This window comes from Paramormyrops kingsleyae, chromosome 19 (genome assembly GCF_048594095.1).
Source record: "Paramormyrops kingsleyae isolate MSU_618 chromosome 19, PKINGS_0.4, whole genome shotgun sequence".
NCBI lineage: Eukaryota > Metazoa > Chordata > Actinopteri > Osteoglossiformes > Mormyridae > Paramormyrops > Paramormyrops kingsleyae.
Window position 1 is genome coordinate 15,610,656 of NC_132815.1, and position 121,896 is coordinate 15,732,551.

Genomic DNA, 121,896 nt, shown 5'->3' on the forward strand with positions numbered 1-121,896 from the left:
GGGGTGTCTGTATTGTGGGGCTAAACCACGTTCAGTCCCACAGGGACATCTGCACACACAGAGAGATGAAGGCCACACTGAGGTGGACTTGAGCAGGTGCCCCCCTTCTCTGTGATGCTGCCCCCTGTTGGGCTGACAGTCTAAGTGCAGACAGTTTAAAGTGCAGGATCCTCTCCAGCTTCTCCTAACTGACCGTCATCGTCTCTCTTTTCCATAGATTCCCACAGCAAGTCAAAGTCCAAGAAGAGGAGTAAGGAAAAGCGTCACAGAAAGGTAATGTGTGTCACCCCGTGTTAGCGGCTCTGTGGGGGGAGGGGCCCCCAGTCTGGGCCATGCCATGGGTGATTTACCAAAGTGATGTGTAGGTGTACTCCTTTGTCTGTTTGGGGAGGGAGTGTGTGAAATCTGCTCATGTTGATAGGAATCTGCCCCGGGTGTCAGGAAAAACATGTGTGATTCTTCCAGGCCGTGGCTTACAGTGTATGCTTCACTATTGATTCCCGCGGGGGTTGGGGGTGTCATAGATCATGTCTTGCAACCAAAATGTCCCCAAAGTGTGGTAAAACCTGAAACTTCCTTACTTTTGGGGACATTTTTCAGGTGCCCATTTGGATAACTTCAATTTTATAAAAGTCTGAGAATGCAATCAAAAAAGTAAAAGTGCCAGAAGTCTTGTACTTTGGTTATTTATAAGGGTGTAACAAGATCTCGCGATATTACAACATGACAAGATTTCTCGTCGGAGTGAAAAGCGGTCTCGCAAAGGCTCTGCACATCAGTTGATGCAAGCATGTCGGCGTCTGACGAAATTACCATAGTAGATGCCCCAGACACTTTTAAATCTTTCGTGTGGCAGCATTTTGGGTACCCGGCAGAAAATATAAATGATGAAAGGGTGACAGACAAAACACGAACCATCTGTAAGCATTGCAGGAAATTAATGCCGTACACAGCGGCGAACGCTACTACCATGCAAAGCCATTTGCAGCACCATCATAGCTCTTTACTTAATTCCACTGCACCAGTGAAGAAAACATTAAAAACAATTTTATGTTTGTTAATTATATTGTTTATTTATATTTTATGTTCAGTTGAGAAGTCAAATAGGAGAGAAGCCTGTCATTTGAGTTTGTGGCGAAATATTTTATGGTGCTAGACACATTTCACCATACATCTGCATTATTTAGCATTTTTTGTCTTTCAGATTAATCAAATAAAAGGCTGCTTTCCAGTAATATATTTCCTCTTTGAAGTTTTCCTTAAAATATTGCTAAAATGTCGTCTCATCTCGTTCTCGTGAACCCATAATCGTGTCTCGTCTCGTCTCATCTCGTGGGCTGAGCATATCGTCACACCCCTAGTTATTTATGGTTAAGGTTAGGGCTGGGTAGGGGTTATGGGTGTTTTTTGGGAGATTGAGATTAGGGTTTTTCCCATAGAAATGAATGAAAGGTCCCCATTTTGATAGGTACGCCAACGTGTGTATGTGTGTGTGTGTGTGTGTGACAGAGTGAGAGAATTAAGTCGTATATGTTGGGCCAGCATTCCATCCAGCAGTCACCCTGCCTCACACCCCCTGCTCCCCAGGGGGGACATAGCTTCATCGTGCCAGAGAGGGTTTATGAAAATGGGCATATGAGCAGAGGGGTTGAGTGGCTGCCCCTGTACCTTCATCAATGTAGATGTGCTTTTTGAGCTATAAGAAAGATCTCTCTTTTTATACAGTGCATGTGTATGAAGAACCTTTAACATATCGTTTCGAAGCTCTTACAAAGTGTATTAGCTTGAAGCTGTGGTACAGGATGTTTAACATTTAGAATAAACGAGGACGAATCGTGTGTGTGTGTGTTGTCTGTGTGTGTCTCACAGAAGGGAAAGAAACAGAAAAAACACAGAAAGAAGAAGGACAAGAAGAGTAGAGGTGAAGATGACGATTCTGGTCCGGTGCAAATATCCAAGGTAAGGGATGCTGGTCTTGCTAAACGAAAGTCAGACAGCCAGACCTTATTCCTCCCAGGGTGGGGGCGTGTTGTGGGGGGCTTTGGGCCATGAATTAATGGCAGGTCCCTGTTTCTCAGTATCTCAGGGAGAAGAGGAAGAGTGGGAAGTACAGCATGATCTCCGGAAAGAGGATCAAGCTGAAAGTCAAGAAGTCCAAGAAAGACAAGCAGGTGAAGGTCCTCACTTCTGCAGAGAACCATGTGTCTCCTAATGGTCTTACCATTATCTCCTATTGATTATCCCATTTTCTCTGGTTCTGTTTGCAGAGGGATAAAAATCGCGCAGAACTGCTTGAGTTCCTGAACTCTGCCCTGTGAACAGACCCCCCGGATTGTGGCTGTAATACAGCACCCCCCCCCCCCCCCACTGCCACCCCGTCACTGTAGTTACAGAATTTTCCTCGACGTCCTGAATCCTTTTGCCAGGAGTTTCCTTGCAACCAGCTACAATGAAACTCAGGGAAATTCTTCACCTGATCCTGCACAGGGGTCGCGATCCTGCACAGAGGTCACGATCCTGCACAGGGGTCGCGTTGCTCATCACGTTTACCCGTCAGGACGACCACAAGAAAGTCTGGGCAGATGTTGAATAAGATCTCAGCAGAACAGTTGACCCTGTGGATTAGACTGGAAGAAACCTGTTGTCCACAAATTATTGGAACTCTTTCCCTGCCACGATTTAACATTTCATGGGTTTTAACCCTTTAGTAAGCAATACAACATATTTAGGATAATCATTACTTAAGGCAAATCTTAACTTTTTCACTGTTTCAGTCTTGAATCCTTGTTCCAGCTCTTCTCCTCCTCCAGGGGTCATTCCTGTGATCCATTACCTGCCTCTACTTAAAGAACTACCCTTCTCGTCATTTGTTTACGGTGGTGCTTATTGAAAATATGGTTTTAAGAACCAGGGGGTTTGGTAGGTGCAACATCAGAGTATTACACCAATGTCTGAGCTAAAGTAAAGATTGATGAGATCCTTTTATGATGACTGAATACTGTGTTTATTTTTATAGACAGTCTAGCTGGAGGAACGACAGGAACGTGGTTCTGAGGGAGTCCGTGGTTAATGTTTCTTTTTATGCTCAGATGATGCAGTATGATTGCTCTTGCATTCAGATCAGATCCATGTAAATATTGGCCCTAACAATCCCTGTACCAGAGTGATACCATTCACAGAATATTCTGGAATATTCCTGAAAGAAAAGCTTTCTGCCTGCCTTGATTGGTCACTTTGACAGGATATCTTCTTTTCAGAATCAATGTCAATGTAACATTCCCCCCCCCCTTTAAATAAAATATATATGTGTGTGTATGAAGTGGTTTTTTCAGACATGAGGTCTCACACATGCACTATTGCATTTTGAAGCCCGCCCATCTTTTGTTAGATGCGGGGGGTGATTTATTGAACCAGTGCAGACTTTGGCAGTTGACTGTGACCAGACTTAATTATCGTAGATTTTAGGTGCCGATGTCTTTGATCAACTTTTTCCCGGATGAGGTGCAGCACTGCAAGGTCGTCTGCCACCCTGAATTTCAAACAGGAATGTCACTAGTGGGTGTTCTTACGGCAGCAGTTCAGTAATTAAAGTCACGTCCTTTATTTCAAAATGTGAAGTCTGGCTTTAATGTAGGTGTCTATAAACTAATATTCATAAGTTGTTGCTTAACATCCGTACAAACATATAGCCTGCTGTCCTTCAAAGATGCAGCAGATTATAATCAATCCGTTGTTATAATCTGCCGTAAATGTTCCTGGAAATGAGCCTTACAGTTTGTCAAGTGTGATAAATGGCCATCTTTACAAAATGAGTTTATCAGACCCTATTCAAGAGAACTACACAGGCAGAGGTTGATCTTTTCACCTGCTTCTGAAAGACTCGTGAACCACAAGTCGTTCACGTCCTTGTTTCTTGGTGACTTGCTGCCCGTGTGTCTCCCTGTCAGATGACCTATCCCAGGATGCCCCGGGGCAGTCACATGCCCTTGTTGTGCTTAAAGTCGGGCATGCTCCAGCCCCGCCTGGCCTCCTCGGCCCCCTCCGAGCCCCTCACCAGCCCCCTTTCCACGTCCTCTGAGATCGTCTTCACCTCACTGCTGCCAAATGGGTCAATGCGGACACGGGACCTGAAGCCCATGAGGGACATGCTCGCGGCACGCTTGTTGTTCCACTGACGGGACAGCCTCTTGGCCTCCTCCTCATCCCGCATCCAGTCCAACGCCTCCAGCAGGATGGTGCGGAATAGGCCGGTAACCTCCTGTACATCCGGCTCGTTCTCTACCATCACCTGCCGGAACCTGCAGTAGGACAGGGGGGTCATGGGAGAGGGAGTGAGTCGCAGGACCGGGCCTATCCACCTGAGGGTGCCAGCACCATGTGACCCAGTGATCCTCAAAGTGTCTGGCAACCCCACCCACAGGGGGCGCCATGGCACTGCAGGGAGGGCATGAAGCATAAGAAATCCCAGGTTGAGAGTGTACTCAAATGTGCAGCAGACCCAGAGCATGTGAGCAGAGTGTGGAGTGATGAGAATTTCCAGTTACAGTATGTGGAGCAGTACGCCCCCCCGCACCCCCCCTCACAGCCAATGCAGGCTGCTCCGCTCATTATCACTCCCCGCTCACTCCAAAAAAGATTTATTTTAGCTTAAACTGCAGCCTAGCATGAAAACAACACCAGCCAAATCCATATTCAAGCAGAAATGACTTATTGCAAGAAAGTATTGCCAACTTTGTCATGTGATTTTCAGTTCGAGATGAGTCTGCACACTCATTACATGGATGTAGGTTTTATTAGCTTGTAAATAGTCTGTAGGGTTTGCAAACTACCACAACTCCTTTGATGTAGCTAATCTTAGATTTATAACGGAATCATACTGATTTGCCGTAAGATTTCTTGCATGTCACTTCAGACAGCGAACGTGGACCAAGATGAAGTGAGAGATAAGGGGATGTTCCAGTTTTGTTTTTTACATGACGCTCTGGTCCCGCTCCGGCCAAAATCCTTCCTTGCTCAGTCCTGCTCTGCTCTGGTTAGCGCGTTAAGCGGAACCAAAGTTAAATATATGTCTTTCAAGTGGAAGCAACAGAAAACAGCGCCTGTGGTTTTTTTTCTTTTCTTCCAGACAGTGAAACACATGTGAAGTAGAACATGAACATATTTATATTTATATATATATATATATATATATATATGACTGCTCCAAAAAATTTGGTAGGGTGGATACATGGGGGTACATGCTTACCCCAAGACATACAAAGAGAGAGCATTCCTATTTTCTGAGCGTCACGCTGTGCGGTAAATTCCACTTCTACTGGAAGAAAATGGCGTGTTCAGGATACACCGCAGGCAACGGGCAGAAGTGAAAACGAGTCCCTGCGGACCAGCTACACCGAGCAACATCACCGCTCCGTTTCAGAGCGAAACATAGCAGCTGCTGCCTGCGAGGCGGCGTGTGGGTGGCGAGATTCACAAAAGGTCTGAGTTCATCCCGGTGGGCTGAGCGTGTCCTTGGCCATATTCATACATTCTGGCATGTTCTCCAGAAGCTCTCCTGAATCAGCCAATGGCAGGGCTCCCAGGCCCCTGGAGACATCCGAACCCAAGCTCTGGTCTATCTAAGTGGCTTGGATTTGGGATGCACTGCGAGACACGTGGGCTTTTTGGTAAAGTGGGTGAACGCGGCTGATCCTAAGAGTGCCTTAATCTGCTAGGAGACCCAGTCCTGCCAGGGTAATGCAGTGCAGTCTCCACCAGTGAGATCTCACTGTGCATAGCAAAAACATTACCACCAAACATATGCATACAACACAAACGCCTGCTTTTAGTTATTTTTTTTCCAAATGTGCAATTTTGAAAAACCTTTTGTTGAAGTCGTTCTTCTCTGTCAATCCGTCCACTTAAACCGCTCATCTGAAGGGGACTGTCATCTTTTCAGCCTTGACCATAAATAAACCAGTAAGTCTGAGTCTGAATAAGCCGTCAGCCCTGTAAGCCAGTAAATCTGCTGCCCACAGAGATGTCTCTGCTAACTCAAGCCCCGTTACTGTATCAATGGCTGTTCTCTTCTATATCTCCTGTGGCTAAAGATGAATCTAGAATCTAGAATGCTCCTTTTACCTGCTGGTGTGGTTTTGCATGATTTAATACCCTGGCAGAGACATGGGCTTCTCCATCATCATCACCCCCCACCTCTGTCACCTTCACCCGAGAAACAGCATAATCACCCTTAAGGTGGCCGTCATGCCGTCGAGCGACTGAGCTGACGTCCCCTAAATGCACACATGCCCTATACCACAACATCTCATCTTCACTTTTTGGATCGTCAGTCCATTTCACTGAACATGATTTCTTAAAACCATCTCTTTAAACTGGCCCCTCTGACCCGAAGGTGACCTGTAACCTGTGACCCATGCCATAAAAAAGACCATTACGTACCAACAGAGACGGGTCTCAATCGGCTATAGGGAGTAACTTCTTCAAAAGACTCGGCAGCAGACAGGGGGCAACTCTGACACCAACATCTATATCTACATCTATAACTATATTATAATTTATATTATTTTATTATTTTTAGTTTGTCGGGTTGGGGACACTATATAGAATTTATATACGTTCATATATTTAAATTTAAATTTAATCGCTGTCTATATGTCTGTAATATTTATCTACAGTTTGTCGTAAGCATTTCAGTGTATGGCTGAATTATGCACATGACAAATAATGGACTCTGACTTGACTATAATAATAATAACAATAATAACAATAACAATTATCATTAAAATAAAAATAATAACAATTATTATTATTATTATTATTCTAGATTTATTTTTATTCTATCTAATGTCTAGCATTGGTGTGAAAGCAAACAGCTTTCCTTGTACATGTACAATGAAAATAAAGATGCTATCTTCTGGAACATTCTATTCTCTCCGCTTACCTGACTATGACCCGGCCGCAGTGTGAGGGGTGCACCTTGGAGCAGAGCTCCTCCAGGCCCAGCCGCTCGCCGGCCCGCAGCTCGTAGCTGCTCCGTGGGAAGCTCATCAGCCAGCTGTAGTCCACGCCGGTGCGCAGCCGCTGGTACTCGCTGTCCCGTTCCCGCTGCAGCCGCTCCGCCTCCTTCATCTGCCAACTGAGCTCCAGCATCAGGGTGTCCGTCACCACGTCGGCTGGGCTCCTCTGCGGCCGCCGCGGGCACGGCTCGCCCCAGCTGAACCAGGACGCCATGCTCGCTACCTCACTGCTGCCCTGGAAATATAACCTTCAGACAGCAGGTGGCGTGGCCATTAAAGGACATTCAGCATATAACCTGAAGGGGACGTCCAGCATGGAGCAAGAAACAAGGGAAAAAAGGCTGTATAAATGACAAAATTGTGTTTTTTGGATAAAAATAGTAGATAAGCATATAAATATAAACTCCTTCTCCTTGATGTCTGATCACATTTGTAACCTGGAGCTGTGAACGTCATAAAGAGCTTTGTGTGAACATATTTGGAGAGTTTCACTGCTTAATAAAAGTACTTCAAAGCATTAGCGGTTAGCATGGTGTGGCTGAGTCTTCCCCATGTTGCTCATCCGTCTGCCTGCATATAAGACCTTTCACACTGAGCACAGAATAAGCCGTGCCGCTCTCTCGCTGCCCCACCGGCTCCTTCCACGGTCCTCACACAGTTCCACCGCAGGCTCCTCAGATCCTCCAGATCAAAGCTCCCTGTGGCGACTGCCAGCCTCTGCCAGCCTCTGCCAGCCAGCCTCCATTTCTCGCCGCCTCCCAATAAAACCTCCATTTACATTCTTCTGAAGCTCAAACGGACGCGAGTCGCTTCGATTTCAAACTCTCCCCCCCAAGGACTTCAGGCTCCTTTTGGCGAGTCGGCTGTTCAATGGAAGTGAGATTCATGTGTCGCTTGCCTCATATATGTGTGTGTCATCTCTCCCCTCATCCTGACCCATATCACCCTCATGATGAAGGTGGCTTTCTCTCCTCCTCACCTACAGATGGATGTGGTTCTCCGCTGTGCTGCTTTATCTACAGTGTAAAATCCCACCAGCAGCAGGTGACAGAAATTAGCAGAAAGTTTTGCTGCTATTCATCGTTACTCAGTGTCACTCTAAAACTGTAAAATGTCACCTCTTGCTTTGTATGTTTTGTCACCACTAACTGATCCCTGAAACAGCACCACCAGTGTTTGCATGATGCCCATCTCGGGCTACCTAACCCTATACGGAGCACCGGGGGCTCGCTGAACGACGGGTTCCATCCTACCTGCTCCCTTTCTCTGCACTCCCGTGAAGTCAAAATAGAGTGAGGCTCCCTGGCTGGGAGTGTCCTATGCAGTCTTGGGTGCCCGCGGCGTTCCTGTCCCCCCCCCCCCCCCCGTCCCCCAGCCTGAGCCTCTGCCCTCACTTCTCGCTTGAGGCTGGTTATGCCGTCTCAAGGGACCTCAGCGCATAGCACCCCGACGGTGACTGATAATGATTTACGGTCGCCATAGCGATGTATCTAAGCCTGTTTGGCCACAATGAGCTTTAAGTATGAGGAAGAGAGAGAGAGAGAGAGAGAGAGAGAGAGATGAGGCAGAGATGAGGCAGAGATACATCACACAGACAGAACTCGATATGCGAATCTGCAGGAAATCATCAGTAGGAGGCTTCATGTGTGGGTGGTCAATTTACCAATCGAGTTTGTCACAAAAAACAAAAAAACATCTCAAACTGATCATTAAAATAAATGCGTGCGGGGTCATGGTGACTCAACCTAATTGATTCTGGATGTAGGTGTTAGATCTCATGCAAAGACAAAAGCTATAAATTCATTCAAGATGCACCGCATGTTCAAGACAACAAATAAATGTTTCATGAGTAAAGATTCTACGAGTCACCTATTCAGGGAAGTGTCTCTTCAGGGATTTTCCCCCCTGCTGCTATTTTACATTCACATTTCATCTATTTAGTAGACGCTGAAGGTGACGTACAAGTGAGGCAAATGGCGCATTACAAACATACGGCTGTCAGGGACTCGGCAGAAGTGCAGCTAGGCTGAGCTTCCAATGAATGCCCAGGTAACAGTGTAAGCAGTACAGGAGCAAGAGCTGCACAGCATCTTCCAAACAAAGCAGGAAGCTAATAAGACGAATATTCAATGAGTAGGGAGTGCAGCGTTAGGAGCCTTCAGGGAACATGGACTGGAATCAGGCTAGTAGAGGTGTTCCTGGAACAGATGGGTCTTGAGGTGTTTCTTGACGGTGGAGAGGGAATTCTGGTGCACATTGACTTATGGCAGATGGACGGGTAGAATCTCCTCCTAATCCATGCTGATTCTCTAAGCTGCAGCTCTGAGGCTGTGTGAGGTCACCTTCTGATGGTTAACACTCCTGCTTCGGCTCTGCCTGCCCTCCCACCAGAGTGAGCCACTGTGTTCCCCCCCCCCCCCCACCCCAACCCCCTGCACAACCTCTCACACCCAAACCAGCCTCATGTGAGCTCTGTGAGCACCACCACTCAAACCACATATTTGCATGGGGCCCCCTGTTGGCCACAAGCAGTGACTACACTTAAAATTAAGCTAGCTACAATCGTGTGGATCTACTCATTAGCTATTCATTTCATTTTTGAAACATCTGAGGGGGGCGGAGGACCCCTAAATGACTTCTTCAGGGCGGTCTCAGAAACAAGAAGCTTGTGCCTATGTGAATGTGCCATGTGTCTTGATCCTCCACTTCAAGACATTTTACTCAATAAATACTCAAAATGAACACAGGTGACGTACTGTCTTACATTTACAACTACTTAGCAGATACTTTAATCAACAAGCAAATGAGAACGCAGAGTCAGGGGCAGCTCATGGGGTAGTTCATGGGGCAACAGGGGATTAAGGTCCTTGTACTCGGGCCCAGCAGAGAAATCACTCTTCTGACCCCAGGATTCAGACCAACGACTGTTTGCTCATGAACACAGCGCCCTAACCGGCTGAGCCACACACACCCCCCCACAAAACAAGCTGAAATGTAATCATATTGCCATACATTTATTTAACAGATGCTTTTTGTTGCCACGTCAAACAGCTTTTATTTACATGACCCATTTGTGCGGAATCTGTCTTGTGGATGTTGTAGGTAAATGAACAGGCTGCAGGACTGATGTGTAAATGGCCCTCTGTAAATCAGCCTTACTGTGAATCGAACACATTGTTTGAGTCTCACAGATCTATTTCGAAGTGTTATTTTAGTGAACATGCTGAGTATGACAACCGCTAATGTGAATGCCGGGTGCACCATGGACATCTCACGTTCTGGGTGTATTCGGTACCCACAGGGGCATCTCAGCGTTTATCTACAGGTGTGGAAAATGCAAACAACTTTATCACCATTGACAATACAGCTGCTGGTACAAAGTCTGTGTCCTTCAAGTACTGTGAGCTTTCAGTGGGATATTCTTGTGTTGCATCTTTTTCAGATAGAATCAATCAGGATTAAACTGACAATTTCTATAATTCAATCACCAGTCAAATTCAGGGATAAAAGACCGAGAACTTACTGTTCTAAATTACTTTCTCATAAATTTTTAAATATGACTCTTTCTGAGAGTGATAAATCCAAAAATTGTATTGCAAGTGACAGATGCTATTTCTAAGCTCAAACCCAGAAAGTAAAGAGTGCAGATCTGGGTATATACTGCAATCACGCTTTAGTGTGTGTTCTTTACTCTTTTGCAGAATGTCATTAACTGAAAATCTTCAGAAAAACCTATTCGCATTTCCACCACTAGGGGAAGGTCTTTCACTGCTTAATCACTCAGGCTTGCGTAATCACTGAGTTTGTTCCTACAATCAGATATGTTTTTTGTCCAGAGCCACTTTTTTCCTGGATAAAGTACATTTTCAGTAGTGTTTAGTCACAGACTCATCAATATAAACCATTAATGCTAACAAAACTTTTGAAACGATACATTTTCTGTTAAAAACCAAAGAGCTCCTAACTGGCTGGGTTTTTTTTTGAGTTTTCTTTCTCGCAAAGGCCGTGAGTCAGATCTGCGTGTCTTTAGAGCCCAGCTCTGACTCAGCACTCTGACAAAGATAGCGTCACACATGGGCCTCTGAGCAGGTCCCAGCAAACCCATTGTCCTTCACAGATGAACCCGGAGACCTGCTAACTCCTGGGCGTTGCCCTGCCGACACAGAATCGTTGCCATGGCCACGCGATTCACGTGGCACAGTGCCACAAACAGTTAGACAATAGGAAAAGCTGTCAGCAAATCTTTTGCTGTTTTATCTTTCACCTGTGAGTCTTGTGAGTTGTGTTGTTAAGACCTTTCGTTATATCAGTCCCTAAGCAAAATGACACCATCATACAAAAAAACAAAGGAAATGGCAGGTATTATGCTGAGGACCAAACACTGCCTCTGAGGGTCTCCAAAGCTAGAGAAATTCAACTCAACTTTTGCCTCTTGGGGAAAGAACAGCCGGACGGCAGATGCTGAAAGGAGGGTTTGTTGACTTTGTCCGTTCACCCTTCATTCCATCCCCTGCTCCTTCTGATTGTAGATAGACAGTCCCATGTTAAAATTTCACTATATGGATAAAAATATTGGGATACCTGGCCATTACACCTGCAGGAACGTTTATGACAACCCCACACCATTATCCCTCCTCTACCACACTTTAGATGGCACAGTGCAGTCAGGCAGGTAACGTTCTCCAGGCATCCTTCAAACCCAGACTCATCCATCAGACTGCCAGACAGAGAAGCACGATTCTTCACTCCACAGAACATGTTTCCATAGCTCCAGGGTCCAGTAGCAGCCATGGAAGCCCATTCCATGAAGCTTCCTGCATGCAGTTTTTGTGCTGGGACTAATGTCAGAGGAAGTTTGGAACTCTGCAGCTATTGAGTCAGCAGAGCATTGGTGACTTTTCACACTCTGCGCCTCAGCACTCAGCCACCCCCCCCGCTCTACTACTTCACATGGTCTGCCACTTCATGGTTGAGTTTCTGTTCCTAAATGCTTCCACTTACCGTTGACCGTGAAATATCTGCCAGGGTAGATATGTCACAAACTGACTTATTGCAAAGGTGGCATCCTACGACAGTATCATGCCTGAATTTACTAAGCTCTTCAGAGCAACCCATTCTTTCACGGATGTTTGTAAATCTGACTGCATGGCTAGGTGCTTGAATTTATACACATGTGGCAATGGGTCTTAATGAAACAAGTAAATTCAATGATTAAGCGGTGTGTTCCAATAATTTTGAAACTTGTAAATCATCTTGAATTCATCTTGTACATTATATATTGTCCTGGAGTACTCCCAAAGAGACACATTCCTGGTATGTGTAACATGCGTAACCAGTATAGACCTTTCTGATTGAGATGAAGGTGCTTGTATCAGTAATGAACGGTTAAGGTGGGCAATTGTGAGTTAAGAGGACAGGGTTAGATGTACATCCAGCAGACGCAGGTCCTATCACTTCCACTGAAAAAGAAGGACTTCTTGCATTAATATATCTGATCTTCAATCACTGTTTGCAAAAATACTTCCTTAAAAATAATCTCGTAAGTCAAAGTCATTGTACTCAATCTCTTTTATCACAGACACAAACACACTGGACGAACATAGCAAAAAAGCACATTGGAACAACAGGACCTCAAAAAGTAGACAGTCAGCATTTCTATCGCCGACAAAAACAATCTGCAGAATTGCTAGCAAAAAGCAAGAAATTCAAAAGTGTAGAAGTTTAAGGAAGGAAACTCCGTCCCGTTATGCAAACAGCAGGAGAAACCTTACATCTGCTGGCGGCCCCTTTACATTGTTCTTAAGCCGACGGTGGTTCATAGCCATCAGAGGTCAGGGTTTTCAGTCTGTGGGATGATTCTAACTGTTCACAAATACACCGTCGATGACACACTCACTGGTAAGTTTAAACAGCACATGTTACTCACTGTGTCAAATCGAGCCAGAGTGTGGGATTAAAGCTTAAATGGCTCAATTAAGTAGAGTCTTAATCACAAAACTATTACAGGTGTTGAAATTCAAAAGTAACACTTTTTCAGCATATGTTTATAATATACTTCTGCATTCCTCCCCAGAGATACCAGTGAAAAGGTTCCAATCTGCCATGTTATTATTTATCAAGAAAACACTTCAACAGTTGCTGGGTACCCACATCACCTAACTCACTAACTCTAACTCACATCACTCTAACTCTAACCCACATCACCCAAACCTTAACCTAACCCACATCCCCCAAACCCTAACCTAACCCACATCACCCTAACCATCACAACTGAGATACAGTTTGAATTGCTTTGCAGGTTTGCGGCTCTGATCTTCCAGGAGGCTACAGCTGATGCTGTTTGTTTGCGATCTTTCTTGCCACCCATCTCATGTTTGGCAGCCGCTCCTGTAACTCTGGTTACAAACAGCCCGTGTTTGGAAGAGTGTCGCGCTTTTTCACCGCACACGTGATTGTGCAGAAGCAAGTAACTTGTCAGCAAACTCAAGAGAGGAAGCATGGCGCTCTGCCGAAACCGCAGGATGGTCACACTTCGCTGACACCAGGCATAATTTATCTGGCCTTGGGCTTCCTGGTTTTTCTGAAGCTGCTCGCCTTCTGGTTCACCACGTCTGTCCCTTTCTGTTTTTACAGACAGTAACAGTCAAAGGTGGAATCTATATCAAAATTCAGCGAAAGAGGTGGATAGTAAACAGAACCACACCACAAAGGGATGGGAGGTAGGAATGGAGATTTCATTTGGTTATGCTTCTACGAGTATTTATTTAAAAGAAGCCTTTACCAAAAGTGATTGAGAAGGCAGGGTCAGCTAGTCCCTGGAACAACTGAGGATTACAGGCCTTGCTCATGGACCCAATGGGGAAATCATTCTGCCAATCATGGGACTTGAACCAATGACCTTCTGGTCACAGGTACAGAATCCTAACCTACTGAGTCACACATAACCCCATTTATGAACCTGGGTTAGGGAAACAAAATTAAGATCAGCCATGTCAGCTTCAGGACAGGGGAAAGATGGGGAAGCCAAAAAGAAGTGGGATTGGGCAACAAGTGGTGTTTCTCAATGCCAAGAACGCGAAGATCATACTTGTGTTCTTGGGAAGAACGGTCCTGCTAACTTGCCTCCGAAGAATGAACATCGGATGCAAGGAATCATGGGATTGTTTTCACTGGCGAGGGTGCAATCGAGGCATCCTTGATATTTGGGGCAGGGAAAGATCAATATCCAGGGATTTTTACCACCCTCTGTTTTTCTGTTCTTGAGTATTGGAACTGTACTTTGGCAATGGAAGATGATGTCAGATGGGAACATGAAAACACAAGAACCTACATAACGTGACCCTGCACCCTCCCTCCCAACCGGAACGTCCACAGCCCCTCGGATTCTGCCGATATTAATAACTTCTGCTGTACTATGGTGTTCTTTTTCAATGCAGTTTTCTGTTGTTTTGGCCTTTTCTGGTTTATCCTGAGTCAGCCCCTGCTGCCAGCCTGCAGGCAACATGTGATGCTGTCACCAATGAAAGAGCAGTGGGCCCTTGAGCCGCTACTGACCAAGTGCCCTTCATACATGCTTCACGCGATCACCGTGGGGCCAAAAGCCTCAGTCAATCGTGATCTCAAGGTCTAAAGATAAAGTCTTTTTATCTTGTCGTTTAAGCAAAGATTTCATGGCGCGTGCCGTCTTTAGAGTGGAGTTAGCTTAGACAGAATCATAAACCATAATGGTGCTCACCATAAACTCATATATATAATACATATTAGCCATACATTAAGGTCTTCTGCTAACTTCAGACTCAATCCCAGTCTTTCATTTAGGTAAAAAGCTCTCCTTAAAACCTACTTCCCTTTCATTAAACTTGGGCAAGGAGTTTAGAAACTTCTAGCAAGTATGTGCCCTGCATCCAGACAGTTACACATTCTGGGCACAGAAACAGTATGTGTCCTTGAAATCTGACCCAGTGGTTAGTTCCTATAACATAAAACCCGCAACCCAATCTACACTGCAAGCGTCATTAGTTACAGAGCTGAAAGCATAAAAATCACCATTCCTCTTCACAGTATCTGGATACACAGAAGCAAGTGGTTGATGAACCAACACCCCCCCCCCCCCCAATTTCAGAAGGTAGGAGAGTCATGGTGTGACATCATAACAAACAGGAGAGGATACAGTATGGTACATTTGTCTTTGTGTGACACTGTAGTGGACAGGAGAGGATACGATACACTCCTCTGAGAGTGACAGTATAAAGGACAGGAGAGGATATGGTAAACTCCTCTGAGAGTGACACCGAAACATTCATGCAAAAAATCTGTGAAATACGTGCTCTTTATCGCTGGGCAACTGAATTAATGCTTTGAGATTTTACTTGACTAAATAACAATATTTTTTAACTTCCTCCTGCCTGAAGGAGGAACACAATATTATCATGCTGGAACTAAACATGGTCAAGTGACCGCAAAATCAATCACATGAAAACCTTAACACTGGAGTTCCGACTTTAAAAAATGCTTCAGTTTTGCCTTTGAATTCTACAGATAAGGGAAGGAATTTCAAATTTCATCACATTGCACTGAAATTGTCCAGATATTACGAAATAAAGTTACATGCTCTGAATGTACTGCAGACGGCTCACAGCGAGGAAGATCGGCTGTACCGTGCCTTTAAACCCCAGGCTGCACACGGACTAGTTTTATATTAAAAACTGACGGGCTGTACCATGCATTTAAACACCGGCCTGTTAAACCTCATGGACCTAGGCTGTACATGGACTAGTTTACCGGGTTTTATATTAAAAACTGACAGGCTGTACTGTGCCTTTAAACCCCAGGCTGTACACGGACTAGTTTACTGGGTTATTAAAAACTGTACCATGCCTTTAAACACCGGGCTGTTCAAGCTCTGGGACCCAGGCTATACATGGTTTTGTTAACCAGATTTTATACTAAAAACTAACCGTCTGTACCTTTCTTATAAGCCCCGGGACCCAGACTGTACACGGACTAGTTTACCGGGTTTTATACAAAAAACTGACCGGCTTTACCATGCCTTCAAACACCGGGCTGTTAAAGCCCCGGGACCCAGGGTGTAGATGTATCTCTTCTGCTCTGCCTTCATTTTAAAGTCTCACTGTTTTGGCACCCTGAGCCACACATGTGGTTCACTGAAGCCATACCTGCTATTTTGTGTCGGGCTTAGTGTAACTACAAGGTCTGCCTCTGATTCTTGATCCACTTCTCAGAATTTTCCTCAAAGGACACATTAGAGTAATGAACAGTACGGACACAGAGGATCTGATCTGGATTTAACATGCAGAATCGGCACCATGGAGACATAATTCCGATCTCTTCATCCCACCAATTTCTCTTTCTAGGTTTTAAAGGGAATGACAGCCAAAGGAACCTTGTTAAATATTTTACATGTTTCTTTACACTTTCACTGCTCAGTCAGGAGGGGGGCCTGGATACCCCTGCAGATTCAGGGGGGGTAGCACTTGACAGGGGCCCTTGAATCTGTAAAATGATATGGAAAATTGGATGGGGTGGGGTGGGGTTGGTGGTGGGGCCCAAGGTGACATTTTGTCAGTGGGCCCAGAATTCTGGTGGAGAAATATTTTACATTTCTGGAGGCACTGTGTGTCCAGCATGGAGCCTTTAGTCCCCCCCTGATCCATCCAGAAGCCCCAGTCAAGCATATCTGTTCACTGAGGTCAGAGGGTTGGAATGTGTTCAGGATGCCGCAGGTCTGAGTCTTCAGGCCTAAACTCCCTCTGGGAAACCAGGATAGCGATTTTTCATGGTTTAGACCCACTGACTGTTACTTACCAAGAAGGGAACCTGCTTATGGGATTTTAATTACAAACACAAGTTTACTCCAAAACGAATTAAAGTCGGCTCTCCATATTGGCGGGTCTTATATCTGTGGATTCAACCAACCGAAAATATTTCTAAAAATATATGTCCAGAAAGTTCGAAAAAGTTAAATTTGAATATACTGAGCCAAGCACTAAATTGAACCCGTGTGGATGAAGTGATGTGTGGGCAAACCCTGGTGTAGTGATGAATGAAGTGTAGAATGAAGTGATGTGTAGGGATACCCTGGAGTAGTGATGAATATAGTATAGAATGAAGTGATGTGTAGGGATACCCTGGTGTAGTGATGAATTACATGTAGAATGAAGTGATGTGTAGGCATACCCTGCTGTCGTGATGAGTCAAGTGTAGAATGAAGTGATGTGTAGGCATACCCTGGTGTAGTGATGAATGAAGTGTAGAATGAAGTGATGTGTAGGCATACCCTGGTGTAGTGATGAATGAAGTGTAGAATGAAGTGATGTGTAGGCATTCAAATATTGCACCATTTTATATGTGCGACTTCAGCATCTGTGGATTTTGGTATCTGCAGGGGATCCTGGAACCAGTGTGACTGAGGTGATCCATGCAGCCTATTTCGCAAGAAAATTATCTGTTTGCCTTTAACGACTGCAGCTTGTTCTCAGAGATCAAAGTCCGTGACATCAGAGGTCGAATCACACTGTACACTCTGCCTGTGAAACAATTACTTACTGATAAGACACACACTGGTATAAGAGCCAGTGTCCTAATTGATAAGGCATAAGAATTGGGGGTTTCAGTCCCATCTGAGCTGTGTCCTTGTCACTGTAATTATTCAGGTTTCTGCTTGTCTACTCTTTTTGGCAGCTGTATGTGCCTAGGTGGGTTAGGACACAGTGTACTGCTGAAGAGCCCAACCTCAGTGTTCATACTGTCAGTAGTACAGACTCAGTGACACCTCAGTGTTCATACTGTCAGTAGTACAGACTCAGTGACACCTCAGTGTTCATACTGTCAGTAGTACAGACTCAGTGACACCTCAGTGTTCATACTGTCAGTAGTTCAGACTCAGTGACACCTCAGTGTTCATACTGTCAGTAGTACAGACTCAGTGACACCTCAGTGTTCATACTGTCAGTAGTACAGACTCAGTGACACCTCAGTGTTCATATTGTCAGTAGTACAGACTCAGTGACACCTCAGTGTTCATACTGTCAGTAGTTCAGACTCAGTGACACCTCAGTGTTCATCCTGTCAGTAGTACAGACTCAGTGACACCTCAGTGTTCATACTGTCAGTAGTACAGACTCAGTGACACCTCAGTGTTCATACTGTCAGTAGTACAGACTCAGTGACTCCTCAGTGTTCATACTGTCAGTAGTACAGATCAGCTACAGTTCTGGCTTTGTGATTTTAAGGTACCGTATATTTTCAGGTCACTTAAGTGTAGTGTTTCTGTGGTGTATCTGTGCATGCTCCTTACCTTAAGTGTAGTAGCAGTGTATCACACAAGAATGTATGTTTGAGACGCCAAATGTCTAATCTCCTTTAGACAAGTCAGATGTGATACTGTTACGTGATTTTGCTTTCGAAAAAGGCATTGAAGTCATTACAGTGTTACAGGGAGTTTATAAAGTTAGGATTTCCCCTTTTTTGCTTCAAAGCTGTGTGAAACTATCTCCCTTAGTGGGGCAGGTCAGCTTTGATCCCGACTAAAAAGGCTCACGCAGGAGTCACAAGACAGAGCCACTGTGCTCAGGCACTGGGATGCCGTTATTCTGGTCCCTTTGCGCGATGTGAATTCAGTTCACACCAACTTAATGAAAAATAAAAGTGACTATTGAAAATGGTTATGACATGAGGCAGATTATGAAGAGCTATTCAGAAGTGGACAGCAGAACTGATTCAGGGCAGAACATCAGAAAAGGTCTCCACTGGTACATATGCAAAGCCCTTCAACCCCACTTTGTTGATGGTGTAACTGCGATAAATCCAAATTGTTCTCGCTTGAAAAAAGGTGTTAATAACGTTATTGCGTAATGTTTCCTGCAGTCTTATGAGTCACGAGGTAAAAAAAAAAACCTTTGAAAGGCTTTACTTTCCCTATCAGAGTAAATGATCTTTGACCTCATCTACCACAGTGGGGATACCATTAGCCCAGGGCTGTCGAGCATGATGTAAGTGGCTGTTTGAGGTGCTAAGCGGGCGTCCGACAGCTGCCTCACTGAATCGCTCATCTCGGAGCCAGTGCGGGCGAAACGGCGCTTAATGAAAGGGCATCTCCATCATTTCAGCAACAGTATGCGCCCACAGAAAAGAGCTCGAACAGATTTTAAGAGAATTGACGTTGTTAAGTGAACTAAGCAGAGTATTCCTCAGGTGTTAGCTTATGTGAGCTAACGCTAGCGTAACAATGCTGCTTCACGTGGAAAGAGCGAACGTACAGCATGTACACTGAACACAAACAAACATCGTTTGCATTGTACGACTGCTTGGCTTTCTTCACGAATCGGCATTGTTGGCTGACAATAGCAGCAAAATCATCCTGTTTACATTGAATTGTCTGTCCCGATGGGGGGGCTGCACTGGAACATGACATAGGATGACATGGCCCAGTCTGGAAGCCCCGGGGATCAAAGGAGTTCGGGGGTGTTACCGACGGCACACAATGGCAGGATCTCATGCCGCTGGCATGGACTGTGACACACCTGCTTCCATCGGAATGAAAGAGGTGAGTGCAGCTCTGCTGGGGGGGACATGGAGGACGTACGGTGATGCATGAACCCAAACAGAATTGGGGGGGGGGGGTGGGCTACAAAGGTCAAAGGTCAATGGGATGTGCGATACTGAAGTGAAGTTTAACAAAGAAAGTTAAATACTGGGTCACGTAACTTAAAGTTTAACTAAGAGCAGAAAACTTTTTAATTCTTGTCTCAGTCAGCTACACCTGGTATATAAATACTGCAAGGAATCTGACTCAGCCAGATGTGATGAGAATCCAGTGAATTATGTCAATTTACAACCAGCTTCTGCAGTTTGGGTCTCGCTCTTATCTGCAGAAGTCATCTGAGAGGATGCTGGGCCCTCCCATTGTTTGCAGGTAGCTGAAACGTTTCGCATTTCCAAACTGTTCACATTTATCACGTGGAGATTTTCCCTGCTACGGGTAAGTGTTTAAAGGTCACATCGGCAGCTCGGCCAGTCTTTCAGTGGTGGGATCACCGTGTTTGTTGTCTCAGAGTAAATCACTTTAAAAAATAAAAAAAGGTGCTGTGTGTACTGTCCTCGGAGCAGTCCTACAGACCTTCTGCTAGGTGTCAAAGCCACAGTCCTCGGTCACTCTTGGCCCAGCGCAGCGTGACACAGTGACAGTGACACGCCACAAGCAGCCAAACGCACCTCCTGAAACGGTCACATTAAGTTACTTTTATGCTTCACACATCCCTCCCATGGCTTTTTGGGTTTTGCTACTTTGAGAGTTTCTACATCAATACGTGTTTTTTTTTTGTAGATTCATGATTCATGTCAATGACTGTAGCTGATGTGGGGAAACAGGACGGGGAGGTTCTGCTGCAAGGATCTGTGACGACAGCACGTGTGATGCTGCGACTGGGGCAGGAGCATCTGCAAAGGATGTGTGCAAAAAGCAGCCGACACTGGTCTGCGTGAAGTGAAAGGAATGACTGACTGCCACAGAACGTCACGAGGTGCAAACGGCACCAGTTATGCGAACAGTGACGACACGAGTCAGGTGGCTATTACGACAGAAACAAGGGAGGGGGTAGAACTGGCACTGGGGGGGCTGTTCATCACCACACTAGAGATGAGTTAGCATGGTCGAATATTCAAAATCATTTATAAAATTGAAAAATTAAACTAGAAATTTTCAATATTACTTCACCACAATATAATCTGTTGTGATTTATCCATTCTTTAATAAGTCTGCATATTATTCATTTTGAAGTTTATCTCTGCTGTTGTTGTGAGCTCTGCATGGGCCTTCGGAGCTAATCACGATCATTTTTATCCCTGCTCACTCGTAGTGTGGCACATTTTGTGAGAAATATTACAAAAAATGAGTGAGGCATACAAGGACGGATCGGCAGAAGACATTCACCTTTCATTTATGGAAATATTTTGGATTATTGACCAAAAGCAAAGCACTGGGCCGGAACTGCTTTGTCCCTATTGGATAGTTTGATTATGCTGTTGCTGTTAATTTCATATACATTTAGGATGTTATGGCCATTTCTTAATGTTCTTGAAATGTGTTCTTAATATAATTTTAAATATGAGCAAATTGTCAGTGTATCAGTAGAGACTTGTCTGTAAATGTACCAGAACGTGAACTACTGACTTGGATTTCCCAGTGTTTTGCTTATAACTCTTGTGCAATATTAATTTCAATGATATCAAATCCATCTAACCATTTCCTGTGTTAAATTTTTCCAATATCATTCAGCCCTAGTTTCAAGGCTACTTTTAATGTTGTAAGTTACCCTTTCGGAACGAGTGATGTCACAATCTGTATGGAAATAAAGTAATGAAACAGTCTATCAGCCAGAGAAGAATCGTTAGGAAATGGGATTTTTGGTATAACTGTCCAAGGCAGAGGCATTTAAACTGTATTGTATGCTACCGCACTTGAGTCATCTCTTTAGTTTAATTTGAGTTTCAATGGTACTTTTTAATGTTATATGTAATATCATTTTGTATGGAAAGAAATATCTTGATCAATACTTCATACACGTGTGTGTGGTGGGGTTAACTGAATATTATTGGAATAACGCCCAGTCGACTAGTAATTCCGCTCGAAATTTCCATCCCTACACCATACAGACATCAACGGCACATCAACAGCCATGTTTAATGCTCAAAGACCGCTTTACACAAACGTCTAGAAACGATCAGCCGGTGAGGTACATTTAAAATTCAAAATGACACAAATTAAATTTTACAAGTACAGAGCTGCTATCGGGGCGTCACAGACAAAGCATAAAACTACGTATCTCTACGGGAGAACATCTTACAGCACACGCACCCGGAACAGCCCCTCCTACAATGCATACATTTCATTTGTGTGAAAATCTGAAACGCATCCGTGAATCACTCTCAAAATAAAACGTCCTTTCGTAAATGAGGGAGAATCTCAGGGAAATTATGCGACGGCCAGTGAAGATGGCCGAACACACGGGAACACTAAAGCGGACTAAAACACCTAAGCACAAACACCCCCCGCCGACGACACAAGAGGGGAGCTTTTCTGACCCTTAGTTACTTGGACGGGAAATGTTGGAGGCGCGTTCAGTGGTTGCGCCCCTTAGCACCTCAGAAGGAGCTGCGTTCACATGACGCACTGCAGCCCGCTCATGCGACGTAGTAATAAAATACACGACCCTTAACTGGGGATTTCATGAACTCACATCCAGTTCCTCTCGGGGTAATTACAGGACTGTCCACCCAAAAGTGACATTTGTCCTCCAGCCGGCAATGGTGAAAGTCTGACTTCTCTTCCATCCACTTCTTTGCCGTCACTCGGTGACGGACTTTATTTGTGGCGCGTAAATCATACGCAAGGTGTCCCATCTTCAAATGAGGGTTAATTGAACTTGCCACTTCACTACTTTGTGAAAAACATAGCTGACCATCCACAGCTATCTGAAGTAGCTCGTGTTAAAGGCAAGGTGAACGAGACAAGATCTACTGAGGGTTAGTGAACAGGTTCCAAGGCATGAAGACGAATAAGCACAGTGCTTAGGAGATCATTTCTCATATTTAACATCACAGGTGAGACTTTTATTGTAAAGTCCAGTCCTGACAGCCGGCCCAGCTCTGTGATATAGGAGCTAGATTTTAAAAGTGTCTATGTATACAGACAAGAATAACTTAAATACATAAATTACACATCATAAAATAAATTTCCCATTGGGGGGCGATGACTTGAAGGAGGTCCGGGAACAAAAACCACTTTATGCTGAAACCTGCAGATTACAAGATGTGTAATGTTGGTGTGTTGAGAAGCTTTGGCAGAGATATGGCGATATTCCACAACAGTGGAAAGGAACGCGGAGACCGGCTCTCATCACGGCTGGGTGGAACCTGACCGATTGCGGATTTCCATCCTGCCGGGAGGGAGGACGAGAGCTCCACCCATAAGAGGTCTGTCTATCGGGGGCCTGGAGGTCTGAGACCTAGGGAGGCGATGACCTGATGTGGATCTCAAGACCATTACCATCCTCCTCACAGCGATGACTCGACCTCCCTAGAGAAGACAGCTTCTGCCTCTTGCCTGGCCACCACCTGAATGGAGGAGACAGAGGGGGGTTGGTCCTGGTTGCAGCTCTCCTGAGCCTCGCTGATGACCTCCAGGACCGGGGGCTTGTTCTCAGGTCTCTTCTCGACGCCGACCTTGTCCGCCGCCCCGCAGCACAGCTTGGGCGCACACTGTGTGAGGCAGGAAAGCTCGCAAAGGGAGGTACGGGACTCGGAGTTGACGGTGACGAACTCAGGCTGTATGGTTGTGGCGTGGATGCCCTCATTATGGAAAAAGTCCTTCAGGCGCTTGGCCACCTCCATGTACGACGCCGGGTCGTGACACTTTATGTGCGCCGTGGCGATGATGCGGCTGCCGGCCAGCTGCCAGATGTGGAGCTCATGGACGGCCAGCACACCATCGAGCTGCTGGAGCCGTTCGCTCAGCTGGTGCATGTCGATCTGCTTGGGCACCGTCTGCAGCAGGATGAGGGCCGACTCCTTCAGCAGTGGGTACGTGGTATACAGCAGGATGCCCACCATGATGATGCAGAGCGTTGGGTCCAGATAGAGAACCCAACACGGCCCCGCCGAGGCCACGGTGCCTGTCGAGTTGCCCGACAGGTCCACCAGCGTGTGGTTGATGTGCTGATGGTCTGTGCAGTGGCTGCTGGTGCAGGGGTTGATGCACGGCTCCCCCTTGGGACAGGGCTTCCACACGAAGGTGAAGATGAGCGCGTTGACCACCACGATGACGGAGCCCAGAGCGTCGCCCAACACATGCAGGAAGACGCCGCGCATGTTCAGCTGCGATGCCGAGTCTTGGCTTTGCTCCAGCTCGTCATAGGGGGTCCCGCCATTTATCTGCACGTCTGGGCTATCTGCTCGGTGCACTTCTGAGGAGGACAGAGATGGGAGTCAGTGCTGGGGGGGGGGGGGGGACACACACTAGCCTAGCCTTGGTCAGGACTGTGACGCGGATAAGGATGGGTTAAGCTACACTGGGACAAGACAAGAAAAATTAATAAACCGTTTCCCAGTGTTTAAAGTTTAAAGGCAAGACAGTTATACAGTTATGACTGTGGGACCCCGTGAATATCCAGAATGTCCCACTGGGATCAATAAAGTCCATCTTAATCTTAATATACAAGCCCAAGCAGTGGCGTTTTATTAAGAGTCTCTGCAGAATAGTATAGTATCATACTACAGTACGACAGACATTCAGAAAGTAAAATGTCAGCCTTTATTCAAAAATACCATGTGATGATATATATCACATCTGTCTATGATTCATAATATCAAACCTTCACATGCAGGACAGGACAGTCTAGGGGCTGGAGGCAGGGCACAATCCTGCAAACGGACCTTTTCTTGTCTATTTGGTTAGAATTAAACTAAATAAAAGAAAGATAAAAAGACAGAATCTGCCTCAAAAGAAAATCAGACCAATGGAAGACAGACTGGGAAAGAACGGGGAAATCAGAAGCAGACCAGGGGCAGAGACTCACAAACACACCGGGTCCTACAGAAGGAAGCACTGAAGAGCTTCAGAGTCGCAGACCGGGGACCAATTCGAGGCTGCAGCCATGACAGGGGGAACTTGCAGTGACCATCCAGACACTAGACCTCCTCCAAACTGGCTTACTCATGCATGCCCTCTTCCTTTTTTGGGGGAACCTGACACCCCATTTACTGAGGTTCTGGCCGAAACACACAAGACCTCATGTAACAGAGGGGTTTCCATGGATACAGAGGGATCAGTGCTAAGGATCAGTGCTTAATGAAGAGCTAGTGAGAAAAGCTGATCACACCATACGGACATGTTAGGATGCTAAAGACAGCAGCACAGAGGTGATGCTCAGGACAGCACACACACATATTTGGGGACTCTGAGTGACAGCAAAGTGACACCCCTAGTCAAACAACATTGGAGTCTCTTGCTTGGGAGATGGGAGAACAGAATACCGATAAGAGCATTGTAATGGTCGCTGAAAGTCAGTCCAAAAACCAGGTAACCGCTTCATGGGTAAACGGCCTACTTAGAAGCAACTATGCAGAGATAAGAGCAGCTTATCAATGGGAGGAAAGATCTAGAGCATTCATTCTAACCAGAGGACTCACAAAAGACCCAGAGCCCGCCTCCATTAAGACTCCCTGAGACCCTAACCCCAGCTCGCTTGACTCATAGCCAGGGGGTGGCCTCTGATGCCGGCTGCATCACCCACCCTGCAGGGGTAACTTCCTCCAAAATCACACAAGTCTGAACAGGAATCTCAACTGCAGCCACCTCCACCCGTATGTAACGGGTACTGCATGGATCAGACCAGGAAACTCTCAGACTTACACATTATTGCACACGGTGACTAACCGCGAAAAAAATCTCATTAAAATAAAATGGCATCACCAATAGGTGAGACCGGACCGGCAGCCGGTATGGGGCGGCGTACAGTAGACCCGGACTCATTCGACTCCCCAGCTGACCGCCGGACCTCCCGTGGTGGGAGATGCCTATGAATAACCGCGGTGGACCGAACCGGACCTCTAGTGGCCCATTTATTCAGCAAGCCGGGGCTTGACACGTTGGAAGGGGGCGAAGAACGAACCGGACCGAGACTCACCGGCTCTGTCGGCGTTGACCCCGTTCGGGCTGCCGCAGGTCCCAACGAGATTGGTCTCCTCGCCCGACGCCCCGCCGGGCCGGTCCGCCTTGCAGCCTTTGGCCCTCTTGCCTTTCCTGCCGCCGTGGGAGTGCCCCCCGTGCGAGTGGCCGTGCCCGCCACCCCCCGAGTGGCCGTGGAACATACAGAGCCCGAGCAAGTTAACCAGGAGGCCGGCGGCGCCCACACCGATGACGATCTGCGGGGACTCGATCTCATGCGGCTCAGTAAAGCGCTCCACGGCCTCCAGGATGATGGTGAAGCAGAGCGCCGTGAGGAAGACGGCGTTGACCAGCGCGCCCATCACCTCGGCGCGGATCCAGCCGAACGTGTTCTTGCTGGTGGCCTGCGTCCGGCTGGCGAAGCGCACGGCCACCAGCGCCACCAGCAGCGCGATCACGTCCGACAGCATGTGGAAGGAGTCGGAAAGCATGGCCAGCGACGACGTGAGCCGGCTCACCACCACCTCGGCCACGAAGAAGCCGGCGGTCAGCCCCAGCATGCACATCAGTCGGACGCGGTTCGGCTCGCAGTCCATCTTCACCAGCCTGTTCTCCGAATAGAGCCGAAAGACGCCGGGAGACGTGGGTTCGTACAGTAGGGATACGGCTACACAAGCTTCCCGTCGACGGTTCGTCGCTCCTCGACCTGAGTCTCTCAATACACGCTGCTTGATCCCCAAAACCGGCTCCGCGATCCTTCGATCTCAGCACTCAAGCTTCCTTTGTTAACACACTGTCATCATTTCACTCCTTTGCAAGGGGCAGTGCGTCTCTAGTAAAATACGGGGTCGTGGTGCGGAAGCTGGGGCGCCGGGCGAAAGCGGGGGCACGGCCAGACGCTACGGCCGTTCGCTGCTTTGCAGACGGGTTCAAACTTTGCACCCGGACCGCCGGCAAAGTTTTCACACGGAACAGGGGGACTCGCGACGGCCACGCCCCCGGCACTCCACGATTGGCGGCTAGCGGCCTGCACCATTTAGCTGGGTTGTAGGGGGAGAGCACAGTTTCCAAGAAGCGGTGTGATTAGCAAGGAGAGCTGCTTCCATACACGGGTGGTCCATACACGCTGTTGCTGAATTTTCGTGACGCATAACGTTACACGTCCCTGGATCAGATTGGTAAGTCGGACCATCAATCACAGCAATTACCCCGCCTACTCCCCCTGTTTCTCGGTGCAAAATGCCAAGGCAACGCGGTGGATGCGTGTGTAGATCAGTGGAAATTAAATAACAGTAATTGTAAATGCATCTTAAGTTTATGATATACCTTCATGAATCAGAATTAGGTTGGGTTAATCATAGAAACTGTATGCCGAGGTAAGATGAACAAAGGCAATAGACTGTGAACCGTTGACTGGTATTAAGGAAGAACAAAACACACACACACACACACACTATATTTTAAGTGCTGGTGTTTAACACAACATCCGGTATCAGTACCAGGCAACATTCATAATGCCCGACGATTTAAAACAAGGCTACGTCGTTACTTTTCAAAATATGGTTTTTGCTATTGGAAGTTAATAGAAATGTAACAAGCAGTCTTTATGTTTTTATAGTACAGTATATAACGTTACATTTAAGTTAGTGCTTAAGAGTGGTCTGGAGCTGATATGGGACGGAATTTTGGAAAATTCCACTGAGGCCCGGCTGAAATCTGAGAGCTGAGCACGTCCCTAAGCGGGATGTGGGGCGCGGTGTGCAGACAGTCTGGGCCCCAGCAGGCTTTTCACTCGGCCCCGAACCGTGTGGAAAGTCTTGGTCAGCTTCTGCTTCGGGAAAAATCATTGTGTAAAAACCCACAAATTCTCCACTTTCGCTATAACAATTATTATTATTGATTGGTCGAATAAATTTGAACTCACAATTAAGCTGCTACAAAGTCTTAAGAATACATAAATAAATTGAAATTATTTTAGTGTCACCCTAAGCATATCGTGTAGTTCAGGGGTCTCCAACTAGCTTCTGATGAGCCACAATTGTTCATTGTATTTACCTGAGAACAGTTGTGGCTCATCCGAAGCCAGGTGGGATAGAAAACCTACTGGACAGCAGCTCTCCAGGACCGTAGCTGGAGAGCCCTGGTGTGGTTCATACACTGAATGAAGCTTATATTCTTCTCTCATCAACACGACCGCTTATATTCTCCTGATCTGATCTTTAAACGAGTGGTAAGTTCTAATTACGTGTGTAATGAAATTCAAATGTATTATAAAAATATGGAAGAGCATAAACGGGTTACCATCCTGATCAGTGTTTAACAGATTGGGCTGTTTATAGGGGCAGTTTGGTACCCCCTCGTGGACATCTGTACGTTATGCTCCGCATAGACAAGCGTGAGAAAACGATTTTGAAAATAGCACAAAAGGCAGACGGAGGACTACCGGTACATCGGTGTTGGTGCTCAGTGATTCAGGCCGTATTTTAATTTGAGATTTTTGTAAAATAAACCTGTGAAATTAAAGGCTGGTTTCATTACTCAGTCATAAAATCCTCTAAAACTTCTATTTGAAGTATCATTGAATCAGGAGCCACCGCCCCCCCTCTCGTGCAATAGTCTGATAATAAACTGATTTCCCCTCCATTGTTGGGTTAAGTCACTGGGGACAATGTGTACAGCCCAATATTTAATTTGCCTTCATTCATCCCCCCAATAAACAGACCTCTGCATTTAAATCTCTGCATCTTCCGTACCTAGATGCAATTCTGGGCCCCCAGCCAAAATGTCACCTTGCCCTCCTGCCCAGTCTTGTGTATTTGAGGTCAAATGCTGGGCCCCCAGATTGTGCCAGGGTAACCACATGCCCGCCGATGCCCCTGTCCACCCAAAAGCATGCAGACAGACATCTCAAAACATCAGTGTGTGACTAAGATTACCCTAAGGCCAATTAGCATATCAAAAGAAAAAAAAAATTGTAATTTATCGATTATATTTATGCTTAGTAAATGACACTAAATTTGACACCACTTCAGATATTCTAAAACTCAAAGCTTCATTTAATCATATAAATCAATTTGTTGGTACAGCTCCAATAGCTATCAATAAACAAATAAAGGAAACTATGACAGAATGTAACAAACATATAAAATGCCTATATACGGACTATTCTATAAAATTAAAAACACCCAGACACATGTAAAGAATCTAGTGAATATCTACATATGCAGTGTCAAATCAGAATGAAATATAGGGGTTTTCATAGCTGCCAGTAACGATCCACCCGCAACAGCAACACTGCACCTTGACACTTCCCACTTCGGATTCAAAAATAATTTCTAACATGCTGTGTATGCAGAAGAGGACTCTGTTGTCTGTGTTTAGGATCATTATCATGTAAATTGCCTGGATTATTTCTGGAAAGTTTTTGTTTTTTTTAAATCAAAACTTCAGTGGAATCTGTATATTGACCATATTACTGTCAAATACGGTTTTTCAACCAATCACATTCAGCCCCCTTTGCAACACACCAGGAAAATAAACACACACTCAACACTGCATGACAGACAAAGACCAGCAGTTCACAGAAAGCATTGTTTGTGCCGATTTTGGCCACACACACACACTTTTATATGTTACAATGAGGTGTATGGCGCCACCCAGTGGTCATCGGATGCCCAGCAGCTGCCTGCTCTTCAGATGGTACTGTCTCTCCACCTCACACAGGACCTGCGCCCGCAGCCCAGCTGCCTGCAACCGCTGCTTCAACTCTCGGCCTTCGTTTTTCAGTGGTCTCCTGTTCTCCTTGCTGTCCCCAGCAAAGTGGACCTTTTTCTTCCCTGGGAAGAGTCCCTCCTCGTCATCTGCAACCAACACAAGGTGGATGGGTCACCTCAGCAGGGGTTGGGAGGTGGATCTTTCACCCTCACAAGCTTTGTGGACCATTTATGGAGCAGATCAAACTATAGGACCCTGCCTGGCTTAAAACCTACATGACACTTCTGCCCTACAGATTAGGGTGGGGGATGCATGCCCCCCCCAACAACAACAGTCTGTCATACAACAGTCACAATGAGTCTTTGTAGGTCCAAATGTCCAAATTCAAGTTTATGTAGTTTGGTTTAATTTAATAAGTAAAAACAAAATGCACAGTACTCTATGAAATTAAATCACTCAATCACTCATTACAGGATCACAGCGATGTGTTTCCATCTCAATAAATAAAATTCACATTTTATTTTACAGAACAGATCAGAGTTCATAAAAAAGCATAAGAATTAAGAGCGAAGTCTAGTTTCCGACGCGCAGTGGATCCAGTGGTGGAGGATCGGGCCCCGTACCTGTCCCACTGGAACACGGAGCCGGGGGTGTCCTCCGCCCCTGTCTAGCCAGGGTCAGCTTCCGCATCAGAGTCTCAGCCCTTTTGGGGAGGGGATGGGATGGGATGGGGGGGGGGGTAAAGATTTAGCCGCCACGCTTGCAGGTAAGATGACCTGAGTCAGTGGGAGGGGGCTGGAGGGCTCGGGTTGCGTGACTCAGCAGTAACGCCACAGATCAACAGCCCAGCTGCAGCACAAACTCTCTGCAGGGGAAAATAATCTGACAACTGATGTGGGGCTGAAGCATACTGTGGGGGGGGGGGGCAAAAATGAATCATTAATAGATCTCTACCTTTTAAGATTCTCCTCTGATATTCTCTCCCGAATGCAAAGCTCCTGTTCTCTTCCTTTAGAAAACATAGTTAGTTCTCATCATAACAGCATCATAATGTCACCACCTCAGTAAGCGTGAACAAACACAGCAAATAAACATGCACAATGACAAAACAGACAGACACCTCATGTAGTGCCAGTTGAAGCCCCCCCCCCCCAGCTGGCCCACTCACGCTCCAGCCGCTCCTCACGCTCCTTCAGGGCACGCTCCCTCTCCTGCAACTGCTGCTCCTTCAGCCGTAGCTCGGCCAGCCATGGCTCCTGGGCCTTGGCTCGGGTGCCGTCGCCTGACCTACGTCTCTCCCTGTCCTGCTCCCTCCTGCTTTCCTCCGCCACCACGTCCGTGATCAGCTCACTCTGGAGGATGCACTCCACGGACGGTCTCAGGTAGTCCTAGCCGGGGAACCGAGCCAAAGGCCGGCAAGCATGACCAACTGGAGACGTAGCCAGTGTACCCACACGCATACCAGTGACGGAGATAAGCCAGGTGGTTCGCAAGATATCTGGAGCTCTACCTGAATCATACACCAGGTAAGAGTATGATTAAATGAACAGCATCACCTAAGTTTTCTTATATGCGAGTTTGTGCTCTGTCCTGTAAATAAAGGCTGGTTTGTAATTTCTGAGGCGCTGCTTAAATTAAAATAATAATAAAAAAAAAAAAACCCACCACAGACAAACACACCTGAAGTTTCAAAAACTAAATAGCTAGTGAGCAGAATCAGAAGATCATAGTTTGCCATCTGGTTAGGAGAACATGCAGCTTCAGCGACTCCTACAGAAGGAAAACGTCTAATATTTAGTGCAATAACTATTTGTTGCCCTACACGTGTGTTTTAAGTCTTGGTAAAGACTGCTGCTCTCTGCACAGCCCACCAAACGAATAAATGCCTCCATTTGTGTCGCCGTCTCCCCCAAGCTGCTCGTCGAACCTTTAAATGCAGCATCCTGGACAGCAGGCTGTTGAGCTCCTCCGAGTACCGATAGGGAATCCTCCGAAACTTGCCCTCTCGGATCTTCTCCGCCAGCTCTGCCTGGTTGTGTGCCGTGAACGGCGGCCTGCGCAGAGAGGGGGCATCACCACCTGGCCCTGCGTGCCACAGGTTGGGCACCGGGGGTTGCGCCCTCTGCTGGATACTTACGACAGGGCGCACAGCTCGTACAGCAAGCAGCCCAGGGACCATATGTCGGACTTCTCATTATAGGACAGCCGATTCATTTGTTCCTGCGGTACAGCACGGTAAACCATGTGGTCAGCAAAGCAGTTTTTAAAGTTTCAGATAAATGCAGTTTCATTTCATTAAATGCATGTATGTTTTGAAATGAATATTTGGCTTGACAAGGAACAATTCTGGTGTGATGCAGGGCCCATCCTTCCACAAAAAAAAAGGGCAGGAGAGCAGACCCTACCGGGGACATGTAGTAGGGAGTTCCCACAAAGGTCCTGGCGAAGCTTGTGTCATGGTTCAGGATCCTGGCCAGGCCGAAGTCCCCGAGCTTCACGTTCTGCTGCGCGTCTAGGAATATGTTGGCGGGTTTGAGGTCACGGTGCAGCACTGTCTGTGCCCCGTTACGCCTCCGGTGGCACTCTTTCAGTGCCAGGGCGAGCTGTGCCAACACACGCAGGATAAACTCCTCATCCAGGTATCGCCTGACACGGAAACACGAAGCGTTTAGCCACTCGGGTCCATTTACTCTTTGGGTTACTTGGGTTAAACTACAGCCTCCTGGGACTCAAACCAGCAACCTCAAGATCAGAAGCCTGTGTCTTTAACCACTGCAATACTAGCTGAAACCAAATGCTAATTTTTTGCCCAAGTTCAAGCACAGTGTTGGGAATGTTGCTCACAAAAGTAATCAATTACAGATAGAAGTGCAAAGTTCAGGCCCAGAAGGTACAAATCAAGACCAAGGTTTTGTTTCAACCAACCAGTTGAGTATAAAGAGTCACAGAGTACTCAACTGCTTGGTTGAAACAAAACCTTGGTCTGGATTTGTACCTTCTGGGCCTGAACTTTCCACTTCTGTCTGTAACTGATTACTTTTGTGAGCAACATTCCCAACACTGTTCAATCACACTATCAGGTAGTATGCGCTCTTCACATTAACAGTTTCCATGACGGAGAACCCTCTACAGGCCGCCCACACACCCACCTTTCCTTGAGGCACCTGGAGATGAGCCCAGAGAGGTCGCCGCCCTCGCAGTACTCCATGACGATGTACAGCGTGGTGTTGGTGCGGTCGATTATGCGGTCGTGGTACCGCACAATGTTGGGGTGCCTCAGCTCCCGCAGCAGGTTCACCTCAGACACCAGCATCTGCTTCTCCGCCTCTGCCATGGTGCCGTAGTCCAGCTCCTTCCACACCAGCATCTGGCAGAGCCAAGTGTGTGCGACATTAGGTGGTCATCTACCAGACCACAGCTGGTGGGGACTAACAGCACCACAGACTGGGTCTAAGGTGTACCACAGTGAGGCTCAGGACTCACACGCAATAGGATCCATGGATGCAGATATAATTCATTCTGCCATTTGCACCTCTTAATTTTGCAGGTGTTTCTACAATCTACATTAATCATCTTTGTGCATAATGTATATTCTGTTCTGCTGGCTGGAGTGCTGCCAAACAACATTTCATTGTTCTGTGCATAGACAATAAAAACCTTTATCATAAATCCCAACCAAACATTCTATATGCAGTTTCACAATTAAACCACCTGACTCAGCCCAACCAGAGGCCAAGTTAAAGGCTCTAGTATCTCAAGATCAAAGGCCTGCATTACGAAGGAGGATTTCTTGCCTAGTCGGATAACTTGTCAGATGTATGGTACCAAAGTTTAAATGGACTTTAAACGTTCGCATTTAACTCAGAAAACCTTAAACACGGGCAAGCAAGAAATCCAGCTTCGTAATATAGGCCCCAGGTGAGTAAATTTGTAAGACGTCCGCGCATCAAAAAGTTCGGGTATCACGTTTTTATTACAACAAACTAGCTGCAATAGGTCGACATCGGTGACTGTTACTTCAAACCATGACCGATCTTTGGGCAAAACTTAACGGATTTTATCCTGAATTTCAAATGGACACAAAGGGAGAGTTTACTGGGCTCCTGACCCCGTTAAGCCATTTTAATATACGATGTTTATTCTCAGGGCACAGAAGAAAAAGAAAATTATGCAGGCAAATGCGATTCTGGGACATGACACTTAACGGGATGGAATGTCGTGGTACCATTAAGAGCATAACTGGTTAGTCATTGTTAACAAGCTTAATTAATACTGGTCAATCAGTCAGCCAGCGCAGGTAAAGGATGCCCAGCTCTAGTCTAGCCCTCACCTTTCCGTCAGATTTCCTCCGTATTTTCTGACATTTCCCGTAGGAGCCAGAGCCGATCGTGTACAAAACCTCGTAATCCTCTACACGAGACGGCATTTCGGGTCGGGCCTGGCCGGTATCGGAACCAAGCAGCGCTCGTGTCAGTAACTAAACTCCAGATCAGCGCGTCTGCTTGGTTAAATAAAACGGCGTGTGGATCACCCCGGAACTAGGGACGCCGAAGATTTAAACTGGTGCCTTAAAAACACTGTCTGATTGGATGCCCGAGTACGATCCGAGCGTTGTCATTGGTCCAGGATGAATGCAAACTATAAGTTGCCAAGCGCTCTACCCGCGTGAGAAAGGCGCGTAATTAAAGGGGAAACGGGCTCTCTCTTAAAGGGCTTCCAAATGATTTCTGTCGACAATTTTCTAAGTCCAGCAGAAACTAATCACCTTCCAGGGACCTTGATGTTCGTCTGCAGCCGTCTGTAAAAGCAACATTACTAGATGTCCGAATGTGCTTTGTTTGTAATTTGTTTGGTATCACTATGCTTTATGCATGTCTTGTGACAAAAAAACTGAATAGTTCAATAGTAACGCAAGAATAGTTAACGTACACATTACACGTGGAAAATCGTAATACCTGATAATTTCACATAACTAAATGCTTAAGTCAATTCCTTATCCACTTTATAATGTACGCAGATTTTACATATAATTGATGCTGTCGTGCAAATTCTGTGCCATTAAAACCTTAAAAGTTAACATTTTTAATTAAAACTGATACGTAATATTATACTGGATTTTACAGCGACATTTTAGAAGTAGCAGTTGAAGTCCATGTGGCGCCCTAGGCAAGCATTTCCCCCCAAATTTCACCTTGTACGGGGTGTAAACGCCCTCTCGGAAGATGATGTCCTGGGGAATTGCCCGTCTTGTCCTTGCCACAGCCACTGTATTTGGTTTTCGTATCGTATAAAAAATACAACTCCCATTAATGTTTTTAAACCTCACCACGAGATGGCAGTAAAAGCGTTTTATAAAGGGACATTCTGTTGCGCTCCGTGTCATCGGATCTTCTGGTGTCATTCCCGTTTTTTCAGTTAAGGTGACTTCGTCCTCAACTCCCGCATCTTAACTCTTACACTGTGCAGGTAAACAGTGTGTAAAAATAGCCCATCTCCATTTATGTTCAGTGTTATGCTAGTCTGAAACCTAAATCTCCAGGGCACGTCTTCACACCTTACACGTAGGAATTAAACACAATTTAACCAATACATAACATTTGTTTTAAAACATATGTAGCTTACCTTGAGATTAAAATCTGGAACACGAACAATAGAACCCACTGACTTGAAACTCATAAGTGTTAATTCAGTAAAGTCTGTTTAATGTAACACAGAGCCCGTTATGGATCTGGTGCTGTCATTGTAATAATTCTCTGAGCTGGTGCATAAATCACATGATCAGTCTGCCTGTTATGACGTAATGAGCATGCTACCTGCTTCATCCACCCTGACAGAACCTGATACAGGGGGCACCTGCTAGGTGAAGGTCAGGTGGATGGGGTCTATGCGTGAGCTCAGGGCACTGGAGCTTGCGTCATGCATGAATCACGCAGGTCTCCTGGTGCTGGATTCAATGAGCTGGAGCAGCAGGACAGAGTGCCCCACAGTACTCCGGGGGTTTATCCCGGGTGTCGGACGGACAACAGGCCTGGAGACCACGGTGACGCACCAAGCGTGACAGGTATGCTGGGAGGACAGCTATGGGGCTGGAGCAGATGGTATCTACACATCACAGCAGCCATGCCCCAGCACGGGGCTGTTTGGATCAGAAACAGGTGTAGAGTGGCGTCCAGCTTTCAAAATGCCTCACTGGTTAATTGGCATCTACAGGAAAGAATCACACATATCTAAATGCAAATTATAAAACAACGGGTTTTTCTTATTGGACTGTATTAACATTTTCAGATTACCGTTCAGCTTTCCCCATTTACAGTCTGTGTGGCATTTCTGGTGGATTGAAACTTACCCGTGGAAAAAATGGACAAGAATGATCCTCACATTCTGATTGGAGACATCGTTGTAGCTGAGGATGGCTCATCTGAACAAACAGTGGTTTTTTAATTAGCAGCGGAATTAAATCGCTTTGAGCACACTGCAGCCTCCTAGCATGTGTGAGATGAGCGTTCAGCTGTGGCTATTTCTGTCGCCCGGGCAGGTTGGCGTGGCCTTCACACACAGCGGGATGTTTCGGGGCCCGGCGGTTCAAAGGGGGCCCACCGCTGATCTCCAGCTCCAGCCCAAAGGAGTGTCGTGACTCTCTCCAGTGACACTTGCACCTGGCTTCCCCACTGAGGTCACTGTGAGGTTCCCTGCATGTGTTACGTCACTAATGAAGCGCCTGCTTAATGGGTCCTGGGTCTCCTGCCACATTCGTCTCTGTTTGGGAGGGGTCGTTTTTGACATGCATGTAGGGAGAACATGAATGGAGTAGGGAACCCCCCCCCCCCCCCCCCCGGCCTACCAGTAAACATCAGCAGGCACCACTTAGTGTCTCCAAAACTAATGGCCACTCAGAATCACTAAGCAACTAATCGCACTGTTCTTGAGTGCCTCTTATTTCCTTTGACCAACATGGAAAGACTATTTCATTCTGATGAAAGCAAACGTGTTGTGAGGGCTTGGATCTCCTCAGCAAAGTAAACAGATGATAGTGTCACAAAGCACAGTAAGTTGGATTCAATCAAGGAAATCCAAATGAAGGCAATGGAACGAGACAACTCCGGTATCATGTAAGAATTTTTATTGTATTGGCATTTTGTGAAACTGTTTGCTTACACTTCTGATAGTCACAATTAATACATTTTTAAAATTGTTGACTAATGAGTCTCCTCTTCGATTCAAAATTCAGACGTTTTCTCTTCCTTCAAAAAAGGAAAGACTAACGCGACAAACACATACAGTGACGCCACAGAAATAAACTGCATCAGAGATTTGTGGACATTTTTCCCCAGAATGTTTTTCCCAGAGGCTTGATCACGTGATCACAGTGGTTAAGGCTACTGTAACGCAGTATCCTTAGTCAAGGATATCGTCTTCAATCACCTTTCCGGTAGTAAAACCAACGTTCACAACTTGGACAGCTTTAAAGCTAAAAAGCACGAAACCCTGCAGTTTCCGCATTAGTGCATTACACTGAAACAGTACGACAGGAATTAAGAGACTTGGAGCAACTCAGAGTCACAATTAACTGCCGTCATAAGACACTGTGCCTCAGCAGTCCTCGAATGCAGAGAGCCCCTCACACCTGCGTCTGTATCAAAGCTCATTACCCTACACTCCTGCGTCAGACTTGGGTCTCATTCAACAAAACTTAATACACTACAGCCTCGAAACCATGATCACAACAGAAAATGTGACTTTTGATTCAAATTACAGCCTAGATATTACCACGTAATCACAAATCTTGACTTGCTCTACTGCTCTACTTTAGGATGACTAGATCATTAGTCTTAGCTAAACTTCACTTACGTTACAACAAGCACACCTATTGCTCTGTAGCCTCTATTTAGAGCCGATCACAACTGTAAGCACATAGTCAAGCGGGCCAGAAATCCCCCCTCCCAAGAGGTCCGATGAGTTTTCATACTAAAATTTATTTGTCGATCTCAACCAGATACCTTTCAGGGCCTGTTCATATTGTTCTTTATGATTAATATTAGATGACCTTCTCTGTTCAGAAATGCATCCCTTTCACAAGATCAATGGGATAAAAAAGGAATGTAAGAACCTGGAGAATGGACAGAGCAACACAAAACAGCACTTATGGGCAGGAGGCCAACCTTAAGCATGGATTTAGTTGATTCCAGTGGCAGTGTTTGAAGAAGGCCAAAGAACATCCACACGTTAAAAGGAAGGGGAATTCAATGAAGAATTTGCCGTTTCGGTGTAGAAATAGACACTTTGGCTCACACTGATAAACCAGGTACAAGACAATTCTGATGCTGGCCGTTTGGTCTTCTCAAGCAAACTAAACATTACGATGACCAGCATACTTTAAATTCCTCACTGTTCCAGTTATCTTAGCTCTTGACAGTCAGCGATGATCTTGTATTCACTGCATGTCAGAGGTCAAGCTGCAGCTGTTGGTCTCATGGGGACATTAAGCAGGCTTTGGGAGCATTCGCAGTGCCTCTTACTGAGAACAGGGGAGCCACCTCCATCCCCAACAGCACATTAAATCCACTGCATCCGCAAAACAGATTAACATTATTTCATCGTCAAGGGACACATACCATTAGAGCGCCTAGGACTGAACACTGTTAAAATACCCAGAAGCACTGGTGCCTGCTTTCTTAAAAGCAGTTACAGGCTTATAGGATACAGTGCATTTTGCCTTTCAGCCAAGCCTGGGGGGGGGGGAGGAGGGGGCGGTTAAAAGAGTTAAATTACATTTTTAATTATTGACTTTCTGAATTAGTGTCCAACACAGAACATTCATATTGCCCAGAGACAGAGTGGAAAAGCAAGAGAGGGCAGAATCTGGTAGATGGAAACACTAGCCTGAGATGGGAGAGACACACCTCTAATTTGGACCACCAAGCTTTCTGAACCCATCAGGTATGCTGATAAGCTAGCAGTTTAGAAGACATGACTTCTATTTAAATTGCTGAAGCAATTGGTAAATGACAGGATTCCTATTTCCGGTAAACTGCATTTTAAACTATCAGTCTATATGACTGTATTTACCAACAATCAATGACTAACATGACATTGTGGGACATGAACAGAAAAATTCTATTTTCACAGCTAGTGTTTTGTTCCAATCAGCATGTATAAGCTACAGGTATTTCATATGTATCACATGAACACCCACAGTTCTGCACCTGGTGAAAGCACCACACGTCTCATTCCCGCTGGGGCTGCAAACGGCCGGCCCACTGCCCCTCAGGCTGCGGATGTGCTGCTCCAGCCCGAAACTGCAACAGTGCAACATCTGACACATACGGCTGATTTTGTTTTTCCCCCTGACTAAAGAGTAATAACATTTCCATGTAGTGAAAATGCACTGTGCGTATGTCCATCGTGTGTTTGGCAGGGAGATGAAGGAAACAAGAATCCCAGAACAGCAACAGGTCTTCAACTAAACTGTCCATGGTATTTCAATCTAAAACAGGTGAGCAACACTGGACTTAAAAAGACAGGGTTCTAGTCACAACATTAGCTGTTCCCCTGCATATTTATGTACAAGACTGGACAAAGCATGACTCGGGGATAATTTCAAGTAATTTAAAACAAAGATGCCAGGAGCTGTCAAACACGCTTGCTGTTGCTCCAATTTTACCCAGAGTGACCCCAGCAGTGACAAGAAGGGGAGGAAAAACAGACCAAAGAAAGAGGAAATAAAAAGACGTCTCTCCCACACACACACACACCCACATGGGCAGGTTACGCTGCACATTTACAGTAACACCTAAAATTGTCTGCTATTTTCCAAAAATGAACACACCATTTTGGTAAAGAGTCCTTAAAATAAAGATTATCACTCCCAGACCTTTAAAATAAAGTTTTTCCCCATCTAAGCATATGGCTTAAATATTTTGCAGACAGCTCGGTGATCCCGGGGCATTGGCCGTGTGCACCCAGGCAGTTCCGTCAGTGTCCGCCAGCCTCCCGGTCAGAGCCCCGCCCGACCGGAGCCCCGCCCACCCGGAGCCCCGCCCACACGCCATCGGTCCGCCGTCATCAGCATGTGGGCCTTGCTCTGGCACACGAAGCAGCCGCTTCCATCTCCGTCCAGTCAGAATGGCAGTACCAGGCCGATATCCCAACTGCCCCACCAAGATGACCAGTGTAAACAAGGAAACAGGGACCCAAACCTGGGATACCGTCAATCAGAACGGAACCAAAATTTTCAGGAAACAGAAACGGCTTGAAGAGGAGTGGGACAGGGGAAAAGAAAAAGATCTGGGAAATCCGGAGATCTGAGGAATCCCTGGGTTGGGGGGGGGGGGGGGGGGGGCAGTACGGATCCATAGTGCAATCGAGGAGATGAGGCCAGGAAGAGGATCGCAGTGTTGCAGGCAGACCTCGTACACGGCAGCAGGGCCTGGAAAGTTCCAGCTCTTCTGGCTAAATGCGCCTTTGAGCTTTGTGTCAGAAGGGGCAAACACAGGTGTGTCCCAGAGATGGAAATGCTGCCCCCGCTGGGTTGAGAAGAGCGCGTACAGCTGGAAGGTCCCTCCCCTTCCAGGAGTTTGGTGACGGCCATGTCCTTCTCCTCATGAGTCCTGAGCCTATGATTATTTAGTTCGCGTTTGTGGTCACAGTTCTGCATTTTTCTGTGTGTGTGTGTATGTGTGTGTGTGTGTGTGTGTGTGTGTGTGTGTGTGTGTGTGTGTGTGTGTGTGTGTGTGTGTGTGTGTGTGCGTGTGTGTGTGTGTGCGTGTGTGAGAGTGAGTGAGGGTCCATGTTTTGGGGAAATATGTTCCGCATAGATGTACAGTTTTCAATGCTTTAACTTAGCAAATGTACATTCACACATCAAGAGAATGATCCCCGAGCCATGAAGCCATCGAGACCCAATCCTGTCCATCCAATCTCTCTTCCAGCTGCTAGCCAATCAGAAGAGCCAGCAGTAGAAGTTGCAAAGAAGACTGACCCACATGTAACCAGACAGAAAGGCGAGTGACTGTATGACAAGGAGCCACACGATGTCGAGCGTCATCTCCCTGGGGTTAGCCTGCTGTTGGCCTTTTGGTGGTGGGAAAGCACCTAGGGGAGAAAGGAAGAGACTGTCACTGGCAACTCACACACACACACACACATCATGGTATCATCCTGCTTTCTTGGATGAAACCCTTGGAAGAGCCCTACACATACATATTTATTATAGACTCCTGGTTTATGCAGACTAATAAGTTCAAGGAGATTGAAAAGTTGCTAAATCTGCTCGTCTCATCGCACCTCAGTGTGATATCATCACCTTTCCTGCAGGATTTAAACAGGCCCGCACACCCATGCAGAATTGCAAACAGATGGCACAGTGAGCCCCTTCGCCCCCCCCCCAGAATCTCCTACTCTCCTTCTACGTAAAGCAGCAGCGAGACAGCAAGAGAAAGATGAGGGCGACAGACCTGTTTGATAGAAGTGGGCCAGGAGATGCTCCTTCTCCACAAACCTCTGGTACAGCCAGTCCGTCAGCTGCTCCGTCTCTACTGGGACGTCTTTGACGGGGTAGATCCTGCAGCAGAAATCGTAACAGCATGCATCAGGTGTCATAACATCCACAAACTGTTCTGACTGGGCATTTTGGGACAAAAAGACGACTGACAGGATGGCATATATTAAGCAATGGCGGAATAAGGAATTTGTGAGTATTAGCAAATGAAATGCACGTCTGGGTCAGCATGGCGTGCTACTCCTGAGCCCTACACCCACAGCTGTTGCCTTCGGTCATGTGACAACATGAACTAGCATGGCTACTTTTCCCACAGCCTGAGAGTGTCCGTTAACCAGCAGATGTCCCCAACATACAGCAATACGCACATAACCGTCAACGTGAAAGTGTGCAGGACTACTCTCCTGCTAAGGGAACCTTCTCTCCATAAAACATAGCTGAGTGAAAAATTAAGACGTGAAATTTTTTTAAAACACATGAGCGTTTCTATGAACAGCGTAACAGAGTAAGATATTGGAGGAGGATCACTGACTGGCCCAGTGGGATCTCCACAATGAAGGACCAGCTGGGGATGAGCTAGCCAGACAGCTCTGCTGTCCCCCTACAGAGGTGAGTGTGGGTAACCTAAGCAGCACAGGTTACATCAGCCAACTGGAGCAGGGCTCTTTGATCCCTTGATGCCAGTAATTGAGGTACAGTTAACGTCAGCGGTCTGAGGCTTCTGCACGTCTCCAAGGTTCAAAGAATGACAGATGAGCTTGGCCAGGCACCCATAGCCACTCAGGGCACGATGAGCCCTGGGTAACTGACTCGCATCAAAGCGGACGAGGCGCTTTCTCGACATCTGGCCTAACAAGCACTTCATTAGATTACATATACATTTAGTCATGCTTATGCTAATGTCCCTTGAGTTAAGCAGGCAGCATTAGCAGCAGCATTTAAGGAAAATCACTACTAACCTAATACTTTCACCCTAATAAGTCATTCCAAAATGAAGTCAAGTAATCATATTGGTTGCGTGTAATACCTATGTGTCAGACATGTGCTCCCATTCAGCGGCACCACCCCAACTTAGACTATATTCAGTAGCTATGACAGGGCACTTCATAAATGGCATCACCAGGCACTGTCATAACTGAATGCACAGTTTAATAACAGTAACTAAAAGTTTGCGATGATTCAGGTCCAAATTTGGAACGCAAGAAGCTGTAGAGATGGTCCTGTCAGCACTATCGCTGATGGCTCCATCACACCTGGGTCAGGGAGCCCCTGCTGCAGCGCCATGGCAACAGGAAAGCATGTGAGCGTTCGCACGTGCCTCAGACGAGGGTCAGAAAGCCCACGCTGGCAGGGAATTCAGTAGCTACAAGGTGTGGCTCTGCCAGTTAGCAAGGCCTTTCACTCCACAACCTGCTCCAGGGGTACCAGAGAAGTGAATGATGCTCCACTTTGACCCAAGTTTCAAATATCTCCTGCACAAAAACATTAAAGGCCTGATATTCCATCAAAGTTCTAGCTTCACTCTAAACATTTTTATAGGCAGACACGGGAATCATGCCCACAGGTAGCCACATAGCACAGAATCCATCTCTAGCACATCTCCGACGACCAGGCTGAGCCTCACTGGCAGCAGGGAGGCCAGGGGAAAGTGCAGGTCACACCGGCTCCTCTGCGTTTCAGCCATAACCCAGCAGTGCAGTGGTTCTTCCTGTCCGAATCCATTACAAAGACATACTGACTTGTTTGGCCTCAGTGGAGGTGAAAAAAAATCCCCCAGTTGTACAGGACATGCAAAGGTGATGGTGGTGGTTAATTTTCCTTTCCAACAAATAGTTTCCTTATTTTTGAGATTGAGAATTCACACTGAACTTGATCCATTTCTTCAACACAACTGTGTAAAAAAGGATCAGTATCTTGCCTATATTCACTACATATTCTACACGGCTCTGTTGTGCCAAACAGACACCATTAAAGGACTTTCATACATAAGACACAGTGCGCTGTTAAAGTATACAGTGGCCAAAGACTTCATCTACGCCCCAAAGGGAAGTTGCCTTAGCTGTCTCTGTGGTAACAGCATAAACACACACACTCTAATCACAACATTACCCCTGCCCCTCTGAACTGTAAGCGCATGACGATAGTGTGAGACACTGGCTGTAAACAACAAAAAGACTTTAAATGTTACTCCTTCTCCACAGGCACACTCAGCTTATCTATCATTTATCTGACAGATGTGCGTAGCCCAACTGAGGACAGGTCAGATCCTGCTTGTTTCCCAGAAAGTGGAGGGGAAAATAATCAGGAAAGGAAAACATCAGAAGTAGAGGCTGCCAGGCCACGCAGAAGAATTTTGGCTTTAGGTCCAAGACTTGCAGATGACAGGGATGAGCTTCAATCTGAAATACAGTGGTACCTCGGTTCTCGAACTCACTAGAACTCGAATTTCTTGAAAGTCGAACAAACCAGTTTGACCTAGAACTCGATCTGAATATCAGAAGTAGAACCGTGAACGCTGACCTAATATAAATTGTATGCGCCAGGAAATGAGTCATACTACAATGAAATTCTTACTTGAATGCCTTCTTCACAGACTGGACGATTAACCAAATAAAGCAGCGCAACATTAAAGTAACTAACAATAAATAAACCACTAACTTACGTGTACTATTAGAGCATTTATGTCATTTATTTAAACTTTATTTTACCAGGTAAATTAACTGAAAACCAGTTCTCACTGCTTTACGTCATATTCAGGAGAAATAGCAGATTACGCATCGGAACTGCCTGGGATACAAATGTCATACGTGTAACTAAACTCTTCAGCCAATAAGGGCAAAGGTGTGTCGTCACGGAGGCGGTTCCAGTTTGTGCAGCCGGGTGAGAGGTCGCAATGCACCTAACCGTAATGCATTGCGTCTGGATCAGAATGCATTGCTTTAAGCCAGCGCTGTAAGCAAGTCGAAAGCACCCAATGACCGGACTGGGGAAACAAACTGAAACGCGAACTTAATACAGAGGACTAATGACAACAACCAGAAAACAGCTGATCACATGGGGATCCCACACGATGTTAACGAGGGGGCGTGGCACACGGAAGGAGCGGACGATCGGGGCAGGACAGGGGTAATGTTGGGTTAAGATCTTTATCGTTTTGGAAGCCATTAAGAAAAAGATGCTCTTCTTGTTTTATCCTGTTCATTTTGTGTTTAAATGCTAAAAAAAAACAACAAAAAACACCTATTTAGGTGTAATTTTGGGGGGCTGGGAACCCATTATTTCTTATGGGAAAAATTTGATCGGAACTCAAACTTTTTAGGATTTGATCCGGAGTCCGGAACGGATTAAGTTCGAGAACCGAGGTACCACTGTATATCACACTGTTAAGAAGTGCCCAGTGGTTCACCAAGAAAAGAACAAAAATAATCAGGTCAATAACAACTTGATAATGATTTATGAACAGGGTAAAGGGACCAGATTCTGCTCTGCGAAACCCAAAGGTGGGAGAGACTGAGCCCCCGGACACATCATGCCCAGTAAACTTTGAATCCATCCAGACTCTCAAAATGCTCAATTATGAGCTCAGACGCAGTTCATAGCTGAGAGACGATGGCTGTGAGATATTTCACAATACAGCCCTCCATTTCACTCTGTTCCAATTATAAGCATCTATAGATAAGACCTTTCCCACCTATTATCCTTTATTTCAAGGACACTCAGTTCCTGCCTCATCCCACCGAGACTGAAAGTAGAGCGAGGCTGGAGAGAATGCTGGGCAGGAGTTACACCAGCAGCCAAGTAGCTGAAGTGCATCCCGGGCCTGTGACTGGGGGGGGGGGGGGGGGGGGGCTTCCCTCACCCCAAAAAGGTCGCCTCTCACAGCGCCTACCGCAGGTGGCTTCGTACATCAATTTGCAGTGTCAAGGCTCACATGCCAAGCACTGCAGAGCCTCTCTGTCGCGTTTGTCTGAGGAGATTAAGTCAGCCGCTGGCTCTGAATGGCGACTGAGGGCACCCCGTCCACAGCACACCACAAGTGATGCATGCAGAGTAGGTCTCACGCACACACTTGGGGGGGGGGGCGCGGCAGACAGCAGTGTGTAATAGCCGGGGCGTGTCACCCATCACGCCGTAGTGCCACAGACCCAAACACGTGGGCCAGCACCTACTTTACATACATTCTGACTGCACATAAGGCCTCTTTCTTTCATGTCAGGCAAATACATCAGCATATGAATAATGCCGGCCAGCTGGAGGACCCAGACTGACACAGAACACAGCTCAACATTTATCTAGCGGTTCCCACTTAGACTATGCATTGTTGGAGGATCTCAAGGTCTCCAAGCGACAAGGCTGCCCTTCCGGTCTGACGCAGAAATTTACCCTTTGCGATTATATGCACCTGGTGATCGAAAGGCCGTCGACCTGAAGCCTAAGCCTATCATACGATCTGCAGCCCATGACACGGCGAATCGGATTCTGCAGGCAGGCTGTAGAAATGTCAGCAGCTAGAGAAGATGCTGAACACCTCTTCCCTGAAATGTCATGACGGTGACTTCAGATGCTGAATTAACAATGAGCTTTATGCCTTCTCGCCTCTGTGAGTCCCGAAAGTGATGGCGCTGCATTCCGCTCGGACACGTGCGAGACAGGTGTGGGGTAAACGGCACGATCCTGATGACCAGGCAGCCCAGAGCCATTCATCAAGTCGCCTTTCGCACAGCTGTACAGAAAGAGATGCTCACAGGTGCAAAAACACAGAAACAGAACGAGGAGGCGAAGCCACTTAGCATCCGAGCCACTTCCCACCTGGCTGAACATCTGGGATATTCATGTCATGGAGGAATGGGGAAAAGCAGACCGGGATTTTATCATTGCTCGCCTGGTATTCACACAGCTCCCGTTCAAAACGCAGGTTCCTTTATAACCCGACAGAGCAGGAGGTAAAAATAAAAACCAGCTCTGTATCAGTTTAGATTCCCAAGTGGCATCTTTTTCAGGGCACACAAAATAACTTGTCACATACCTGCGTTAATTCACAACAGGAAGGGTAACTTGCTCCCTCTGTTCAGTGTGCGTGAACACACTCACCCACACCATGAACAGCACAAAACGAATCTGACAGTGGAAAGTTTTAAATTAAGGAAACCACAAGGCAAAGCAGCAGTATGTGGTCATTGAGACCATTCAGCTCTCAGCTGGCAGGTAGCGCCCACATTAAGGCAAAGAGCTCGAAGTCAGAACTGCATCTTCACCAATAGCAGCACTCATCCACGAAATAAGACAATTGCTACACAATCCCTAGAAAAAGTTATCATTCCTTCCACAAGAGGGAGCAAAAGCAAAATAAGTTGAGAGAGTGGCATGATGGCATGCCTGCATAATATTCATGCAGCCTCTTCACAGGAGGCTGCCAGAGCCACGGCGCCTTGCCCCAGCTGAGAATCCAGAGAGGAGAATCCAGGTGGGACCCAGACAGCTCACCGTCGCTAAGTTCATTACTAGCCAGGTGAGTCTTTAGCCTGAATCTAAAAGGAACCCGGAAGCCACAAGCGAGTTCACTGGGCAGGACAAGGTGTCACAAAACAACATAAGCTACAGACATGAAGGGAGGCCACAATGTCTCAGGGCGATTCAGAGGAAAGCAGACAAGGAAAAGCCTGAGGGAACAAACCCAGATTGCCTCAAGGTCAAGGGGAGTATGGCGCACTCTGAAGGGAAGCTGCAATTACACTTAAGGCACAGTGAGAGACAGTCATTTAAGACTATTACAAACAGAGGGTTTTAGTGAGGCCTCTGCTGTCTGTGAACTCTTCAGCCGTCTGCGCCATTAACTAGACCACCGCTTACAGAAAATGACACAAAAATAATCAAAAGTTTTTAAAAGTGAAGTGCATTTCACTCGCAACAAAAATAACCAAAAAGTGTGAGCATGTAAACAAGAACCCCAGCTACAAGCAGAAGCTGCCATCTGAATATTGCAGTGTTTAAAGGTAAAGGTTTCACATAATTAGTGCAGAAAATTCATCCGGGATAAATTCACCAGTCCATAAAACAACATGGCAAACCTCTAAAATTTATTTCCAAAGGCATGAAGTTGAACCAGGAGACATACATGTGTTACGGTGCTGGCATTGTGACCAATATCCATCACAGACAGTCCAGCAGTCAAGGGCGGGTTAATTCAATGCATTCTATTGCTATTAACTGGGCTATCAAATTAAAATGGTGTCAACTATAATTAGCTAGTCATTAAAGCAAAGAGTACATGACTATCATAGCATAGCATCCACATTCCTAGAGGTCCCCCCCCCTCTTTTTTAAGCTCATCCTCTTGGGAAATCTCATCTGATATTACACATTTACTAAGAATAGTGAAGCCAGCACTTCATTTTTTATTTATTTATTTTTAACAAGACTGATGGCAGAATTGACAAACCTTCACCATCCAGGTACCTGCTGTATACACAGAGGACTTGTTCATGAGCTGTTCTTACCTGTAATGCACATGCGTGACTGTGGGAGGCCTGTACCCAAAGATCCAGCTCTGGATGTCCATGGGACGGGCTTTGGGATAGGCAATGGTAACATCAACCACCCACTGCAGGCCCCTCCGTTTGGTTTCTGTGAACAGACACAGGGCCTCTGTGAGTAAACTGGCACGACATGCACAGGCTGAAGATTACAGTCCAAAAAGGCCAGCGAAGAAACAACGTAAAATTAGAATCACTCACACCTGTCTGAGCTGAATAGCCTATTATGGAATATTCCTCTGAAAAAACATACTACACCATTTTAAAACAAATTCAATTACTGCATTATGACTCAATATGTTGATAGTGCAAAATGATACTTTGCCGCAGAAAAACTGAATCCATAACTGTTCCATTAATTCTCGGATTAATGTGTTACCTCTTAGTCCAGACCACATTGAGACCATCCTGCCTTTGATCATGCAAACATGCTCGTCAGGAGAGGTTTTTTTATTCCATTACCAAAACTCAGAAGCAGCACTCATGTGCCTCATAACATGCCCTTTGAAGTCTCAGGGGGAAGAAGTAAATTAAATTGCCGGCTCACACAAAGGACACTTTTTTTCATTAGAAGCAGGACATAAACTAAGACAGTAGCATCTACGCCCATATTCAGACACTAAGGGCTTGGGATTCCTGAGTCAGTCAAGATAACACCAAGTCAGAGGCTGCCCTTTCATCAAAGCATCTATAGCTCTACAAATAAAAAGCCTGATTAATGCAGGGCATCACTTTCCACAAGGTCCCAAATTTAAAAACACTAATGAAGCAGTGTAGGCGGGTAAGGAGAGGTGCCACGCAAAAAGACAGAATTAAGCTAAATGGTGATGAATGGGAAAGAAGAGAGAAATTTCAGCGATTCTTAACTGCAGAGGCAGCTTCCTGGCCAAGCAGTATATATAGTGTCAGTCCCCAAGGGCCAAATAACATCACCAATTAATCACCAGAGGGATTCAACAGACCTCAAAGTCATTTAAGCAACTTTGGAACATAAACACACCTTTCACATTTCCGTTTTAAAGCAGTTCCTAAAATGATTTAATAATATTGGCAATGCTGATATTGCTGAGAGAGACAGAAGGAACATTTTGATAAAAGCTCATGCAAATAGCTATGGACGGGAGCTGCAAAAGCTTTAAAATTTAAACCTTCAATAATGTGAGTGCACACATGAGTTCATCAGGTTACTTAGTGGAGGTAAATAACTCATTAAAACCAAACTGCTGTGATTCTGGGACTCTGTCCAGTAAAATTACAGATGATGACATGCTGTGATTTTTGTATTCAGCATGACCAGATGTCATGATTACTGCTATGGACAGACACAGACCCCAAATTCAGCTTGGAAATTGGATGAATGGCATCAGGAACCTCAGTCAGTGTGTTTGGCGGACAGAATTCTCATCTTGGTCTTGATTAATCAATCTATTTACTGCCTAAACCAGGGGTTCCCAAACTGTTTCACCTAGGGAACCAAAAGTGAAATGTCGCCGTCTTGGGACCCAAACCAAAAATCTGTAATGAACCACCATTACATATCAACACTATAAAAAAAAACCCCACAAAGAACCAAAATGTATGAAAACAATATTTATTCTTCAACTTCATGTTCTCTTCTTAATTGAATTTTAAATTTCTACTACCGTTCATAACAATTAATGGACCCCTCTACAAACCCCCCCCCCACCCCCCTTATCGAACCCAGTACTGTATGTGTGTATATACATTCAGTGAAATGTCACTGAACTCTAATTGCCACTGACATTAGCACTTGGAAACACATACATACAATCAATGCACCCTTAAGACTAATTTAACCCTGAACTTCCAATGTCATTCTCTCGAAGTTCTGCTCTTAACTGGGAAAATTCATTTGCCTTGTCCTTAAGCTGAGTGTGCTTTGTTTGATGGTGCCAATGCAACTGAAATATCAGGGCTGTGGAGTCGGAGTCGGAGACAATTTTGGGTACCTGGAGTCGGAGTCGGCAAAAAGTTAACCGACTCCGACTCCTACTAAATTTAAATGGGAATTAAAAAAGTAAGTTGAAATGTCCCAATTCACAAACAGTCATAATGAACTACTTCTCTGCTGTAAGAATAAAGCCCAATGCATGCAGTGCATAATGTTACCACAAAACGAACATGTCAAGTAACCATGAAGCATGCTTTTCATTGACTGTATGCGTCACTATATGGGATGTAATGCACAGGTAAGGTGCGGCACCGCTTTCCATTGTGTCGTGTTCCACTGTTACAGGGAACTGTGAACCTAGCCTAAAGCCCCCCATACATTTACAGATGCACTGCCGATTTTTCGGCCATTCAACGAATCATCACGCGTCAAACGCCTGAAAAATCATCTGGTGTGTTCTCAGCTCCGTCGGCTCCCCTTCGCTATGCGCTACCCTTGAAACCTTGTTTTCATTGTGTTTGTCTTTAATCTGGCATTATAGTAGAGTGTTGGCTTCCTAGCCAGTAGTTCTGTGGTGAAATGACATGTATGTTGCCTTCCTTTCCTTCAATGGATGTAGAAAATACATTAGCATAGTATATACACATACAGAGGAGTCGGGGAGTCGGGGCGTCGGAGTCGGAAGATTTAGAAACTGAGGAGTCGGAGTCGGAGCATTTATCTACCGACTCCACAGCCCTGTGAAATATATCCTTTATATTCACATTTGGACATTTTGACGACTACTAAACCTTAGTTATTCTGACAATGGCTGACTGTATATACAGACTACTGAATTAAAACGACTACTAGAAACGGACTGCTCTGATAGGATATAAAAGTACGCAATATGATGAAGTTTCAACTTGACAATAGCATAGTGGCCAATCATTGACAAGTGGTATTCACAGCATCCACTGCAGAGGCTCATAGTTTGACATGTGTGCAGGAAGACTCACCACACTGCGTACGCCACCATATTATAAATTATGCTTTTCAGGATTAATCGGCGACCCATAGTTTGAGAACCCCTGATCTACATCAACAATTTAGAACAGGCACTTCCATACCCATGGCATGTCAGTTCACTACAGGAAACATACACATACACACAAAAAGTTAGTTATACACTGCAGCAGTGGTCACTGACTTCTCTGCATCAGGACCGAAACAGTATTGAACCCAGAAGAGATGAGCACCACGATACTCTCCGGACCTCATTCCATCCGGGGACCTCCCCTCCATTAGGCCTATTCCTCAGAAACAGTGGACCTTGGCTTTGTGTCACTGATGGAATTTGGCCCTGGGGGGAAAAAACAGTTGTTGATGCCTGGCAGCAGTTAGTCTAAAGACACACTGTTGCGCCGAGTACCCAGAGGAACCCTGCACTTTGTGGAGAGAACATGCAAAGCACACAGGGCAGAAGCACTGCTCACTGAGCCTCTGTGCCAGCTTTTAAATGCATATGGAGAGAGAGCTTTTTGATGATTGATATGGATTTAGCTTAAAAATCACCACTGGTCATTTTTCCACTGATTTTCTTATTTCCAGCCAGGTGAAGAAAGGTTACAGGTCACGATGTGCAATTTCTCTAGACCGAACGCTGAGGTTACTTTGACATAGATTAACGGGGAATTTAAAACCAGCCCCCGTTGGCAGCAAAACCGAAATGGACCCAGCTGCTTGTGTCACCTTTTAGCAGTTTGTTGTATTTTAACGGGTCAGATTCGCGTTGCATTTCACACAACAAAAGGAGAGAAACAAGAGCCCTCTACACATCTGAGCACTTGTGCCCTAAATGAAAGCACCGTACGTGGGTCTGTGCTGCTCAAGCAACAATGGAGACTGTATCTGGTGGGACCGTTCCACGCTGTCTGTACTGCTTGGTTTAACCCACTTGCCTTCTGTTACCTCATTACGTACCTGTTGTACTGCAATACAGATTAAACAGCAGCATGAATGAAGTCCCTGTAAAGTGGTCTGTGCTGGCCGATCACAGCCACTACTGCACCCGTAGTCCGTATCATATCAACACAGAAAGCCCAAAAGCAATGCGGTTCAGCATGGCGCAGGCAAATCAATTCTCTATTACATCCTATATGCTCAGATTAGATACATTAACATAATGGGTTGCCTCTCCCATGTGCATTTTATGAAATCATTTTCCACTTCATTTTTTTGCCCCTTAAAACTGCTGCAGTAGTTAAGAAAATGACAACATTCTGGTTACAGGTCAAGACGGTTTACTGTAACATCAAAATATAAGAGCAATATGACTATAAATGCTTGGATGTTCACCTGCCAACTTAAACAATACTGAGGCTGGGAAAGAAGCTAAAAAGCAAAGGCCAAGGCTCTGAACAGCTTACAGTAAACACATAAATCACCAAAGGATAAAACCAACAGAGTCATTCTTGGCACACTCAGCACCTCAGTGGAAACAACAGAACTGCACAAAGCATATTACAAGGAGGAAGAAAGACCCACAACTAAGCCTGGGAAAGCAGAAGGTTCAAAGCTCAGGGGTCAAGCTGCGAGCAACTTACTCAGCCTTATTGGTAATTAATACATATCAGTGGAAGTACAAATAAACAGGCAATTTCTGTCACATGACTGCTCTAGTGAGGAAATGGGTGCGTCCGCAACTTCAAAACAAAGCTCAATGCTTACTGACATCGAATCCAGTTCATATTAATTCCTAGTTCCAATTATAATACATAGGGCTGGTTATTTAAACAAATGCCCCAATTCGATTCAATTCCGATTCACAAGTTAATGATTCGACTCAATCCAATTCGGTATCAGGCATCCTTGTACGATGCCTCCCGGACGCTCCCTGGGGGGATGTGTTGGGCATGTCCAATCAGGAGGTGACCCTGCATAAGCGGCAGAAAAAGGGTGGATGAACTAAAATGCCAAAGGCTTGTATACTGTTTTTTTTTTTCCTTTTAACCCGAGGAACACATGGGTATAGTTCCTTAAAAACAAATCCAACCTGTCTCTTTCAAAGCACAAAATAACTTGACTGAAAAGAATGACTGAAAATAAAAATGGGCAATTCTAACACACATGCCATGATTTAGAAGGAATTTAAGTTGCAAAAACATAAATAATCATTATTTGAAGAACATACGGATATCGTTTAGGGCTCGGAATTGGCTCTGATCTCATAATTCAATTCGATTTTGATTCACAAATGCCCAATTGGATTCCATTGACTATTCGATTTACGTTTAAGACACATTCAAAAATGTTTTTAAAACCAATGTGGTTTGATTGCACAACAAATAGGCACAGCACTGCAGCAATTACATTGCTCTGCAATATTAACAAGTTAGCATTATACGACAAAAATGAGATAACGAAAACCAATATACAATAAGCATGAGATGCATCTTGAATTTACCTGTGAATAAACCAAAATATTTCATCGACACTTTCCCCTCTGCAGTTCTTGTATCCAGGCAGAAATAAAATTATACCCGCATACTTTGTCACTTTCATTAGTTTCAGTGTTATGTTTGAAAGACGAAATTTGAAAGAGAGAGAAAAAAAAAAACATAATTAAAAACATTTTTGTAACTAAAGGGCAGAGTGGTGGCTCCTTACATCATTTGCTTTTATTTCATTTTATTAATTGTGCTTTTACATAATTTTATTTTGCGTCACCGTAAGTACTGTACACATCCAAACATCTGACACCAGAAAGGTTAAGGGTCCCTTAACTGAGAGCTAGCTGAAAGGAAGCTATTGTAATGTTAATATGGTACCATTCGTTAGATTGTTTGGTAACATATTTTAATAGCGCCAGTTATTTTCTGTGGGTTTTGTTAGGTCATGGCTTATGTGATGATATCTAAAGTGAAGTTATCATGCTCGTGACACAGTAAGCACAGAGATTAACATAAACAAACAATACATCCTTACTGTAAATAACTCCTTGTACTTACTGTATCGTTTAGCACATATTGTTCAGTACATACTGTATTTATACAGAATCCTTGTGCTGACATGCACTCCTGCACTTATTCTACATTTATCACCAACACACCCACATTGTAAATAGCAGCCGGACAGTATTGACCAGTCTGGTCTTGTCTAACCTGCGTATGTATCTGCTGTATGTACGAGAACCAATGGCAACCAGAGACATATTCTCTGCATGTGCGAACATATCTAGTCAAATAAACCTGTTTTTGATTCTGAAGTCTAATGTTAATCATCAGTTTATATTTTGATTAGCATGCACACTTTGTAAACGGCACGTAATCCGTGTCATAACTAAAGTTTACACTTGAGATTGTTGGCTCTTTCTACACAGACTGCTCGCAAGAAGACATCCTCAGACAATGACATGAGTAGATTGTGGTGCAAAAGGGAAGTACACAAAAATAAAGGAGTTCAGAAAGACATTTACTTGCACATTCCAAAATAAGGTGAATAGGTGAGAGAGAAAGTAGCTCCACCTATATGAAAAGAGTACAATGCAAGAAAAATTCAGGCGAAATGTTTTCAGTCACAGGGAAAAGGCAGAAATTGGGATTTTGTGAATTGACATTGAACTGTCAAAACCAGGATATACACACATAATGTAATGTAATATAATATATTACACATACACACTTTCCCTACGCAGCCATGTGCTTAAACACGTACAAAGCCACCCACAAAAACCACAGTTATCACACCTTTAGCTCACATGGTTGCCCATAGACCGGCCTTTAGGTTTAGCAGTAGGTAATTTCCGAACCAATGACTGGCTTATGGTCTGAGCAGTGGAGTATGTTTGAATTAAAGATGGTGGCTTGGGTCACATATAGCCAAAATACTTAACAGCAGTAATCGATATGTAACATCTGATACCTTCCAGACACTCAGGTACACGGTATTTCAACTGCATTTTAAAAAGCAGTTCTATTCTGGTATTTTGAAATTCCCCAAGATAGTTTCACCAAAAGTAAATACCACAATATGCTGTGGTGCCATTATACCGCCCAAGCCTAAAGAGTAGTTCTACTAGTAAATGTGTTTTCAGCTCATAAACGTGAAAATTTCTAGCTCAAACATGCAAGCAGAGTTCATGTGCATTAACCCGCACATAGTTAATTAAAATTGTGCGTGTGGGAATCGATAAGTGGAACCATAATTCAAATATCCTATCGAATTTCTGGTTCTTAATTTAGAACCATATCTAATTTGGAACCTGTTCTCAAAACCCAACCCTACACACTAGAGGTGTAACAATGCTGTTCGGTATGTCTCGCGATTTTGGAGCCATGGTAATGGTAAGGTCTCTATATCCTTGTATTTAAGGTGAAAAACATCACCCTTTAATTAAACAATGAAGTCCTCCTTTCTCAAAATAACCATGGGTGAGTTTCCCGAAGCGTTCTTAACGCTGCGTCGTTCTTAAGTTCTGTGTTAAAAGATAGAACTAATGAACGACGTAGCGTCAAGAAGGCTTCGGGAAACTCACCCCATATCTGTAGCTTGGCAGCAACATGTTTACTTACCCAGTTGGGGGGTGACACGGTACCCGGTATTTTATCACACTGGTCGGTACAATACTGCAGTATTATGATATGCATGTCATCTTATACGTACCGGCGTGAATACAAGACAGTGTTTTTCCTAAAAAATGTGTTTAAAAAAACTGGGGTCATATTTTCAAAGGCAACAATTTAAATGTCATTATATAACAGCAGCATACCAAACAGCTGGATAATATAACCGCGATAAATACCAAGCCATGGGCAAATGATATCATTACACCTCTAAACACCAATCCTCGCTCCCTCCTGGTGTTTCACATCATATACAATGACAGCTTAAAATAAATAAATTAAAATGCCAAGTTGCACTGTTGCACCTAGTTATATTACTTAGTTGCACTGTCTCCAAAAATGGTTGCAAAATGCGAATTAATGGTCGCAGTGGGAACCCTGGATAGGGGGGTACTATCATCATACGGATTCAACCTATATGCAGAACAAACGAGTAAAACTGGGTAAGAGGAAGACAACTGTGGACTTGAGATTGATAGAAGAAACATTAACCTTTGATAAGGTGATGGAAGCACACTGCTGAAAATGGCAAAGTCCTTGGAACTACAATGAACAAAAGATCCAACAGTCCAATAATAAACTGCAGACTGGCATTACAGCGAAGAACCTGGGGAATAAAAAAAATCATATCTCTAAGCACCAAGACCGCATTTGTATAGAATACAGCATGTTCTACGGCTCTTCATGGATGTGAAGGTTGGACAATGAAGAAGCAGGACAGGAGGAGTATTCATACCTTTGAATTTTGGTGCTGACAAAGACTTAAGATGAACATGCACCACAAAGGAAAACTGGTGAATTCTTGTTCAAATCAAGGCTGAATTTTCTCTCAAAGCATAAATGACCAGACTTATTTTGGGCAAATTATTAAAAGATCCAGTGCACGCCAGAAGACCAGTGCATTCTGCTTTGAAAAATTGAAGATAAATGAACAGGATTACAAAACAAGATGGTCTAAATCAACACTAAAATGAACATGATTGAATGAAACTGATTCAATTCAACTGTAGAAAATGTTAACTTATCTATCTAAATTATCTTATCCATCAACCCTTATCCATGTTAAGGTTGCGATGAGCCTTGAGTCTACTTGCATTACATGCAGCCCATGTTTGTGAAATAGCAGACAGATTATCCATGGTTGTAAGACATTCCAGAAAGGGAATTTAAGCAATTCCAAAGCAGTTTTAAAAGTTCACTGTGGCAGTGACAGTAGTTACAGAGTACTAAAATGGCATTTGCATGGAGACATGTGAAGACAATGCCAACATTAGTTGGCATTTTTCCCTTGTGGACGTTTCTGCTGGGCAAAGCACAATAGACCTGGGCTTATGAAACACTGAGCTGCACTGGTCTCTACAAGCAATTAGTAATCATCAATTAAAGAGAGAAGAGTAAATAAATCACAAAATGATCACAGGCATTTGTCAATCGCTTCTAATTACTCTGTAATTAAGTTCTCAAAAATTTTGAGTGCACTCTTGTTGGCCACATTGATTTTTATCAGAAAGGTGCACCCAAATGTTCCTATTTAACCATTATAAGGCATTTACTATGGCAATTCTGACATGCTTTTGGTACTGAATAAAAGTAAATGTCAAAACCACAGCACTGGGTATTGTGTCTGGCTATTGCCGCTGAGCTGAATACAGATATTTGATGCATAAAATGTCAGAGCTAATTAAGGAAAAAGGCATCATTACACCCACACCTTGGAGACACACACATACCTGCCAGGCTAGCATCCCCTGCCCCGAGACTTCCGTTCTCCTGCTGTGGGCTCAGGGTCTTCAGGATGACCTGTGTGGCCCCCAGGCGGGGCAAAGTCACGTGTGTCAGGTGAGGGAGGTTGTTCTTCTTTGCGAAGGACTGGCTGGATTCCCGCCGTTTGCGCAGAAAGCCGCCTTCTGGAAAAAGCACAATCCACTTCCTGTCTCGGCTGTAGTAGAATTTGTCCAAGTGATCCTTCAGGTAAAAGAGCTGCTTGTCTCGATGTGCTTTACCCTGCAGGGGTGACACCGGGTTCAGCAGAACTCAAACAGCGACCGTGCGGGAGGACAGACCGCAGAAGAGCCTAGAGAGACCTCAGAGCGTTCAAGGGCACGTTAGGAAGGCTTAGATGTAGCAGGCAACATTTCAGCCTGGAGCAAACTACACCACTCTGTGGGGTAAACTGACTGGAGGATGCTCACCTGTGCCCCCCGCAGCCAGAAACAGACACTGCATATGAATACAAGTCTGCAAATTCACACCATTTAGTATGTATATGCAGAGATGTATAGTAACGAAGTAGAACTACTTCACTACTGTACTTAAGTACTAAAAGGCCGTATCTGTACTCTACTGGAGTATTGTTTTTTTCTCCTACTTCCACTTTTACTCCAGTACATATTTTCGATGAGTTTAATACTTTTACTCCGATAGATTTTTTATGTGCTGCATCGTTACTCGTTACAATTATAAAAATGTTACGAATCATTCCAAACCCACATTATCACTGCCAGAACAGTAGATGGCTCTGTCACAGGTTTGAATAAGCTGGCTCATCATTGAGCGAATCAGACGATCAAAGAAGACAGCGCTGCCTGCCTGCATTGAGAGCACTTTAGTTTGTTTTCGACATGGACAACCCAGAAATTCCACCTTCAAACTCCTTCACTTTCAACTGATCGTGGCGATGAGAAAGAAGACCAGCCGTGGCCCTATTTAGAGTCCATGTTTGCATTTGTCGGAGTGAAAGACAATTCATATAGAATGAAGTGCTTACTCTGCCTCCCGAAAGATTGCGAAATAATGGCCTTCAGAAATTCACCGTCGAATTTGAAGAAACATATCAAGGTAAGTTAAAAATAATATAACACACAAAACACAGCAGTTTGAGCTATCCCTAAGCGCTAGATAAGTTAACTAACATTAGGTACGCGCGGTTCATAACATGCTGCGATGTTCACTTAACTAGCTGGCTATCATAAAGGCTGTCACGCTGAATGGTGTTTTTGATATATATATATATGATGTCTTTTGACTGCTTTCTTTAATAACTGCATAACACAATACTTGTACTTTTACTTTCAGTATTTGAGTAGTAAATTTTAAAATAAACTACTTGCAATACTTAAGTACAAAAAATGTTGAATACTTTAGTACTTCCACTTAAGTATGGTGCTTAAAGAGCACTTCGACTTCTACTCAAGTCACATTTTTGATAGAGCACTTGTACTTTTACTCAAGTCTGGGTCTTTAGTACTTTATACATCTCTGTGTATATGAGGAAAAACAAAGGAGACACCAGTTAGAACTCAAGCGCAAGATGCAGTTCTTACCTGTCTAATAAAGAAATCCCCATGGATTAATGACACAAGCCCAAAGTTTGTGTATTTGAATACATGGTCCATCAGCCACATCATTTTTCGAACCACCTGTAAAATAAAAAAATAAAAAAATCAGGAGACATTTCAGCTTCCAGGTACAGGACCAAAGTAGCTCTGAAACCTCTTAAAGATCCAGAAAATACTGGCTAAACCTGAACATAAGCAGGCCTTTTCATCATGTGAACCCACAATATAAAAGCACAATACCTTCACACAAGAACTGCTTGCAGAAGGTTTGTATAGACATTTAACATTACATAACCACACAAAACATGACTAGATTCACACTAATATTCTAAACCTGCTCAGCAGTTCCATTTCACCTCCATCTTGTGCAGTGACCCTTTAAGATAGTGAGCTAAAGATCCAGTTGTTAGAGAAGATCATGTCACACAACAAACAGCTTCCGGTTACATCTGGCTTCTTGGAAGCCACCCGATTTGCTGACCTACAATGGTATCCCTGCAAGCCTAGCACCGTGATTGATACAATTAGGATTTAGCATCTTACTCACAAATACTACAGCAGCATGCTCTCACAGAGCTTTTAAGAACAGCCTTTAAGTCTAGGCTGCCACAACTTTGTGTGATGGCCTCTCTCAGTATCTTTGTATTGCCCTCACTGCGTGTGACTGAATGTGCCGGAAAATAGACACGGACCCTGTCACATGAAAACCTACACTGGAAAAGCAGTTCTCGTAAATGGATGAATGGATAAACAAATTTACATGCACAATATACGTCTTTATTACAAGCCCAAAAATAAGCAGTTAACTTGAAAGGACACCGTTAGAAAGTGAAATAAAAGCTATTGTCCTGATGATTGATTACTCATGAGATATGGTATATCTTTTCCCACAAGGTGTATTTATCCTTTAATAAGTAATACCTTAATTAGAGCTCCATGCCATGATATAATTGTGTTAAGTGCACTTATTGATTGCTCTTCAAAATATAGCCAAAGATACTAGAACCATGCACCACAAGGATGGTGTGATATCGCTACGGCACAGAGCAAGACCGATGCATACAACGGTTATGTTTTCTGAAGCATTAAACAGCTTCTAAACTTGTGACTAACATTTGAGGAAGGCCTTGCAAGGTGAGCGCTGGTTAACTTTCAGAACTCCACATCAGACAGCATATACACACAGTAAGGTACACGTATCATTAACTGGTTACTGTAAGTACTAGACCGCACATCACACAAAAGGCACGCAGGCCTAACTCCTCCTTACCGTGCCCTTGTCCTGCAGGCACATCATGAGAGTGCAGACGTCACCTGTGGCCTGATGGTTCACAATGACCATGGCTTCCTCCTCAGAGATGGGCCTCACATCATCCCCCCATTCCGTCACTAGGAAACAAAGAGCAGTGCAGTCGAGTAGGGCACTCCACCACACAACACGTACACCATCTTCATTGCAAAGGCAAAAATAGACTTTTAAATAAAACCGGTCAGGTTATGTACTGTGAATGAACCATTCCTTATTCAACCCCACGGTACCCCACCTGCCAAATCGCCGGGCCCATTCAGTGTCTTCAGCTAATCTACAGTAACCAGAAAAGTACAAATCTATTAAGTATATTACTTTCTGCAACATCATTAGTAAATATTATTCTCCAACATGACACTTCATGGAAGACAGGACCGGTTTTACCACTGCTGTCTGCCCAATGTGTCTGTAACTGCATTCTGATTTACTGACACACACACACACACACACACGTCAAAAAACATTATCCTGGTTTCTGGTTTATATAGTGGCAATTTCCCTCTGGGGAAGAGCAATGAACTTCAGGCTCTTTGCTTGAGAGAAAGAGACAAAAGCAACTATCAACTTCTACAGAACTTCATTCTACAGAAAACTGCCAAGTGCCATATAAACTGACTTTTCAACTGAGAGTTTAACAATGAGTACGCAGCTGTAACCAGGAAGCCCTCTGGGCACTATGACACCATCACCTGTAGTGGACCATTCAACTGCTCTTTTGCATGCGTTGGGCCCGGAGACTGGCAGAGCACCATGGTACAAGTTTACATCCCAAACACAGAGTACAAACACAGAGACTACAGTAACAGGGAGGGGAAAAAAAAAACATATATACCAAAGGATGTATGCAAATGTAGCCAAAAAAAGATACAGTGTTGCCGGCAGTACAACGTTTGACTAAGCTTTTCATTAATCTCACTTTTCATTACCAGCACTACTGGTACAATATGTGGAGCCCCACTCTGGACTGCTAAACCAAACCCCTGCCTGCCCTGCTGGGGGGGGGGGGGGGGGGGGGGGGGAATTGAAGCAGGCAATGAATTATAAAACCCAGAAGGGTTTCTGCCCATTTCCTGGCCCACTGAGCTGCCAAGGTGTAGAAAAATTATTAGCTATCACACAATGGCATACAAAAGGATACCTAAGAATAATGGTGGGCAATATGATCATTTGTTGTGTCCTGTTGCAACTGTATCCACAATTAGCGCTTCAGAGTTATCATGAAAATCTCAATACAGCAGCACATTTACTTTTATTTAGCAGACTTTTGTCTAAGGGGATGTACAAGTGAGGCAAATTGCACATTACAATCATACCTGCTGTCGAGGAGTCAACTAGGTCTAAGTGTGGCTAGGCTGAGTTTCCAATGAATGCCCAGTTACAAGGGCAGTCCTTAACACTATTATAGAGACAGAACAAACCAGCAAGTGCCTATCATAAGATGCCAGCATGTTCAGAGACTGCAACAAAACAGACTAATGTGTTTCAGTCTGTACAACAGCTCAGCACCATCTGAATCCATCTCACTTTATCAATTATCTGTCCAGTAGATCTCAATTTAATGACTAGATCTTGAACTAGAAACTTTATTGATCTTTTCTGATCAGTCAGCTAATTTGTTATAAAAAATAAATTAAATCCTTGTACAGTGGTCCCTCGTTAATCGCGGGGGTTACGTTCTAAAAATAACCCGCAATAGGCGAAATCCGCGAGGTCGAAGCACGAAGCGGCGAGGGACGACTGTATACCACTGGACTGCTACAAATATTGTACTCATGTGGTAAAGAACACAGTCTACGGACGGGTCGGCTACACTGTCAAACATTGTGCGCAATAGCTCGTGAGGAAGAATTGGTTCCAAAAAAACTTTCCAAAGATACAGCTCGTGCAATAGGTGTCAAAACCAATTTTATATATGTAACATTTGCTCGTATTTTTTGTAAACAGAATTTAGAAATGTATAGTTAAATGTTCATAACAAAAAAAAATATCATGACGACATTTTGGCGCTATTGGACACCCCAATCGAGGAAAGCAAAAACCTGAGTACTTTTGTTCTGCAATGCTTTTAACAGTGATACTAACAGATGGTCTTAACAGCAATTATGGGTAGTGAATGGAGAAACAAAATTCATACACTTAAAGGGTGTACATACATTAAATAAGAAGCTTTAAGAACATAGGAACCTCAGACACTTGGCCACCATAAATTTGTTACATAATTCTTGCTTCTTTAACAGCTCGACTGGCCTCTGTTCAAAATGTTACGTCATTCCTCACTAACTCACCTATAAATTCAAAGAAATATGAAAGGGTTTGAGTGACATCTTCCATCAAAACGATGACTTAGTACAGTGGTTCCCAAACTTTCTCTGCAGGGCCCTCCTTTTCTAGACAGAAACATTGAGCCCCCCCCCCCCCATTCAAACCACACAGGTTCAGATTCAAACTTTATTTGAAATGCAACTCCCTTTTCTAATTGAGTGAAACAAATGCAATTACAAAATATTTTTCATGATACGGTTAGACTTTTTTATCCGGCGCTGTAAAATGTACCATGTGACATGGTGACGCGTGACAACAAAAACCTTGCAAGAGCAAGACGACTTGAGACAGATGGTACAGCACCTCTCAGCCGGCTGAACAAACTGGAACTGCCTCCGTGACGACACAACTTTGCCCTTATTGGCTGAAGAACATGACGTTTGTATCCCAGGAAGTTCCGATGCGTAATCTGTTATTTCTCCCGAATATCACGTAAAGCAGTGAGAACTGGTTTTCAGTTAATTTACCTGGTAAAATAAAGTTTAAATAAATTACATAAATGCTCTAATAGTACACGTAAGGTAGTGGTTTATTTATTGTTAGTTACTGTAATGTTGCGCTGCTTTATTTGTTTAATCGTCCAGTCTGTGAAGAGATTATTTTAGGGTGGCACATGCCCCTGAGGCCATCCCATTGGTGCGCCCCTCCGCAATACCTCTGCGCCCCCCAGTTTGGGAACCACCGACTTAATAGCACAACTGAGGCATGTCATCAATGGAACTACTTCATCTGTATACCTTAGCCACTTCATTTTCCAGTTGAAATTAGTTTATTGGTCTGCCTTTTACCCATTGAAAATGAATGTGTATTCACAAAGAATAGCCTGCTAAATAAATATATAGTGGAAACAAAAATGAAGAAAAAAAACAACCCAGGAAAAACTATAGAAGATCAAACCACACAGCTGAGTCAAAGATTAAAAGCATGTTTCCACTAGAATTTTCCCATAGAATCAAAGAGTTAATGTAAAAGATCACCATTCAATAGCCGAGTTTCCATAACTTGGAAATTTTAAGACCTTGCAACGTTTGAAAAACTTCACATTTACCTTTACACAACCAATGTAAACAAAGAGCTAAATATTCAGGCAAGAGCTTATTTATAGTCATTGGAAAGCACTTAATGGGTGAGAAGTAAGGAAATTAATGGGGGACGGAACCTGGACACCCTCTTACTGTGAGCGATACAGCTCTTTAGGGGATAAATAAATGTGTAATAGTTCAGGTATCAGTAAAGAGGCAGGATGGCATCCTTTCATACAGTCGATGAGCAAACTCAGCAGACAGGCCTGTAATTCACACTGGAGTCCCAGATCAGCCTCCAGCACAGCGCTGTAAATGGGGATAAAGCCCAAGAAGGAGCGTTTCTTCCTCCTCAGCTAAAAGCCGTGCTGCTGACTCCGCACCACCACGTGCACATCTTGGCCTTCCCAGCTTTGGCAGATCGGTGAGTCGCTGATAGCCAAAGCCAGCTGTGGGCTGCAGCAGCAGCTGCCAGTCGCTGACAGCGAAGGGGGTGACGACACATCCCCTCCCCTGCCCCGTTCCTTAAGGATCTCGACGGGACACAAGGACCTATACCAGTGTCCCTCCACAGGGTTATAATAGTGTGCAGAAAAACCTAAAATCACTTGTCAGCAGCACCACTAAGGCTGTGTGGTGCACTGCCAAATAAACACCTTCATATAGAGTCAAGCATTTCAAATCCCAGACACCCAAAGACAAGGCATACAAAGGAAACACTGATTGTGGTTACACAAAGCCCCCACGAAATGGGCCTCACCCAATCCCAGTTGTACTATTACACACTTTGGATGAGCACACAGCTCACACTGGTCAGAAGTTCAGAAAGGGTTTGCTTTTATCTTCATGCACTAATAAAAACCTGTAGAATTGCCTGAACATGCAGCTGTGCCAGCAGAAATTCCGCGTCGCAGCAGAGAGTCGGTCTGTCATCTGCCGTGGTTTTTATAAACTAACTGGCCAGTCAGAACACATGCCCTGCATTCCAAAGGAGCTCTTTCACTAACAGAGGCTAGATACCAATCTAAAGAAAACAACCGTTATAAGCCCTGGGGCACAGAAATACCACTAGAAATACTCCATTTTCAGAGGATTTAATTGATTTCTTATTCAGGAATTAACAGTTCAAAGGATCAAAACAGAAATTGTACCAACAATGCAGTAGGCAGTAATTTCTAGCATGTTTCTGAAAGACTCTCTGAAATAGCCGTAGGACAACTGACAAAATGTAGTAATGTAGCGTTTGTCCAATAAGGTTAGTAGTATCCTTATTGGACAAAGCAAAATCATTTTCTTGTTAATGTCTGTATAACTGTACAAGCAGGCAGCTAATGGTGCCACTGAACTGCTGTAGGGGGGCTGTGGAGAGGATCCCAGCCTACAGCATGTTTTGTCCAACAGGTGCCATTCTTACAGAACGTTCGTGGGACAGGCAGCGGCCATCAATACAGGAGCATAGGGCTCAAAGGACACCAAAAAACAAGTTTACCTAGCTAATGATCTTCAATATGATATGACTGATAACTGACTGAATAATATATTTTAAAGGTGCACATACCCATCACAAGCTTAGTTATGCAAAACGACTGTTCTGTGGTTAGGATTGGCCACCTAGTGCAACCATGTAAACCCACCCATCCTGGAATTTGCTGCCCTGTTGAGATATAAGGGCGAAGCATAATCAAAAGCCAGCAGCTGTGCCATATCCCTGTGTGTCATGCAAATGTACCCATACTGCTCATAACACAGGGGAGAGAAGGTGCGGAGAGAGCATTATTTCACCCAAGGACAGAGTGCAAGGCCGCCATAATGTGTCACAGAGTACCCTTCAGACAGGTTGAGAGGGCAGGCTGATTGTGCTTCTATAAAGGGCCACATCCTACACCACAGTGGCTCCCCTCCTTACAAGACAGAATCATTGTGAACACCATGACCTTGCAATGACCCAGACCTAACACCTAAGCGACAAAAAGAGGACCGGGATCAGTCATTCCCATCAATCACTCTCTGCCCCTCCTCTTAACCAACCACCCCCACCAGAGAACATACTAGGTAAGAGGCAAGGGACACACAATGATTCTAACATGGTGATCACTAGACACTGAACAAGCAACTCTGGGACAAGAAAAACATTATTTTCAAAGTTCAGGGCTCCAGACTGCAACCATTTAGTCTCATTTTGTGACCATTTTTGGAAACAGAATTTTGGCAACTAAATTTTAAAACTAGGCGCACCAGTGTGGCTTACAAAGACGTCCCCCATTTTTTTTAAACCATCATCATATCTCATGCAAAAATACCATGAGAGGGTGAGAATTGGTGTGTGTGTGTGAGAGCGCATTTTCCCAGTGCAGTAACCTTTTTATCGGAACTAGACACTTCTGTTATGTTCCTAGTGCAGGAACTTTGCCCGATTGTAGTTGTTCGGAGGTACTACAGGGGAGGTGCTTACAGCAATATCTTGCTGATTCGTTGACCGCAAACACTGGCACTAAACTTGGAAGTTAAGAAATGCAGGGAAAAGAAATACAACTAGCAGAACAAAAACTGAGCAGATGGAATTATGTTAATGAATACCTTTTTGCTTGTGTCTCCATATTTCTGAATCAGAAAATTTGATGGACAACCGATATACTTTTGTCTAATATCGCTGGTGCCGGCAATGAAACTTGCTTGTGTTTATATATTATATATTCTGTGGAAAATGAAAGATGGCCAGATTTAATAAACATGTCGTGGGTCATATAAATAAAAGGCTGTGTCCCATTATGACTGTGATCAATCCAGCCAGTAACTAACAAATCACTAACAATGATTTGTTCATCATTCATTGTTTTGTGGTGCCGATGTACTTCCCTGTGTAATTAAGTGTGAATTTTAATCTATGAGCTCTTTGAGTCTCCCATTCTTGTTTAGCATAAAGGTTCCAGTTCCTGTTATATAGTTGGAAAGCGACACAAGAAAGTGGCCCAGAGCCACAAAGCCTCCCAAAATCAAGACAGCCCAGAAACTGGGAACCAAGTATTAGAATCCTGAATTTCAGTGGGAAAGTGCCTCGTGAATAGGGCTGGGTGATATGACCTCAAATGGATATCACAATTAATTGAACATTTTACCTCGATTACGATTAATGAACGATTATTTAGTTTTTTTTTGTCCTCATATTACATTGACAAGATTTGTACTGTAAATATGCTCAACTATATAAGCTGGGATATACAGTCATTAGGGAAGAAAATCTATGATTTTAAAACAATTGAAGGACACACACAGATTAACCATTTATGAATATTTTGAACAACTGAAATCACAGCAAAAACTGCTTGAAATGAAAACATCTTGTGAAAAAAAACTCCCATTTTAGTTTTCATGTAAAAAGTCCCCTAAAAAAGTAGAAAATAGTTTGCACTTCTTGCAAACAAAATTTATAATGATCCCATCTGGGTGACATTGATCACTATAACCAGATGATCATTATAACTGATTTTTTGTTCTTTTTCTTTAATGTAGATTACCATGTAATTGACATTTGTATCTTTAATAATGAATATAAGGTAAAAAAAAAAAAAAAAAACGGACAGCGTCACTGTTTACTGAATTCTTTTGACTCACAGTACAGTTGTCTCAAACGCTTTTCAAATTAGACAAAATAAATTACTGAACTGTGTATAATTCAAATACACTATAATACAGTACAGTACAGCTCATTGTAGTTTCCCTACTGCATCTTCTTGGCTTGTTTTTGGCAGTTTCATAAACTTTGATGAGTCTATATTCGTAATTGAGAGAAAATAACTTTTACTCCTGTCATGATATCTGTACATGCAGCATTAGCCTCAGGTAGCTAACCAGAAGCAGACAGGTTCTCAAGGCAAAAGTTAAAAATAAAAAAAATTGCCATAGTTTTAATTTTTCCATATGTTATGTATTTAAAAAGACCCAGAATGAACATTATAATCGGACTACTTGATTACTATAAGCAAATCATTTAAACGTCTATTTATACAGCAATGATTCTGTCCCAAGCTTTTTGATCCATACAAGTGGCTGATCACTATAATTGATCACTATTAGCGTGTATTACCACTGTATTTTAAATATTGCTTGTATTGAAACTGATTGATAGTATTACCTTTTGTCACTGAAACAGTTTTTTCCCCCACAGTCTTTACATCTGACCTCATTTTGTTCAGTGTTGTCTTCACTAAAGTCACAATGGACTTTAGTCCAAACAACGGACATGGCATTTTTCTTTGGTACAAGCTGCTCAAGTTGCTCAGTCGGCTCAGCCAGAATTAAAATAAAAAAATAAAAAGTAACTGATATGGACAAGAATATGTCGATTAGAGGTTTGGAATGTCAGTTTTTATTAATTCGATGGACTGCCCAGCCCTACTCCTGAAACACTCGAAGCACAACAACCAGGGACAGATGCATTGCTGGAAAAGCGGCTGGCCACATACTTTACGTTTACCTTTGTGAATTTATTATTTGGTGTTTGTTTTAAAAACCACCATTAGACTTGATTTTCTTTCTTAAGCAATATTTTGGGACTTTTTGCTTTAAAATAAAATACTTATTTCTGTAAATTGTATATTTATTTCCAAAGCATTTAACAGCAATACAGTTAAGATGGGAAAAATATGAATGGGTTGCATTGAATGACAGCTTAAGTGGAGCGCCTAAATATTATGTTGGTGCTCCTTAAATCTTGAATAAGAAGCACCAGTGCCACCAGTAGAAAAAGTTAGTCTGGAGCCCAGAATGTTGTGCACTATACAGTCCAAAAAGACAAAAATTCTGTACTTTGGTTTATTTACATGTTTCATCAATCAGAAAAATGATTAACATTTAAAGATAAAGAACATAGACTGCCTCTTTAAACCAGTCCAAAGCAAGGCTATTAAAATACCATCATAATACAAATCATCCATCTGAGAGACATATTTCAAATTTATCAAACATTCACAAATTAAGCATGTGATTAAACGATGCAGCAAATATTTCTATATACATGCAACAAAATGCAGTCATGTAAACAGAAATGAAAGCTTCCAGTTTTATAGCACTTAATTTCCAGAAAACAATGCATTTATTAAACTGCAAAGCACTAACATGGACAGCTACTGTCTGTTGTGTTGTACAGGTCACTACTGCAACATCTTTGTGCTTCACAATTGCAGTTTTCTGCTTTCATACATATCTTGTAGAGATGGGCGGGGTGTCTATTCAGTTATGTATTGCAATTCTTTTGGCCAGCAATTCATGTATCTATACATTAACTCCGAAATCAATTGTCTATTAATTTCTAATTTATATATTTGTTTGGATTTGAAGTGGAGAAACATTGCAGTTCCTCTATTATCCTACAGGTGTGCGCTCTAAACTATTCCCACATTGACAGGCAGCAGGAGCAAATTATTTTCCAACTTTGTTTAGCGATAACAGGAATGCATAGCAGAGGTTTATGCTACTCCTCCACAGTTTAAATCCAATGTATGGAGGAACTTTTGCTTTCAAAATTGAAACTAAAGAGGAGTTAGACATGAGCCATGCTGTATGCAAACTGTCCTGCGAAAAGTTGAGTATTGTGGTATGAAGACAAACATGCAGGCACAAATTGCTAGACATCGCCCTGCGATAGACAAGGCAGCAGAGAAGCATGAAAGCTTGGTGTAGTTTATGCCACAACAGCAGCAAAAGTAGCTTTTTGCTAACTTAAAATTAGAAGGTAAATTTTATACTGGTGTATTTTAAGTTGTTTTGCATTGTTTAAATGCTGCCTGTGGTTTTTTGAGGAGGAGATTTTTTTCGAGAATGCTACACTTACTCACGTTAAATTCACCTAGGCGGCTATTTAATAAAATGTTAGGGGTATGACCATTATTTTTTTATTATTTTATTTATTTATTTATTTTTTTACACGGTTCAAAGTTCGTGATAATATTGTATCGGAAGGTCACTAGTGATTCCCATCCCTAATATATTGCTAAAAGGATGAGGTCAAGAGAATTTTTATGGGCGGATTTAATTAAATGTTACTCACTTGTATGTCAGTGCATTCATAGACAAGTAGCCAGCAGTTTATCAAAATTACCACTAATTTTCTTACTAAGTGACAAAGGTAGAGTACAACCCTTGTACTCCAAGAAGATTAAGATTAAGATTAATTTTATTGATCACTGGGTGAAATTCTGAAAGAGGCAGTCTACATCCAATTCCCTTAAAGGTTAATCATTCTTCAGAATGATGGGACATGCAAATAAACCAAAGTACGGAATCACAGAAAAGCTGGTTCTGAAACAAGGAATGAAAGTATATTCAAAACAGTGGCAGAAGCATTCCACACAATGGGGCCCAAGGAAGCACCATCAGTCAACGCCAAAACAGACGGTGGCAAGGAAATGGTGGTGTTTTGCTGCTGCAAGCTGAAGCCCAAACCTTAACCACCTTGACAGGGGGAACCAAAACTTTCCCTTTCGGCGTGTAAAAAAAAAAAAGAGGATATATACCTTCACTTACGCAAATACACTTATTAATTACCAGAAGCATTTATTTAACAACACAAAATTCAGAAAGCATTGGCAGCCAAGCTTGGAACCAACTGGAACTGAGCACCTTAAAGGGCCAACGCTGAAATCACTCTGCCAATAATGCCCTAACCCACCAAGCCACACACCTCCCCATTATACTTGTTTTTATGCCACAAACATTCATCAGAAGCTGCTTTCTCCTCAAGATGATTACTGCTCCATCTTATGAGATTCTTTCTGACAACAAAGAAACAATGATTTATTCCCACGTGAGGTATCATAAAGTAAAGATAGCATTTAAAGTCCATCTTCCTCACAGATGTCAGCTGATTCACAGAAACTGTTGTAAACTGTTAAAGACACTAAACTTTAATGCTCTTCTTGAAGAGTGAACTGAGAGTATTGTAAAAGGTCATCTTATCCCAAAGGAAAAAGGGGGAAAACCGGAACACAGTTCTACTGTCTCCTTATGAGCTGCTCAGATTACCCAGCAACTACAGCAAGAGGAATTTGAGGCTACCCCAACCACCAGTTAACCCTTAGCACTAAACATAAAAATCCATCCAGTAGAAAATTAACCATATAAATTAGATAGCCATCATAGCTGAACACCACCCAAAACAAAGTACTTAAAGCAATCAGGCAGCCGCAAGCAAGTAAGTTGATAAAGTTAAAACCACACCTAAGGAGACAACTGTGCCTTCATATTGCCACCTAAACATTTACAAGCTTGTCAGAAGACCAGTGAGACATCCTCAGCAGAGGAGTGCTGAGCCATGAACTATTGCTTAAGTGCTTTATGACTGTTTCAGCCTACTTGCCTGATGAGAACCCTTCTACATTTTAAAATTATAATTGATTGAAATCTGGGACAACACACACTCCATGAACAAACCAAAATCGATGTGTAACGCTTCATAGGTAGAAACTGCTGAAACTAAAAAGTACATTTAGAGCCCTATCTATTACTAAGTGCATGTATGCATGTGAGACATTTCTGCAAAGCTACATGGGCGTAAAAGTGCAAAAGCGTAAATATTCCATTCACTAACACTACGCTCAGGTTGTCTGGCCTTATGACTTTCCGTAATATGATCTTACACCTCGTGAGAGTAACATTCAAAAAGAGGGAAGGAAACTCAAGATCCTCCTTTTGAGAGATTTGCACAATGACCAGATGTAAGTGTTGAAGAATCTGCAGAATTCAGCATCACGGCATTTCTTCAGCACTGTACACTGGAAACCAGGACATGCATCTTACGATCCTCCTAAATGAATCATGCTTTACCTTCTTTTGTGTTCTGGTAAAATATTACCAGAACATTTTATGAGAATAACTGACATTAAACTGCTAACTGGCAAGTTAACGTAAAGCACAGCATTGACCAACACTGTGAAATTGGGCCAGAATTAAGTGCCTGTGCAAACTATGGCATCAGTCTTTTACAACATAAAATGCTCCTTGTTCCTCGGTGAGGTTTGCAGGGCACAGACGACCAGATATTCTTAACATACAAGCACAATCAACTCTCATGTGAAGATGAAACGGATTCAACAGGAGTACACCGGTGGTCCTAAAAAAACTGCATGTAAATAGAACTTTGTGCTCGCTAGGTTATAAAAACACGATTGCCCAACTAATCAAAGCTGGTTGATGAGCACAGAGGTCGGTCTAAACCAAATGATACTGTTTAATCTTTACCTTAAAGCGCAAATACACCTCAGCAATAGGGGAAAAGTTTACAGCCCAGGATGCGGCATCGATTTTCAACCAATTTCATCTCATCACAGCATAGCAAGGGCCGAAACACATACACCTCCACGGCGCAGAAACTGTCCTACCTGTGTAGCCCGCGATCCAGCCCCAGGATGCCACCATGGCCAGCAGCCACTTGAACATCACTCCTTCGATGTACCAGAAGGTGCGGCTGTCCATCAGCCTCAGGGGCTGGAGCAGGAGCAGGTATATGCAGTATGACGGGATGGCGACGCAGTTATTGATGAACATGAACACGAAGCGTGTCACCGACTTCAGCATCATCCAGCCCAGCTTCCGGGCGTCTTCGAGGGGCAGCGCCATCCTCTCTGCCCGATGCCTCTCTGCCTCTGCTGTGCCTATACCGGGAACGGGAGTGACAGAATAACCGGTCTTATTTTAATCATCCTGAGCCGTGGAGCGCTGTACATATCACCATAAATCCAAGCACCGAGGCAGTGGCAGAGGACGCGGGCAAACAGTCGGTTTTCAATTTAACACAAAGTAAAAGGCGTAGCTAGCCGGCTAGCTGAGCGTCCGGGTGGAAGATGCCCTTCGTGACCAAGCGGCTCCTTTTAGCCAGGAGCTACGTTAGCTTACTGGTTTCCACACCCAGGACTACAAGCGCGCAGTGTCGGCGATTAAAGGGTGACTGGGGCAAATTATTTCACATAAAACCCAGGGATCAGCCGATCACCGGCATCGCTAGCGGCTTAGCTTTAGCATCCCCCTCAAGTACAGCTGAAATATGACGGAGAATGAACGTGTTAGCCCGCTAGCCTGCTAGTCAGACACACGACACCTGGATGTATCCGCAGCCGACATCCCCGGCGAGGGCTCTACCCCTGGCTAAGTACTCCCATCCGTGTCCGGCTCATGCAGCGGGCCGACCTAGCTACTTACCCGAATCAGTGGCGCTGCGGGCGTCGAGGGGCGCGACGAGGCCGACGCCGGGCTCAGATGCGGTCTCCTGCTGTCCGAGAAGCGGAGGTCATGGGGAGGCGGGCGGGACGCGCACGTCTCTACGGACTCTCGGCTCGGCGCTGAAATAAAACAGCCCCCGAAAGACAGCGGGGTTGCCAGTTAGCGGTAACCAGGAAATGGCGTGTCGAGGGGTGACCGGCCGTAGGACGACGCGTCGGACGTAGCGAAAACCTCGCAGCGCCGTTAACTCTGCCCCCTCCCCGGGTCGGCTGACTGGACGCGGATAGCGCCCGCTCTTCACTTCCCGGATGGATCGTTTTATCCGCCTCGCCACCTAGCTTGAGGACTAGCGAACACGCGGAATGGGCGTCCGGGACTCGCTGTATTTTCCCCGCCGTCAGCTGACCCGCCGTACTACCGAGCTCGTCAACATTTATTTACGGTTGCAAACTGCAAGCAAGCAGACCGCATACGACACGACGCCTCCCAAAGCGCTGCTTCTCACCGGCCGGTCGACCAAGCACCCAGTTACCACTAGATTGACGGATTAGGCTCTCCGTGTCATCATCTCTGTCTCCCCCACCCCTCATCACAGAAGTACGTCCCACCGCTCTTTGAGAGACCGCCAGATCTATGTTCCCCCTCCCCCGAACGGCGGCGCAGCCTGTGAGATGGGCACCGTTAGCCGCTCCCTAAAGCTGAGAAGTCGCCTCGGTGCTCCTCCTCTCCCCATGCCGCCAGAACGCCGGCTGATGCAGCCGAGCTAGGCTAGGCTAAGAGACACAAGCTCGCTGCCGTCTCGCTGGGTGTCGCGTGGCGCCGGCCGTTTCTTGTTCTTTTTATGGTTAGAACGGCGCCGTTAAAAAAACGTAACCGCTTCTCCACGGCGCCCATTTAGATCCTATCGGCTGCCCGACTCCTTTCTCTTTGCTATGGCTCGTCATCCCGACTGGTCGGCGGTCGTACCCGCGGTGGCGCCCGGCGCGTTGGTTCGGTCTTCAGTCCGGGGCAGATCGCGGAAAGATTTTAAACGGAGGTTGCCGTTTAGGACAGTGGTCCGGAGAAAGGGCAACATTAATTAGACGTTTTGCGCCCACGGAATGCTAAGTACACCTCCGGGCGAAGAAGTCCAAACGCAAAACATCAGGATGAAGCCCCCGGTTTAACGGTACAGCGAGGCGGCTCCAGGTGCCTCTGTGAGCTGTGGGGACCGTCAGCCGGTCGTCGTATGGCGGAAAGTGCGTAGGTATTCACGCAGAGCACTGTGTTATATACACCATAATGTTCTGTTAACGAATTTCACGGTTCAGTTTTTCTGTTTATAATCCACGGCTCTCTACTGCCTTCTATCGGACTGACGTGGCCCGGTGCTCCTCGTTTGTAAGGACAGCTCGGACCTCGTGTACCGTCCTCGCTTTGAGCAGGAACCAAAACATAAAGGTTCAGGACAGAACCACCATTATAGCTAGTTCGGCTCCTTGAACTTTAATTTCTGATGCTACCAAAATCCAGATCGATACCGTTAAGCATGTTGGTTGCTAATAGCTAGTGGATGTGTCCAAACTGGATGAACTGAGCAGGAATGGCTGTGAATGAACACACGTGATGGCCGCTCACCATAACATTAAGGCTCTTCCTTAATGGAGTAAATGTATGGGAGCAGACTGGACTATGAAACACTGTCTCAGGGGTAGCACCACTTAGGGATAGCTTGTCACCTGACACAAACTCATCCATTTGTGGAGCACACGGTGATGGATTTTAACCCAGCCTCACACCACTTCCAGTAATTACATATTGTGAGGGGCATACATCATGCATTTGAAATTGCACACAATTTAAGAAAAAAAGCTTTTCAAAATTGCCATATTGGTTTGTTGGGTATTTTACTTAGGTTGTCATACATAAACATTTAATGACGTTTATATGCCAATGAGGCAACTAAAATTCTCCATCCATTTTCCAACTACTCATCCTGATCAGGATTGCAAGGAGATCTTGATCTTATCCCATTCAGTACACACATAAATTATACACCCTGCTAAATGCAGATAATACCAATACATATATGACCACTGGATATGGCAGAGCTGAAGTGCGCTGTAAGGAAGAATGATGACCTACATACTGAATCAATAGACAAAATAAAGTGATATCACTGAAAATGACATCCAGATCATTAAAGAAAGATTACATTTCCCCCTAAAATAACCCACACTTTTTTTTTATAAGTCTGACAACTGTTAGAAGGTAAGTCACATGACATGTGCTGCTTCTATTTTCAGCAGTCTCTTTTTATGCTGGTGCATAGCAGTATGGCTGTTGTGATTTACTGGTTAATTTTAAGTATGCTTTCCTGTGAACCTCTTTTTGTTAGTAAATACAGTAAACAGGTACCATTACAATCATGTCACTTTAAATATCTAGTTAAATTTCATTTATTTCTGTATGAAGATTAACAAGGGGAGGGATCAATCATGTTCAAGAATGGACTTTCATTATTTTGTAGAACGAGTGATGCACTGGGTTCCCAAATCCTAGATTTTAGGAATAGGTTACTGCACTGCTCACCGTACACCAATCTCATTTCCACAATCACACAACAGTGAATCAGTTTCTTTGTAACTGCACTGCTTTCCCTCCCTCTTTCCATGATGCACTATATTGCCACTGGAAAAAAGCTACTAACCAAAAGAAACAATGAAAAATAGTATTGAACTTATAGCTTGAGTAATGTGATTGCAAAAATGATATAAAATGTGAAATAAAGTCCTATTAAAGATAAAACATTAGCTATGTTACAGTACTAAACCAATGACCTTGATACTACGCCAAATTAAAAGGACCAATATTAACTTTTTAAACTATGTACTTCTTGCGTATGCTGGTTAAATTCCAGTTTAACTTTAGGAATATTTGGAATTAAAAATATATAACAGTCATGTTATGCGTCTTCATTTCCAAGACCACACACGGCCCCTCCTCAGTCAGCTTTTCCTGCATGTCAGGCGACACCACAAGAAGCTCACTGGAAACGGGCATACACACTCCTCTGTGGGCCTGCTTGGGGCACAGCCTGCTGTGATTGCTGCTGGTGGCGCAGCTGTTGGGAATAGGGGTCCTCCAGGGATTTTATGACCATGGTTGTCCTTGGTCCGGTCTTCCACTCAATCCCACTGCAGTCCACAACAGATGCCTCCACGGTCACTGTGTGGCTGCCCAGTATGGAGAAGTTGAGGAGAAACTGCGTGCTGAAATAATCGTTGTGAGGCTCCACCCTCTGTTCAATCTCATTGGTCTTGTTTTCAGAAGGAATCTATAAGGGATCACATATAGATTTAGCAAAATGGCACCGAGGGAAGAGTCATTAAAAGCCTGCATCCTGCATTCCTATGTCACGTGTACAAACACAGCTCCTCGTATTACTCAGTGACGGGCCAGCTTTAAATGCCCCTGTATCTAATATCTCCAACGAGCTGCATAATCTACATTACATAAGGCCTCAGCGTGACCCAATTCCTCCCTCTGGCGAATCAGCCAGAGTCCTGCACTTAAATAACCTCGAAGTAGAGAAATGACAGGAACGCGCAGTAAGGATGCAGCTGGCGTTGAGATGCGTGTCTTCCTTTGAAATTTCATGAGCTATTCTTTTTTCTCTTTAAGTCCCCCATGTCCTGAAGTAGCATGTAGTGAAAGTGCATATGCAAGGAGAGTTTATCAACAGAGTACAAGAGTCATGACAGAGTATTTGAAAAAACGGTAAGTTACAGTTCAGTATCCTCATAGCCTTGCTGTCACCCCGAAGTTTAAAATAACACAGCTGCAGAGCAGTGAATCTGGAAAAGTCGCGTTACTGGGTAACAGCCACACAAGCTATTATGAAGCACAGCCACTCCCAAGGAGGAGAAATGATCCCCATGAATTACCCAGAATGCCTTGGATTTTGTGACTTCCCAGATATTATACAGAGGGATAAAATACAAAGCCTCCAAGTTAAAAGTTAATTCTGTGTCATTTTTCTGAATAAAAACGGCCCTTTAACCCAAATTAAATGAGTTGTATAGCTCAGCAGGTTAAGACACTGCCTGTGATCGGAAAGTTGCTAGTTCTAATCCCCCTAGTGTGCAGCTGCTTCCGGGTCTGTCTGACCCAACCCGGAGAAGTCCATCTCAGATATTAAATAAAAATGAACGCACACAAAGAACAAGTCTAAATTTCATTCCAAGAAACTAGGAAGGGGAGGGATTACATCATTGATCAGCCTGATGTATATAAATGGCTGCTTTGTGCACAGCAGAATCTGCGATCCGTTACCTTGTACTCCTGTCCCGACTTGCTCTGCAGGGTGGAGCTGACATTGAGACAAACGGACTGGATCTTCCGGAACAGGCCAGGCGCAGATCCATGCTGGACCACGCCCTCCACCTTAAGTGCCAGCTGCTGGTTATTCTGAACAGCGATTGGTTCATTTGGGCTCCGAGGGGAGGGCGAAAGGGCAAGCTACCAATTAAAACAATGAAGCATTAAATTTTTTTGAAGGCATGCCGTACATCTGCATGACTCAGTCACATCCCTTAGGGAAGAGCCTTCCTACAGTCTACCCCATGTTGTCATACTTGCCTTGATACTAGTGGACTGAAGTTTCTGGAAAAAATACCTCTGGAAGGACAGTGGGACCTTGAGCAATGCAATCACGGCGTTACAGAGACAGCCTGTATGCTAAAAATAAAAGATATTTTATATATTATATACATACATACATACATACACACATACATACATATACATATATACACACACACACTATTTGAGACAATGGACAGAAACAGAAGTTACAGATCCCTCTATTGCGAGAACTGAGCATCATAGCTACTTGTGAGTTTGAGCCGCCTTTCTGCACGCACACACACTTACCAAGTAGGACACAGGAGGGTGCTTCCTGCTGAGCGTCTCCACTTCCTCCAGGACACGGCTGAAGACGGACATCATCCTCTGCTCATACTGACTCTCAGCCTGGACCGAGCCCAAGACACTGTACTCCTGGAAGCTGAGCAGGAGAGAGAGTGATAGGCAGTAGCCTAATGTGCCAACATGGGCCCTACGCTGGCACACCAAGGCGCTCAATCAGTCAGCTACTCCGGCTTTCACCTTCGAAAGCTTCTTTCCCTCTCTTTTGTAGTGAGAGTGGAAGAAAGTCGTCATTGCTCACTTCCGTTCACCTTGGTGACAGGCTGTAATACTATCTGCACCTCCCTCCTCGGATTAGAATACCATTACCTGATATCACTACCTATTACAGAAGCTCAGAAATACAGGAGAAAGCACAAAATCAGCTGACCATCCTGGAGATAACCAGGTTTGATCATCTTACCTGGCAGTATGTGGATCGAGAATGAGAGCCTCTATAACGTGAGAGATTAGCAGGCAGCCCTGTTGCTGTCTGGCCCCCGGGAGGTCAAGGCAAATCCAGAGCCATGCGCTGGGACGGCCATGCAGGCAATATTAGATTACTCAGCTCCTCCAGAATGATGATGATGACACAGAGTTACCATTCATATGTGCTTCCATCCCTGCCAGATTAAGGATACAGCTCCACGTTTCTCAGAGTGGCGGGATCTGCGTCAAACGAGGACTGGTACAGGTCAGCGTAGCAGCCTGCAAGGCTCCTGAATTCATCCATGGATAGCTTCATCTGTCAGAGAGAGCACTGCATTTACTGGCCAGTATGTTAGCACATTGCACAAATTGCATACTGTGCAAATTGCACGCCAGCACGCTACACAAACCACATACACTGCACACCACACTCTGCGTCAACTGCATGCTGGCACACTGCAAACTGTATGATTAAGAGCAGGCAAACTGGACAAAAAAAAAAAAAGCATCCATGAACAAATTCGGATTCTAGAGTTAACACCCCTCCCCCAAACGCACCTGTGTCGAAACGCGGCCACAGCGCTGCAGCTCGTTGCCCGAGGTGAGTGCGATGGTGGTGGCGATGGCGGGTGGCGGACTGGTCTTCAGGCTGTTGCAGGTACAGATGAGCTGTGAGAGGGCCTGCAGCGTGTCAATGCGCAGCTTCACAAACTCGCACTGGAAGGTGAGTGGGCTCAAGGGGGTGCTGGCTGCCTGTGTATGAGGTGGGTGACACAGTTTTGGTTAGTCCTCACAATCAGAGACAGAGAGCAGGCCTCCTATCTGCCAGGACCCCCCCTCACCATGAGGCAGGCAATACCAAGCCACTACATTTATTTAGCACAGACTTTTGTCTAGAGTGACGTTCAAGTGAGCATCAGACCGCTGGGTGAACCATCGATTGGGGTTAAGGGCCTTGCTCAAGAGTCCACCGGTGACATCAGTGACCCATCCACAGGATCTGAACCAGTGCCCTTCTCATTAGTCAAGAGTCCTGAGCTATTCCCATACTCACCCCGAGGCACCATCACCCTGAGGGTGACCGGAGGGGGGTAGGGGGGAGTCACGCTCACCGTGAGGGAGGCGATGCCCTTCTGGTAAGCCCGCAGGGCCTCAGCAATGGCACTCATGGCTCCGCTGTAGTCTCCATCCTCCAGGCCACTTAGGCACTGTTCAGCCCGGGCGAACTCCTTGAGGGCGTTCAGCCAGAAGTAGAAGTGCTCGGAGGCCACGCGCGTGCGCAGGCTCTGGTACAGCTCCCCGGAGAACTCGTGGCAGCCCTGCAGACACGACGGGCCGACAGGTGGTGAGCGAGGCAAGGCGGGGGCCTCGGCTGAGCCGTGGGAGCTCCGCAGGCACACTGACCGTGCGGGAGGCCTGACGAGCCACGCGATACACCGTCCAGCCATTGGCCACCTTCTCCAGCTGCTGTTTGATCACCATCTTCACCTCAGCCGACAGCGATGCCTGGCTGGCCACGAACACCACGGTCGCCAGGGAGACCTGAGCGTAACAGGGAGGTTGTCATTAGGGATGGGCCGATCCACATTTATTCAGATACACAACTGCCGATAGATTCCGATATAAGAGCTCCTTTTACTTTAATATTATTAATTTATAGATTATTAATAGTTTTAAACTAGTAAATAAAATAGAAAAAATGTATGCCAACAAAATCTTTAATTAGGCCATTAGAAATATACATAACGTACTGTGCCACCTTGTTTTAAGAGATTTTTTGTGGCATTTTGCAATTCAATTTGAATATTTTCTGCAAGTGGCGACTGCTCAAAATGCCCCAAAATTTTTCCCCCAATGGCAACAATCCGATCCGTCAAATGGGTCTGAACCGCTGCCGACACGTCGGTGCATCTCTAGTCGTTATCGGTCATTTTCAGAGCCCAGCATCCATAATTAGGGCTGCAATTATGTTTTTCTATTCACAAAACTGAAGAGTATCAATTGCAGCGGGTTTAAAAAAGTAAATAAAAATAAAACCTTACTATAAGAACACTGTAGCAGTCACCTGACACCCTGCAAGCTTCTCCATAACAGGAAACAAGAGTTCTGTCCATCTCAGAATTCAATACATGCTGTCCTTTAAAGTATAATACCTGTATATCACTGGCTTTGTGTCAGAGCTGTAGTGTTAAGTGATTTACACCCATTAGTGAGCCAACAGAGACCAGCAGCCGGTGACCAGCCACGCAGTGACTGGTGCTGCTCTCACAGCAGCGTTCACACCTCTACTCACCAGGAGCTCCTGCTGCTTGCCGGAGCCAGAGGAGGAGCCAGCAACCCGGTACAGGTCCACGAGGTCCCCCAGCATGGCCTCCCCCAGGACAGGCTGCTGCATGGCGATAGCGGCCAGGGCATGGCAGAGCAGCACGCGGGCACCGTCCCGGGCCGAGCGCAACTGGCAGAGTAGCAGCTCCACGGCTGAGGGGCTGAGGTGAGGCCGCGATTTTAGCAGCTTCACTAGTGAGGCCAGGGCTGTCTGCGGGGAAGACCGGAGCCGTCAGAGACCCAGATGCATACGCTCCACCGGCAATCGGGGCAATCTGTATCCCCAAGACCCTCAGGCAACCCATACCTTCAGGATGGCCTGTGCCCTTGAGCCGTCATCCTGGCTGCACAGCACCAGCAAGGCCTCTACACCCAGCACCGTGTCCTGCTCCAGCTGCAGCAGGTCTGGGGAGAGGGGACACCGGCCGAGATGACGTCGAATACAGGGAGCACTGCTGTAAGCGAAGGCCCCGCATCCATAATTTACACCCGCCGCCTAAATGAGGTGTCCGACATAATGTTTAAAATTCAGACTTTGTTATCCTTACTTATTCATTGCAACCTGAGGCCTGGCACAGTCGGAGCACAGAACTGAAATCCTAGCTGAAGCGACAGCACAGTGTAACCCAACATAAATGGCATAAGCACGGTGGAGGGGAAGGATACGGCGCATTCCGCTAAGGAGAGACCCCCGCGAGACACCCACCCTTCTCCAGACAGGAAATGGCGATGTTGGAAAGCACAGTCACCCCGTGGGCAGCCACAGCCAGGTTGCTGTGGTAACAGCATTCCTGAGCCAGCCTGACCAAATCAGTGGTTCTGGATGGGGCCGGAGCACTGCCTGGCAGAATGACAGTGGGGGGTGGGTGTGTTACACAGCATGCTCTGTTCCCTCTTTCAGCTCCCAGGGACTTTACCGGTAATAAAAGGATTTACTGAAAACCAGCCAGATCTTAATATAGTCATTACTCCACTGGCAAGAGAGACTCATTTTTCTGAAAAATAAAAAACTATGTTACACACCCACTAAGTTTTCAAATACCATTTACTAACATGTACCCCTGATTACATAACAGTACATACAGAGCATGAAAGCAACGGCAGAGCCACATTAATCCATGACCATGTCATCAGGAACCTGTTTATTGTGACATTACTTTTGAAACACAATCAGATTTTCCTTGGAGAAATTCAGGTAAGGTCCACTAGGGGGGCACCACTTAAGCCCTTCCTTGAACCTTCAGGTTACGTGTCTGTATCCCGTAACCACTGTGCTACTCCACCCTGTGCTTCAAGCAGCTTCTGTGATGAGCCAATGCTGGCCTCTGATGCAGCCAGGATCCGGCCGGTCTGGGGCCAAACCGCAAAGCCTACCTGCACCAGGATTGAAGTACTGCTTTATTGCGATGGTGCCGGAGAGGGTGGAGAGCACAGACAGCATGCCCAGCTTCAGGCTGTTGTATGGGATGCTGAGCGCACATTCGCACATGGCCTGAAGCACAGATAACAGGATCGTGGATGGAGACATGGCATGATCAGCATTTAAACGCACGTTCACCACATTACGGCACAGCGCCCCCACCTGGACAGGAGGGTAAACAGCCCTCACCTGAGTGTTCTCTTTCGTCCAGAGGTGGGGAGCCTTTCTAGCCAGTAACTTCAGGTCATGGATGGAGAGCCTCTTGACTGCCTTCCTGGGGTCCTCCTTCAGGTATTGGAGTAGCAGCTGAATCTAAATTGGTGGGACAGTAGAAGATGGATAAGACAGGAAGCCATACCTTCTTTTGGGCCAACCAGGAAAGCAGGATTATTAAGCAGTAACAAACTGACTAAATCGCCCCAAATGGTGCAGCAGCGTAGACCACCGGACCACCGTAACCTGACCTGCTTGGGGATGTCAATGAGCGATGAGGTGGCCAGCTGGGTGAAGGTGTGCAGGGTAACGATGACCATCTGCGTGGAGGGGTAGGAGGTGACGAGCTGCTGCAGGAGCTGCCGGCTGCTGGAGGCCAGCCCAGCGTTGTGGTGCATGTGCTGCAATATGGGGATCAGCTTCAGCTTCAGTTCCACCGGAGTGTCCAAGCCTGCAGAGGATAGCCAGCTGAAGGGGACCCTAAGGAGTGCTGCACGGACAAGCCCTATGCCACTTCTATGACAGGGCCCCTTACCTTGGATCATCTCGCCAATTTTATTGCAGATTCCAGCGGCAAAATCTCTGAATGGGAAAGGAGACAAAAGGAAGAGTGAATATTACAGCCTAACACCACTCACAAGACATGCTGAATGTACCACTCTCTGAAGGCAAAGATCTGAACATCATCCCTGAACACCCCTCTTTACAGGGAGGAACATTAGTGCTGAACACCTCTCCTTGCTGAGACTGAATAATAGTGCTTAACACCTCACCTTACTGGGACTGAACATTAGAGCTGAACATTGTTCCTTACTTAGACTGTGCAGAGAAACTTGCTGCAGCAAATATGGCAGCTTCCACTTCAACATTGTCATGCGAGTCCAGGCTCTGGCGAATACTGTGATGGGCGTTCTTTCTTTCAGGGATTATGGAGGCCATACTGCCCAGCATTCTGTTTGAGAGGGGGAATAACCATCATCTATCATTATAGCAATGAGTTCCCACACTTAAGAGCTGAACTGCAGAAAAAGGAACATTCACTGTCCCTCTGGATTTTCAGCTGAGGGAAGAAACCTGTGGTACCTCAGAGTAATGGCTCTGGCAACTGGGTCATTACTGTGAATGACTGAGAAAATCCTCTTCACAAATTCATCCACATTTAAAATCTTCTCCAAGTGCTTCTCACTTTGCTGTGTGACCTTCAGCACGCAGAGTCGTAGGAAATTATTCCTTAAAGCAAGTGAATTGTTGCAGAAAATTACTATCATAAAAACTTTAGAATAAATACAATGTTTCCAAAAAGTTGTGATGAACTCCTTCAAGGAAACAGATATTCAGAATACCCATTACTTACCCCAGCCTGAAAATGTCCGCCAGTTTAAGAAAGGCAGAATTAATGAGAATGGGGAAAGGGTACTTCTGGAAGAGCTTCGGAAAGAGAACCACAGCCTCACACTGTTCCCCCAGCTTGCCGGACCGCAACCCTGCAACCAAAGACGCATAGACACGTTTACTTACACCACACAAGACATAGGGCAGATACCTAAACCGGCTAACTATTCAGAACACAGCATATGTTAACATTAACATTCTTAACATTTTAAAAGAAACCAAGATAGCAGTAGCAAAAATGAAGCAGTAGTAATGACGGTCAAAACACGTCGTTCACACTAGTTGGTCAACAATTTATCAGTATAACAAACAGCAAAAACCCTGGAACATAGATTTCAAATGGTCAAGTCAAGTTATCAGTAATCTTTCTCATCAACTAATCAAACTACCCGCACACCTTTGTCCAGTTCCATGAGAGCAGAATTAGCATCAAGTTCCTGCTCTCCATAACCAGCCTCTGAAAGAAACGAGCGCGCCGTAGAAAGCGACATTGCTTATTTCCAAGAATGATAATAAGGTTAAATAATATGGTTCGCAAAAGTCGAGCTTTTAAATTAAAACAACATAAATCTAGATATTGATCAAATTAATACAGGGGTAAATCGGCATTATCCACTGCAGCCGCCGAATGACGAACAACAGGAAGTGACGCAGGACGCTAGCGTATCGCATAGTGTCTCATTCGACCAATCAATAAGCCAGACGTAACTTTAGCGGGGAGTTCGGATTTTTCCCTATTCTCTCGTTCGCGGGAAAACTAAAGCAGTTCCGGACGGGAAAGAAAGCGTTCTGTTCTCTGCGAACTAAGATCGCCGTGTTTTAGGGTGTAGCAATCAATCAGGTGGTTTCCCAAAGCTTTTTAGAATGCTTTTTCGCTCGATTGTTAATAAAGGAGTCATCAGTAGCAGGAGGCGCCATGGTAAGCATCTGTACAATTTAGTACAACAGAAGCAGCAGGCAGCCTAGTTAGCTGCAGTTTGGCATGCAAAGTACTAATAAGCGGTATAATGTATTAACGATGTGCTCCGAAATGCTGTAGTTGATTACGATTCCTTGTTGTAAATAATGTTTTAGGTTGCCAAGATGCCCTCGTGCTGTACTGATACTGGGCCATTGGACAGCCTAAAACCTACTTCTTGGCATGATCGAAATTTCGTTACTGATTTGATGGGTGACTGTAGTATGCGTTTTTGTGGCATGCACCGAGTCCCATCGGTCTCGTAAGCCACGTTCCAACTTTTCTACAACTTTTTGTTCAACACGGCGGGTGGAGAAGCTTGAAACTCCCCCTAGAGGAATTGCGGGGGCGACTGAATCTAACCTTTTCGTCCTCTCTTCTGCAGATCTTTGGTTGCAGTATCCGCTTTTCTCTGTGCTCGAGAGTTTTGAGTGTGTGCGCAGTGATGAGCACATCTCTTATGGGAGACATGGCACCACGGTTCCGCCGTTTGGCTGCACATTTTCCACCGGTGAGCCATGATCTCTGGAGTACTACTGATCACCGATTTTACTTGTCATTGGGGCATCGTGTTGGAACTATCTTATTATATGATGTAATGAGCTGAGTTGAGTACCTCAGCTTAATTCTGCATCATACGATACAAGTAATATGTGCACATCCTAACTGATGTTTCCTCTAGCCCGAGATCTGCGGGACGTTATGGCCGTGGCCAATGAAGAAGGCATCGTGAGACTGTACAACACTGAGAGCCGAAGAGAGCCAATTCTGAAAGGTACCATCTACTTTAAGGAAGCAGTCACTTTAACATCTGATAGTTATGTGACGTTTTGTTAATTGTGTCAGCAGTTGCCTTGAATTCTCTTGAGTATTTGTTGGTAATTGGCCTTGCAATCACTTGCACGGGTTTTCAGCCAAATTTGACATTTTGTTTCCTGTAGAATGGTTGGCCCATGACAATGCTGTCTTTGACATTGCCTGGGTGCCGGGAGAGCCCAGAGTGGTGAGTTGTCAGTCTGTTGGTCTTTATCTTCTCCTAATGGGGGAAATGATTAAAGTGCTCGTTGTAAGCGTTGCATCTGACTTTTCCTGGCCACAGGTTACCGCCTCAGGCGATCAGACAGCCAAGCTGTGGGATGTGAAAACCACTGAGCTGCTGGGGACATTCAAGGGGCACCAGTGCAGCCTGAAATCCGTAGCCTTCGCAAAGCAGGAGAAAGGTAATATGGACTTTCTGTGGAAACAGCAAGTGAACTTGCAAAATCCAGTTTGCATTTAGATATGTCTCCTTTTGAAATGTTTATCCCAAGGTAACCGTTACATCAGGATGTGAGTCAGGGAGTGTGGATGTGGCTGTGCCCCTTCCTACTCTTCCATTTCCTTCCGGGTCGAAAGCTTGCAAAACCCTTTGATACTCATTATAACTAAGAATCTGGGTCCGATAGGTACGGCCCAGAGTTTGTCGGTTAGTGTGTGTTTTCTCCGGTTGCCCACAATAATGCAGCAGCCCTTCCTGTGTGTGTGGATGTCTTCCTGTACAGATGGCAAAATGACTTGCCACACCCTGCATGCTGGAAAACAGCTGCATGTTTCTCAGGCTCTGTGATTGAAATCTCTCCCCCTCTTAGCCGTTTTCTGTACTGGTGGACGAGATGGGAACATCATGGTTTGGGACACGAGATGCAGTAAGAAAGGTGCGTCTCCTCCTTTGACATCCTTCCCGTTTGTAACAAGTCGTCAGAGCTGTCTCTGGGGCTTTTATAGAATATAAATTCCTTTTGTACCCTTCTATTGGATTGGAGACTGTTCTGAGATGCTCTCTTTTCTCTGTCCCTCAGATGGCTGCTACAAGCAGGTGAATCGGATCAGCAGTGCCCACAACAAGACGGAGCGACAAACCCCCTCCAAGATGAAGAGGAAGAAGCTCACCCCCAAAGGCATGCTCCCCAGCGTGGTGAGTGGGGGAACCTCCCTCCTACCAGCCAGATGCTCTCGCACCCAAAGGCTGGACTCTAACGACTGCACTCTACTGCCCCCTGCAGGATTCTCAGCAGAGTGTCACTGTCGTGCTCTTCCGTGATGAGCACACCCTCATCTCAGCGGGTGCCGTAGATGGGTATGTCACCACCTCCCTAAGGCCGGAAGATTCCGCCGGCGTGACACCATAACGACACACTTTTACATTTATATATTTAATGGGTGCTTTTTCATCTTGCACATTTGCAAACATTCATGCTGTCAAGGAATAAGTGCAGCTGCTATGGAAGCTACACAAGAACATCTAACAAAACAAGAACCTAATAAAACTATCAATGATACATAAGAACATTCAAAGAATCTAGGGAGGCATCAGGTTAGCGTTTCTGTTTGTCCATCCTTCTCAGAACCATCAAGATGTGGGACCTTCGGAAGATCTACACGGCATATCACCAGGACCCTGTGCCCCTGCAAGTGTACCCCTACCCTGGGTCCAGTGTGCGCAAGCTAGGTGTGTCTCGGACACCTCCGCTCCCAGGCGCGCTGTTCTGGGTCCTGACAGGAAACTCCTGCACAGTGTCCACCCAGGTTTCATTTCTAAGCCTGGTTCTGTTTTCTGCATTGCAGGTTATTCTGGACTCACTCTGGATTCCAGCTCTGCGAATCTGTTTTCAAACTGCACCGATGACAACATTTACATGTTCAATATTGCGGGACTCAAAACAACTCCAGGTAAAAAAAAAAAACAAACAATCTGAATTGTTGTTCTGAACTGTTTTGTTCAGTTCATTTTTACTTCAGGCTCTTTGTTCCATCCATTTGTCTATCACTGCAGTTCATCGTTCTATGTCATATAGAAGAGGCCTGTCTCTACACACTAGATGGTGCTGTAGGGTCATTGACATGGAAAATTAGCACTGTGCTAGTTACTGTAACCTGGGAGACCCATGTTAATCTCCAGGGTGAGTGGTGCTCCAGGAAGCTGCCCAAAAGTTATCCTGCCAATGGTCTGTCTTGGCTTAAGTCACATGACCATCTTTATTGATTGTTGGGCTCCTGATATTGTCTACAGTGTCAGCTCCTGTTGCCCTTGTATGGCATGAATGATTCAGCTCCCGGGGGTGGCAGCACCATGCTGCCCGATACAGTGGATGCACCTTAAGTGACCTGCCAGCATGCCAGTTTGCCATGTTGAAATGGGATAACATGGAGAAAACTTTCCAGTAGGGGGCAGTAGGATACTGTAGGAACATCTCATGTTTTAGGATAGGAATGTGAGACGCCTTTGTTTGGGCTTGGTTCCCACATGCCTGGTGATCTCCCTCATAAGAGTTACTCATCTTAAGATGCCACCTCTGTGGAACCCTGCGGGTGGAGGGTGTCCATGCGAGTTCTTCCCAGGGCCGAGTGTCACCGCGCCCCCGCCCTTGCCGTCACACTCTCTCTCTGCTCTCCGCCCCTGTACCTCCGCGCTGCAGCTGTCAGTCCTGGCCTTCCCCGGCATCTGGTCGGAATGTGGCCCGGCAGGCTTTTCCTGATCCTGTGGCGGGTGTCGTGTGTGACGGGGCTCCTCTGGAGGCTGGGCTGGGCCTCCTTCCTGTGTGCTGCATGGGTTTCAGGATTAGATCCGGCAGTTAAAAGTTTCTCGCCTTTGTTTATTTGGGTAGTTTTCTTTGCCCACAATATAAAATGACTCACATTTTGGCACTTTTCATTTTGAGGTAAAGAGAAGTCTCAAACAACATATGTGGCCAAATGCACATTATGTTTTTTCCAGATGTGGTGCCTTGTTTTTGTTCATGTCGTTTGTATGTTTAGTGGAATCGGTGTAAATGCTGTGTCTCCCCCCTTTTCCTCAGTTGCGGTCTTCAGTGGTCATCTAAACTCCTCCTTCTACGTCAAGTCCACTTTAAGTCCAGATGACCAGTTCCTGGCCAGCGGTTCGAGTGACCATCAGGCTTACATCTGGAAGGTGAGAGGCTTCTTCGTCACACTGAGCTCTCCTGGGGTGACCCTGGTTTCCAAAAAGGACAATTTTCCCCACATCTGAACATCTTTTCAATTCCCTAGAGCATGGGGTGTCAAACTCCAGTTCAGGGGGGCCTTAGCCCTGCACATTTTTGGGCTTCCCCTCATTTAACACACCTTATTCCGCTCCTTGTGCTAATTCCCACACAGCTCTTGAGCTGAATTATTTGTAGTGGAACAGGAAAAGAACTAAGATACACAGGGCTCCGGCCCCCCAGGACTGGAGTTTGACACGCCCCCCTAGAGTGAACACTGATGATAAAATTGCCGGGTTTTTTTCCGTGCCAGATTTCTGATCCAGGAAGTTCCCCCATGACGTTGCAAGGCCATTGCCAGGAAGTGACCTCAGTGATGTGGTGTCCCACAGATTTCACCAAGGTGATTCTTCTTCCTCCCACTCACTCTAATCTATGTGGATGTGAATTGTTAAGATTCCTGTGGACGAGGCCGTTTCTGCTGGGTTGGTGGTGCTCTTTGCCATCATGCGACTTCGGCCTTTGTGCTCATGTTCAGTGAGTTACCTTTGGAGCAAAGTCCTGGAGATCCATGATGTTAGCTTTCAGAGTAGTGTGCCAGACTCAAACGGGACTTTCTCTGACTCGTGACATTTATGTGCAGTATCCTGAACCTCGGAAGTTTTGAAGCAGGGAACATACTGTATGTGTAGATGTGACGGAACACAGGCACATGTGAACTCAGATCTGTGTTGGCAGATTGCTTCCTGTTCAGACGACAACACCATACGGGTGTGGCGCTTAAACCGTGGAGAAGATGGAGCGAGGTCCTGTGGGGGGGCCAACCTGGTGGGGAGAGCCTATCAGAAACTGCCGTGCGAAGAGAAGCTCTGTGGTTGGTGTACTTCTCTCATTTATCTTCCATCATGGCTGCGCATGGAGGTTTTATGTTCTTTCAGGCTACTATGATCTAAGCTTCGCTGTAAACTTCGAACTCGATGGTCAATTTACGGTTGAGCCTCTCTGAGCTTCATGGGTTACATGTGGCTGCTTCTGAGATCCAGAAGCACCAAGACAGGACATTCATGTGTCTGCTGATGTTCCTCATCCAGAGCTGCTGTGTTGTTGGTTCTTCGTGGAGGCCCACACTCCCTTTAATCTTGTGCAGGTCCTGTCAGTGCTTCTGAGCACACCCCGGGCAAGAGACCCACAACAGAGGGCCCCAGGGGGCTGACGTCCCCGCGGCTGGCAGCTTGTGCCCCCAGCAGCGCTGACCTGCCCTTGCCATCCAACACACCCACCACTCCCTTAACTCCCGGCAACAAAGGACGCTCAGCCAGCAGCCCTAGACCGACGCCGGCTTCATCCCCCTCCATCCAGGACTGGTTCTCCCGTGTCTCGGGTTCGCCCGGCGCCCCCAGGAAGGTCCTTGGCTCTAGTTCGCAGGGCGTAGGTCTGGCCCCCTCCCCCGAAGCCAAAGGCCAGGTCAAGCGCCGCCTGGAGACCAACGGGGATGAGAAGGTAGACCGCATCGGGGCCTGCGACCTTACCGCTGAGCCACACCCTGTGGCCAAGCGGAGCCGTGGACCAGCGGAGCTGTGCTGTTTCTCACCTCCTGAGAATCAGGGAACAGCCCGCGGTGAGGAGCGGACGCCCTATACCTCTGTGCGAGCCGACAAGGAGAACAGCATCCCGCCAAGTGTGGACTGGCTGTCCGCCTTGGGTCAGAAGCTGAGGAGCAATCCCGAGAGTGTGTCCCCGGCTAGGATCCTGAATGGCAGCAGGAAGCCGCATTCCCGGCCCCCGACGTCTCCGGTAGGGGGCGCTCTATCAGCGAACGGGGGCTGTGAGGAGTATGGGGGGAGGGGCTGTGCTCATGAGCTAAAGGCTCGTCCTCAGCTTTGGCTAAACCACTGAGGAAATAGGGGGGGGAGTCCTCAAATTGCCGCCCACCAAGACCATGCCTGGTTTTATATTTTCTGTATTTTTGCCTATTTCAGGCACGCCTTCCGGGTTCCATGAAGAAGATCTCCTCGTACTTCCAGAGAAGAAACCCAGAGTGAGCTCCTGGGGTGGTCTGCTGGGCAGATCCACGACCTGGGAGGCCCCTTCAGGCAGAGTGGTCCAGTCCACCTGTTCGAGCTCCGTGGCCCCTCCTCCCCCAGGCAACATCCCTGCAGAGGGGCAGTGCTTCTTGCCTCTCTGCCCTCGAGAACTTGTTGTCCTGCTGATTTTTGACCTAGCATGCAAGCAGTGGGTGCTGAAGTGGTGCATGGTGGGTGCTGGTCACTTATTCCCATTTGGGCTTGTGAGACATTCCTTAAACCATGTGTCTTTTAGCCTGTTTTTATTTTGGAAGTGCTTTTAAATAGCAGGCTGTGTTAATTTTGAACGTGGACATTTTTGCGTGCTGAAAAAGTGATCACCTTAACAGCCTCTACTACTTTCTACTACCAAAAAGGAAAATGTATCACTGCTGAATAGAATATATATGCACCAACAACATCTGACAAAAGTATGTGGGGAAAAAATAGCATTTCATTTTGAGAGGTGATATTGGAAACATTTTACTGATTGTTTATATGAAAGTGATTTTTACTCCCTGTGCTTGGAGCTTATACATGCTCATCTGTTTTAAGGATTTATTTTCGAAGTTTGACAGAAGTTCTTATTTTTTATTTTTATTTTTTTGGTATGGGAGCTCTAAGCGTGACTAAAGGCTCAATCTCCTGGGAAACTTGTAATGGAACATTCCAGTGTTTTTTTAGGTTGCTGTGACTCTTCATGTACACTCTTAAATTACCGTTTGAAAGTATCATCGTAGCTGTGACCAGTTAATGTCTGAAATGTTCTTGTGCAAATGTTTTGCTTGCTTTTTGTGTATATGTACATATTCTCGGATTTGTTACATTTTTATGTAAATTTGCACTACAGATGCTGTTTGAATTATCTGATGATTAAATAGCAGTGGAACTATGATCAAATTACTTGCATTTGCTCTTTAATCTGCCCATTTCTTCACCAGTCAATGTACCTTTTTGGGTGATTTCTCGATGACTGGAAGTTACTGTTAACTTACTCTTGAATCACAACTCTGCGGTAGCCAGTGCAACTATCAGAGGGAAAAGATCTCTGGTATTTTTATGAAGTAACTGGCTATTTCTAGTTAAATCCCTCACAATGCACTATTGATAGGCTGACAGTATGGCTGTGTGCTTGTATCATCGTGTGTCATCTTCTCTGGACACATTCATATACTATGCTTTTTTCGTTGGCTTCATACAAACAGGACACAATTGACATATCATGGTAAACATTTTGAACTCAACCTGTGGTTGCATTTTAAAAGTTTAATTCATGTGACTCGTTTGATGTGGGCTTCTCGTTACTGGCTACTAATTGGTAATTCATGTGTGTATGGCATCTTGATAAGCTGCTTCTTCAAAACTCTCAAATTTCTGCTTGACTATCTTTCATGCTGTATATGTGATGTAGGTCACACTTTCTCAAAAGTTGCTTTGTTTGCCCTGAATGACTGAGGAAAGTGTCTGGCTTTGTAGTAAGTGGAATGTGAAGTACAGCTATTTACACTTCAGAGATATGCAGTGCTGAGCAATTCACACCTGTTAAGACCAGTTGTTCTACTGTGTCGGATTACAGACTGTACCTTTGGATGTCTCATTCCAATATCCCTTTGAAAAAGTCTACTCAAATACACCGTTTCCTATTGTCTACTAGGATCATTTATCATGCTTCCGTGGTTATGTATTTACAATGTGCTTACAATGCTAACTTTCCACCGCCTCCGTTCGTGTCATTGTGTACAACGCGGCTCCTGCACACATTTCACGGGGCCCGGTACGCAGTTAAGTACCGTTGGCTTGTGCTGTTAGGCGCCAGGCTCTGATTGGACGGCTAGAGTGCCTGTCAAATACAGCGCCCAATGGCGAGGTGCGCCGCGTCGGCGGCGGTTCGCTACTCGGGCTTGCTGCTCGGTGGCGTTTGAGAGCCCGGAGCGGCGCGCTGTGTGCTTCGTGGCCTCGAAGTGTCTGATCTGGCCGGTGGAGTTCGGAGATTATCCAAAGGCGCGTTAAAGATGAACATGCAACCGGCTTCGCGCGCGGGAGGTGGCCCGTCAGGTGCTCTTTGCTGGTGGTTCCAGGCTGCCTCGGTCTGATACCGCTTTTTCCTGTAACTTTTACCCTAAATAAGCGGGCTCAGGGGGATTAAAGACGGACGCTTGCGCCGCAGGACGGCGTGTTTAACCGGCACCTGCGACTGTCCCGGAGCTGGTCTTCGAGTGCTTTAAACTAATCACCTGGAGCCGGTTCACTTTTGGACTGTTTACTATTCCGCATGTAAAATATCGGTTTTTGGCGCATATATATTTCAAAATTTTTAGAGAACCTGTGGATCTACTGTACTGGATCGGACCCGAGTTTGGCTCCCCCTATCTTATTTACCGGCGGATTCGTCTTATCGCGTCTGTGCCCCAGTGCCGGAGCGGCTTCTCCAATGGCAGCAGGAGCTCAACTGTTTTTGGGACTTTAAGCAGTTTTTTTTTTGTTGTTGTTTTTCTCTAATGTATATTATAATACGCGGCGCCCCGTAATTGTTACCCGCGACTGGATGCGTAGGTAGAACCACCGCGGTGTGTTTTTTTGTTATTTTTATTTTGTGTCTTATTATTTAGTGCTGTTTTTATTTAGTGTTCTGTAAAAAAAAAAGCGCTGCAAAATGTCGGCAGTGTCTGCGTCGGAGAAGGTGGACGGCTTCACGCGGAAATCCGTGCGCAAGGCGCAGAGGCAGCAGCGCCGCTCGCAGGGCTCCTCGCAGTTCCGGAGCCAGGGCAGCCTGCCGGAGCTGTGCGAGCTACCGCGGCTCACAGGTAGGCGCCGGCCGGACTGGCCCAGGCTTCCGCAGCCGTTAATCTGCACCGATTACGTGTCATTCAAATCCATCACTTAGCCCCCATATACTAACAGTGCACTTACTTGTGCTTTGACATTCCTTAATATACCGCTTTTCAGGATTCTGTTTGTGTTCTGTGTACTTTTAATTTGTTTACTCGTGCTTATGTGTTTGCTGCTGTGTGCACAAGAATTTCCCCCAGGGATCCATAAAGTCAATCTGAGCTAATTTGGGAGAAACCTGCGGATAATTTACTCCCAGTGTCTGACAGGGTGATTGTTTGGATTGATTCTGCGCCTGACGCTTGTTTGCGTTTAGGGCAGTCTTTTGGGTGGTGGTAGTGTTTCCCCTCGCATGTATCTTCTTGCTGTGGATTGCAGTTTGGTGATGCCCTGCGTCTTCGCTCCCTTCCAACATCTACCTTGACTAGCACTGCCATCTTCATGAGGGACCGTCTCTGTCCTCCCTGTTGCTTTCCCTCGATCACACGAGTGCATATTTTTGTATTAATAGTGTTCATTAGTGTGTTACTTGCTATATATAGTTAGATGTACTAATTGGGTTGTTTGAGTTGTTCAACGGTTAGGTTGTTTATCTGTCTATAGTGGCCACACCACCTTCATCAGTTTTACATATTCAATTTATCAGTTGCAAGTGCCTCGGTCAAGTGCTGGGCCCTCCGATACCCCTGTCTGTGTTTGTGTGTGGCAGTCTGAATATCTGTGCATGTGTGTCCTGTGGTTGTGGTCGGTTCGGTCCAGTTTCTGTGCTGGAAACGTGCATCATCAGCCGTTCCTTAGTGTTGGTGTGGAAATGCACAGCCACCTTGGGAAATAAGTCTGGGTGCCACTTCTGCGCCCTAAAAGTTGGCATCTCCCCTCTGTCCCCAAAAAGTGTCACCTCTGTCCCCAAAAAGTCAGTGTGTTTCTGCTGTAAAGGATAATAATTATAAAAGGATTCAGTCATCTGGTTCCTTTTGCTTGAAGTTGCTGCACATTTGAGGAACTTCTCTGTCTGCGGTTCATTAGCCAACGGTCAGTTTGGCAGGCGTGATGGATGGTTGTATTTTTACCATATCTGCCCTGAAACGGCCGCCTCACACCACATTAAAAGCTTCCTTTCGGGCGAGACGTGTGTTAGTGTTACAGAAACCGTAAAGTGAGTCGGGCAGAACTGGGACCTACCCAGATGCCTCTCTAATCCTCCTTGTGCTGGGTCTGCTGTTAGCGCAACAGCCGGATCTCGAAGCCAGAAGCTCTAGCAGGGTGTTTTTGGTGTCTTACAGGGCTTCTACAGAGAAAATGCATGCATGTACATTTAAAAATAAGCATTATAATTTAGATTAAAAAAATAATCAGGTCTAACTTGATTGCTTGTGTGGATGGAAGGAAGGAATTTTTGCAAGATCTTATCTGCACTTTATATTGCAAGAGGGGAAAAAATTGCTGACATTTTCAGGAACGAGTCTGAGCACGTCAGTCGCACGGCCTGAAGAGACACGAACGCTTGTAAAGAGCGGAGAAATGGGAGGGACGCCACTTGTCTGGAAGTGTTTACCACGGGCCGGCTAAAAATGCCTGTCATATCTTTCTTTTGGCCCTATTTGGTTTGCCTGTACCCATAATAAACACCACGGCGTGTTACGTAATGCCGAGATTACAGTGCACTCTATGCAGGCCCCTTACCTACAGTCAGCGGTCACCGAGCAGAAAGTGGTGACGGCAGTAAGGCTGATGGCGATCACCGTAAAGGAGAGGCTCGGGCAGAGAAATCGAGTTTTATTTGCTATTTGCACCAATATATAGGAATTCTTCAGTTTTCTCATATCCTATCTTGCTCTCTTTAAGACACACAAAGAGGCAAGCATGAAGTTTGGGGTCTGAGTGCAGGGTCTGTCTTCATTGCAGCAGCTCCGCAATGTTTTTTTGGGGGGGGGGTGTTAAAGGCCTTACTCAAGGGCCCAATGATAATGTGACTGTTAAAAAGACAAGTTTTTTAAAAGTTCAATAAATGCACAATATTTCCAAAGTCAGTGAGTAATCGTGTTAAATAATTGTGATCTTAATACTGACCAAAATGATCGGGATTATGATTTTTACCACAATCAAGCAGTCGTATGAAAACGTACCACAGACTTATCCTCCAGAGCGAGTCGAGTGTGTCGGCACATGGGCTAGCAGCTCTTGTGACCACATGTCTGTTTCTTTGGGTGAGTCCTCCCAGAATAGGAGATGCTGTCGAGCTGTATAAGGGGGTGGGGGTGGGTTTCTTGCCCACCTCTCTCCAGGTGCTTCAGACACGCTGTCAAATGCAGAAGCTCGTTCTGACAGCGCCAGCTCTGCTTTTGCCTGCTTAGAATGAGACGCAGACCGAGGACCGGCTCCCTGGCCCAGCTGACCTGTAGCACCCTCAGTACAGCCTGGGTGGTTTGGTTACAACACGTGGTTCAGGGTGTCACTTTCAGGTGCTTGCTGGAGTCACGATGGGCTCAGATTTGTGGCTCAGCAAGTCAGCCCACTGTCGCAGTGACCAGAAGGTCGCTAGTTCAAATCCCAGCAACAGAGTGTGATTTTTTTACTGCTGGGGCCTTGCACGGCCCTTAACCCCCCCAATTGCTCCAAGGACTGGCTGACCCTGTTTTCTGAAAATTGTTTCACTTTGGATACAAGCATCTGTTAAACAAACAAACATGCGAATGGCGGCAGCAGGGTGGCACAGTGGTTAGTGTTGTTGCCTCATACCTCTGGGACAGAGGTTTGAGTCTCAACCCTGTTCTTCCTGTGTTACAGTGGGGGTTTCATGTGTGAGGGGTTGGTGTGTGAGTGTGCCCTGTGATGGGCTGGGACCCCATCCCACATTATTCCCTGCCTTCTTCCCGTAGCGTCTGGGATAGGCATCAGACTCCCTGCAACCCTGAATAGGACAATCCATAAGTCTGCTAGCCTGAACAGTAACGTAAGTACAGTGGTACCTCAGAACTCAAATTTAATCCATTCAGAACTCCGGATCGAATCCTAAAAAGTTTGAGTTGTGACCGAATTTTCCCCATAAGAAATAATGGAAAACCAATTAATTGGTTCCCGGCCCCCAAAAATTACACCTAAATATGATTTTTTTTTTTTTTTTTTAGCATTTAAACACAAAATGAACCGGATAAAACAAAAAGAGCATATACTGTACTAAACACATCTAAGCACATTTATAAAAACGGTAATTTGTAAGGTAAGAAAATAAATGTACCCAAACAATGTGTATAGTTAAAAAAAAAAAAAACAATGTGTCCTGCCACGATGGTCCGCTCCTTCCGTGTGCCACACCCCCTCATTAACCCCATATGGAATCCCCGTGTGATCAGCTGTTTTTGGTTGTTTTTATTAGCCCTCTGTATTTCGTCCGCGTTTCAGTTTGTTTCCCCAGTCCGGTCATTGTATTGTCCGTCTGCGTTTTGCCTGCCTTACCTGTAATTAAACCCCGTATTCCCTGATACCCTGACGTCTGCGTCTTTGTCTCCGTTCTGTCCCCGCTCGGCACAACAATATTATTATAATTAAATATATTAATGGTTTATTATTAATATTAAAATAATAAGAAATCTTTATTTTTAAATGTATTTTATTATATAATAATAATTACTTACTATCAAATAGTTACTGTCTATCATTGTCTAAATGTATTTTTACTGTCTAAGTATATGTATTCAGTTAGTGTAAACATGCACAATGCTATCACAGCGAATGCGAGGCTGAGACTGAAGCGTTACCCTTTGTTTCCACTGAGAGACGTGCTGCGTGACTCATTTCCCCGCGCGTACAAGTTATCTTATGTCGGCATTCACGGTTTGACTTCTGAGATTCAGATCGAGTTATAGGTAGTTCTGGCTGGTTCGACTTTTAAGAAATTTAAAAGTTCTACTGAGTTCGAGAACTGAGGTGCCACTGTATTACCAATTTCTAAAGAAACTATATTGTGCTGTACACTTTGCATGTTAAAGTACGTTGTCGTTTCCTAGCAAGATCTTTTTAAATAATTAACAAGCCATCCAAATTATGCCCCCTGTATGTACAAAGTTACTACTGTATGCACTGGGAGCACTACGTCTTGGACACGTTAACAATGCAAAATGAACAGCGCTGAATTTACTAGAAGCTACTGTGAGATTCCACGGTCACGAAGACTGCCAACACGTGAGACTTTTAATATTAAAGATATAGCAGGCATCAATCATATTAATATATGTGATCCAAATCATTTTCAGCATTGTTTTTTGCTTATGTGTTGCCTACGAGTTTCTGCTATCTTTCGGCAAGTTCCAAAACATTCCTGTTTTAATCGTTCACAACTAACTCACCAATGACCAAAACCGTGAATTTGACGGGGTTGCTGTATGTTTCTGGCTCTGTGGATTCCTGCAGGGTGGATTTTTTTGGTCTCTATGTGGGCTTTGGATATTGGATTTTATTCGGGTTTAATGGTTAATCGTCATGAAGTGTGGGAACTGCAGGTCACCTTTGTGCAGTCAGAGGTGGAGAATGGAAAAAGTGGAGGAGGCACACTCGCAATCCATGTTTTTACTGGAAACAGCGAGTAAAACTGCGTTGAATAACAGCCCTTTCGTCATCGGCTTTGTGTTTAGCCTCAGATTAAGTGGATTTTAATCCATGAAAGTCCACATTCCGGTGAGGGAAGGGAGCTCTCAGGCCCGCCTTCCGGTGAGGGAAGGGAGCTCTCAGGCCCGCCTTCCAGTTGAGGGAAGGGAGCTCTCAGGCCCGCCTTCCGGTTGAGGGAAGGGAGCTCTCAGGCCCGCCTTCCGGGTTGAGGGAAGGGAGCTCTCAGGCCCGCCTTCCGGGTTGAGGGAAGGGAGCTTAAGGAATGCAGCCTCATTTGCACCTTAGTAATTCTGTATGTGGCCTTCCTGTGTAGTGTTCTCCCACTCGCGTTTCTCCTGCATGTGGCTCTCCTAAGCATGTTGCTCCTGCACGTGTCCTCGGAGGTCGGCGGGCTCTCCTCCTCCAGATTTAACTGTTTTCCTGGGAGTGGTGCGTTCTGCTCACAGTTCGTGGCTGTGATTCACTCCTGTGCTGTTGCGTGTCACTGGGGTGTTGTAAGCAGGATTCACTCATGCTGAAGCTGGATTTGCTTTTTCAGTCTGTGTAGTTGGGTGCCTGTCCGGGACACAAGACTTTTTGGCTAGTACTTCAGAACAGTGAGGGTTTGTTTTTGTCTTTCATCACTTCGAAGTCAAACAGTGTGTTTAGTTCACACTCTCTTCCTCTGGTATCTGAGCATCACCTTTTGAGCCTCTAGAAGGTGAAACCCAAGTCCGTGGTTCTGAACAGTCGGCTTCCTTTGTGTGTATCTGCCTCTAACACAGCAGACGCCAGCGCCGCATGCTGTGTCCCCCCACAGCATGTCCGGGCTCCCGGTCCAGGCCTGGGGGGCCATTTTCTCCTCCGTAAATTGGATCCCTGGCATCACGTCGCAGCAGAAATAAAATTAGCATAAATGTGTAGTGGTGTGGTGTGGCAGACATTTCCCGTTGCTAGGGGCCCTTCTCTCCCTTCCTGGAAGGGGGTGCACAGGCAGGCTCTTTGCTGCCCCCTGTTATTCCACCCTGAGCCGTTTAAAGGGCAGCAGTTAATTAGAGGGTTGTGACTCGATGGCGTCATGACAGGCTCTGCATCTGAAGCTTATTTTAGCTCTGGGTCTCATTCACACTTCTGATGGTTCCTGTGGTCTCCCTCCTTCTCCCACCCTCCCCCTCTCTCTCTCTCTCTCTCTCTCCCCCCCCCCCCCCCGGGCATTGCCAGCCAGACTCCCCCTGCTGGCCACCTTTCACAGAGGCCCACTCACAATGATCAGGCTTCAGCTCTCTTGGGGGTGCTCTGTGACTTCCATCGGTTTGGACCCTGTGCTTGTGATCTGTAGGTTGTTGGTTCAAATCCCAATGCCATTTACTCCAGAGACTGTCTGACCCTTCAGGTAAAAAAAACATCAGCAAAAGCAAAATTCAAACGAACAGCAGTTGTGTTGATTCCCTCATCGTTACGTTTGGGGGACCCTCACTGTCTGTGTTTGGTGTTAAAGCACCTTGTGTCCTTCTTGTGCTCCTGGGCCCCTTGACATTTGCTCCGTTTTTTGCCTGCTGCTCTTGACTGGTTTTGTTCGTTACTGGCTGCAGGGTGAACTGGAATTCCAGGCGTCATGTGTGTCTCTCCCGGCCAGGCCCGTGATCGCCACCGCTGCAGGTCCTCGCAGATGAGAAGCCGTATTGTTTTAGATCTCACGGAGTGCTGGTGTCACGTGACCCAAAGGGGGCGTAAATCTGCTCTCTTCAAAGGCATCTGTGGGATTTTCATAGGCTTCATTTCCTCTTTCTGGCATGAATGGCTGACGGTTCAGGTACTTCCTGCGCATAAGCCCTGCCGCAGGCCAACCCAATGGTGCGTTTCATCCACGCACCTGTTAACATTTGTTTCCTGAAAGCCAGTAATTTGGCAGTGAAGTGAGGGAGGAGGCAAATGGTGTGTGTGAAAGCTGGGTGTGTGTGCATGAGGACGCTGTGTGGGTCCCGGCCCCCTCAACGCAGTGTATTATTAGTAGGGATGCTGGACTGTGTCAGCAGGACACAGATATTGTCAGCAGTGACAGGGCACCCAGACGGACTTGGTGGGCGGGGGAGGGGGGCTGTGAATATCCCCAGACCAGCTAGGAGGCCACTACAGGGATCATGAGCTGCAGCTTTGATTTCAGGAGAGCCAGCCAGCTCAGCCAGCAAGCCCCCTCCCATAGGCCTAGCATACCCCCATCGAGCTTTGCTCTTCTGATGTTTGTGCTCCATCACGGGAACCTGCACATAGGAGTATGGGTCCGTTGGTGAAGATGTGAAGCAGTGATGAAGCTCGGCTGCAGTGAGTCCACCTCACCCGACAGGTTTTTTTTTATGCTGTGGGGAACACGAGTAGGACGCCTTTAGGTAGCTGGTGATGGAGCAGAGGTCCACCGTGGGGCAGAAGACAGACAGAGGAGTGCAGGAATCCTCCAGATAGAAGGGGCTTTATTGCTATGAACGGGCACAAGGCTACAGGGGGAAAGCATGCACACTGGAAAGGACGGCTGACCAAACCCTGAGACCCTCCTGTGGGGTCCCGGTCCCCCCCCCCAGTTTCCGCTCAGCTGACCCCATATTCATCCCTGGTGAGCTAATTAGTCCAGCCAGGGTGACAGTGCCTGCTTTGCCACTTCAGGAGATGGTGGCCTTTGTCTTTGAAGGCTATTTATTAAAGCGGTTGGGGGGCGAGAAGCTGCCCCCTTTCCTCTCGTCAGACACACGTCACACCTCCCCTTTTCATCTTGAACGTTGAATGCAGCGTGACATGCAGCGGCTTTGGTGCTGATCAAGGTCGCTGGATTATCAACTCATCAGACAGCTGTTAAAGTAACAGAAAATCATCGGCAGCTCTCAAGACTGAAAGGGGGGGGGAGCTTTTTCTATACGCCTCGTGATTCTCTTACCCCCAGGTTCCTGAAGTGCTCGCTTCATTTCTGCCTGGACTCATCGTCATGAGTCATGAACGTCATGAACGGTTCTGTGACATTCGAGGTCTCAGATACTCTGATATGGACGAACTTTAGGAAGATCTCGTCAACTTCAGCTGGTTTTGCCCTCCTGACTGGGACTCGTGTTTTGGCCTTGGTGACTGTCCCCATAATTTCTTCTTTGGCGACTCTGGCCTCATTATTTTTCCTTGGTGACTCTGGGACCACGTGGTCCGGTATTTTGGCTTCTGTGACTATGGATTGCTGGGGCCGCATGTTTTGCTCTTGGTCTCACCTGAGGCTTGTTTTCCCATGAAAATCTTAAGTATTAATAAGCCATGGCCTGTTTAAAGGGCATGAGAAGTGTCTTTGCCCTGCTGATGACTGATTTCCCTTGGAATGGTCTACCTGTCTGTTTGGCCCTTTGTGCCACACGTGTGATCTCTCAGGCCGTGGCGGGTTCTGATACCCAGTGCTCACTGGTATTGTTTCGTTTTCTCCTTCATGTTATCTTGTTAACCGCACAAAAAAGCCATTTCCTGTGTTAAAACAGAGCTGTGTGCTGTCTGATGGCGGCAACTCTGCACATTTCATTTTTTTCTTGTAAAACACTTTGCTTATGGCAGCTCGCATCATTCCTGCTGTTTGCACATGAACGTTTGGAGCAGAGTGTAAATGAGGAAGATAGTCCAGTTTTACTGGCTTGTGTCAGTGGGGCATCCTAACTGGGTGTGATGACATTATTATTATTATTATTATTATTATTATTATCCTCCAGTGTGGTAGGTTTCTCATATAAATGTGGTAGCAGGGGGCTGGGGGTCTCCTATGCCCCCTACAGGCAAACCCCAACTCGTCTGCTGCCGGTGCCGGCCTTTTCCCTAAAGCACTGACGTATCCCAAACGCTGCCCAGAAGTGGCGCTCAGCACTGGTTACTCAGGATAGGGACTCGTGTACTGTGAACTGGACCCAAGCATATCGGAACCTCTGCCAGCTTTTTGGACCTCGGTTTTCTGCCCACCAGTAGATGTTCGGTCTTTGAACAGCATGCTTCTGGTGATATACATCTGACATACCTTTGTTTTTCACCAGACAGGCTGCTCTCTTCACCAGAATTGCCCAAATGAAACTTGCAGTCCCTGCCAAAGCCAGACCTGTTTTACTTGTTTAGATGGTGGCTCACTCCCTTTATACTTCATGAGGCACCTTGGTTTTCATGGCTTTTCCAGTGGTCATGCAGGTCTAGTGCTGGAGCTCTAGGGAGCCCAAGGCCATGTTCCGGTCAAGCCCGACTCTGTCAGAGTGACTTGTGTGTCTCTCTTCTTCTATATGTTACTGGCTGTGGTGGCACAAGAGCTCGCTAGCGTGTTACAGATCATTTACATTTTATTATTTAAGAGATGCTTTATCCGACAAAGCTTCCGAGTTAGACAATGGACCGTCTGACCATACTAACTAGAGGTTAAGGGCCTTCCTGAAGGGCCCATTGTGACATCACTTTGCCAACCAAGAGATTTGAACCAGCGACCTTCTGATCAGACACAGCATCCTAACCCAGTGAGCCACACGCCACCCCCGATCTACTCATGCGCTGGTCCTCTGATACACTAAGCGAGAATGTGGTTTGTCTGAAAAGGGATCTCTCTGGGTTTGACATCAGCCCCCTATAGGTCACCACTCCACAAATGCTGTTTGCATGATGATGGCTGCCTCTTGGCACTCTGAGATCTGCTTGGCGCCTCCTCACGTCTTCTCCCCAATTCTCACTGGACCTGGACCTGGCAGAACCATGCCGACTGTTAGTCTGGGAACGTCACTCATGTCCACTGGCGTGGTTGGTGGCTCCCAGCCACAGCACGTGTAATCGACACCACGGAGGAAGGAACATTAAACGCATTAAACATTTGGACTAATGTTTAAAATCACTCGGCTACTGAGATGTCTTGAGTATAAGAATGCGCTTTACATCTCACAAAACAAGAGAAATGGAAGCATTGAGTTTGGTATGGAGCGCAACAAATTTTCCATTTCTAAGTAGGTGTTCCAAACATTGGTCTCTGAAGGACTTTGGGTCGGTTCTGAGCCCGATAGCCATGACTAGAATGCAGAACAGGTCACATGACATCTAGCAGTGTCCAGTTAATATCTGGCTTCATATTCTAAACATGGCGAAATGTCTCCTAGCCAAAAAAAACATGTGTTTAGTATATGATATGACGTCTAAAAATACTACATAATGAAACATAAGAGTTTCCCTGTACGGACTGAGAGTGAGCTGTGAATCGTACACACTGATCCAGACATTCCCAAACTGTCTTCCAAGTCTGCTGTGAGTGGTGTCTATATCGCTTTGTGTGCTGGAAGACTTCCAGATGCTGTTTATAGCTTGTCTGGGGTCAGGCTTGGCGTCCGTTCTAACACTGAGGGGCATCTGATCCACAGAAGACTTTATTATTTCAGGCACTCAGTGTCTCCTCATCCAGTTATTTACGACGTTTCCGCAGCTGCCCAGATGAATGATTTTAATATTGATTTTTTTGACACTGTTGCAATGCTATAACGCCACAGAGCCTTTTGATATTTTATACAGGTTTGTTTCGCATGTGATTTATGCTTTGCATACAGCGTCACGCTATGCCCCAAATTTATGTGGTTGACCCTATTGTAGACCCTGTGGTTGACCTTGTGGTAGACTGCAGTTGGCCCTGTGGTAGGCTTCCCGGTAAACTACCTAGCTTTATCTCTAGCAGACCCTGGGTCCGTGTGGTCACCTCTGCTGTTGACCTTTTGCAAGACCCTGTAGTACAGTGGATTCAGAAAGTATTCAGACCCTTTCACCTTTCACATGTTCTCATGTTGCAGCCTTATGCTGAAATTTTTCCCTCACCAGTATACACTCTGTAACACACAATGACAAACCGAAAACAGAATTTTAGAATTGTTTACAAATGTATTAAAAATTGAAACATCTCATTGACTGAAATAAATATTCTGACCTTTTGCTGTGACGCTTGATATTTAGCTCTGGTGCGTCCCATTTCTGTTAATCATTTCTGAAATGTTTCTAAACATTTTTTTTATTCCATCTATGGTTAATTTAATTGATTGGACATGATTTAGAAAGGCATATAGCTATCTTTTAATGGTCCCACAGCAGACAATCTATATCAGAGCAGAAATAAATTCATGGGGTCAAAGCAATTGCCTACAGAGCTTAGATATAAGATTTCATGGCAGAGATCTAAGGAAGACTGCACATTGTTTTACAGTATTAATGTATCCCAAGAGCACAAAGGGTTCCATAATTCTTAAATGGAATGAGTTGGAACAACCAAGTTCCTTCCTAGAGCTGGCTGTCCAGCCAAACTCAGCAGTTGGGGAAGAAAGACCTTGGCAGGAGAGATGACCAAGGACCTGATGGTCACTCTGGCTGAGCTCCAAAGATCATATGTGGGGATGGGAGAAACTTCTAGAAGGACAACCATCCCTGCAACATGCCACTGATCTGGGCTCAGTAAAAGCCTCAGTAAAAGACAGTGTTTGCTTATTGCTGACTGAAGGACTCTGAGAAACAAGATTCTCTGGTCTGATGAATCAAGATTGAAATTGTTTGTCCTCAATTCTGTGTGATGTCTAAAGGAAATCGGGCATCACCTGTGCAATATCATCCTAACAGTGAAGTATGGTGGTGACAGCATCCTGCTGCTGGGGGTGTTTGCCAGTGGTCAGGGTGGGGGAAAGTTCAATAGAACAAAGTCCAGCGATATCCTTAATGAAAACCTGCTTTGGTCCTCAGACTGGGCCTAAAGATTTATCTTCCAACAGAGATCTGCAGAGAATGGCAGTAAATCTCCAAATGCAGAAGCGCAAAGCTTGTCACATCATGCACAAGAAGACTCAAGGCTGTAATCACTGCCAAAGATGCTTCAACTAAGTACAGAGTAAAATTCCATGATGTTTGTTAATTTGTGATTTCCAAAAATTATTGCTTTGTCGTTTTGGACTATTGAGTGTAGACTTGACGTAAAAATAAATTTACTCAGTTTTAGCATAGGGCTGCAACATAACAAAATTTGAAATTTGTGAAGGGGTTTGTGTACTTCCTATATCTACTATATCAACGGGCTTCTTTAGTAGACTCCATGGCTTACCCTGCCACTGACCCTGTGTGAGACTTCATCGTTTACTCTGGTTGACTCCATGGTTGATCTTGTACTTAGCGTCCTGCAGAAAGCCCTTGTTGACTTTCTGGTGCATCCTATGGTTGCTCCTGCTCTTGACCCTGTGCTAAACCCCATCAGATACTCTATGGTTGACCCCGAGGTAAACCCTGTGATTGACTTTCTGCTACAGCCAGTAGTTGTCCCTGCTGTTGACCCTGGGAGAGAACCATCAAAATCATATACTTTGTGTAGACCCCTGCTAATGAGGCTGCGTGAGACCCCATCATATACTGTTTTGGTGACCTCGAAATAGGCCCTGTGTTTGGGTTCATAGTTGACTCCACAATAGATCCCGTGCTAGATCTTGCAGTGGGTGCTGTGGTAGACCATGTGGTTTACCCTGTGGCAGACGCCATGGTTGACCTTACTGCTCTCATGACCTCCACCTCTGTTCCAGATGCCTCCTCCACCGAGCAGCAGGAGCTCTTCACCCAGAAGCTTCAGCAGTGCTGCACGCTCTTCGACGACTTTGACTCTGTGTCCGACCTCAAGAGCAAGGAGATCAAGCGGGCAGCTCTCAGCGAGCTGGTAGAGTACATGTCCTCCTGCAGGGGTGTACTGGTGGAATCTATCTACCCAGACATCATTATTATGGTAGGTGCCTCTCGTCCTCGATGTATCCATTGATTGAGCCTCCATAAAAGGGTGTGAGGGGCATGTAGCAGAAATCTCTGTCAGGACTGCAAAGCAGGAAGTATAAGGCAAATAGACAGGATGGTTTGTTGTGGTTTCCATTGTCTCAGCATGTGATAGAGGATGTGGAATGTGGGACACCTCCCCTCAGACCCTTGTCTCCTGTCTGAATGGACAAGCCCCTTTATATCCTTCATTTGACCTGCCCCCATTTACAGGTTACTGTCAGTAAATCTATGAAACATCCTGTTACAGGTGCTAGTGCAAAATTCTTCTCGTGTTCCCATCTGTGTAGTCCCCTGTCTGGAAGCGTCCGCATTCGCCCCCCCCCCTTGTTATTCAAGGTTTTGGTTTTCTTGCTGGCAAGCAGTCAGGATCACTGTTGTCTTCCCTGGCAGTGGCAAGCAGATAGTTTTCTGCAGACACTCCAGGAGTCAGGGACATGCAGGTCTGTCTGGCTGTCTGTTGGCCGTGCTATTTGCTGCTTGAATTTTTCAGCCTTTCGAGGCACAATGTCGCGTGTGTGGAAAATGCTTTAAAATGAATGATCTGCAGCTTACCCTGGGGGTTGGATAACCAAGAAACAACACACACACACACACACACACGTGCTTCAGAAATGTGTGCAGTGTACCGACTCAGTCATCATGGCTCAGCACGGTTCAGGGTCAAACAGAAATCGGAACCCTGCCCCCCCCCCCCATACCACACCGTCTTGTTTTCCAGCTGGAAGTTTGTGATGAACTTATGAAACCATGACTACTGCTTGCATCAGACTGTGTGAAGCCCAGTCACCATGACAACACCATTTCCCCCCCCCCCCCTTCAGCAAAGACCAACATGTCAGTCAGTAAATTAATTTCCTGGCAACTGTGGCTTCACAGCCAGCTGATAATAGTACCTCCCAGCTTCACCAGGTCAGCATAGTATTAGCTTTCAGGTAGCTGCAGGCAAGCATTACATCCACCCACACATGCATGTGTCATGTGAGGTTCATATCAGGGGCAAACACTGTCTGGGAATCTTCTAAGAAAGAAATTCAAGCAGAACTCTAAATTCTCACTGGGTCCTGTCACTGCGCTCCTCCACTGCCATTCTCCCATAGCTCCACCCTGTGACCTTGTTGCTTTGGAAACCAACGGCAGGCTATTGAAGCAGTCGGTCGCCATGTTTGCTGTGCTGCACCGACCAGTTCGATAGTCACCGATCAGAAAGTTCCAGATAAAACATGAAATTTGTACTGGGTGTGGAAGGGTTCTTTCAAGGAGAACTTGAATTTGATGTGGGTCTTTGCTCAGCCTAAATAAAATCCATTATGTAAAATGGATGGCGCTGATGCCGTTGGTCCTTCTGAAAGGACGGCGATGATGGTCTTGGCTCCCTGGACTCTACGTGCCCATGTTGCCCCATCCTTCTTATGGTAGCATCTTGAGGATCCAGTGGCTCTGTTTGTGGATTTTGTGGAAATTAAGGGTTGCGTGCAGATGTAGGAGACCCACATGGTCTCTGATGGTGGTGTTGGGTGGGGGGTGGTATACCCAACAGTAAGGTCACTGTAGGAAGGATCCTCCCAGGTGATTCCCTCAAGATTCCTGGCATGGGAGCCCCCTCCCAGGCAGGGAGTCCTTCAGTGGTTCCGGCAGTTAAGATCATTAACGAGGGTGGAGTCCTGGGGGGGAGGTGGCATCACCTGCGATGTGTCTGCTCCCAAGGAGGCCTCCCAGCAGAACTACCGTCACGCCTGGTTGTCACCGTCTGCAGATGGCACCGCCTTGGCACGTCTTTACCACACTTAATCGTACCAGCTCCCGATCTTTGCTTGGATATAGATCGACCACATTCACAGCTAACATTACAGGACCCAAACACACCCCTGGCCACAAGGGGCTTCCGAAAACTGACCAGAGATTCAGGAGCAGCCCCCCCCCCCCCCCCCCGAGCGTCCATGTCATGCTTAGCTGGGCTGGGTTACTGCACCCTGCTCTTCGTGTGAATTGTGGTGTGTCTGGGCGTTACTTGTGTGCTACTGCACGCCTAATATTGCATTGTCTGTTTATTGCCTATTTACCATGAACTGCTGCTCCTCGGCCTGGGTGTGACAGAGTAAGCATTCCAGTGCACGTCGGAGACCTATGTGTCCTGAAAGTGTTTACATCAAAAGAGATTCAGTCAAAATTATTACTTCCCTGTGGGAATAGTGCTGTGCCAATGTGGAAATGTTGCCCAATACAGATTTGTTTTTGTCTAATGTTACCGATACTTATAATCGGCTGACATCCCAACTTAATAAATCTGAAACTGAAATTGGTTTTATTATTTCTTAAGATCTTGTGAATGTGTGTAGCAACAGCATTGTACTGTATAATTCAGGTAGTGCAACGTCAGCTAAGTAGTGCTGAATTGGGGGACCACAGCGAGGTTCTAAGCGACAAATAAGTCAACAAAATCCATCGTCCTCCACTATGGAAAGTGGCTGATGGTCCAATGCAGTCATTACCACTATTTTAGCAGTTATTTCTTTAGCTCTGGTGCTGCTAACTTTGAATATTGGTTAAAGTTTAAATATTGGTCGGCAGGGTTGGCCGATGACTTGATTGTTAATGAACATCAGCCAATTCTGATGTATTGTGTTAGTGACTGAAAAGCGATCAAGTCTGAACCCCTACTGAGGTACTACTGAGGGGTATTATAACCATAGATAAGGGCATAGAGGAACATGTGGGTCTCGATGCAAGGATTTACCCAAGGTTTGAATCATTCTCCACCTTTTTCACTTATGTGTTACATACAGTCTTTAAGGTGAAATATTCATTTCTCTTTGGAAGATGTGACTTTACTGTATTTGTCCTTTTTCTTAAAAAAATTGAATGTTTGTTGCAGTATTTTTTTTTTTTCCTTTCAGAGCTCTTATTTCACCATCGTGACTAAAATATTTTTTTAACCCTAATTTTACATTGTTTGGGCCTTCGACCTCCTGGTAGGTCTGTGACCTGGAGCGCGATTAGTCTGCATCTGTTTGTGGAACTGGCCTCTGACGACGTTTAATTTTGCCTGGATGCGGTAGCAGTAAGACACTCAATGGCACGTGGCGTGTCCTGTGTCTGCAGATAAGCACCAACATTTTCCGGACGCTGCCTCCGAGCGAGAACCCGGACTTTGACCCAGAGGAGGATGAACCCACTCTTGAGGCCTCATGGCCCCACATACAGGTGAAGAACTATCATGGCGTTTGGGGGTCTTGGTGTGAGGGGGTCTTGGCATTCCACTCTGGCAGCATGCCTGGTCACATGGTGCATGTTCTAGCAAAGTTCAGAGGTCATCTCATGATGTGTATCCAAAACGCTTTCAATGCTGTATGTAGACACTCTTCAACAAGACTTAGTGAGGTTAGCGTAAACTTTGAAGGGTTTTCTCTCTCCATGATCAGCGAGATAAATACACTCTGAAACAGGAAATGATATCAGTGAAAGGGCTTAGAGTTTAGGGAATACACTTTCAGTTAGGGGTTTGTATTACAAGGCATTAATATGCAGATTAATATTTGCATGGGTGCATTTTTAAAACTGAGTTTGGCTTTATCACGATGTCCTGATGTATAATCAGTTATATCTGCCTTCATTGCTGTTTCTTTGATTATACTGATCATTTCAGCAAGAAGTACTTTTCTATGAAAATTTCAACAGCAAAGAGGACATTAGTAGCTTCCTGGTGTTTTTAAATGTTTATATGTGAAGCAGCCTGCTTCCCTGCTTTGCCGTTCTGCAGCTGGTGTACGACTTTTTCCTGAGGTTTCTGGAAAACCCCGACTTCCAGTCCAGCATCGCCAAACGTTACATTGAGCAGAAGTTCGTCCTACAGGTACGTCACATTCCTCGCCCCGTGTCCCGGCGGCTCCTCGCAACGCCATCAGCACACTTCAGTGTTTATTAATCGAAATTAAATCTGTTCTTTTTACTTTTAGTGGTCAGGTGCTTTCTGCTTCTGAATTGAATGGGGTCTGTTTCAATTAGGTTAAGCCTGCTGCCTGTAGCCAAAGCCACTGCAGAGGAGTTAAAAGGAGTTATTCCCACCAGGGGCAAAAAGAGTATAGTGACCTGCCTACCTAACAGAGTATAGCCAAAATATGGGGGTGCTCTTGCTCATGACACATTTTTAATTCAGGTAAAAAATGTCCCTAATAAGACTGTTTAATTCACTTCCTTTGGAATATGCAATCGGGCCACTTTTCCATTCACCGGTGACCTTAAACAGTGCTCAATGAAAAGCTTGTCTTCACACAGCAGGGCTTGATCGTCTTCTTTCAGTCCCAGAAAAAAGCACTTGGACCACGAGGGCCCGGGGACCACGAGGGCCCGGGCACCCCGAGGGCCCAGCTCACATTTTTGCACACGAGCACGGGGAACATTTCCCAGGAGGGGAGACCTGTTCTTCCTCAGCCGGTCACGAACGGCCGTCCAGTCAGGAATGTCCATTAGTGTCAGATACCGGCTTTGCTCACCGGAGGGATTCCCAAGCTGAGAATGTGCCGTTTGAATCTCAGAACGCAGAGTCTCTGCTCTATTGGAAGTGACCTTATCGTGTTTGATAATTTAGATACTTTTGATGGTTCAGTATTAAAGATGGTAATAGCTTCATGATCTACTGATTTCCCAAACAATAACTTTTAAGAAATAAATGATAAAAACTAAAATGGACAATAGACAAATCTTGTATACTTTGCTTTCCCTGTGGCTGATAGGTTTAATTACAGAAATGAAACCTTTTAGGTCAGGTCAGTTCAGGTCACTTCAGTGTGAATGTGTTTTCTTTTTATCAAAGAGTGTCATTTATAATCTAAAAATGTTAAAATCACTCCATATGTCAACCTGGCACTTTAGCCAATAGCAGACTGGCTAACCCAGGGGTCGGAAACCTTTTTAAAGCAAAGAGCCATTTTTTCCTAAATATCTGACCCAAGATTTACAATGAGCCGCAATGGGTAGAGAAGAGGGTTTGAGATACGTTTTTTTTTACGTGATATGGGCATATATGCATTTAACACAGAAACAAAAGTTCAAGTACTTACAAAAAATAAAGAAAACCAATTTCGGGGGGCTCTCAGTTTTAAATCACTCGGACGCGTAACAGTGTGAAGGTGACTAATATTACAGCATTGTTCAGTTCTGTAGCGATAGTCGTCACCCTCACCCCTTCTTTCGTTCGACTCTGCAATTGTCTGTCCTTCACTCTCCTCTTCACTACTGCTGTGCTGACGAGCAGCGCAAATGTAGTCACAACTCAGCTGGCTATAATATATAAATCGGAGAAAATATAAAATATAAATTTTTTTTTACAGAGACCTGGGAAGACCACAAAAAGTATATGAAAGAATTAAGAATCCCAATAAACGTTGAAGCGTACATCCAATCTAAGGTGCTAAAGAAAACTCCGGAAAGCATACCATGTGACCGGAGACGTACTCTCGTCCGAGAGAATGACTTTGAGGAAGATGTAAATGATGCCGTTAAAACATCACAGAAGCGCGCGATGGACTGCCTCATTCACATATAGCTAAAGAAATATCTAAATGAAAAATATTAACCCATAAATGAATAATTAATTTTTACGTAAGTATTATCATAGTTATGTTAAGAAGTGAAAACGTGAATGCGGCTGTCGTTCTGAGAAGAGCCACAGGTTGCCGACTCCTGGGCTAACCGGTTTAAATTTTCTCTGTAGCCTTTGAAGCTTAATTTTAATTTTATTTTTTAGCTGACACTAAAACCTCCATTCTAGAACATTCTACCTTTTGTCTCCAGCTCTTGGTGTGGAAGGTTGATCCCATTCAGGCCTCCCTTCGTGACTCTCCCTTTACCCTATCCTCCACGTCATTTACACATTAATGCCGGTACCACATGCCGCTGGTGAACAGTGAATGAGACCAGACTAAATTTAAACAGGGAGCCCGTTGACACTCTGGTCACTAATACCCATGACCTTAAGCAGAGCTTCACTGCCTGGAAGACAGGCCGTCTTCATCTGCCTTTCCTGCATGCTTTAAGCCCTTAATTGGTTTAAGCAGGCCGCTACTTCAGGACAGCACGTTTGTTTATGAAAATCCAATTAACAAAGACCCATTAAATCGGGCTATTCTCTGTCCCGTTTTAGAGCAAGCAGACCTTTGCCCAAATATTTCTTTTACAATGGTTTAGACCCATGAAATATCAAGATCTGAACAATGTTATTTTGACAGCTAGTGTTTAAGAGCCATGGTGGGAGAATAGCCAGGAAACGCTGCAGATCTCTAGGGCAGGTTCTGGAACCTTCTGGTCCTCCACCACGGTGCAGAGTCTGCCCCCCCCCCCAGCTACGCCAGTGTCTCCAAGAGTGCATTTTTCCGCTCACAAATGTGTGTTTGTTTCCCCCGTGTAAAGTCGCTGACTCATATCCATGATAATCAATGATGCTGTGAGGTTTAGTGGATTTATCTGAAGCCGGTTGTTTACTGAAAAGTGGTTTTGTGTGTCTGGCTGTGTCTGTGTGGGCATGTATATATTGCACTGTGTGTTTTGTTTGGTTACTTATGGTTAAGGTTGTCATTGTTGGGATTAGGTTTTTTCCCGTAGAAATGAACGGACATTCCCCGCAAAGATGCGAATAGAAATGTGTGTGTGATTCTCCATTTCAGTGTCATTGAAGACCTGCTGTGCCAGATCATCTGACTTGCTGGCATGTGGGTCCCTTCTTCTCTAGAAGGTCTTGGCCAGGCTCTTGATGACCATATGTAAGGGAAAAGGGCGTCTGTACCATAAACCTGCATCCCACATGGAGCTGAAACCCAGATCATTGAGATGTTGTTTAATTATTTTTTTAGTGGTGCAGTCCTTCTTATGCAGCATTAATCCTAATGGACGGGCCATTGTGACTCTAGGGATGAAAGTATGGAAACTGTAACAAGGAGCCTGCGGCCTGAGTTCTCATCAGGCTATTTTTGGGCCCGGAGGCACGTCACTGGCATGAGGGGAGAGGAAGAGGCATGGGGTCAGAGACCCCCCACCCCTGGGAAAGCCGGCCACCCGCGACGGGGCCGCTGGCATGGTGGGGGTGGGGCCGCTTAACAGGCCAGCGCCATCTCCGGTGGCGTGCGGTGACTCTCTGATACTCGCATGAAGGGCATGCCGCACCAGCAGAACCGGCCAATGACATCACAGCTTCCCTGAGTCACGGGAAGTCCTGCCAATTTTTCTGAATGGCCGTTAGGGGGCTGGCCGGGAGCTCGCCGTCCTAATTCAGCCTAACAGTTTGTCCCTCTCCGTTTCTGGCTTGGAAATGGGTGGTGTCCCTGGGGGAAGGTACAGTAATCTGCTGTCACCTGGATCCCCGGAATCTACGCCTGACCTGCCCCCACCCTGCCTTGATTCTTCTCTTCCTTTATCTTTGTCTTTTTTTTTTACTTGTGCCTTTGGTATGTGTAACCTCAACAGCTGTAGTGTTATTGAGCCATACCAGAACATACCATTGAGCCATACCACACCTTTCCATGATAGTCCGGCCCCTTCCATACCAGGAACTCCCCCCCACTTAAGGCCTGCACCATACTCACTACGAACACGGCCGTGACGCGGCTCACTGCGAAGTGCCAGACCTTCTGCGATCTGAATGTTCAGCTTGGGGTAGCTGATATTACATTTATGCAGTGTGGTATGGATGTTCTGTTTAAAAATAAGACTTCTACTAAAACTAACCATGAAGCCTAACTACGTACATACAGTAAGGCAAGGTTATTATCGGCGCCAAAAATATTTCCGTAAACTGTTAAAAACTATAAATATTGCTTCTGAAGCTAACTGAAGGAAAATAAAAATAAACGTCAAATACTTTCCGTTGCCATTTTTAAAATACCATTTAGCCAAAGTACTGATTTGTTTATCTTTGGGCCTTTTTTGTGTGATACACTTGAACCTTAGAAACGGCCAATGGCACTACATACGGTCTCTATGCGAACTCCGCGCCTGGCCTCTGTGACGAATGCTGTCCCAGCAGCTGTGCGTACGGAAGACAGTCTTCCAGGCAGTATGTTAAAGGCTCAGGGATGTGCTGCCCCGCTGCCTTGCGTGCTGATCACTAACTAAGCTACCCCTGTTACATCACCTCCTTACAGCCAGCAGCCCAGCCCAGGTCCAACATTCAAGAATCACACAGTGATGCTAAAAGTTTCTCTTGATTCAATGCTCATCATACACTGAATCATAAGGCCATTATTTACTAATGATATGAAATGAGAATTGTCTGTCGATCAGTAGTCCCAAAGCTCACTGCGAGGATTTTTCTGTTCTTCCAGTGGAAATAAAATCTGGTCTTTCATTTTCAGCCGTTTTACAATCCCTTGAACGTGTTAAAGAATGATGAAGTGAAACTGTGTGTTTTCTCCATCATCTTATAATGATGGTTTGCTTGGGTGTAGTCCAGATGCTGGTAATGAAATACTTCAGTTTGACAAAGGTTTACTTTTGGGAACAGTCTTCTGGTCGAGTTTGACAGGACACTCCTGGTGTCACATAAAGATCTTGAGGTGGACGTCAGTCACGGTCTGTCTACTGCCGGAAACGGGAAAATCTTCACAATTTATACCATAAATTCTTTGTGAGTCGGTTATAGGTTATAGGTTACATTTATATTATCTGACACACTTGGGGATGTGTATCTGTTCTTTTAAATCGTTAATGTGAAAACGCATGCAGTACCATGGAAAAGTTTCAGGCCGTCATGGAAAAACTGCTGTAAAGTGTAAAAATGAGTAGGTTTGCCAATTAACATACATAAACAGGAAAAAAAAACTAAATCTCATATTTGTTGTGACCTCCCTTTGCCTCTAACGCAGTGTCAGTTTTCCTAGATACAGATGTGTACCATTAAGGATTTTTGTAGGCATATAGACCAGTGCATAATTTAAGTTTTTGCATACAGGTACTCATGATCAACAATGTGATATGTAGGTTGAAACACAAATCATTAACTGAAACGGAAATAGCTGTATAGGAGGAATGAAGCTGCTTGTGGAATGACAGTGCCCTACTAACAAGGTGAGGGTGTTGTAAGATTTTTTTAAACTATTCACCATGGCACGACTGAGCACAGCAATAAGACACACAGTGGTCTTACTGCATCAGCAAGATCTCTCACTGGCAGGCGGTTTAAGGAAGACAGATGTTTCCAGATGTACTGCCCAAGCTATTCTGCAGAAACACAAAGAAACGTGGAATGCTGAGGACCTAATACATAGTGGTTGGCCCAAGAAACTTCTTGTGATTGATGTTAACCACATCACGCAGACATGTCTGCACAATCAGGTGATACCCAGTGATCTTCGTGGAAGACGTGGGACGTGGAAGACGTAGCCAAAAAGCTGTACCTTCCATGTGGAAACAAGGCCAAGAGACTCACCCGTGCGTGAAAACACAAGAACTGGAGTGCAGGAAAAGCGCAACAGGTGCTCATGACTGAGGAGACAAAATTTGACACATTTCTCTGTAACAGAAAGAGGTTTGTCCACCGATGGGCCGGAGTGAGGCACAGGGGTGACTGTTTGCCGGCTGCAGTAAAGCATGCTGGAGATTGCTTGCGGAATTCCAGCTGCATTACTGCAAATGGAGTCAGGGACTTGACCAGAATGTTCTCGATGTTGAGAAGTACAGTGAGATGCTTATCCATCATGCAGTGCCGTTAAGGAGGTGTCTGGGCCTAAATTCATTCTGCTGTATGACAATGACCCCTAACATACAGCCCAAGCCATGAAGGTCCATCTTCAGCAGATAGAACAAGGAGTCTTAGAAGAGACGTCATTGCTTCCACAGAGCCCTGATCTCATCATCACGTCAGTCTGGGAGACACAAGCAGCTCAGACAGCCTAAACCCATCCAAGAGCTGTGGTTAATCCTCCCAAATGTTTGGAACAGCCAACTTGTCGACTTCCTCAAACCGTGTGCATCTGCACCTAGGAGAGCTGATGCTGCTTTGAATGCTAAGGATGGTCACAAAATACCGAGATAAAATAAACCAGATTGACCCCAGGGTAAACTCTCAAAGCTGTATATAACATTTGGAAAAGTGGAAGCTATGTGATAGGCATCTGTGTGTGTGTGTGTGTGTGTGTGTGTGTGTGGACATACACACAGAGGGGGGGTGGTTTGCGGTTTGCATAAATCACATTTGAGGATCAAATTTTCCCCAAAGTGTAGTAAAACCTGAAATTTCCCTACTTTTGGGGACTTCTTTTGAGGTCCCCATTTGGATAACCTCAGTTTTATTAAAATCTGTGAATGCAATCAAAAAAGTAAAAATGCCAAAAGTCTTGTATTTGGGTTGATTACTTATGGTTAAGGTTAGTGCTGGGTAGGGGTTAAGGGTGTCGTGATTGGGATTAGGATTTTTCCCATAGGAATGAATGGACGGTCCTCATTTAGATAGAAAGACCAACTTAATTGTGTGTGAGAGAGAGATGTCTGGTTCCCTGTGCTTTTTGGGACATCGTGCTTGTTCTGTCCTGCCCCTTGGTCACCCCCAACCCCCAATTTGTCTCCGCAGCTCCTGGAGCTCTTCGACAGCGAGGATCCCCGGGAGCGTGAATTCCTCAAGACCATCCTGCACAGGATCTACGGCAAGTTCCTGGGCTTGAGAGCCTTCATCCGGAAGCACATCAACAACATCTTCCTAAGGTATGTCAGCGGCCCCAGTGCGGGCGACTGGTATTAATGCTTTCAGAACCTGCTGGACCCGGGTCAGTCCTCAGGCTGCAGGTTGTTCACATCGGGGGAGTAAAGAGGGAGTGATCCATTGGCAATTGGTGTCCCCCTCCCCCCAATACATACAAACACACACGCTCCACTTTATCTCCCTGCAGCAAAATGAGCTTCTGTTCCCTCATACCTTTCATTCATCAGGCCAGCAGGAAGTGATGTAAACAAGACCCACCCACTCCCCCCCCCCCCCCCCCCCGGTATGGTGGGGGGGTTAATTTATATTAACATGCACAGCAGAATCTCGGGTTTGGGAGTGAAGGGGAGGTAGGAATCTTCAGGGATTCTGAATGTTTTCTGTTCAAAAGAAGAAAAAAAAAAGCTCAGCACTTAATGTCACCCAAAATGTCCGTCGCCTGTCTGTTTTGCGGGTGGGTGGAGGACAGGGAGTTGTTTTGACAGGCTCTCCCACCCACGTCCCATCTATGTCAACCATCTGCTGCGGGTAATTAAAAATAGCACCGCATGTCAGAGCGCTCCGTCAAAGACCATGATGCTGAAGTGTCTGCACGGAAACATGGAGCTCAGCGCCACAGCAGGGAACTCCGGGGGGCGAACAGAGGAGGCCCTGCAGCACAGCTGGCATGCATCTCGCATGCATCTCGCATACGCATGGGCAATGTCGGATGGACTCACCTGTGTGACATCGGCGCTTCTGTCTCTGCCAGGTTCATCTATGAGACAGACCACTTCAATGGGATAGCAGAGCTTCTGGAGATCCTGGGGAGGTAAATGAAGACCCCCCTCCCTCCTCAGGTTACATGACACTGGGTGGATTTTTCAATGTAGAACTTCCTTCCGGCTGAATCTGAGGATTTGCTGCTATAATCAATCACGTGACTTATCATGATATAGTCCATTTTTAACTGTTAAAAAGTTACTTAAGGTATTTTGTTTAGATGTTATTTATGTAGTAGGGGTTAGGGGCCTTGCTCAGGAGCCCATGAAATCAATCTGCCACCCCTAGACTTTTAACCAGTAACCATCCAATTTTTCATCATGGAAAACTATATGCCCTTTGCAGGTTGTGTCAGTCTTCGGTAGCTTTTCTGTTGCCTGCAGCAGTCAATCTTTCTGAAAGCTGACTATCTCAGAGGAAATGGTCATATTTGGCACGCGGCCTGGAACCTGTTTCTGATGGATGGTCGGGTCACAGAGATTGATGAACATTCTGTAACTTCTAATTAATTTCTGCCGGCACAGTGATGGGCAGTTGGGAATATCGATGTCTGATATTTCTATCCTCTGTCCCTTTATTTTGATGAAGCCAAAGCCCGCATGCTGATTTTCATTGGCCTTTATTCTCCTCAGACTGTAAGGGGTCACACACCACAGTTGTGAGCCTCGCATCCCAGTAGAGCTTCCGCTGTCACTTCCTTTGAGTGTGACTTTACCTTAACATGCTGTAGAGGAAGAATGGTCACCTCCATACCAACAGAGGGCAGTAGTCTGAGATTTCAATGTTTGTAGAGTGCAGCTGTTAAACCACCTGCTTTTTTGAGGTCAAAGAGATCTGGTAATGATTGGGTCACTCCTACCACTTGGTCCTGTATCCGTTCGACTTCAGCTGTAGCTTCCTGTGACCTGCACCACCATCTAAGGAACTATGACCCTCTCCTCCACCTTCTCATGAACTGTGATCTACTGCTCAACCTCCGTATAAACTATGACCATTTTTTCACCTTCATATGTTACAACCATCTCTCCCACCTTCTTATGAACTATGCACATCTCCACTTCCTTATGGACTGTGACCGTCTCTTCCACCATCTTAATGAACTAGGACCATCTCCTTTTCCCCTCCAGCATCATCAACGGCTTTGCGCTGCCTCTGAAGGCCGAACACAAGCAGTTCCTGCTGAAGGTCCTCATTCCCATGCACACGGCTAAAGGACTGACCCTATTCCATGCACAGGTAAGAGCCACAGTGGCAATGTTATTCTGTTAGACTCCCACTCAAGCCTGACTCCTCTTCTAATTGTTACGCATGTGGACACTTGTACACACTGACATTGAATAATATGCTAATTACTCTGCTAACATGCATATGTAGGTACTCTGGTTTCCCCCTGCAGTCCAAACACATGCTGAGGTTAACTGGAGTTGCCAAATTGCCCAAAGGTATAGATGGATGTATGTGTGTGGATTAGCGCCCCATCCTGGGTTTCCCGCCTTTCACCTTGAAAGCATTTTAATAATTGACTGATCTGCAATGGGAATTATTAATATAGCTTTGAATCACTGAGGAAGGAAAGTAAAATTCAGTTATAATGCAGACGGTTATTTGTTTGTTTTTGGCAGGTTTGTTGATGTTCTTCAGGCTAATTTGTGGACAACTGTGCCCCCATGTGGTTAGAATGCCACTGTGTTATTTTTTTGCCCGTGTATCAGTTTGGCAGTATGTCAACATTTATAGCATTACTAAAGACCTTTTATGTTTAAGTCAGGCACACAGCAGGCAGCCTGGTGTAGAGGGACTGACCTCTTCATTGTGTGTTTCAGCTGGCCTATTGTGTGGTACAGTTTTTGGAAAAGGACTCCACTCTCTCTGAGCCGGTATGTCTGCTTAAGCTTCCCCAAAAAGCTTTCATGTGGCCGGTAAAGTCGGCTTGAGCTGTTAGCCATTGAGACCATAGGTGACACAAGACCGAGAGTGAACCTTTGGAATTATCTCACAGTGGTGAGATGATCGCCAGCCTATGAAAACACCAGCATGGTCTTAGGCCAGCGATTCTCAGACCATGGGTCGCGACCCAAATTTGCGTCACGGCAGGTTCTGAAAGTGTCGCGAGGCAGAATTGGAAATGTAAGCATTTTAAAATTTATTTCCCAACCCAGTTGTAGAAATGACCTATATAAACAGGTCTTGGGTCTGCAAATGCTTAGTGCAAAACTAGTGACACTCAGCCAATCCAAAAAGCCAAACCACGGATGCTTCATTTAAAATTCACTGGTACATCCAATCAGGTTTGTGTAATAGACATTGATTGCCATAAATTGCAGAGTGCACTGTGTGCTTGATCATAGCATTAATTTAAACCTGTACTTGATATTGGGTTGTGTCTCACCTGACATAGTAAAAAAAATAAATAAATGGGTCACAGTGGTTGTGAACCACTGTCTTATGCATCATGAATAGTTATGCTTCCGGTCTCTTCTCATACATCTCACTGCTCCATTGTGATGAATTCTGCAGGTCATACGAGGTCTGCTGAAATTTTGGCCAAAAACCTGCAGCCAGAAAGAGGTATGTGTGCAAGGGAGACCGTCACAGGGGATCACGCCGCCATAACAGGTGGTGCACGCGGTTGTCACTATTTACAGAAATGTAATTGCTGTTCCTGTATTTATTGTTATTTCCCCATCAAGGTAATGTTCCTGGGAGAAATTGAGGAGGTCCTGGATGTAATCGAGCCCACACAGTTCAAAAAGATCGAAGAGCCTCTCTTCAAGCAGATCGGCAAATGTGTGGCCAACCCTCACTTCCAGGTAGCATGCCCCTGAGCCGGACGCCCTCATCCCATTGCCTGGCCCGACATCTCACTTCTGCAGCTCTTCCTTCTACAGGTCGCTGAACGAGCGCTATACTTCTGGAACAACGAGTACATACTGAGCCTCATAGAAGAAAATATCGAGAACATCCTGCCAATCATGTTCGGCAGCCTGTACCGGATCTCCAAGGAGCACTGGAACCCGTAAGTGTCGTCTCTCCCCTGCTGGGAGCTTCCCAGTTACCGTTATACCTTAGGATTTATAAAGTGCTGTTGCTACGGTAACAATTCACCACGTGTTCAGAGCGAGTCGTCTAATCAAGGACACGAGTAAATAATATCATAGTCATGCAGGAGTTAACTGTATGTCAGCAGGTGATGAAACATCTTCATCTTTTCATCACTTTTTTCTGGTAAATAATTTGTTGACTGAGTGGATTCTGTTTAGTGCTAAATGCTGAAAAGCAATCAAGCTGTGTTAACCCATAGTGCATCGTCCCATCTTCCAGTACCATTGTAGCTCTGGTGTACAGCGTGTTAAAGACGATGATGGAGATGAACAGCATACTGTTCGACGAGCTAACGTCTTCTTACAAGGCTGAAAGGCAGCGGTAAGCATTGTGGGAGTGGTTTTCCACTGTTAGTTACGGACCCAGCTTGCATATTCGTGAGAATATACATTTGTAAGAGAGTGTGACGTGCATCTATGTCAATCCTTCAGGGGTTGTAACCTTTAGTGACCTTGTTAATAGGGGTGACTAAGGACAATTCTTGAACGGAGTCAGTTCAACAGAACACAGTAATCATGCTGCTAAAATTTGTACTCCAAAAACAATAACTGATGTTAAAATTGGTACAACTTTGAATGGAATTTTGTTTTTTTCTGTTGTCATTTTTCTACAATCTTTTCTACAAAAAGGATCAGGATTGTCTGGTGTGATGCTCCTTATGAAGGAGGTGACAGGGGTCCTTCCTGTGGCCCTCTCTTACTTCATTTGCGATCTCTGTTTCATCCCGGTGCCATGACCAACCCCACCCCCCCTCCCCTGGTGGTCTATAGGGAGATGAAGAAGGAGCAGGAGAGGGAGGAGCTGTGGAAGAAGCTGGATGATCTGCAGATCAAGAAGGCACTGGGAGCACAGAGCAACAGCCATGGTCTGCAGAACCTCCACAGCAACACCAACACCAACAACAGCAATGAGGGCGACGGCAGCGTGCCGAGCCCCAGCGAAGCGGAACCCAAGCTCATCAGCACACAATGACACAGGATCAGCGTTTGTGAGGACTGTCCATCGGGATGGGGTTGGGGGTTTAACAAAATGACACAACGAAAAAAAACCTCAACCTCACCAGTGTATTAAAGGAAGCCTGCAGAACATCCAGTGAGGCCATCAATTTTCTGAAAATTTATATAGAGAGACATATTTTCGACTTTTCCGAGTATTTTTGGACATGATAGTGTGACCGGTATGTTGTGTGTTCGATTCCTGAGAGATGGAGGCTCGCTCTCTGCCGTCTCACTGAGCATTAACATGAACTTTGTCATAATGACCGGGCAAGCCGAGCGAAGACTTGAATTTTTTGAATGTTTTTTTTTCTCTTGGATTGTGTTGCCTGTAGTTAGGAATTAAGGGGCTATTTAAAGACGACGTCCTTCGTCCCGAATGTGCTTTCGACCTGTGTCTGTTAACGTGGGTGCAGATGGGATCTGGGACTTGTTGGTGTGTCTGGGGGTGGGCAGTAGAGTGCACTCTGGGTATTTTATATTTTAATCTAGTTGGAGGGGGGTGATTCCTGCTGTAATATATTCAAGATCTGCAGCTATAAACTTTTAAGTATTGAGCAGCGTGAGCTCTGTGAAATCGATGAATGGGCACAGATTTAAGTATTTTAAATATTTCTTCAAAAAATATATAAATAAAAGATTACACAAAGAAGCCCCGAGCCCTGTATTTTCCAGCACCTTATGAAGTGTGGTGACGTTACGAATAGGTTATTATTAAAAAGGTTTGTGTGGGGGGGGGGGGGTCCATTTTTCTGTGGCCTTTCAGTCAGAGTGCATCATTCTGGTCTCTGCCATATACCAGTGTCTGCAAAAGCCTTTTTTTATGGAAACCTTAAGGGTTCAAACTCTGTACAATAAAGAGAACACTGTGGTTTTGTTTAACTCGAGGCTTTGCTCTCCAGTTCTTCTCTGTTGCGTATTTAAACCACAGGACTGTCACTCGCGCGGTTGGCTCATTAACCGCGAGCTGCTCCTTCCTGGCTGCCAGTATCTTAGTGCTTAATTACATTAAGTCCAACTTATTGTTGTGCTTTTGCCTTTATTGGCAATGCATGTTGTGGTTTAAAACACAATATTAAACATTTAAAACTAACTGGTTTGTTCTCAAGCAAAAACAAATCCAATTATTCTAAAAGAGAGTTTTGTGGCAACAATAAGTAAGAATAAATTATTTTAACTACTGGTAATATTAAGAAATTAATTATGACCCCTGTAGTAAAAAGTCTGTCCTGTA

At 45.4% G+C, this 121,896-nt stretch overlaps 8 protein-coding genes and 2 long non-coding RNA genes across 11 annotated transcripts in view; 5 read left to right on the forward strand and 5 right to left on the reverse strand.

Moving 5' to 3' along the window:
* Positions 1 to 3,315, forward strand: part of LOC111858039 (uncharacterized) — a 4,401-nt gene extending 1,086 nt beyond the window's left edge. The window contains exons 4-7 of the mRNA XM_023839414.2: positions 218 to 273; positions 1,870 to 1,959; positions 2,079 to 2,171; positions 2,268 to 3,315. Of these exons, the coding sequence (XP_023695182.1) occupies positions 218 to 273; positions 1,870 to 1,959; positions 2,079 to 2,171; positions 2,268 to 2,318 (290 nt within the window). The 3' untranslated portion in view covers positions 2,319 to 3,315. The remainder of the gene's footprint in view (positions 1 to 217; positions 274 to 1,869; positions 1,960 to 2,078; positions 2,172 to 2,267) is intronic.
* rd3 (retinal degeneration 3, GUCY2D regulator) lies at positions 3,307 to 8,596 on the reverse strand. The gene is made up of 3 exons (XM_023839413.2): positions 8,270 to 8,596; positions 6,941 to 7,264; positions 3,307 to 4,298 (listed from the first exon to the last, which is right to left on the reverse strand). Exons 2-3 carry the CDS (start codon positions 7,228 to 7,230, stop codon positions 3,977 to 3,979), a joined length of 612 nt encoding a protein of 203 aa, XP_023695181.1. The 5' UTR covers positions 7,231 to 7,264; positions 8,270 to 8,596; the 3' UTR covers positions 3,307 to 3,976.
* Positions 8,597 to 21,698: 13,102 nt separating this feature from the next.
* On the reverse strand, positions 21,699 to 26,915 carry slc30a1a (solute carrier family 30 member 1a). The gene is made up of 2 exons (XM_023839415.2): positions 25,721 to 26,915; positions 21,699 to 23,998 (listed from the first exon to the last, which is right to left on the reverse strand). The coding sequence occupies exons 1-2, from the start codon at positions 26,295 to 26,297 to the stop codon at positions 23,091 to 23,093; spliced, it is 1,485 nt and encodes a 494-aa protein (XP_023695183.1). The 5' UTR covers positions 26,298 to 26,915; the 3' UTR covers positions 21,699 to 23,090.
* Positions 26,916 to 28,736: 1,821 nt separating this feature from the next.
* nek2 (NIMA-related kinase 2) lies at positions 28,737 to 34,036 on the reverse strand. The gene is made up of 9 exons (XM_023839418.2): positions 33,746 to 34,036; positions 32,565 to 32,782; positions 31,821 to 32,061; positions 31,553 to 31,635; positions 31,343 to 31,469; positions 30,584 to 30,803; positions 30,370 to 30,424; positions 30,039 to 30,118; positions 28,737 to 29,561 (listed from the first exon to the last, which is right to left on the reverse strand). Exons 1-9 carry the CDS (start codon positions 33,839 to 33,841, stop codon positions 29,365 to 29,367), a joined length of 1,317 nt encoding a protein of 438 aa, XP_023695186.1. The 5' UTR covers positions 33,842 to 34,036; the 3' UTR covers positions 28,737 to 29,364.
* Positions 33,502 to 36,188, forward strand: LOC111858042 (uncharacterized). Its single transcript, XR_002841497.2, has 3 exons — positions 33,502 to 33,657; positions 35,250 to 35,476; positions 35,951 to 36,188. It is a non-coding gene; the product is annotated as an uncharacterized lncRNA (long non-coding RNA).
* A 330-nt stretch (positions 36,189 to 36,518) lies between these two features.
* lpgat1 (lysophosphatidylglycerol acyltransferase 1) lies at positions 36,519 to 73,494 on the reverse strand. 2 transcript variants are annotated; one of them, XM_023839377.2, is made up of 9 exons: positions 73,131 to 73,494; positions 72,144 to 72,283; positions 71,327 to 71,599; positions 59,569 to 59,687; positions 58,284 to 58,379; positions 56,691 to 56,964; positions 47,410 to 47,536; positions 40,869 to 40,975; positions 36,519 to 40,506 (listed from the first exon to the last, which is right to left on the reverse strand). In XM_023839377.2, exons 3-9 carry the CDS (start codon positions 71,562 to 71,564, stop codon positions 40,355 to 40,357), a joined length of 1,113 nt encoding a protein of 370 aa, XP_023695145.1. In that variant the 5' UTR covers positions 71,565 to 71,599; positions 72,144 to 72,283; positions 73,131 to 73,494; the 3' UTR covers positions 36,519 to 40,354. The 2 variants fall into 2 exon arrangements, with proteins under 2 accessions (XP_023695145.1, XP_023695146.1); XM_023839378.2 differs by lacking the exon at positions 73,131 to 73,494 and adding an exon at positions 72,844 to 73,087.
* A 1,092-nt stretch (positions 73,495 to 74,586) lies between these two features.
* Positions 74,587 to 83,557, reverse strand: ints7 (integrator complex subunit 7). Its single transcript, XM_023839375.2, has 20 exons — positions 83,288 to 83,557; positions 82,853 to 82,982; positions 82,582 to 82,728; positions 82,313 to 82,450; positions 82,034 to 82,080; positions 81,750 to 81,949; positions 81,475 to 81,597; positions 81,240 to 81,357; positions 80,572 to 80,706; positions 80,173 to 80,270; positions 79,834 to 80,076; positions 78,945 to 79,082; positions 78,653 to 78,859; positions 78,099 to 78,293; positions 77,753 to 77,856; positions 77,536 to 77,604; positions 77,079 to 77,211; positions 76,785 to 76,883; positions 76,479 to 76,664; positions 74,587 to 75,480 (listed from the first exon to the last, which is right to left on the reverse strand). Exons 1-20 carry the CDS (start codon positions 83,379 to 83,381, stop codon positions 75,190 to 75,192), a joined length of 2,895 nt encoding a protein of 964 aa, XP_023695143.1. The 5' UTR covers positions 83,382 to 83,557; the 3' UTR covers positions 74,587 to 75,189.
* On the forward strand, positions 80,190 to 80,845 carry LOC140581166 (uncharacterized). Its single transcript, XR_011984230.1, has 2 exons — positions 80,190 to 80,322; positions 80,433 to 80,845. It is a non-coding gene; the product is annotated as an uncharacterized lncRNA (long non-coding RNA).
* dtl (denticleless E3 ubiquitin protein ligase homolog (Drosophila)) lies at positions 83,536 to 90,791 on the forward strand. The gene is made up of 15 exons (XM_023839376.2): positions 83,536 to 83,809; positions 84,234 to 84,359; positions 84,531 to 84,623; positions 84,790 to 84,851; positions 84,948 to 85,068; positions 85,477 to 85,542; positions 85,687 to 85,802; positions 85,891 to 85,964; positions 86,233 to 86,336; positions 86,453 to 86,557; positions 87,685 to 87,797; positions 88,142 to 88,231; positions 88,567 to 88,702; positions 88,976 to 89,622; positions 89,808 to 90,791. The coding sequence occupies exons 1-15, from the start codon at positions 83,755 to 83,757 to the stop codon at positions 89,868 to 89,870; spliced, it is 1,971 nt and encodes a 656-aa protein (XP_023695144.2). The 5' UTR covers positions 83,536 to 83,754; the 3' UTR covers positions 89,871 to 90,791.
* A 983-nt stretch (positions 90,792 to 91,774) lies between these two features.
* On the forward strand, positions 91,775 to 121,544 carry ppp2r5a (protein phosphatase 2, regulatory subunit B', alpha isoform). The gene is made up of 13 exons (XM_023839411.2): positions 91,775 to 92,695; positions 104,876 to 105,072; positions 108,219 to 108,320; positions 108,877 to 108,969; positions 115,675 to 115,805; positions 116,555 to 116,614; positions 117,693 to 117,801; positions 118,389 to 118,442; positions 119,083 to 119,133; positions 119,256 to 119,375; positions 119,454 to 119,581; positions 119,887 to 119,988; positions 120,438 to 121,544. Exons 1-13 carry the CDS (start codon positions 92,545 to 92,547, stop codon positions 120,637 to 120,639), a joined length of 1,500 nt encoding a protein of 499 aa, XP_023695179.2. The 5' UTR covers positions 91,775 to 92,544; the 3' UTR covers positions 120,640 to 121,544.
* The last annotated feature ends 352 nt before the right edge of the window (positions 121,545 to 121,896 follow it).

Coding starts and splice junctions, on each gene's coding strand:
- rd3 (XM_023839413.2), bottom strand. CDS start 7,230: ATGGCGTCCTGGTTCAGCTGGGGCGAGCCGTGCCCGCGGCGGCCGCAG. Junction 4,299..6,940: donor TGCGGCCGGGTCATAGTCAG/GTAAGCGGAGAG, acceptor GTCCTACTGCAG/GTTCCGGCAGGTGATGGTAG.
- slc30a1a (XM_023839415.2), bottom strand. CDS start 26,297: ATGGACTGCGAGCCGAACCGCGTCCGACTGATGTGCATGCTGGGGCTG. Junction 23,999..25,720: donor GGTCAACGCCGACAGAGCCG/GTGAGTCTCGGT, acceptor TGTCCTCCTCAG/AAGTGCACCGAGCAGATAGC.
- nek2 (XM_023839418.2), bottom strand. CDS start 33,841: ATGCCGTCTCGTGTAGAGGATTACGAGGTTTTGTACACGATCGGCTCT. Junction 32,062..32,564: donor TCCAGGTGCCTCAAGGAAAG/GTGGGTGTGTGG, acceptor TTTCCGTGTCAG/GCGATACCTGGATGAGGAGT. Junction 31,470..31,552: donor TACGAGCTGTGCGCCCTGTC/GTAAGTATCCAG, acceptor CTCTCTGCGCAG/GCCGCCGTTCACGGCACACA.
- lpgat1 (XM_023839377.2), bottom strand. CDS start 71,564: ATGGCGCTGCCCCTCGAAGACGCCCGGAAGCTGGGCTGGATGATGCTG. Junction 56,965..58,283: donor GGGATTTCTTTATTAGACAG/GTAAGAACTGCA, acceptor TCACCCCTGCAG/GGTAAAGCACATCGAGACAA. Junction 40,976..47,409: donor GTCACGCATGTGCATTACAG/GTAAGAACAGCT, acceptor TTTCTGCTGCAG/GATCTACCCCGTCAAAGACG.
- ints7 (XM_023839375.2), bottom strand. CDS start 83,381: ATGTCGCTTTCTACGGCGCGCTCGTTTCTTTCAGAGGCTGGTTATGGA. Junction 82,983..83,287: donor TCTCATGGAACTGGACAAAG/GTGTGCGGGTAG, acceptor CTTTGGTTGCAG/GGTTGCGGTCCGGCAAGCTG. Junction 81,950..82,033: donor AATTGGCGAGATGATCCAAG/GTAAGGGGCCCT, acceptor TATCCTCTGCAG/GCTTGGACACTCCGGTGGAA.
- dtl (XM_023839376.2), top strand. CDS start 83,755: ATGCTTTTTCGCTCGATTGTTAATAAAGGAGTCATCAGTAGCAGGAGG. Junction 84,852..84,947: donor TGCCGGGAGAGCCCAGAGTG/GTGAGTTGTCAG, acceptor TCCTGGCCACAG/GTTACCGCCTCAGGCGATCA. Junction 87,798..88,141: donor ATCAGGCTTACATCTGGAAG/GTGAGAGGCTTC, acceptor TTTCCGTGCCAG/ATTTCTGATCCAGGAAGTTC.
- ppp2r5a (XM_023839411.2), top strand. CDS start 92,545: ATGTCGGCAGTGTCTGCGTCGGAGAAGGTGGACGGCTTCACGCGGAAA. Junction 108,321..108,876: donor CCTCATGGCCCCACATACAG/GTGAAGAACTAT, acceptor GCCGTTCTGCAG/CTGGTGTACGACTTTTTCCT. Junction 108,970..115,674: donor AGCAGAAGTTCGTCCTACAG/GTACGTCACATT, acceptor TTGTCTCCGCAG/CTCCTGGAGCTCTTCGACAG.